Source organism: Dermacentor variabilis, chromosome 7, assembly GCF_050947875.1.
Source record: "Dermacentor variabilis isolate Ectoservices chromosome 7, ASM5094787v1, whole genome shotgun sequence".
In the NCBI taxonomy this organism is placed as follows: Eukaryota; Metazoa; Arthropoda; class Arachnida; order Ixodida; family Ixodidae; genus Dermacentor; species Dermacentor variabilis.
Genome location: NC_134574.1, coordinates 46,071,122 through 46,215,300, shown reverse-complemented (window position 1 = coordinate 46,215,300; position 144,179 = coordinate 46,071,122). Strand labels below are relative to the sequence as shown.

The 144,179-nt window shown below is 46.3% G+C and overlaps 1 protein-coding gene and 1 pseudogene across 1 annotated transcript; both read right to left on the bottom strand.

Moving 5' to 3' along the window:
• Positions 1 to 24,766: 24,766 nt before the first annotated feature.
• Positions 24,767 to 114,450, bottom strand: LOC142588613 (cytochrome P450 2C20-like). The gene is made up of 10 exons (XM_075700448.1): positions 114,025 to 114,450; positions 81,599 to 81,686; positions 79,510 to 79,759; positions 78,509 to 78,633; positions 73,829 to 73,935; positions 58,717 to 59,021; positions 39,750 to 39,865; positions 38,322 to 38,580; positions 32,863 to 33,053; positions 24,767 to 24,957 (listed from the first exon to the last, which is right to left on the bottom strand). Exons 1-10 carry the CDS (start codon positions 114,448 to 114,450, stop codon positions 24,767 to 24,769), a joined length of 2,058 nt encoding a protein of 685 aa, XP_075556563.1.
• A 494-nt stretch (positions 114,451 to 114,944) lies between these two features.
• LOC142588612 (uncharacterized) lies at positions 114,945 to 116,773 on the bottom strand (annotated as a pseudogene).
• Between the last annotated feature and the right edge of the window lie 27,406 nt (positions 116,774 to 144,179).

The window sequence follows — 144,179 nt, the reverse complement described above, 5'->3', positions numbered from 1 at the left end:
GCTCTCTACTGCACAGAGGCTAATCAAATTTACTCTCTGGCTTGCTGATATGTCCTACGGGATGGGAATGGTGGCATGACAAAAAAACGTTTGAAAAGGATTAGCTCCTCTCAATGGAGAGAGAACATCATATTGTATTTATATTGTTCCCAAATCATGCATTACAAGAACGCCTCATGCACCTGTTACCCGCACGTGCGTACAAACATAGATGTTCTCGTTGAACACAACAAAGTCGTATAGCATTCTTTGAAGCTCGTTGTCGGCAGAGCCCCGCCCGGTCCGTCCACACTCGTTATTACCTACCTGAAAACAGGCCCGTAAGCTTTCGACCATTCGACTGCTGTGGTGTAGTGGAAATTATTGCTATTTAGCTCAACGTGTCCTCGAATAGATCGTGCTGGTGGCATGGGCGGCAGTCCGGTTCAAGGCGGACTGCGGCACCTTCGCATCCGCGACTTCGCGATCAACCAGAGTGACATCGAGGACACGTAGAATATCAAAATCACGGCGACTATCATATTGTCCGGTCTTCCAGGGGTCATCCGCAGATGTAATGTCTGAAAATAGAAGAGCATTCCTGATTACATGTGCACAGCGAAAACGCTCTGCACACGTAATAAATACAAATATATTTATGTAAAGTTAACCGCAACTACATAGGCCTGGCTCTAAATATATCTGAGTAGGTTACTATTGAGCGCCATGATATACTAGGGCTGTACTCTCCATAGCACACTTAGTAATTATAATTTGATGTAGTAATTTACTTTAGTTCGCAAGTAAATAAATTTAGTAAATAGGTCGATTAGCGTTGTTGTTAGAAAGAGAGAGGAGATGAGTCCTTGATATAAATTGTATCTCTTCCTGTGTATTATGTTCGTCTTTGGAAAAGCTCAATATATATATATATATATATATATATATATATATATATATATATATATATATATGATTCTAGAAATTATTGTTTAGGGCTAATACCGTATATACTTAGTACATATTATCTACATAAAACACGACGAGCAACATTAGAACAAGGTGAGAGTAGGAGCCAGTGCTTCGACAAGTAACCGTCTCTTTGAAGGCGACATATGCTCTCCTGAGCACAGTATATATAGGTACGGTTCTTGGAAAAGAGTGATGGGTAACACTGGTGGGCGAGGTAACTCGCGAGGCTGTGTTAGCAGCCAGAGGGTAGGATGGAAAAGGCTGATAATGCGCTATCGAATGTCGGTGGAAGAATGTGAGGTTGCGCCGTGCGTCAGTCGGTTAATGTGTCATTGTAGACTATTCTTTTTGTCTTAGAAGCCTTCACGACGGGAAAGGGGGCTGGGGGTATCTGTGCTCACGGGGAGGTCAGTCAACTATCGTCTTATTTAAAGAGATAATAAATGTAGTGGCAGAAAATGCTGCTCGCGAGAAATTCATAAATGGACATATAAAAGAAAGAAGGGAATCAATAAAAGAAAACGAAGGCTGGAATATCATATAGATAATATTCGCTAGTGGTAGAGAACCAGTGATGGGGTTTGGGGCTTAAATTTTGATTGCACCGTAGCCTGAGCGTCAGGATTACGTGTTTGCCTTGCAACACGGAACGCAAGTGCCAGAAGCATAAATAGCACAATCGAAAGAAAAGTTTCATTGCAAGTACTGCTCGTGGGTTATGATCTGCTCAGAAAGGTTTCCCAGATACTAAGGATACTATTGCAATAGCATAAATGAAACCCTTCATCTACTACGGGGACTGACTGACTTAACCTGTGTTGTGTCAAATATCACACAAATAAGGCAACCACTGCTAACATTATAGCATTAAGAAGAAAAATGAACACGCATTTGACGGAAATCAACGTCATCTCTAGGAATAAAATATTGTAGGCATTTGTCAAGCTATTCTTTGCCATCTGTACATGATCATCATCACGTGGGGTTCACATGGGGTTTTTCATGAATGCTTGTGGGGCTTTCTCTTCAGTATCCTCTGTGCTTCGGCTGTGGTCGGTTCGCCGCATCTCCGACGCGTAATAACCTCGTGATAACTGCTGCGTCACAAGTGATGGAGTATTATTTTCCGTTCTCCGTCCTCTGACTCCCCGCTCAATCTCCTGGAGTTTCAATAAGGTCGCCGGTTGTGCCACTTGTCCACTAGCATGTCGCAGGACGAGCCAACAGGCTCTTCGACATCAACCGTCTTGGCCTCGACTACCCCAGCCTCGCCGTATTAGATTGTCAGTCAGCACCAGCGGGATGCCCATCTGTTTGAGGGACTTAGCGGTGAAGACGTCGATGATTGGCTCGACGACTACGACCGAGTGAGTTCGGCGGAACGATGCGTCCAAGCTACCTCACGTCACATTTTATCTCACTGGAGTAGCGAACACTTGGTTTTTCAACTATGAGGGTATTTTCATGATCTGGGCACTTTTAAGCAGCACTGTCTGCACTGTCTGTGAAACCATCAATGGTTTTGGACCTGTTGCCTTTCAAAACCACTCGTTTGAACATTGACAACTTTCAGGAATTTTTAAGATTTCAGCTGTGTTCGACAGCTGTCGCTTGTGATCACAGCCCAGTACATCAACAGGAGGGGATTTGTATTGGATCATGTGTTGCTCCTGTTTAAGTGATCTGTTCTTGTTATTTTGTGACAAACATATTTCCAGATGCCTTGACACAGCATGCACAGCTAAGCGTTTACATATTTTCATGTATGTTGATGATTACTGACTTATCCTAAAGAATGTGTGGCCTCAGCATTCTGAAGAGCTGGTGAAACATGTGCTTGGTGCTTTTGATTCTTGTGGCAAAAGGTTCAAATTCACGTCTGAGTTACCTGAAGAGGGGTACCGTCAGTTTATATCAATATCTTTTTTCGTGAGGGTCAGGTGAGCTATTCATACCATTCACGGTCCAAAAACCAGTCCTTAGCTACAATTTAGCTCATTTCAAGATTGTGAAAAGGGGCATTGCAAAAAACTGCACGCACACTACTCTCACAAAGCTTTGCGACGATCCGGTTGCATGCAGCCTTAAGCTCCAAGGTCAACGCCTGCACAATCCTGGCTTTCCTACAGAACTGTTGGCTTCTATAGCAGGAAGTTTGATTAAAGGAATGAGTTGATAGAGCCAGGCATGACACAATGAGCTTGAAACCGAAAAGGCATGGCCTATGGTGCCATACATTCATGACCTGACCCAACACCTCAAGAGAGTGGCTGGGAAATGTGGAATCGAGGTTGTTTTTTGCCACCTGGCAAGCTTGTATGCAGGTGCAATATCGCGAATAGCGCTACCAAGGCCGACTGCACAATAAAGGACACTACATTTATCGAGAAGTGCAGAGCGGGTGTGATGTACAGGATCCAACTTTTGTGTGGAAAACTTTACATGAGCTAGACCAGCCAATGCGTCAATAAAAGGTTGAGAGAGTACCGCACAGCTGTTCAGTCGTTGACAGGGGGTGGACATTTGGCAGATCACGGTAGGTGGTGCTCGTGCAAGCCTGACTTTTAAGGCACCCGTGTCATGCGTAGCTTTGTAAAGCAAGCTAGAAAATATCTGAAACTTTCTGCATTAACAATGAAGCTGTTAAATGTGTCAACACTGTTTCGCTTGCCTTGCATGACAAGAAAAAAGTATATCTCAAGTGGCACTAGAATTCTCTAGAGCGACAACTGCACCTTCTGCATCTTTTTGTAGGTTTTTCCGCAATTTGTGCTTTGCTGTTTTGGTCATTAGGCTCTTCAGTTGATGTCTAGTGCCGTTCAGTCTGCGCCTCTCTCTGTGTGCTATTGCGCTTGTCATAATGTTCAAGTTCAGCTACCACCAACTAGCCCTATCTTCTGCGTTCATCAGAAGTACATATTACCACGCTTTATAAAAAGTCAGAAGAGTAGTACTATACTCACAGCAAATGGCTAATGGTATGGTCGTTCTGTCTCAAAAGAACATTTCAAGTTGGTGTACGCTCATGTTTAGCTATTGAGTGTGAGAAAAGGGACAGAAGGAAGACAAGAGGACGCAAATCTAACAATGAAACATTTATACTGTGTGTGTACGTGTACTGCACAAGCGTTCTTTAAGACAAAAGGCACAAGTTGCAATGTAAATGTACAGAATCATGATAAACAGTACTTGCATAAAAATAGAATAAATAAGCACGAAGCGATTGCTATTCCGTGTGATTTAAAGTGTATTCCTCTTTGTAATGCAATCATAAAGAGCGCTAGCTGACACATGTCCCATTTTTTTAAGTGGTATGCCTCAGTGATATTGTTGATCAATCGGTTGCTTTAGGTGAACGAAATAGATCAACAATCTAAATCTGGCGTGCATCACAAGTCGTGTCAATGCATCATCAAGTGGGAGGAGCATACTTGCCCTGTGAGTGAATAATGGTGCTCTCCTGGGCACATGCTCATGCACCGGCCAGTCTGCCCCATGTACAGCGTCGTACATTCTTAATACAAACAGGTGCAGAGCGGCCGCGCTCCGCAGAGCGCTAGCGCACACGGCACGGTCGTTTAACGAAGATAAGCAGCGCAGGCGCACAGGGGCTTGGAGGTGGGAATTCGCGTCCTGTGTCATCCGCTAAAGGATGGCGCGCTCCGGCGCTTTAGCAGGTCACAGGAAGCTCCCCTCTTCTCTGTGCGCCTGCGCCACTTAGCTACAATAAATGGGTGCGCCGTGCACACTGACACTTCGCGGGGCGTGGCAACGCTGATCCATGTTCGTACTAAGAGTGGACGACCTTGCATATTTGACCAAATATACACATCATCAGAGGGATAGAATAGACTACACTACCAATGATGGACACATGACAAATTTTGTGGTAATTTTATAGAAATCTACACAAATTTTTATACAAATAATTAGGCAGATCTCGCAGGACAGTCCGCTAGTGAACTGAGAAAAGCGAGCAGGCAAGCGAGGTTTGCTTGGTTAAAGATACCACCAAACTTGTCTAGTGCGTGCCAAATGTACGCAGAGCAGACTGGCCAAGAACTAAATATTTGCCAAAGGAATACCCATATTTTGATGAGAAGACCAGCATGCTCGTCCGACTTGGCCGTGGCTCGCGGCGATAGGCCTTCAGGCCACATTAAAATTGTTCATCTGTTTCCACCCACAATGAAAAATCAGTGAGGCATACCACATAGATAAGACATGTGTGAGCAAGCGCCCATTATTAATGCATGAAAAAAGGCGTTCTTTCTAGATTATAAGGGACCAAAATTAGTCTGAGCCTATTTACCCTTTTTTACAAAAACACTGTTTGTTGTGATTTCACGCCTTTGTATTGCAGCTCATATTTTCCTTCTGAAAGAAACTGTGCACAATATAAGCACACATCCAGTGTTAGTATTTTTAATTGTTCCGTCAGAATAGTCAGTCATTACCACTGGTCATGTTGTATGGACTCCCTTCCCTTCCTGTGTAAATGTTGTCCTCTAGAGGTATGCGGACTGACTGGCGAACTCAAAATGACCCTACAAATTTCACCTAGAGGATACAGCTGGTTTTCAGCAAAAGTACAAATACGTTAACAGGTGTCTGTCGGCATACTGTAGCAATAAGGGTGCAAGCTAGCTTCAACATTGCTGCAATGCTTCAGTTGTCACAAGGCTACAATGTTTAAGACACCATAGAAATGTAAGGGCACAGCAAAAACAAGAAGGTTTATCAACCATAAATTTCACTTCAGCAGTCACAACATAGGCTTTTTTTCATGTACCTAAAGCACTAGCTAATATGTGGAAAGTATATGTACAAGCACCCTTAGCTAGATATACCTGCATACCCAACATGAAACCATAAGAGTTGCAGTGCATATGATGCTTTTCCCTGACACTAGTATTTCGTGAAAAATAATTTTATATTTTATGATTACGTATAATGCTTTCAATTCATTTGCCCAGTAATCGAAGGCTCATTACCAGCATTACAATTTTGATTTGCTGGTTGAACACATTCTCGCCTTAATAGCACCAAGCAGAATAAATAGAAGACAGCCTTCTGTGCTGACGAAATACATGGAAGGAGACCCAAAGTAACCGAATAAATTCTTGACAGCTGTAGAATTAGAGCTTCTTGGCTGATTATCACTATTAAAATTATACCGCTGCCAAGCGGATTTTCTGTTTTGGTGCTGAAGAAATCAAATTCATTTGATGAGCCACATAGCAATAACCAGCAAACGCATTCGCAAGAGCAAGCAGGCAATTTTGCATGATGTGCGAAATTGCATGATTCTTTAATGATGCAGCATTATTAGACTGAACTATGTACCAGCTATGTTGTCTATGCAATATAGACAGAGTCGAAAATGATGCAACTGGATACACTCTGCTACAATGCCTTCTGGCATGAATGGATATAGCTTAAGAATAAAAAAGTAGACAGAAAGAAAAGCAAGCTTACTAGAAACCTCATCACTACTTTAGTAACTACAGCACAGTGAATACTGGCTTTCATGTACCATCCGGATCCTGGCCATTGTTCTTGGAACATGAGAGAAATAATTGTAAAATGTATGCAGAAAGTTGGCCTAGTACGTGTTGACGCAGCTGCTGACATAATTACTAGCGAGAACTAGGTTAACGGAAAAAAGGTGCGATACCACTGTGGCTGGATACCACAGCGGTATACTTCAAATGACAGGCTTTATTCATAAGAAACATGCAAAGACGCCGCCGCATGCACAATTGATGTGCGGACAGATGCATAAAAAAACGTGCTGTGTAGGGGACAACCAGTGGGCAATCAAGCTGATAAGCACCCACAAGAAGCCATAACAAAGCATTCACCAAGTTCGTCTCAAGCTACACTTCTTTATCAGAGAGTAACAGTGATGGAGTGCTTATGAATTCATCAACAGCTTTTGAAAAGCAAAACACCTCAAACATTTTCCTATCGAATTGCCTGGCGTACCGACTCAGCACTTGCATGTTACATGGGAGCCTGGGAAAACATGGGGAGCCTTTACGAGTACATCTTTGGCAGTGATCAGTCAAGGGGCCAGTGCCTACGAGAGCATTTACAGCGTTCTGATACTCCCTAACCCGGTTATTCAGGCACTTGTATAGCACTTTCCACAGGGAAGTAAAATCTTGTATACCGCCACTACATTGCAGTTAACAAAGCGGGCGACATGCTCCTTAGCGCATGTACCTTACTTCCGTCATTGTTGACCAACCCGAACGTTCTTGTGAGCTTTAATAGTGCTGAAAGAACAGCTACACCGCACTTGTTCGCCAATTTTTAGGCAATGAGATACCCCGTGTACGTATGGCACAACCAGAAGGCACCTACAGGGACGTGCGTTATTCCGCGTCCACTGGGCGTGCATAGGTAGCGTAAATGACTTCCTTTTTGTGCTGAGGGGAGTGGCGTTGCTCTTAAAAACGCTGTGGGTGTTTATATAAAGTGTGCGGTAGGACTTAAGTTCATATATGAGTTGCCAGTAGATGGTCGGCTGCAATTCTTCGATGTTCGTGTAATTTTAAATGATAGCTTCCTTTCTTGGATGTACTCCTTTAGGAGCAAGGAACCCTTGCTTGACTACCGTTTGGCGCACTCAAAGTTAAAAGATGTATAGCTCTTAACTGCACGAGAGCTTTTCTGGTTAAATCTTGTGCACCTGCTTTCTTGCAGCGTTCAGCAACTAGCGAGCCATTTGTGTAGGTCAATGAATCTCGATAACACCTTGGTGTCAGTTACTGAGAGCCTCATTAAAGAGGTAAACGTTGATCCGGCAGCCGCTTGGTGCAATAATGCTCGCCCCAATGGGCATCCTGTCACTCCCATAAGTATACAGGGTGTCCCACCATCTAAAGAAAAGGTGGCGAGCAAGTGCAGTGCAGGTGTTTTCTTCAGTCACACTAAAGCTCACAAGAATGTACAGGTTGGTAAGCAACGCTGTGAGTCAGGGTACGTGCAATAAGGAGCTCAGAATGTTTGCCAGGCACATAGATGGGGAAATATTTGAGGCGTTTTGCATTTCAAAAGCTGCTGATGAATGTGTAAGCGCTCTGTCACTTGAACTCACTGATAGTGTTTGTTGTGCCTTGAGAAGGACCTGGTGAATGCTTTGTAATGACCTGCTGTGGGCAATATTGGCTTCTTTGTGCATTTGGTTATCTCCTACGTGGCACATTCACTTATCCATCTGTCTGTGCATTTATCTGACCATACGGTGGCCCCCTTGGATGTTTTTTTTTCAAATGAAGCTTGTAAGTTGAAGCCTCGTGCTCTGTCTTCACCTCCCTTTTTTCCAATAGTATTATTCGTGCAAGTAACTCTCACAATAATCGTAAATATTCATGTTAAACAACGGTAAGCACATTGCATGCTTAGATCTGCGACATATTTGGTCCATTACACTTTGAATCCTTAAATGTGCAGAAACTGCACAATCGTGTAGTACAAACGGGAAAATATATGGATATAGAAGCTACAACATTGGAAACTTTCAAAGCAATAAAACAAAATAACAAGTGGCAAATATACTGTGCGCTAAGCAAAAATAAAATGTTACTTGCACCCAAGCGATTGATGTAAAAAAAAAATAAACATCACGACTTGTCAGGTCCAGTTTACAGTGAACAGGGTAATGCGTACGTTGCATCTACAAACACAAATGAGCAGCAAATTGAATAAACTTGAACAAATATCTAGCCAACCTAGTCAGCGCTACCATGACAGACGAAGACAAAGTAGGACATCTGCTTAAAGGAATCGCTGAAGATGTTTATAATTTTCTTATAACGAAGGAAGATCTTAGTACTCCGACTGATCTGAGGAAACACTGCCGGGCGTTTGAAGCGCTGAAAATGAGAAGGATTGGGCCAAAGTTTGGACGCTTGGACAACGTTACTACTATTGCAAGTGTGTCCATCCCAACCCACGATGACATCTCCTCGGTGATTCGGCAAGTGGTTAAGGAAGAGCTTGAACGCCTTAAAGTTGTTGACGACGCTCATGTGTGCCATCAGTGTGCGTTTGATCATCGCTCTCGTGTGCCACCGGCCACCTGGGCACCTCAGAGTTACCGAGAACCTCGCAGGACCTATGCTGATCGTACGGAGAGCAGCAACTTGCCACCGCAACCGACAAGTCTGGGACGCCGACAAGATGCACCACAACGATTTGTTCCGCGGGCTCTTCCCTCCTACAACCAGCCTGAGAGTACGTTTCCACCCATAACACCCATGTCACCGGTGTCACCTGCTACAACCCGCAACTCCCGCATTTGCTACAGCTGCGGTATGTCTGGACACATTGCTAGGTATTGCCACCGCCGCCAGCAGCGTGCTCCACGGTTTAATTCCTACACACCCCGCGTGCCCGCTGACGAGCCCTGGCCGTATCCCAGTTCCTTCCAGCGGCTGCAGCAGGGACGCGCGAACCACAGTGACTCCCCCATTTCCGATCGCAGCCTGACACCACCACCGACACGACAACGACGCTCTCCATCACCTCGTCGTCGCTCGTTATCACCGCCGCCGCTGGGAAACTAGCTGGTGCGACCGACGGGGGTTAGGCCGCAATATGTTCAACCTCATCAAGACCCCCTTGTGTAAAATTGTTTAAAAACAAAGTGTGCGTTCTAGTTGACAATGTGAGTGCTTTTGCTTTAGTTGACACCGGGGCGGTAGTTTCTGTTATGAGCCTGTGCTTCAAAAATTGTCTTGGACAAAAAGTTATGTTTTCTTGGGATCGGAACGCTACCTTTCGTGGAGTTGGTGGAGAAATGTTACGCCAACTTGGGGTCTGTTCTGTTTCAGTTACAATAGGGGACCAGACATTTCGAAGTGAATTTACTGTGCTTGAACGTACAAAGCATTACATTATTTTAGTAATTGATTTCTTGCGTGAGTGGGGGGCAACTTTGTATTGTGGAAGTGACGCGATTTCTCTTCGCCGCGACGCACGAACTTCAATGACAGATAGAACCAGTGTTGCCGCGGACGTTCTCTCCGTGTCACAAGATGTGACTTTACCCCTCAGACTGCAATGTTTGTACCTGTGAATACTTCTCGCCCTCGTACAGGTTCTTGTTGTGGTTTAGCCGAGCCCGACTATAAGAATGCGCTCAAGAAAAATGCGATAGTCCCTCGCTCCCTCGTTGTCACCACTGATGGTTGTACTCGTTTGTGGACCGTGAACGTTTCAACCCAATCCATAACATTGCCGCTAGGACTTAAACTGGCAAGTTTTGATGAACAACCCATTGTCAGCGTCGGAACGGTCGAAACGTCAACTGCCGAAAAGAAATTCAACCCCAATTCCAACCATGATAATTCTACTGACTTTAAATGCATGATTAACAAGTCGCTGTTTTCTAGTGAGCAGTGTCAGCTGGAAGCTGTGCTCGCTCGCTACGCCACAGTGTTTGATTTTGCTCAAGGCCAACGAGCGTCCCATACACCACCGGCGTCTCGTGTGCAACACCGCATCCATACAGGGCAAGCAACGCCAATTCGTCAGAAACCCTACCGCGTTTCACCTTCAGAGAGAAAAGTCATCGCCGAGCAGGTCGAAGAAATGTTACAGAAAAGAGTGATCCAGGAATCATGAAGCCCTTGGGCTGCTCCTGTGATCCTAGTGAAGAAAAAAAGACAACTCATGGAGATTCTGTGTGGACTATCGCCACCTAAACACCGTCACAAATAAAGACGTGTACCCCCTACCACGAATAGATGACGCCGTCGACTGCCTCCACACTGCGTCGTATTTCTCTTCTGTTGATTTACGGTCAGGATCTGGCAAATCCCCATGCACCCCTCAGACAAGGAGAAGACAGCCTTCGTGACACCTGACGGTCTCATTGAGTTCAACGTTATGCCCTTTGGCTTATGCAACGCTCCAGCGACCTTCGAGCGATTTATGGATACCGTGCTCCGCGGACTCAAATGGGAAATTTGCATGTGCTATTTAGACGACGTCATTATCTACGGCCGGACATTTCACGAGCACAATCAGCGCCTGTCGATTGTTCTTGACTGTATCCAGCAAGCTAGCCTTATTTTAAACTCGAAGAAATGTCATTTCGGTGAGCGTCAAGCCCTCGTACTAGGCTTTCTGGTCGACCAAGACGGCATACGACCAGACCCTGAAAAGATAGCAGTGGTTCATGACTTCCAACAGCCACAAACGGTGAAAGATCTGCGAAGCTTTTTGGGCCTTTGCTCATATTTCCGGCACTTTATGAAGAATTTCGCACAGCTTGCCTCTCCCCTCACGTCTCTCCTCCACAAAGACATCCCATACTTGTGGACTGCTGACGGCGAGTCGGCGTTTCAACAGCTCAAATTTTTGTTGACTTCTGGACGGGTACTGCGGCATCTTGATCCGGAGGCGTCAACTGAGCTGCACACCGACGCCAGCGGTGGGAGTGTTGGCGCTGTGCTTGTTCAACTCTGCGATAGCCGTGAGCATGTAATTGCCTACGCTAGTCGGACACTTACAAAAGCGGAGACAAACTACACCGTTACTGAACTCGTGTGCCTAGCAGTCGTATTCGCCATTCAGAAGTTCCGTCCGTATCTACATGGCCGCGCATTCACGATAGTGACTGACGATAATTCACTCTGTTGGCTGGTTGGGCTGTGTGACACGTCTGGTCGGTTGGCCCGCTGCGCTTTGCGCCTTCAAGAGTGCAGCTTTTCCGTCAACTACAAGAGCGGGCGCTGTCACACGGATGCTGATTGCCGATCCCGTCTCTCTTCGCCTCACACTAAAGCTAAGGATGATGACTTCGATGACTACCTACTTTCCATCTCTTCCGACTTTCCAGACCTGCGTACCTTCGAGAGCAAGCCACGTTGCGACCCTACCTTGAAATCTCTACGGGCAGCTGCACGTGAGCCAGCAGGAACAACACCGTTTACTTTTCATAAGGGTTTGCTGTACAAAAAAATAACTCGGCGGATGGTCCCCTATTGCTTCTAGTTGTGCCCGAAAACCTGCGCCCTGGTGTCCTTCGTTCCATGCATGACGATATCACGTCCGGGCACCTTGACTTTGCACGCACACTACACCGACTTAGACAGAGAGTCTTCTGGCCCAAGCTCTGGAAAACAACGAAACAGTATGTCGCCAGCTGTACTGTTTGCTGGCGCCACAAGCAAACGACGACGGCCCCAGCAGGCTATTTACAACCAGTTAGGCCACCGACGCAACCCTTTGAAAAAGTCGGCATCGACTTGCTTGCCCGCTCCCAAAGACGTCAGCTGGCTACCGCTGGTATATAGTATGCGTAGATTATCTTACTCGCTACACGGAAACGGCGGCACTTCCATCCGCCACTGCAGCTGATGTCTCTTTATTTTTGTTGCAGCACGTCATACTTCGTCACGGCGCTCCCCGGGTTGTCGTCAGCGACCGTGGACGGTAATTCACCGCCGCCGTCGTTGAAGAACTTTTACGGCTTTGTGGTTCTGCATATCGGCATTCCACTCCTTACCTTCCGCAAACCAGTGGCCTCATGGAGCGGACGAATCGAACCCTTACCAACATGTTATCAATGTATGTCGCTGCTGACCACCAGAATTGGGACGCAGTCTTAGCTTTTGTAACGTACGCGTACAATAGTGCCTAGCACGAAGTTACTGGATATGCGCCGTTCTTTTTGCTGTACGCACGCGCTCCCCAGAGCTTTCTGGACACTATTCTGCCTTTATCGTGCCAAGAAGATCCTTCCATCGCCCAAACCCTGTGTCGTGCTGAGGAAGCACGTCGACTGGCGCATCTTAGGACGTTGTCCTCACAAGGCAACAGCAAGGTTCGCTATGATGCGCGGCATATCCCCGTCTGCTTTACTCCCGGTGGTTATGTTTGGTTGTGGACACCTGTTCGCAAAAAGGGATTGTACCGCAAGTTTCTCGCCACGTACACCGGACCATTCGTTATTCTCAGCCACTTGAGTGATGTGAACTATGTCGTCGCCAAATTGACGGCAAGTAATCGGCGTTCACGTGCGACGCAAGTTGTTCACGTGGCCAGACTAAAGCAGTACAATCACAGGTCCCTTTAACTCACTCAGCGAGTTTCGTCTGCCCCCGGGGAAAATGTCGCAGCACTGCGCGACGAGGCAAAGAAAGAAGAAGTAGAGTGGGCGTGCGTGATCTCGGGGTACTCTGCGCCGGCTGGGCCTGGCCTGTAGCTTCCATCTCGGACCCCGGTTCACCCTGTAAATAAACATCATTCGTAACAATATGTTCAGAAACTTATCGACGAATGATACTGAGATCCATTTTTTGCAAACACATACACTTCAGTCATACCTGAGCAGACCATCCGATTACACACCGTGCTGCAGGGTCACGGCCTCGCCACTACAAAATTAGTTCTGCACTAACTTACAACAATGACACTTAAAAGAACTCACATTGTGAGCCCATGCAAGGAGAACCATAAAAATAGTCACGAAAACAATGTTTGCATCACGGCAGGGTGGGAACAGAGCACATGGCCGAAGTCAGTGGTGAATATTGTAAGAGGGATCCCTTCGTGACAGTAAAATTTTGAACAAACATGCAGCAACAATATATTACAAAGAAATGTATGTTTGCGTCATAATTCATTTTTTTCATCACTTAGTTAAAGCAGCTTTCCCTTGTCATGTTAAGTTGCGTCAAAGTTACGTCAACACACCTTGTCATAAAACGTAAGCTGTAGTAGTAGCAAGCAGTGATTGCTTACTTCTAGCCGAAACCATATTAGAGTGACTTTGCGCTGACGGTGACGAGCGACAGTTTTGTTTGAGCGACGAAACGGGCCATCGCGCAGAAGATCCCTCGTTCTTGTGTCTCGATCCCTTGGTTCTAGAAATCTAGAATTCGTCGCTCGTCACCCGGTAGGGCTATGAACGACTAGACGATAGCGCGAATCTGGAACTGTATGTACATCAGTCAAGTACTACGGATTGTCGCACGGAACGAGCAGACGACTATTTTGATGCGTGCTAGGTTAAGAACCTACTGCAAGACTTTCAAAAAATATTTTACGCTGCTCCTTACAGCAAAGCACGGAATCTTAAATTAACAAAGCCCGCGCCACGCCACTTTCGGTGCACATTTGCGGCCCTAATACCGGCAACACCGGGGAGACGCCGCTGAATGCTGTTGCTCACATGGGGTACGACTTGTAGGGAACGAGCTAACGCGACATCCATATACATCGGGTCGCTGTCGCGAGCAAGATCAATTGCATGCGGTTTATACTTTCCCCTATAACTGCTCACAAACCGACAACCGCGTAAACAGATTATTTACAACGTCGAAGCATATTTAACAGAAAAAGCGTCATATCAGTAAGAATTGACGAATAGGCACATGAGTCGTTATTATGCAACTTCAGCAGAAAAGAGCCAACACAATTGTTGCCGAACTTAATCGCTCATCAGAAGGAAGCGCTCATCAATATTTCGAATGTAGCGTTAAGCAAATAAATTTGTGCCGCCAAATTAAGTCAACCAGCGCTCAGCAAGCATCACCACAGATTTAACTGTCGTCGTGGGAGTTATGTTTCCTACGTTCGCAAGGCACTCCCCAGAGCTATGCAAATACGAAAAGGACGCACAACATGCGTGTAGTTAGCAAGCACGATTTCTCACCTTTTAAATGGTAAGGCGCGGTCGAAAAGCGTCCTCCAAGTCCGTGCTGCAAAGTTATTCCCGCATGCATGCCGTTGCGTAGTGGACGAGCTGCGGAAAGCTAATAATATGCATTATTTGTTTGCGACGTTCACCGAACTTTCCACAACAACCAGGGACAGAGGGAGGGCACTCCACGGCATGAAAGTCGCTCGTGAACATTTGCCTGGCGCGCCACGCATACGGCGAGCTTGCAGCGAGGCGCAAGCTATCTTCTGGCACTTTTGTGCACGCATATGAGTCACAGTTCATTACATCAGCAAGGGGGGTTACGGGAGCAGCGATTGAAGCACGACTATGTTTGGAGGGAACAAACATTAGAAAAGAAAAAAGCTTTCTTTTAATTCAAGTGAGACACAGTTAGATTCATTGAAGGAAAATAAAATCCCTGGTCAATTTTATATATACTTGACCAGTTATAACAATACAATTTCTGTGTTCGTCTTACTGCGCTGCCCCTTCAAGATGTTCAACCAGTACCAGCTCGCCCAAATGTCGATCCTTGTACATGACAAAACAAGGTTATTTAATTTAGTGTTATTAATAAGTACACCTCGTTTCAGCGCCCATCCTTACAGGGGGCGTTGAAGCGGCTATCACTCGCAATGCAATGCACGTCTTCAAATGTGCAGAAAGGCGCGCGCATATAGTTCACCTGTTTAAATACGCCACCCTGACAAGTTGTCCTTTTTTGCTTGTCGAAGTTTGTCTGAATTTCGTGACGTTGGTAGCTTCGTCGCTTCTTAACCTGTTCAGTCAAAAGTAGTCAGTTACGACCGCCACATAATTGTGTGGTTGTTTTCGTGCCACTGCGCTAGCCGACGGGCTTGGCATCCGACGATAGGATCAGCGCTCTAATCCTAAAGCTTTCCACTGCTTCCAAAGAAAGTGTGTTCTCTGCAGGGGTGCGATTTCGAGAACCGTACGGCTGGCCTTTTCCAGCATCGCTTTCCGTGCTGAAAGCTCGAAACGCCCATCAAGTCAAATGGCGGGGTATTTGCACATATTGCTCCAAAGGCAGACAAACAAAACAAATTTCGCGCCTTCCAAAACAAAATGACATCACTTTTGCTTTTAACGGATAAGGCGTCACATTATTTCTTCTTCCATGGGAAGTGTTCCCACCACATACAGATGGCGCTAAGCCCCATGAACCGCCGATCAACCACCATGTTTCGAACGTATGGGCTACTATGGAAGCTTCGCTGCCAGGTATATTTACCTTGTGAATGCTATGATGGCTATGAGCATCCCCTTTGAAACGGGGCGGTGGGTGACGCTACCTGTAAAATTGAGAGGTTCTTGCGGCCTCCGTGATGTTTAATATAATAACCAGCGCACACTCGCTTTGTGCCTTATTGCGACCTCATAAATACAGATGTTGCAACACAATAACAACCATCGCCAAGTCTGTATTATGCGCTATAGTTTAGCGCAGAAAGGAATCCTATGACGTATTTCTGATTTTCGGTAGCTTCCACCGCATGCAGGCCGCAAGAAAATGGCCTTCGAGATTCGTGTATAGTATGCCCTGTGATTTGAATATATATATATATATATATATATATATATATATATATATATATATATATATATATATATATATGTGTGTGTGTGTGTGTGTGTGTGTGTGTGTGTGTGTGTGTGTGTGTGTGTGTGTGTCAAGACGCTTATTAAAAAAAGAAGAAAAAAATTGTTGCGGAAGGCGAGTAGGGGGAGCCCCAAGTCCGGGACACCACTGGCTTGAGCGGTCCGCCGTGCCTGGTCGAGGTTGGCGAGCCAAGTCTGCCACTGCTCCCTGCCGGAAAGTTTGCCGGCTACTTTCAGCTGTTTTGAAGCCCATCCACGACGGCTTGCGCTACTGCCCGTGCTACCTGCACCATCACTTTGCTTTAAATGACTTGTTCCTGTCTTCAACCTCTGCTGTAGCATTAGAAATTATTGATACGACCTCAGAGCTACACATGTGCAGTGCGCGATGTTTCCGTGCGCATTGTAACTTATTCAGTTAGAAAGCATCGAATCTACGAGAATTGAGTGCTTGTTTGGCGCAGGTTGCACCCGTGTAATCCATCTTGTTTTCGTGTTGCTATGTCGAATGTGCGCGGATTGCGCTTTTGTCGTCCATGCCTTCTGTATTTATCGTGTGGCCTACGAAGTTGCCTTGAAAAAACCGCATGTCTCCGCAGCGTGAATTTGTCCTATGTCGTGTGGGCCAGAAATGTGCGGCGGCGCACATTGTGTTTGCAGCTAAGTGCTAGCGTCCATTCCAGCAAGTAGACGCAGCTGCTTACGCGCGGTTTTCTTCGTTATCCTTGTGATTTACCTGCACCTGCGATAGAATCCACAAGGCACATGACGTCACATTGTGACTTTGTGATTTTGTATTGTTCGCCTTCTTCATTCAGTGTCCTTTTGAAGATGTCCCTGCTTGACAGTAAAATGCCTGAAGTGGGGCTGAAATATTAGAGCAATCCAGCTATAGAAACCGTACTATAAATCAAAATTATCTAAACTTGGTACAGTGCGTGAATCTCACTATGATTTGTCAAAACCTCAGCTCCCCGATGCTGACGACCTTGCACCATGTTAAGGGCAAACGTAATTGTCTACTTATCTGAAGTAGTGTATGTCATTTCTTCATATCATTAGCTCCAAGTACAAAATTTTCATCTGTGCACTGCTGCCTTTTCGAGTTAAGAAGACATTTTCAGATATTATTCAACACTAGTTGTTGAATTGTGTCAACATGAATTCAGGGGTAATATAGGCTGTGCCGCGTGTAGTAACTCCGTTTGAGTATATATATCAGTACGCACAATGTCATTCCTCCAAACAAGCAAAATTGCAGCTTGCATTGAAATATGATTCCACACTATCTTGTTAGTTTGGTAATTGGCTTTTCCATCAAATTATTGTGTATGTAGCATGTTTATATGCACTTGTCTGGACAATGGTGCCGAACATCATATGAGCAACAATCTGCTCACTAAAAATAAGCTCCTATGACGCACTACTGCTGAAATGACAGATTTACTGAGCGAACGTGTCTGTGCTCTTCTGAGCCACAGGACTGACAAGACGTCTGTGAGCACAGTGTTTTTGCTTAGCAAATACAATTTCTTCCCTTCACAACGTAGAATTCTTATCTGGCTCTCACATACTGTTTAGTGTAACGTAAGTAAAATCAAGTATTATGAAACACGAATCTTAGGCACAAGTACCGGCTTTCAGCATCTCACTCAAAATTGATTTTATGAAAGCTAGAAGCAGAAACTTTGATTATCATAACCGCTTTCTTCTGTGCCTTTCTACGAAGTGTATGAATGGTGCGCATTCATTAGTCATTACACTAATATATTTTGAAGCTGCTTGTTTTCTTTTGAGCAGCAGTCGCTGGAATTAGGACATCTTTTGAATATCTATCTACCTTTCCACTGCAGTGCTGACGGCTACATGGTTCCTGCTGTCACCGTCTTGCGCAGCCTTCTTCCTCGTGCAGTTGCACTCCTGTTTGCATGTGCTGACTAACTGCGCTTCCCCCTAGGAGCCATTGCGCCTGCGTTGCCTTGGCCACGGGGCAATGTGAGCCGAGCTGACAAAACATTGCACACAAAAATATGGCAGACACCGGCCGAGAAATCAGGGGTCACAAAGCGGAGCAGTACAGTATTTTCCGCGATGAATGTCTCAGGAGGGGTGAACAAAGCCGTTGCTTCAGAAGTGCTTCCGCAGGACATAGTTAAAACATGAGTGGCGTGAGGGGGAATCTCGGTATTTTAGCGGCCACTAATTTACGGTGACGTTCGGGAGAATCGTCTAAACAGAAGTCGCCAAAAAGAGAAAGTTCTACTTTTGCCAGCTCGCCGTCGTTGATGCCTTTCTGTCGTTAGAGTAGAATGAACTTAATGATGTGCATACGGTTATAAACTGAAAAACACCAACTTCTCAATCGGAGAAGATTTTTCACCAAATTCAGAGACATTAGAAGGAAGCTGTGGAATAGCGCAAAAGAAAACCGCGAGAAGAACGATAAAGTATCGCTAGCATTTGATAAACTGTTCATTAACATTCGAGCCTTCTTTAGGGACGATGAAAAGAACGGCAAGGTCCCTCTTCAAAAAAAAGAAGACGAGGTACCACTAAGGCCGCAAATTCGCCAAACTCGTCAACAACTAAAATTGAAGCCCTAACCATTTTAAATGTTAACGTGGGAAGCGTTCTGAACAAAATAGAAGCTCATAAAAGTCTCCTACTGGAACATTATCCTGATGTAGTAGGGGTTAGGGAAAGATGGCTTTCTCCTGATATATTTGATCATGACCGTATTCCTGCCAATTATGTCATTATTCGTAAAGACCGCCCTTTCCTGGTGGTGGCGCCGCTTTACTCATTAAAAAATTGCCTTTCATATGTATACCTTCCCGTTGTGACAGACACCGAGGCCGTTATCTGCCGGCTTCTTTGTGATGGCACCCCGATATTTGTGGGTTGCATTTACCGAAGCCAGTCATCAGGTTACCAGTGCATCACAATTCAAGACTCCATGCAATATCGCGTACGCCATTCTCATGTCCTGCTAATGGGAGATTACATTCCAGAGATTGATTGGACTACACTTAACCACACTTCGGTTGCGGCGGACGCAGTGATAGACCTAATGTAGCACTTAACCTTCACCAAATTTTATCATCTCCAACGCGCACACATAATACAACTAAAAATGTACTTGACTTGATACTTATTAGTCAGCACTTTCCAATAGACCAGGTTCGGACTGATGTAGTTGAGGGCATATTTGACCATAGCATACTTATCTGCTTGCTGCCGCTTGGCTTTAGCTTTGCAGATCAACAGCGTGGATCAACTGTAATTGATGCTAAAAGGGCAGACGATGACAGTATCTAGCACACGAGTTTGAATTATTTTCACAACTAGCTTCCGACACAGCCAGTGATACAAATCTACTTTGGCTCAGGTTCAGATCTGCTCTTATCTGCTGTTATCCACTGTATTACTAACTTCATATCAACGAAACTGACGAAATCAGCAGTGAACAATCCTTGGATAACACGTGAAGTGATTCAGGCAAAACGAAGAATAAAAAGGCTGCGCAGGGTGGCGAAAAACACAAACTGAGAGTCTTCCATTCGGCACAAACTACACTGCGGCAAAGCAGAGTTCAGACAGAAAGCAAGAAATGCCAAACAATACTACTTCAGCGTCACCCTTCCTAGTTTTATTAAAAGCAATCCTGACAGGTTTTGGAGGCACCTTCGCAGTAATAATTCTACGGCGTCGCACACGCGTCCCAAGGAAAGCGAGCCAAAAGCTAATGCATACACCAATTTTTTCCGCTGAGTTTTCACCACAGATAACGGTATCATCCCTCCCATTTTATCCTTTGGTCTTTCAAGCAGAAGTCACCGATGCAGGAATACTCAACGTACTGCTTAACTTCGACCCTAAGAAATCCAGTGGGCCAGACGATTTTCCAAACGAGTTCCTTAGAAAATATGCGGAATTGAGTAGTAAGTATCTTGGGCTAATTTTCCGCAAATCACCAACTTTGTCTGAACTACCAGACGTCTGGAAAATTGCAAAAATAATACCCATTCACAAATCTGGACATCAGTTTTCAGTACCAAATTACCGTCGGATATCTTTTACTAGCACGTCCTGTAAGTTATTCGAACACATTATCCTAAAACACATAACCGTTTTTCTTGACAAACTAAGGATGTTGTCCCCTAATCAGCATGGCTTTTGTAGCGGTTTGTCGACTATCATCCAGCTAACCGAGGTAGTTCATGACCTTGCACTTAATATTAATAATCGCCACCAAATGGACAATTTTACTTGTTTTACCAAAGGCCTTTGATTGCGTAAGTCACATTAAATTAATCGCAAAACTAAGAAGTGTATTTGGAGAGGGACCCGTTCTTTCATGGATAAAATATTTTTAACAAACCGCTCACAGTTCGTGTTTTTCGAAGGTGTTGAATCAGAAACAGTTCCTGTAATTCCAGGAGTTCCTCAAAGTTCCGTCTTGGGACCACTATTATTTTTAATCTCTATAAATGATATTACAGACAACATTTACTGTAGCATCGAGCTTTTCGCACACGACTGCATCATTTATAAAAAAATTCACAGCATCACAGACCACCATGAACTCAATGCATCCCTTAATACATTAGTAGACTGGTGCGCTAAATGGCAAATCTCCATTAATGTAAAGAAATCCGTAACCATTGGCGTAACACGTAAACGGAACCTGTCCCAAGTTACTTCCACTAGTAATGGTAAACCACTAGCAAATGTGGAATTACATAAGTATTTAGTCGTTACGTTGACGTCTGACCTCAGATGCGAAACACACGTTGCCAACACTACGGAAGCCGCACTAAGCCAGCTGTTCTATGTAAAAAGATGTTTAAGAATGGCACCCGCGTTCGCAAAGCTACCAGCGTACACGACATTCGTAAGAGCAGTGTTAGAATGTGCTAACACAGTTTGGTTCCTTCATTACCTAACTAGTATAACAAAATTGGAGTCAGTGCAGCGCAAAGCCATAAGATTTGTGTATAACAAGTGTAAACACACGGACCCTCCCACTAACCTTCTAGCTTCTTCGGGCATTAGGACTCTATCCACAAGGGCAAAGCAGGCACGTCTCAAGCTTTTGTACCGACTGCTGCATGACATCCATCAGATAGCTATGTCTAGTATATCGCATTTTCACAGTCGCGCCCGACTCGTCATAAGCATAAATAGACATTAATTGAATATTCTTTCAATGACTCGTTTGGGCAATCGTTTTTTCCAGTTACGATACGCGAATGGAATCGGTTAAATCCCGATGTCACAAACGCCGAAACAGTCTTCGCTTGCACTGCAAAGTTATAACATGCATCTAACCTTTAGTACCATCGCCATTGCCACGCACTCTTTCTCATTAGAACGCTGGTTCCCTTTTCTTAGATTCCTGCACTTCTGCAATGTATTTGCTTTCCTAATATTTGCTGGTGATGACCGTTGAAATGTGTGCCGGTTGTCTCGGTGTAAGCGATTGCTTATGCTATTGCAAATAATTTTGTTCTTGTACTGTCACTTGCTTGCTTTCTTATTCCATTCCCAATTTTGTAACAGATTGTAATCCTGTGCCTGGTTGTGCTTTTCTTTCTTGTTTGCAGTATTATTTTGTGGTGTTTGCACATTGCACATGATCGATACGGTGTTGATTCTCTCTGCTTGGAAAAGTCGTTGTAAACCCTCCTCGTGGTTGTGCTTCATAATGTGTGCGCAGCATGCATGATTTCGAAATGTTAATTTAAATTTGTGGGTGATCTTTGGCTTAAATGCTCTGTATAGAAGCTTCCTTTTTTCTCTTTTTTTCTCTCAAATAATATTTTTAATTTAAATTTTTTTCACATTGTGCTTGATTGTGCATTCTTAAATTCTTTTGTAATATTGATGTTTTTGATTGAAAAACTACTTAGACCATATATATTGCCTTCGATTTATTGTTTTTCCTTTCTGTTTCTTTTCAAACGTGATTTTCTTTGTAATGCCCACCTGCTTTGCTTTCAACTGAGAGTGGCAGTATTGAAAATAAACAAATGAATAAATAAATAAATAATTAACGTCCTGAATTACAACTCGGGCCCTACAAGGTGAACATGCTGCGCTGTTGCGATACGGAGGGTTAAGCCAGGAACTCGCGTCGTGACTTTCCGGATGCAGCGATGAAGTCTTTCATCCACAACATAAACGTTAGCTCTATCATCCACATGGGGAATAGCTGAGACACCTTCGACAGAAGTAACTATGGCTTTTGACGGAGAAAAGTGATAACATGGACGTGGTGACACCTGCTCAGTTACTGCCTGTTGAACTTCGGCATTTAGTTTTCCACTTCTGTATGCAGGGGAGGATGACGACAAATTCGGGAGAGGGCTTCGACCTGGTGAGGGATACGTCGGTAGGTGGACGAATGAGGACCAGGAGCGCTCGGAGGTGATCCTGTGGTGTAGTGCAATGGTTGTTCATAGGTATAGTCAGTCGTCTGTTGATAGCCATATGAGACAATGAACCGAAAACGCTGGTAATAGTATTGCGCGATATGCCCATGGCCACTACAAGCAAAGCAAATTGGTTTGTCGTCCAGAGTGCGCCAAGAGTTTGCGGGTATGGGGCCGGCGCGACGGGCACGGGGAAGTCTGCGCCTGCATTGGTTGATTCAGTGTATAAGGAAGGAGCGTTCGAGGCCTTACGACAACGATAGCGTATTTATGATTCGATCACCTGCCAAATAGTGGGTGATGGGTAAGGAGTAGGACGGGGCTTATGCTGCTGCTGAACAATCTGCTCCAGTGAAAGCTGCCTAGCTATTTGCTCGCGTATCAATACCTTATTCTATGGCAGTAGTGTCGACTGGTCCGAGAAGAAGTCAAGGCCTGCGAGGTTCCCGTCATTTGTAACCAGGCGACGAATAAACACCCACTCTTTCAGGAGGTCGTGGTAGCTCTGACACAAGTGGATGAGCTCCGCTATGCTGCTGCGGTTTTCACCAAGCAGCATTTCAACGATGTCGTGGTCAATACATTTATTAAGTGTTCAATTTAATTAGATTTAGGGCATGGATGCATGAACGCTATTCTACAGGTCGAAAACGTCTTGAACATAACTTGCCAACGATTGCCTCGGCTGGTGTGGCGGGACGCGCAAACGCTGTACAGCGCACAAATAACGTTCGGCAGGGCGCCCAAACACTTATATGAAGGCGGCCTTAAAGCGGACCTGGTTGGAGAGAATGCGCGGTGGTTCTTAAACCACAGGTTAGGCGCATGAGAAACGCAGACGACGACGTTGTTGAGTTTAGTGGCGTCATCCCGACGCTCGTGAATGCTCACCCTGCCGTAATACAATAGTCAGGTTCCACATTAATATCATCGGTTCCGCTGAAGACCACTGCAACCCTCTCGTAAGGCACTCCTGAGCAGATGACGGGTTGAACGAGTGCAACGGCGGGGGTGTCAATGACGGGGGTGTGGTTGCGTCTTCAGGCATACCGTGTCGTAGAGTATGGGTGTGGAAATTCCGGGTGAAAGCTTGGCAGTTAGTCCCAGCGCCTAGATCAAATGAAATGAGGCTCATTGACCGGAAAAGGCGGCTTGAGCAGTCACAACGGGCAGCTCTCTCAACCGTAACTTTAGCGACATCTTGCATGAAGCACTCACGATGCTACTGCTGTCAGTGGTGGGCATCATCTTCAGTTGGTAGTGTCCCTCCTTTTCATCACAAGGTATTTACAGCTCGGGTGCAAACTAGCAAATTATGTGATATACTTTTGCCCGTAGAGGTATTTACTTCCCATGTTAAGCAAACATGCTTAACCTCTGTTCCTATTACTACACCGGAAAGGTGAAGCGCTATGCAAGAAACAGTCGCTCTCTCCATCCGTCTCTTTCTCAGGCGCGATGGTGAATGAGCCGAACTTATTTGGAAATGTAGCAAAACGCCTCTGTGGAGTCCCGTGGGGTCACGTTAAATGTTTTCTATGAAGTTATGAAATGGACATAAAAAAGTCAATATTAAAATGTAAGTGCAGGCAATACACATGGCTTCAGTAGAGAAAACTTGTCCAATTTCTATTCCAATCAATTACTATGTGCCGTCTTAAACAACATTGACACAGTGAAAAAAGCGTCGAGAATTACTGTCAATTCTAACTTATCTTGTTTCACACAACAACCCCGGCTTTCTAGAGTGAACCAAGCCTTAGTTCGGTGCATGAAGCATTACTCTATTATCCTAATCCAAGGCAAGTGAAAGAACAAGAATAAATATGACAAATTGCATAACACATCTTTATTTTTACCAAGAGCGAAAAACCATGACGAATGTAAATTGGTCTTAAGCTCACCTGCAAAAGAGCTCCTTTCATTTGGGCAGATCATATTACAATAACGGCCCTAACATATCCAAGAAAACCGGAGAGCTCTTGCGTTTGAGAAGATAGTCGAAACCCTCTGTTTCCAAAAGGGAGTGATACATAATAGTGTTTCGACGTAGTAATAGCACTTTATAACGGATGATTTAGGAATGACGAACTTCTCGAGGCAGAAAGCGCAGTTTCATATTATTCAGGCATTGCCAAGGAATCTCCGTTGCATCGCAATTGTACTCCATTGGGTGCTCTGACACAATGCGGTATTTTTGGACGAGAAGCGACAGCAGCAAGAAGATCTCCATCGTGGCGAACGTCTCTCCTGGGCACGCTCGACGGCCTGCATAACCGCATGAATAAATGTTATTGAAGGCACGAAAATCAGTTAAATTGAGAATAGTAATATAATTGGAGCTCTACTAGTAAATTACTCTCCTATAATGCCAATGCATGACACTCTTAGTTTGAGAAGACGCTTACTAGGTCAATATCAAGGCGAGGAAAAATAGGAGTAACGATGGCCCCTTGAAATTTCGGCACCAACACGCCGTGGCATGACGTAATTTGACAGCGTCTGCTCGGCTCTAGTTAGTGTTGTGTCGGCACAAAGAAACTAAAATAGATTAAAACAAAGCCATTGACTAGACTTGGCAATTTCGAACAACTGGTATACAGCCACAACAGCTCTAACATAAGTAGAAAGACTTGTATTTGTTTGAACTTATTCTGCCGTAGACGCTATGCGGTTCTAGAGTGAAATTCTGACAAAAACTTATCTTTACATTTAGTTTCTGTTTTATTAAGATACAATGAGCGGTTACGAAGAATTTAGGAGAAATAGTTCTCAAGGAATAACTTCTCAGCCTCCCGTGATTCATTACTTCTCTATTGCATTCTTTTAAATACTTATACGTTGTCGCGAAATTTCGTCACACCGTGCAAATCAGCATTGCAACGTTGCGAGAATCTGGAAAGGAATGTTTTGCGGCCCTTGACGCAGCATAACGCTGCCCATCCTTTCTATTAAGCATGAAAAATTGCCCAACTTGGCACGGCGAATAACCTTCCTGTAGTTCGGGAAAACGTCAAAGCGTAACGACAAGCGCAAAATTAAAAACAGAAATGGGAAGGGTAACAAAAACAATTTCTCTGTTGGAAATATAGCTTTCATTCGCTCCCTCCCCCCTCCTTATTGCCGCTTTCTTCTTTAGTTTGTGGCCGTTCATTCCCGACCTAGAACACTTGGTATAACAACGTGCTGCGGGCCGCCGAATAGAAGCAGAGACCTAGTACCAATGTTTTCCGTTTACTAATAAAATAATTCATTTCTTCTGAAAACCTGAGCATAAAGTGTTTCCTCACAACGCACCCCTAAAGTAAACTAATCTGTTCATGGAATGGGGAATAATGTTTCTGAGTCCTTAGACATACTGCATCTTTATTTCAATTAGCATTCAGTACGTGCCAGTGGGTGTTTTCCCGGTATTGGCGAATGCTCCAGATTGGGCATGTCCACCTGCTACTTTTACATAAAACTTACCAAGCCCAACCAAACCAAATTCTTTCTATAGCAAAAATTAAGCATAATCTTTGAACAAAGGTTCTCTTCACATAAATTCTAACATGTGCATTGGATACGCATGCAGTATCAACAGGGCCGACTTGAGGTACCTGAAGTCAGGCGGTAAAAAGAAAAGAAGGAGGCTTGGAGATACATATTCTTGCAGGAAGAAAGCAGGCCCACGAGTCTAGAATAATGTATATTTACAACTGAGGTTAATGGCGTTCAGGCAACTGCCAGACTTCGCCTTCCTCTCGTCCAATCCAACATCTTCCTTCCTTTCACCGTAACATCACCCTCCCGGCGGGGTAGCTCCCTCCCGGTGCCAGTTATAAAGACTCACTTAATGGGGGACATAGAACTTCAGCCTGGCGACGCGAACAACATCGCTGGTGACGTCGAGAGGCACTGAAGGCTGACCGACTGGGGCGATCTCGTACGTCACGTCGGACAGTTGGCGTAAGATCTGGTACGGACCAGAATAACGGGATCCGGGAATAACGGGATCCGGGAATAACGGGATCCGGGAATAGCGGGGAACGGGGAATAACGGGAAAGTAGTTTTTCCGACAAGCCGACGCGACGTGAAGGCGTCCAGAGAAGGACGAGGGAACCAGATGAAAAATGGAAGTCTCGGTGCCGAAGGTCGTAGCGTCGCTTTTGAGAAGCTTGCAAGACTGTGAGGCGATGACGGGCGACTTCTCGGGCCTGCGCCGCTAAGTAAATAGCATGGACGGATGGAAACAACTTTATTTTGAATCCGGCAAATTTGACGACCCGGGCTCAGGTCTGCCATGAGGTGACTTCGAGGCGTTGCCTCCTCGCCGCCTCTCGGGCTTGCTGGACTGCCCACTCTTGTGTCTTGGGGCTGGAGCTGCGCAGAGCGGTGGCCCACTTCGACGCGAGAGCCTCGGGAGCTACTGCCATTGTATAGCTGATGTAGCCCGACACTCCCACAACATGTGTGACAGCGTCGCTCTAGTTTCCTGATATAATTTGCAGAGAACAGTCGGGTATTGCGTGGGGAAAATGTGCTGCAATCGCACTGGACTGGGAAATGTTTGTGTTTGGAATTGTCGCCAGATGACTGCCTGGTGACGTTTCAGCCTGGGGTGAGGTGGGGGCAGCAACCGCCTGCCTAGCTGGTAGTGCTTGGTGATGTCATTTTACCTCACCAGGCGTTCTCGCGTGTTTTGAGCCAGGAGTTCCGAACTCGAAGAGGCGGTCTCCGATTCTGCGCGGCGGGTCAGTTCTCGCGCAGAGCGGTGTGCAACCTCGTTCAAGTTAATGAGGCCCTCATCGGTGGGGGTGGCGACGTGCGCTGGAAACCATATTATCGCGGTGTTATCGAAGTGCTGTCGACCAGCTTTCCTTAGAATCTGGAGAGCATCGGAGGACATGCGTCACCGCGCGCAGTTGCGAACTGCGGATTGTGAGTCGCTAAAGACTACCTCGCAGAGGGGGTCGGTAAGCGCAAGCGCAATCGCTACCTCTTCCGCTGTTTCGGGGTATTCTGTTGCGAGAATACACGCGTGCGTAAGCCGGGAGCTAGCGTCTACGACTACCGCCGTGAACCGGTGTTCTCGTGTGTATTCTGTGACGTCTACAGAGCGCGCAGTCATCTTTCCACCCAAGGAGCGCAGCAGTGCCTTGGCATGGGCCTGGCGTAAGCCCCGATTACATTCGGGGTGCATGTTTCGAGGTATAGGGGCGACAATCAGCGTGTCACTGAGGTCGGTTGGAATGACCTGTTTCAGACCGTGTTGGACGTGGTAGTTGAAGCCGAGTTTCTGCAGGATGGTACCGGCCCGTGGCTGTCAGAGACATGCGTTCGAGTTGAGAGGTTCTTTGCGCATCCACGATTTCCTCAAGCGTGTTGTATACCCCCAGCTGTAGCAGACGAGCGTAACCAGGGCTGGGTAATTGTACTGCGAAAGATAGCAACGTGTCAAAGGGCAAGGTGGGGTCGCGGCCATGCAACAGGTAAAATGGTGAAAATCCGGCAGTGTCGTGACGGGACGAGTTGTATGCGAAAGTGATGTATGGTAAAGCGACGTCCCAGTCGCGGTGATCGTCGAAAACGTACATGGCCAGCATTTCAGTTAGCGTACGGTTGAGTCGCTCGGTGAGGCCGTTCGTTTGAGGGTCGTACGCGGTAGCAATCTGGTGTTCTGTAGAACAGGAGCGGAGCAGATAATCGACGACCTTCCATAGAAAGTAGCGGCCGCGATCCGTGAGCAACTGATGAGGGGCGCCGTGGTGCAGGATGACGTCGTATAGTAAGAAGTCGGCGACATCTGTAGCGCAGCTGGTTGGTGGCGCTCGTGCGATGGCATATCTCGTGGCATAATCGGTTGCTACAGCAATCCATTTGTTTCCTTTGATGGAAATTGGAAAGGGGCCAAGGAGGTCTAGGCCCACACGGAAGAAGGGCTCTGTAGGGATATCAATTGGTTGCAGCAAACCAGCGGGGCATAGCAGGCATCTTTCGGCGCTGACACAGGTCGCAAGAAGCGACATAACGGCGCACAGAGCGATGAATGCCGGGCCAGAAGAAGCGTCGCCGCAGGCGGTCGTATGTACGAGTGATGCCCAGACGTCCAGCAGTAGGAGCGTCGTGAAGTTGCTGGAGCACGGCTAGTCGAAGGTGCTTGGGAACGACTAGGAGGAGCTCCGGGCCGTCAGGACGAACGCTACGACGGCATAAAGTTCCATCGCGCAAGGTGAACATCCGGAGGGACGGGTCATCGGGCGAGAAGCTTAGGCGTTCCATAAGTGTTCGAAGAACATGATCTTATCGCTTCTCATCGCCAATATGGAGGAAGCCGGAGAGGGATAGAACACTGATGTCCGAGTCTGCATCGGTATCGTCCGGTTGATCCACGGGATTGCGGGACAGGCAGTCAGCGTCTTTATGCAGGCGCCCTGACTTATACATAATAGAAAATGTATATTCTTGTAGACGCAAGGTCCAACGTGCAAGTCTTCCAGTTGGGTTCTTCAAAGAGGAAAGCCAGCAGAGAGCGTGATGATCGGTCACGACGCAGAAGCTCCGACCGAAAAGGTGCGGCCGAAATATCGAGACCGCCCATACGAGCGCGAGACATTCTCTCTCAGTAATGGAGTAATTTCGCTCGGGCGTGGAAAGAAGGCGGCTAGCGTAAGCGATGACACGGTCTTGGCCCTGTTGACGCTGAGCGAGGACAGCGCCGATACTATGACCACTCGCGTCAGTTCGTACTTCAGAGGGCGCAGAAGGGTCAAAGTCTGACAGAATTGGGGAAGTTGTAAGCGGCTCAATCAGGGTAGAGAACGCTTTCTCCTGCAGCGGTCGCCAAGAGAAAGAGACGTCTTTGTTAAGAAGGTCAGTGAGAAGGTGAACTATGTCGGCAAAATTTTTCACAAATCGCCGGAAATAAGAGCCCAAGCCCCGAAAGCTACGGACATCGTTTGTTGAACAAGGTACAGGAAACTTTTGCACGGCGTGAACTTTCTGTGGATCAGGTTGGATTCTGGCGGCGTTTACGAGATGGCCGAGCATGTTAATTTCGCGGCGACCGAAATGGCACTTGGACGAGTTTAGCTGAAGGCCAGCCCTGCGAAACATGGAGAGTATGGTTGTGAGGCGCCGCAGATGGCTCTCAATGTTCAGCGAAAACAGAATCACATCGTCGAGGTAACAGAGGCATGTAGATCACTTCAAGCCGCGCAAGAGAGAGTCCATCATGCGCTCGAATGTAGCTGGCGCATTGTATAATCCAAAGGGCATGGCTTTAAATTGGTACAGACCGTCCGGCGTGAAGAAGGCGGTTTTCTCGTGGTCCATCTCATCGACGCTAATCTGCCGATAGCCAGAGCGGAGGTCGAATGATGAAAGCTATTGGGATCCGTGAAGTCAGTCAAGAGCGTCATCAATGCGAGGCAGGGGATTAACATCCGTCCTGTTATCCTGTTGAGGTGACGGTAGTCAACGCAGAAGCGTCACGAGTTGTCTTTCTTTTTTACTAAGACAACTGGTGATACCCACTGACTACTTGAAGGTTCAATAATGTCCTTGTCCATCGTCTTGTGTACCTCTTTTTGTCTGATGGCCCTTTCTGTTGCGGAGACACGATATGGCCGCCTATGAATGGGGCAGGCGTCACCGTATTGAAAGCTGTTGCGAAAATCGATAAACTTAAGCATATGTATATGTATATTAAGCTTATAGAAATGTGTGTATGCGTGCATTACTAGATAGTATGATATTGTCACGTGATTGTGACGGTGAAGAAAGCAGAAAAACCGTGAATGACGAAACTAACTTTTATTGGGTCAAGTTTTGACCACAAAAGCAAGTTGCGCTCAATGCACAGCAAAAGCGGCAAACACTGTCGGTGATCGTGGAAATATGATCTGCGGAGCAAGCGCCCTGGCTTTTATATATCAGTCACGCAAAGTTTCAGAATAATCGCTGACAGCAACGTGTCTTCTAGAAAGTATTACACAATTCGTTTCGCGCATACATGCAATCAGATTACACAAGGTTCGATGGGAACAGACAGTGAATAGAAGCATCGATAACACTCGAGAAACATCTCATAGGTGCGGGCGCATCCTGCGCTGAGCGATAACCTTTGTTAGACGGTGAAAGGCGGTCACCCGATATAATATAAACAAGTACTAGCGTCAATGTGGTAAGAGACGCTTATATAGCTATTGTTTGCAATGCTATCAACATTGAATCGATTCAACTTTAATGTTTATTTCTACCTCTGAAATGAAAAACAATAAATTTAGCCCATTATTTCTTATGTTTAGTTGCTTCTGTGCTTCACACGCTTCATTTTAATAGCTGAAAACTGCATCGACCGCTCACTTACGACCTCTTGTGTGAGCGCCTTGAATTACATAAAGATTAATTATTTTAACATGCGGTCAGCTCTACAAGAAATACAAGAGGAATAAATTGGAATCTTGTAAATAGTAATTGGTTGCAATCGTTCTTCTTTACCACTGCTTCAAGATAGTAGAAGCCAAAATATCACTCAGCAGTAGGTGCAAGGTTTAAGAGGATGAGTGATCAAGTTAAGCCCTGTTCAGAACAAAAGTGGCGTCATTTTTAACGCGAACCTGGTAGCCTCTTGTTGGTAGCAATTTTCGTGTCCGTCAGCAAAAAAATGGACCGGAAAGAGTGCATATCTCCTTTGAAATGAGGCATACAACAGACAGCTACGAATTCATTTCAATAAAGGAAAGTACCCCACAAGCGTCAAAACCGCATGGTGGATGATAAGGCGCCTGTGAACAACGTGAGGCACGTTCCTTCTCCCTGCGCGTGTTTGCTGGTAAAAAATACCTTTTCATAAGCTGTTCTAGTGGAAAGGTGTAACAACAGCATAAGAATCATTGAGTGAATTCACACGACCTCATACATAAAAGGGAGACCTACCTAGCAACTCATTCAGTTCATTGCAAGACCACTATGGGTAGACCAAGCAAAGACTTCCGAAGAGCAGTCTGTATACGAAGAGCGTCGAAAAGTAACGCTCAACGGCGGTGTCGTGATAAGGCTAGGCAGAGCAATAAAACATTTCATATCCCCATCGACGGCATTTAGGTGGTTTTCTAACAGCTTCGCTGGTCGTAGATTTTCGAAGAGTCGGAATGGCGAGTCAATTTTTATCGAAATAACCTATTTTTGAGATATTTCCTTTTCAGGCACACGAATTTGCCCTTTGATATGAAAGAGTCTGCAAGAAGAGGCTGTTAAAAGAGAAATTGCGGAATGCCAGAGAGATCTAGTAATTGCGAAACTGCGAGTAGTGAATGCAGTTCCTATGGTATATATACTCTGGGTGTAATTTTTTTTTTTTTGCCAGAAGGCTTTGCTTCTGCTACCCTTGAAAGTGTAATCGCATGTTCACTGCATAACGCTAGAACAAATATTTTTTGCATGCAATGAATGTCCCTCAGAATAGCATGCTCGAAAAAGGCTTCGATGAAATAGTACACTAAACGCAACCACCTGCACGAAACCATCATGACTAATGGTGACACACTTGTCTCTAATTATAAGAACGTCTTCACCCGTCACTGCTATAACCAGCACCGCGTGATGGCTGCTCCAGACATGTTATCTAGCGTCGGGCGAACCCTGTGTCATGGCCGCGCTTCCGCAAAATGTAAATTTGCGGCCTGTGCTAAACGCTTTCGCCTTCACCATTGCACATCGTGCTGTCCCATGTTGGTGTGGTAAATCTGTAGCGCTAATATTCGTTGGAACTGTATATTATTTAGGAATGTTGAATTTTTTTTAACTGTTTAGCATTTTGATGCATTTGACAGCGCGGTTGCTTGATAACAGGCTGCGTCTTCCCTTTACCGAGCCAGTATTTCCAGAAAGTGTGTTTTAGAATAGTTGCAAGAGCAGCGGAATATTTCTAAATTATACAAAAGAATGGGAAAGCTATGAACGCGTACTGCGAGATAAACCATCACTTCTGAATAGCCACCTTGCAGATAACATAAGATATGGCAAACAATACGAAAATATGTGCCGTGAAAGCAATGAAGCGCCCGACAAATTTGGCACTTAGGGCCAAGTTTGTGTGTTCTGTACTGATTGTGTCAACGCTTCCCCAGGATAAACTCGCTTATGTCGGCTGCCCCTGGTTACTTTGTAAAATATCAAGGATATCTTACCGATAGAAAATGGAATCAAATATTCTGGCTTGCTTCGAATACTGGTGCCATCTTCATTCAAGAAACGGTGCGGATCGAAATTATTCGGATTCTTCCACAATGTGGGGTCGTGGTGAACTGCCCAAATGTTAGGAAGAACGACTGTTCCCTTCGGGATGAAGAAGTCGCCAATCACCATGTCTTCCGTAGCTCTGTGAGGAAAGAAAAGACTTATGAGACAGCCATTAAGTCTAACAATGAAGGTGTTAGCGGCATAGAGTTTAAAACAATAACTATTAGAGGGAACTCAGGCGCTGCCATCGTTCAGCCACCATGGGAATGATGCGAAGTACATGGAATCATCTGATTTCCGTACTTTTAAATTCAGACGTTGTTGTGGCTTTCCTTATTACGCTTTATATGCCTTCAGTGTCGTACATTTCAGAGCGATTTATATATTTCATAATGTAGAATACTCCGCGAACGCGCACAGTCGCTAGTAATTTCCGCGGCTAGACTTGTCGAGGTGGCGAAACTGAAACACGCCAAGCGTCTAAACATGCTGGCTTGCCAGCAAGAAATTCATAAAATCGTTCTATGCCGCTTGTCGATGCATGCGTCTGTGGCGTAAGGGCTTCAATGTTGCGCTGCTGTTATAGAAATACTGTTCTCAAATACTGTCGTCGGACAATTTCACTATAGTTTATTTATTTGTTACACAATACTTCGTTGGAAATGAATTTACAAAACCTTGGAGCCGTTTCCTTGGAGCCCTTCCTTGGATTACAAAACCTTGGAGCCCCGATTGCAACTCCTGTAGACACTAGCGTCATAGTTACCTCTAGTAATTAGTGTATGAAAGTCTACATTTAACGTGACTAGAAGCGCTAAAAACGTTATATGTCTGTTTTAATATATGTATGTCTATCAAAACATGTTCGCTAGCAAACCTAATGTGTTATATTTTTTTTAAACTGCGCAATGTTACTGGCAATACGCAGGCACGGTTTGACGTGTCTTTCACTAAGGGGTTGAATAAAAATTGCTGCACGCCTGTTTTAGGATGGATGACATGTGTGATAGTAAACGCTTCAAAAGAGTCTACATTCTCGTAGAAAGAACGAAAACAGGAGAAATTTCTTCCGTTGAGAAACGGGATGCCGCTTCTCCGTATATTCCTTCTCCCTATATTTATGCCATAGACAATGCATGTGGTTTTTTTGCACTGTTTCCTCGGTGAACGATGGCCCCGTATGCTTTGCGTATGCGATGGCCCCGTATGCTTTGCGGATTAATGACCAAATTATACGATATAGACGAACGCACCGATTTTTTGGCGTCATCATTGATAGAGACTTGTCTTGGAGCCCTCACATCTCGTACATGACAAAGCGTTTGGCCGCCATTGTAGACCTTCTTGTGTTTCTCGGCGGGAAGTCCTGGGGCACAACAGTACCGTCAATGTTGCAACTATATAAAGCACTGTTTTTGGGCTTCCTGCGGTACAGCTTACCTGTACCAGCAAGTACTTGCACTACGAATATTCGCAAACTCCAGAGCGCGCAAGCCCAAGCACTCAGGACTTGTCTCGGTCTTCCCGAAACTACGCCATCGATTGCGACAGTGGCCATAGCGGGAGACGCTCCTTTGACAGTCTACATTGATACGGATGTCCTGAGAGCACACATCCGACACCTGACTCGCATTCCCTCGCACCAACTTGCTTGCTTGCCAGCAAAAAAGCCACTTTCAACTTTTGCTATAACTATTGTAAGACATCAGTCCTACTTGCCATCAGAATTAACGCCCGCTACACAATTGTCAGATCCATTGTGGTGTCCGCACCGGCCGCAAGTGCAGCTGACAATTCCAGGAATCAGAAAGAAAGTTGGAGCGCCATTGCAAGCTTTGAAACAAGCAACTTTGGAGCACATTCACAACGTGCACAGATTCCGGCAACATGTATACACAGATGGTTCAGTAAAACTCAACAGCTCTGCTGCTGCAGTCATCATCCCGGCACAATCTGAGGAAATCAAATCAAGAACTTCATGTGTGACCACATCGACGGCTGCAGAACTCGCGGCGCTCCTTGCTGCACTTGATTTCATTAAGCAGAAGCCACCGCAACAATGGACACCCTTTAGTGACTCCAAGGCAGCCCTTCAGTGCATACGAAGCCCCATGCGCCACGGACCCAATGAACAACTGGCCTCAGAAATTCGGCACATATATCATCAAAGCCATGACAAGGGACACAACATAATCTTTCAGTGGCTTCCAGGACATTGTACGTCAGCGGGAATGACCACGCCGACGAAGCCGCCTGATCTGCACATGAAAGTGGTCAACGAGTCTTCATTCCGCTTTCGCGAACAGACGCTGCGGCTGAGCTGCGATTGATGTCCCATGAGTGTACCTTGCCCCTGTTTGACTCGAATGTTTTCACCATGTGTCGGTTGCGTTCGTTGTCTCCGGACATACGGATGCACCTCCCGCCTGGATTACCACGACGTGAACAGACCATGCTGTACCGTCTGTGGCTAGGCGTTGCCTTTACAAACTTATATGCTTTCCTCATACGAATGGCCAACAGCCCCACGTGCGACACATGTAACATCGATGAGACGCAAGCACACATTATCTGTGTCTGCCCGCGGTACAGTGCTGAGAGACAAGTGATGTGCAGAGTACTGGACCAGTTGGACAATCGTCCACTTTCAGAACTAAAAGCTTTAGGCCAATGGCCCCAAAGAACCTCCGCGTTGAAGGCCTTACTCGCGCTATTAAGGTTCTTGCGGTCCACGGGGCTTCACGATAGACTCTAAGAATGCCACTCCCTACCGCTCTGTAGGGTACGTGCTTTGTTCGTGCTTGTCTCTTTTTCTTTCTAGCTCCCCCTTCCACTCTGTTTCTCTTTTTATGCCCCTTAGCCCTTCCCCCTGCGCAGGGTAGCCAACCGAAACTACCTCTGGTTAACCTCCCTGCCTTTCTCTGCATTATGTTCTCTCTCTGTCTCTCTCTAAAAGGTATAAATAAACAAATACCGATAGAGCCCAAAGCATTGCAAATGATTTTCAGAGGGGCTAAAAATACCGTCATGCCATTTGCCACAGCTACTACGGTGGCCCTATGAGAACATGCACGCGCGTACTCACTTTTTCACACTTATTAAAATGTATTATACCGTGGTCCATTCACCACAAACATCGCGGAAGTGGCACAAGAGAAAATCTCAAATTTGTCTTTCTAAAGGCAGTTAAGGAAAATCCTCCTTGTTTCAAAAAATGGGTTAGGGTGTACAGTTATGATGTTTATGCACCAGTAAATGCTGTAGAAACCTGTGTATTTTTCTTTACAGAAAAATAACGTGTAATTCTATGTAGAGTGGCTGCTGTAACGCTGATGTTAAATGTCCTTTTTTTTCCTTATACCATCATCATCAGCAGCCTGGTTACGCTCACTGCAGGGTAAAGGCCTCTTCCATACTTCTCCAACTACCTCGGTCATGTACTAATTGCGGCAATGTAGTCCCTGCAAACTTCTTAATCTCATCCGCCCACCTATCTTTCTGCCACCTCCTGCTACGCTTCGCTTCCCTTGGAATCCAGTCCGTAACCCTTAATGACTATCGGTTATCTTTCCTCCTCATTACATGTCCTGCCCATTCCCATTTCTTTTTCTTGATTTCAACTAAGATGTCATTAACTCGCGTATCTTCCCTCACCCAATCTGATATTTTCTTATCTCTTAACGTTACACCCTTCATTCTTATTTCCATAGCTCGCTGCGTCGTCCTCAATTTAAGTAGAACCCTTTTCGTAAGCCTCCAGGTTTCTGCCCCATAGGTGAGTACTGGTAAGACATAGCCATTACACACTTTTCGCTGGAGGGATAATGGCAGCCTGCTGTTCATAATCTCAGAATGCGTGCCAAGCACACCCCAGCCAATTCTTCTTCTTCTGATTATTTCCGTCTCATGATCTGGATCCGCGGTCACTACCTGCCCTAAGTAGATCTATTCTGATTGTTGTATTCAAATAGGAGGTTGGGGCCAAGTACTGCACCAGGTTGGCCAATACTGCCATGGTGACGAAGTGCGTTACCGGTTCTGGTCACCGGGATCAGTGCGCACTCTATGCCTTGTTTCTGCAATTTTATCAACAGGCAGATTTCTTTAATCCGCTAAAAATTACGCGGCACCGGGATTCGAACCACGGTCGTCTTGCACGCGAGGCGGATGCTCTACCTCTACACCACCGCTGCAGCGCTTGTACATCATCCCTTATACATCGCCATATAAACTTATTATCCTTTCAATTTTTATTTGCAGATTGTCATTTCGAAGCCTAAGACTGCTTTATTCCGCTTTTTGGTGAAATACTATTAGAAAACGTCAGTTAAAGTAGACAACTACTACCACACGTACGTGGCAGGTGCAATCGATGTTATCAACAGCTTAGTAGTACACGAGATCACTGCCGTGAGAAGTGCTCAACTTCGCTACGCGACGATACACTTCAAGTTGTCTTCGTGCACGTGTGCGCTTATTTCGTGTTTTTGCCGACATCATGAATAAACGTGAATACTCTTTAACAATACTGAACCGGAATATGGGTCACATTTTGGACGTGCAGATAACGTTTATTACGATTTGTAAATGGACTTGTTTATGACAGAGTTAGTCCAAACTTGAATCCAACTTGAACAAAAAAAAACGTCATTTCAGTGCTGAAAGAAGTGTGAAAATCCGACAGAGCAGGTGCAAAACTTGAACCTGGCTCTTCAGTGCTGATAGGAGCGTTAAAGATGTGACCGGCCAATATGCTGTCATTGTGAACGTTCCGAAGTAAAAATACGTGCAGATAACTTCGACATACTGGAATTATGTGTTCTGATTATTTCGATAAACCGAAAAATAAACAATGCGAATGACATTTTTTTTGAAAATGTCCTTCTTTCTCAAGCAAACTTTTCATTTTAGAGTTGCCTGACTGTTTGCCTGACAAGAAATAGTGGCTCCACCACTATTTCTTGGTATCCCAGTACGATAATGAGGTTGGCTGTGAAGAAATTGATAGTTTGTGGCGAGTGGTGACGCTCTTTCAAGGGATAGCAAATATGAGAGCTTGCATTCCCCTGATGGAGTCCTAACCTTGTGAGGGTGCGATATGTTAGCACGGCATCGCACGCAATGCAGCTGAAAGGGTGCAGAAAAATGGATGTCCTGGCATCTGCAAGCAACTTCACAACGCCGCCGTAATGAGGTCGAATGCCATTGACATTTGAGGCATCCAACATCATTGTTGCATGAGATGAAAGCAAACGGAAATCATTGACGTTATTTAACACGCCAGTGAACTATTCTAAATATTTTGCCTCACGCTAACTGCCCTAGCTTTTCATACCGGTGCATACACAACAGCTCATACTTTATCGACAATAAACCACGCGACTTGTCTTCGACAAGGTGCACTCACTCTCTTGGCACACCGGTAACAGTCGCAGTGGCCCATCGGTAGAGCTCCCAAACACAGGCAAGCGTGAACGGCATTTGCTTCCTGTCTTCCCAGCTGGGCTGCCGATGTGGCCCCACGACATCGTCTACTTCACGCTGCACACGAGCTTGGACAGTGTCCACGTTTTTTGCGAACTGAAACAACCCCCAGGCAAGCGTTCCAGCTGTGCTAAGGGTTCCAGCTGTCAGGAAGGAGGTAATGTTGCCCACCAGGTACTCGTCTGCATAAAAGTGCAGTTGCACCAGAAATATCATCACACCATGTAGTTCAAAATATTTCCGCAATGAGTTTACACACCATTTTAATGCGCGCGTATTTTTCGTAGTGCCTATAACCGTGATCAATAAATAATCGAATTACTAATAAATGTATTCAGTGTTTCAGCTGTTTTGTGATTGCTTTGTGCACCCGCTGTCCAAAATTATGATCATTGAAGGAAGTCGGCCTAATGACAGCCTGCCTCCTTCTGTTCGAGCTGAAATTATGACTTCGAGCATTTGACAAAGCAAAGGTACATCCACTCAAAAAAATTCTTGATCACGACCTTTGTAGATATTAGTTTTTTTTTTCAAAGCACCACAAGAGGAATTGAATAGACTGGGCCCTCTTGGACAAACAAAACACTGATCCTGATCAAGTTCCACTCCGTACCGCAAAATACCATTTGCAATTATTGTACAGATAGTATGTATTGAGCTATCTTGCTTAGCAAGGTATTGCCGTGTAAGTGTTCATTTCTATATTGAGTGTTTCATTTGTGATTTCAGAGCACTGATAGTACAGCGTTTATATGGCAATTTTATAGAGTAGCGTATTTACCACTGTTATTTGTTTATTGTTCCAACACATCTTCATGTACACGCCCATCTACTAAACTACTACACTGGAATTAAAGCATGTATAACTAAATAGTATAATTTTGACAATGTCACATAGGTAAGAGGCACTGACGACTTTCATTAACAGTTCGACGTTCTTTTTTTTGTATTTTGGACTGACCTGCTTCAGTCCCTAGCATTATTTCTCCTGGTGACGAATTAAAATAATAAATTGCACTTACAAAAAGTAAATGTTCATGAAGCTATAGCTAATCCTATCTGGCTGCTGTGCCATACAGCTGTTCCGTTCTCAAAACTTAAACAGCGTGGTGGACGGGGCAAATAAGTAAGGACAACAAACAACCTGCCGCTATCGTTAAATTAACGTTGATTTCATGCAGATCACTGAATATAAATGCACAAGAAGTAAACATTAGTTGAAGGCCACTGCTTCGTCAGTCGTGTCGGTTACCTTTTTGTTCAACTTTAAGCTCTGCTTAATATACGAACTTCTAAAAGCAAGGGATCGCTAACACGAGAGCGCTATTGCGCAAGAAATTTAAAGAATTACCGGTGAACAGGCACTTGCGTTCTTCCTTGTCCTCCTCGATCTTCTGAAGATAACCGAGAATGAAGTCTCTGCGCTCGTTTCCACAGCTGCTCTCTTTGTACGCAAGCACTTGTTTCCTTGAAGAAGGAAAAAAAATATTATCACACTTTCTGCAACGCTGTGTTGTTCTTCAGTTGTTAAAAGGGCTTTTGAAGTCTCATTAGGAAAAGTTCTAAGCATAATTATTTTTTCACAATTGCTAATAGTATTCATATACTTCTTTTCATTTAAGGCAGTAATTACATTGGCTTGTGTAAAATGAGCATAGGAAAAGTCCAATATACGTAAATTGCACTTCCTATATGCAGAAACCTAGTTATGTAATTCAACAAACGCAGGCGTTATTATTCGTTCAACGAACAAATCACAGATCATTTCATATTGCACTTGCGTCGTATTTCATTGCTGAGAGCATTCGCATATAAACAATAAATTTGCCTCTGGTGACATCACCTTCCTGCGCTGTCACACTGAACGTTCTTAACTTTTTCAGTTTATTCCAACTTCCTTGTGAATTTCTGAACTCCTTCGCCTCCCCCACGGTTGCAACTGGTGAAAAGGTCACACTTTGTCATGTGGATGTTCAAAAGAAGAGACTGCTGGTCTGGTTGCTAATGCGAAACTTCGTCGCCTTAGAGTGCACTATCTATTCGCTAGCGCTGCTGGTGCTGTGTCTTCCTCGCCTTCTGTCGTCCTGCGTGCTCTTTTGCGCTTTACCTTAGGTTACTGTACTGATTGCTCCTATCAGGTAACCGTTCAAACAGGAATCGTACACTACACTTGCTCGTGAAATGATGCAATACATACATTGTCCCTCGACGAGCTCTCAGCTAAGATTGTTAGCGTAATAAATTACCCTTCACCCTCTTATTGACTCCAGAGACATGTCTATACTACTTTAAGCTTCGTTTGTAACCACCGTTTATACAGACCACCAGCACTTTGGCATAAACGGAGAAGATGTCCCTTGGCACGATAATAAATCCAACGACAGCAAGCAATAACCTTACGTGAGAGTTTTCGGTCTGAAATACTAGTTTTATTAGTTTACATGTGCATGATAAGATGGGCACCATTGTTAATGAGAAAAAGCTACAGTGAGGTTTCGCTTCGGGAACACGGGTCATGCCCAAGTGTAAAGGTGCTATTCCCTTTTTCTGCATTGCGCGTAGAACATTAAAAAAATGGTTTGATTGTGTGTAAGTGTGGCGGTTTCTTCAAAGCTCATTTTTATTTTGTATATTTTATGTACGTTTACGCTTTTTAATAAGTATTAGTCAGCTCGCGCCCTACACTTGGTGACGACTTCAGGGTCGGTCGACTCACGCTCGGCCGGCTGCCGCTTCATCTGCTGCTTAGTCATTCTCGCTTGGCGCTCGACCTTCGATCGCGAGATGAAACCAGTAAGTCAATAGCGCACACCATGGGAGAAAAAAATATACAAGGAGGAAGGGTCCCATGATTCCGCAAGGGTCGGCAAGCCAATGTCCTTTGAAGCCGCCCCTCCCCGTTTATGGGGTCTTGTGTGCGGTGCCTTTTTCGGTAGGAATAGGCTCACATGATTGACGAACCATTCAAGATGGTTTGGTGCGTAATCACTTTAGGTGCCGCCTGCCGTCACAGGCATTGAGGCACGTGGGAAGTGGTGGTTTTCAACTAATGCACACATCATCCTTTTCTTCAAATTCATTGCCTTCAAACGTTCAGAAAGACATGGGTGCCTGACCTATGATGAGAGATTTCCCAAAGCGTCACTTCCGCTTGCCAGCGCGGCTAGTGCAGTTGCCAGTGTTCTCCCCTAGAAACACGTCCTGAATATCGAAGCATGGTCTATTGCTTCGCCAAAGTACCTCTTGTGCACCTTTAAGTGTGGTGCGAATATTATGGTAATTCTTGCCGCGCTGTCTGGCACCTAGAAAGAGACGAGATGTCTCGCGGGGTATTTGAGTGTGCAGCTCTTGGGTGCTCGTTTCCGGGGCGAGATTCGGCGACGGCGTACCCGAGGAAACGAAGAGAGCGAAATATCAGAGCGAATGTGGGGCGCAGCTGGAAATGAAAGACGCGAGAAGGAAAGCGTAGAGGAGGGCGCATGGGGCGGAAAGCAGAGGTGGGTACGGTCAAAGCGTGAGAAGAAAAAAGCGTATAGTGCGGCGACGGTGGCTACGAGATAAGCGTGCGTCGTCCGGGGGGTCTGTCGGCGGCGCGCTCTCTGAATCGCACCACGCCGCACCCATGCGCTGGCTCTCGCGATCCCCAGATTAGCGAGGCAGTCACGCCACACTTCGCTCCGTTGGCAACGTGCCGCTCGAGACAGACTGCCCGCGCCATTCAATATATGAAGCTCCACTCAGATTTCTCACTTCGGAGTATCGTAATCGCCGGTGAATTGTTTTGTCGCGTTTTAGCTTAGTAAATGGTTCTGCTGTGCGCCTTTCGACGTGAGAAAAATAAATAGCATAACCTTCGTCGCCTTCACTTCACACTTACGTGCACTGTTTTGTAATATTGTGTAGTGCGACGTCGTTATGCTGGAGAGACGCGCTTTGTGAGGTCTCGCCACTCTGCTGAGAGGCCGAAGACCTTTAGCAGAGCCAAACCGTCGACTGTGACCTCCTATGTTAACAATGCGCCGGCACAGTCTTAAATAGGTTCGAGATCCCGCGCAAGCCTCGGCTCACCAGTCCATGCTTGGGCACAAAAAAGACGAATTTTTTTTCCCACGGTAAAGGAGTAGCAGCGTACCCTGGACAAAAACATCGCCTTGCCATCCTTGCTGGGGCGCGAGGCATTATTGTTTCGCAGAAGACGTCCCCAAACGCGACGAATTGCCGTTGGAAAGGTGGTTTGGTTGCCTGCCCATATTTACCGGATGAAACTTTCCCTCGTTTCCCTGAAGACGTCCTGAATCACGAAAAATATTGTTTGAGGTGGTCCTTGTGGGTTATTGGGCACAATGCCAGTTACGCCACGCCTTCATTCACTACACCCTTGGTGCCTGTCTGCTGCTTAAGCGGTGAGCCGCTTCAACGCAATAGGTGGTGGGTCGGTGCCTTACCTGACTGACATAACAGACTCGACTGCTTCACACGCCTGAGCTCCTTCACTAAACTCGGCGTGTGTTTCCATGCCTACTGTTTGCCTACTGTTTGCCCATGTTCAGAAACCCAAGTAGTAGACGAAAACAAAGCAAGCCGACTAAATCTACCGCTTTCTTATCCCGTCAGGGCCTATTTCTCCTTTAAAATTTTGTGTGACTTGGCTTCAAGATTGTCGCATGACGCTCCCTCTTGATTTTTTTTCTTTCCTCCATGGGCCATGGCGCGCTCAGAAGTCGTAGCATCTGCCAGAGGAGGTCAACCAAACGTGCTTCCGCCTATCCTCCTCCTCTGTAACATTTCGCCTCCGTTCTCCTTCCACGCATCTTTCAACGCAAGCTAGAATTTCCTCTAGGTGGCGACGCCGTGACGCGCGCTCTAAAACCTCTTAATATTTCAAAAGTAGCGCCATTGTTAGATCTTTCCGCCACCCCCTTCTCCCCGGCCTTTCCTACTTCACGACTCCCGTCGCCTCAGCCTCCTCCGCTTCCCCATTGACCAATGCGTGTCACGTGGAAGCACGTGTTGCGCTTTTGTGTATTTTTTTTCTTTTCAGTGCGCTCCGGTCGCTGTTGTCGACCCAGTGCAACGAATGTACGTCTCAAACCGAATGAGCCAGTGCGTTATTGCACCTAATCAAGTGTGTAGTGGACAAGAATTTCATTGTGATGCCGTGCTGCTGGGCCTTGAGTTGCGGAAACCAACAAGGGCAGCGCAAAACGCTTATTTTTTTACCATCCGGCGAGCGCAGCGCACAAATAAGAAAATCATGGATGCATAGCATCGGGCGGGTTGACGTCAAGGAGCTTGCAAAAAACTCATGGCATTCTGAAGCGGTGACTGTTCTTCGTTATCTATTCTTGAACCTAGTTTACTATTGCCTAATTAAGAAAAATGCTTCCGCATGTGTCCATGCTGTGCGCGGTTTTTAGCGCGTTCAAGATTACTTTTTCGAAGGTCTTCGCTTTTCTTCATATAATTTTTGTTTTGCCACGAAAGTGTTCGCATCTGCAGCAGGTGTGTAACATAGAAGCGACTTTATTAATAATTATTATTTATTATTATTAAGACATTTTGAGCACCACCACAAGTTAGCACGTTGTCCCACGCTTTTGCAAGGTTCGCTAAGGCTTACGAATGCAGTCGTTTAGCTTCAATATATGCCCGCATTTGTTAATCTGCTTTGTGGTGCTTAACATATTTAAGGTACCGTAGCGGGGGGGGGGGGGGACTATGGCTATGAAGGAGGTCGTAGTGGTTTGCTCCAAATAACTTTATTTAGTTCACCTGGGGATGCTTAACGTGCACTTGACCGCACAGTACATGGGCCGGATAATTTCTCATTGGCGTTCCCTAATTCACCTCGCACGTGTGCGGTGGTGCGTCGTCAGAAATTGGTGCCTGGGTGTGATTGCATTTCTTTAAAAGATTTTATTTACTAGTTGTAACGATGTGTCATTGTTTCGTATTATTGGCGGCGCCTCCAGGACACCAAAGGGGCAACGGGAACACCAAAGCTACAACCAGGGCTGGTCCTTGGGTTGTGGCTCACCGAGACCTGTGCGTGGCATGGGGGGCATAACATATGTTGTCCACTGTCGCGTCGCGGACAACCAGTTTTTGTGTGCGCTACCTGCTTTATGGCAATATCAGGTGCTCTCCTGAGGCCTCCGTTAGCCGCTACCTGTGCCCTTCGGGAGCAGTACCGTAAAAAAAAAACTTTCTATCGTCGTGACGACACAAGCACCCCGCAACGAAAAAAAAAAATGCCCCACGGCTTCCGGTACCTGCGGCGCCAGTGCTAGGATAGATACGGAAAGCCTACGAGGAATATGCAGATGGGCCTCTTGCATTTCGCCTCTATGCCGATTGCTGCCTGAGGGGTCTTCGGTATTGGAGGGATGAGCAAGGGCTAGTCTGAAGTTTTGTGTGCAGGGTTATCATAGCAGAGAAAGGCTGCAAAGGATCACATACTTCCTGATAAGGATCAACTTTTTTTACTGCATAACGCTAAGGCTTTTATGCATCCGATTATTCAAATGGTCATAGCAAGCTCCTTATGCACTGTACGTTGCCTTCCATCTCTTGCGACAAATAATTTAGCGGTTTTTGATTATGTAGTGAGGACTGAGTTGCCATAGAAGCTGTGCGTAAAGCAGTTATGTAAGTTTGCATCACAGTATGCCACCTCAAGAATTAGTGTATCTATTGCAATTCGGTTTAATAATTATTCCTTGTTTTTCCTTCGGGTTTCATTGTTTGTGCGAGCATGACAGCTCAGTGGACTATGTGCATTTGTGCAGTATGCTTTGCTTGTCTGCAGTACTGCGATAAACATCTTTATTAAATTCATTAGAGGATTGTTTGGTTCTCAAATTGTTCTCGCTGTCTCTGTACCCGCAGTCCTAGCTTAGCGGCTATTGTGTGGCTCTGCTAAGCACGAAGTCACCGCAGGAAATCACGGCCACGGTGGCAGCATTACGGTGGGGACGAAATGCGAAGACGCGTGTATTTTCGCTGGTGGCACGTTGAAAGACACCAGGCGGTGGAAATTAATCCGGAGTCCCCCACTACGGCGTGCCTCATAATCAGAACGCGGGTTTGGCCCGTAAGACCCAATAATTAATATTTTTGCTCAGTCTGTATTGTACGGGCTATATGTGGACGCTGCTTTCCTGCGAAAACTTACAACGCAAAAGAATACAGACGCACGCACTATACAGATATAAACTCCTTTTCCATTTTTACCATTACGTTCGCCCTTCCTATGGAATTCCCACTTCTTGCATTGTAATAATAAAATAAATAAATAAACGATTTCGTGTGCCGCGATAACTGCCGGTACGTTGTTCACATTATCAATACTGTCAAAGTGTGAGAACCTCGCCCATGGCCGTCAGAACCCATGAATCGGCTACACATCTGCAAAAGACGCAGAGCAGAAGCGCCGCGCTTGATAGGCATTGCTGGCCCCAGACAGTTGGAATCTTTCACTCGCCATCCGTCAAAAGTATCCTGCAGGTACGTAAATTAACCTTTGAGACCACGTTCACACGCATTCAGCAGTCACAACATTCATCATCATCATCATCATCATCATCATCAGCCTGGTTACGCCCACTGCAGGGCAAAGGCCTCTCCCATACTTCTCCAACAACCCCGGTCATGTACTAATTGTGGCCATGCCGTCCCTGCAAACTTCTTAATCTCATCCGCCCACCTAACTTTCTGCCGCCCCCTGCTACGCTTCCCTTCCCTTGGGATCCAGTCCGTAACCCTTAATGACCATCGGTTATCTTCCCTCCTCATTACATGTCCTGCCCATGCCCATTTCTTTTTCTTGATTTCAACTAAGATGTCATTAACTCGCGTTTGTTCCCTCACCCAATCTGCTCTTTTCTTATCCCTTAACGTTACACCTATCATTCTTCTTTCCATAGCTCGTTGTGTCGTCCTCAATTTGAGTAGAACCCTTTTCGTAAGCCTCCAGGTTTCTGCCCCGTAGGTGAGTACTGGTAAGACACAGCTATTATATACTTTTCTCTTGAGGGATAACGGCAACCTGCTGTTCATGATTTGGGAATGCCTGCCAAACGCACTCCAGCCCATTCTTATTCTTCTGATTATTTCCGTCTCATGATCCGGATCCGCCGTCACTACCTGCCCTAAGTAGATGTATTCCCTTACGACTTCCAGTGCCTCGCTGCCTATTGTAAATTGCCGTTCTCTCCCGAGACTGTTAAGCATTACTTTAGTTTTCTGCATATTAATTTTTAGACCCACTCTTTTGCTTTGCCTCTCCAGGTCAGTGAGCATGCATTGCAATTGGTCCCCTGAGTTACTAAACAAGGCAATATCATCAGCGAATCGCAAGTTACTAAGGTATTCTCCATTAACTTTTATCCCCAATTCTTCCCTATCCAGGTCTCTGAATACCTCCTGTAAACACGCTGTGAATAGCATTGGAGATATCGTATCTCCCTGCCTGACGCCTTTCTTTATTGAGATTTTGTTGCTTGCTTTATGGAGGACTACGGTGGCTGTGGAGCCGCTATAGATATCTTCCAGTATTTTTACATATGGCTCATCTACACCCTGATTCCGTAATGCCTCCATGACTGCTGAGGTTTCGACTGAATCAAACGCTTTCTCGTAATCAATGAAAGCTATATATAAGGGTTGGTTATATTCTGCACATTTCTCTATCACTTGATTGATAGTGTGAATATGGTCTATTGTTGAGTAGCCTTTACGGAATCCTGCCTGGTCCTTTGGTTGACAGAAGTCTAAGGTGTTCCTGATTCTATTTGCAATTACCTTAGTAAATACTTTGTAGGCAACGGACAGTAAGCTGATCGGTCTATAATTTTTCAAGTCTTTGGCGTCCCCTTTCTTATGGATTAGGATTATGTTAGCGTTCTTCCAAGATACCGGTACGCTCGAGCTCATGAGGCATTGCGTATACAGGGTGGCCAGTTTCTATAGAACAATCTGTCCACCATCCTTCAACAAATCTGCTGTTACCTGATCCACCCCAGCTGCCTTCCCCCTTTGCATATCTCCTAAGGCTTTCTTTACTTCTTCCGGCGTTACCTTCGGGATTTCGAATTCCTCTAGACTATTTTCTCTTCCATTATCGTCGTGGGTGCCACTGGTACTGTATAAATCTCTATAGAACTCCTCAGCCACTTGAACTATCTCATCCATATTAGTAATGATATTGCCGGCTTTGTCTCTTAACGCATACATCTGATTCTTGCCAATTCCTAGTTTCTTCTTCACTGTTTTTAGGCTTCCTCCGCTCCTGAGAGCTTGTTCAATTCTATCCATATTATACTTCCTTATGTCAGCTGTCTTACGTTTGTTGATTAACTTCGAAAGTTCTGCCAGTTCTATTCTAGCTGTAGGGTTAGATGCTTTCATACATTGGCGTTTCTTGATCAGATCTTTCGTCTCTTGCGATAAGTTGCTGGTATCCTGCCTAACGGAGTTACCACCGACTTCCATTGCACACTCCTTAATGATGCCCACAAGATTGTCGTTCATTGCTTCAACACTAAGGTCCTCTTCCTGAGTTAAAGCTGAATACCTGTTCTGTAGCTTGATCTGGAATTACTCTATTTTCCCTCTTACCGCTAACTCATTGATCGACTTCTTATGTACCAGTTTCTTCCGTTCCCTCCTCAGGTCTAGGCTAATTCGAGTTCTTACCATCCTGTGGTCACTGCAGCGCACCTTGCCGAGCACGTCCACATCTTGTATGATGCCAGGGTTAGCGCAGAGTATGAAGTCTATTTCATTTCTAGTCTCGCCGTTCGGGCTCCTCCACGTCCACTTTCGGCTATCCCGCTTGCGGAAGAAGGTATTCATTATCCTCATATTATTCTGTTCCGCAAACTCTACTAATAACTCTCCCCTGCTATTCCTAGTGCCTATGCCATATTCCCCCACTGCCTTGTCTCCAGCCTGCTTCTTGCCTACCTTGGCATTAAAGTCGCCCATTAGTATAGTGTATTTAGTTTTCACTCTCCCCACCGCCGATTCCACGTCTTCATAGAAGCTTTCGACTTCCTGGTCATCATGACTGGATGTAGGGGCGTAGACCTGTACAATCTTCATTTTGTACCTCTTATTAAGTTTCACAACAAGACCTGCCACCCTCTCGTTAATGCTATAGAATTCCTGTATGTTACCAGCTATATTCTTATTAATCAGGAATCCGACTCCTAGTTCTCTTCTATCCGCTAAGCCCCGGTAGCACAGGACGTGCCCGCTATTTAGCACTGTATATGCTTCTTTCGGCCTCCTAACTTCACTGAGCCCTATTATATCCCATTTACTGCCCTCTAATTCCTCCAATAGCACTGCTAGACTCGCCTCACTAGATAACGTTCTAGCGTTAAACGTTGCCAGGTTCATATTCCAATGGCGGCCTGTCACAACATTAAACTCCTGTAATTCGCTCGTGTTTGAGCATACAACGTGCAGGCGCCGCGCTTTAGCAACACCAACTCTCAACGTGCGGTCGCCTTACACCTTAAATTACGCTCTTTTCCTCTATTCTACTGCGCAATTTTAACACGACAATACTGAGGCCCGTTACCGACGAAGCGAAATCACGGCTCAAAAATTCCTCCACAGGGCTCGAACGAAGTTTTCCGTGGATTTCCTGCGTTAGCGCGCTAACCAGTCATCTCCTACGGCAGGGTCGGCATAGGCAGTGCCACTGTGGAGGCCGCGCGGAGGGGGGAGGGGAACGCAGCAGGAGGGAGTTGGTTGGCGCTACTATTGGACACTGTTGTATAAAGGTTTTAAACAGGGGTAAGGTGCCTCAGCAAGGCTGGCCAACGTTTCGATAGGAGGACCTATCTTCGTCAAAAGCGGCCTCGTCATCTTCTGTATGTTGGTATTAAAGGGTATGTGCAGTGACTGCTCGTGCGATTGTTGTCGGTGGCGGTTGGTTATAAAGGGAGAGACTTCGGATATAACGAGCGTTGTCTCCTGAAGTCTGTGAGCGTGGTTTCCAAGACAAGGGGGCAAGAGCGGGAGAGTGGTGGGAAGGCGGGGAGAAAAGAAAAGAAAGGAAAGGAGAGGAAAAAGAATGCGGGGGGTCACCGAGAGGAAGAAAAACGAAAGAAAGAGCAGAAATTTACCTGCGCTACTCCCTTCTTCACCTGCAGGCATCTTCCTCCTCCGGAGCTCGGTTCCCTCGCGCGACACTAAATTGCGCTAGACAATGGTCGAGATGGCCAAATGGCGCTCTCCCACTGAGGCGTCGCATGTGGAAAAACAGTGCGCTTAAATCGAACCGGATTGGGGGCGGAGGCACCCTATGCGGCAATTTCAACGTAATTTCACTGCGGGCGCTGAGACCAATTGCGCGCGTATCCTCTTATAAAGGGCCCTTATTTCAAGTGCAAATTTACATTAACGCTTTCTGCTACGTATACATATTTGAGGCATGGGTCTTTAAGCTTGCTGTCGTTGTCAAGTGCGTCGTCTGCTAGTGAGCGCGCGTTCGTTGCCCGGACGCTGTTGGACGGCCAGTTTTTCTTGTTATAGTCCTTGCAATTAATTTGTTTTTTATTGTTTTACTTGCTTTAGTGCGCCCGCGACTTTTGTCGGCCGGTACCAATAGTAGCTTTTGCGAGGTGAACTGCTATTTTTAACATTATTTCCTAATAGCAACACGCAATTTTTGCCACAGAAGCAGCCTATCTACAACATGAAGGTACGCAAGGAAACTTTACCGATATCGTATCATTTTACGCGCGCTTCTTGTTGGTGGGATATTGATCAGGGACAATGATAAAAGAAAACAATTTTACAATGAAATAAACCAGGTTTGTTAACTGCATGGCGTGCAGAGATGCAGATGTCCAATGCACTGCTAGATAAATATAATGGTATATAGACATATCTATATATCCACGACATATATGTAAGAGAGAAATAACCAACCATTCGAAATGCACTGCTTGGAAAAGTAAAGATTCCCGAGTGCTATAAGAGTGTTTCTTTCAAAAGCTGAACCCGCCCCAGGTGAACCAATTGACGCTCCGAGAAAAGGAATCAAGGCAATTATTGGACTTTAATATGAACAACAGTGTTAGGGAAAATTATTGCCTATGTACTCGGAATGAATTGGGGAGACCGGGAAGGTTTTACCAAACAAAATCTCCGTGACATGTCTGGCGATCTCCTTCATGCTGCCAGCAGGCGAAATGAAGAAGAAATATATAGTCTAATCGAATGGTATTTGCTATTCAGATCGCATTCGACATAATTCACTTTTGAAAAAAAAACACTCAATGCCTTTCCACTCTGTGAAGAAGGATGACCAGCGGAGCTGTGTATGTGGGCCCCATAATGGCGAACCGCACATCCACCGCGGGTCCGCACGGCATTGCACTATCTTCGGAAATGGCCCGCGTATGGGGTGTTTTTCGTCTACACACGGACACGATAAGGCGGAAAGCAGCCCTTAACAGCTTCGCTATAATATTATCGAATAGCCGCTTCCGTTCGAATGTAACGCATAACAGTACTTTTGAAGTCTCGAAGGAGAGGGGCACAGGCAAGTGAGGACTCTTATGACACTCATTCTGAATGATTGTGCAGCTGGAGAGCCGTAGCTGTAGCGCAGAGGCGCACCAGCTCCCGAGAGAATTAACACAATGGTGCTACTCAGGTCTGCTGAAAAAGTTCCTAGCTGTCTTCCAATTTGAGGCAGCCTGTAAATCTGCTAACTTGATTCCGGCAAGGAAAACCTTTTTTGACAGTTTCAACCTACCAGCAACCCACTTAAACTTAGTGGCCAAGGTGGAACCAGACTTACTGCCTTAAACGAACACAGCAGACCTACAAATATATCTACGCTCATGCGAGGCATGCCATTCCTTTAATTGCTTTATTATTGTCCTTATGGTAGTGCACCGGATAGCTGAAAGCAGCCGTTTACAACAGAGATGCTCAGGCACCTGCATGGGGGGGGAGGGTAGCACGCCCTATAAAAAAACTAAGCGGCATACCCCTCCCCCCCCCCCTTCTAGCGCCACCACTCCTCACACATATTCCTAAAGTGTCGCCAAATAATAAATTCTTGAGACTTGACAGCTATTCGGCGGTTAACATTTTGCTACCTTTTTCCCTACTTTTGGATGGCGGTAGTTATGCACATCTCCTGGGGTGTAAAGTCCAGTTTTCCCATCGATTCAGTACCAGCGCGATTAATTCAAGATGCGTTCAGTTGTCACCATCTATTGCAATAGTCACGTGCATCGCTGTTGCTTCTTTAGTTCAACCTTCTTTGTTTAGTCTGATCCATTGACGAGGAAAGGGATTCAGTTCGTAGTCAGCTGGTCCGTACGATCGTGGAACGAGTTGCGGCCGAAGACAGACAGCTTTAGTTTAGCGTTTGCAACCGAACTTAAAAAGATTATGTACGTAAAAAAAATAGCGTTGTCATGCATTACTGCACATGCTGTTATTCGGTTCGTGCAGTTTAGGTGTGCTATGATAACGTACGTTATTTGGCGAGTTTAACGTTCCAATTTTCACGTGCGCTAAGAAATAGTGTTGTCGAACACGGTGGCACCCATGGCTTCCGCTTCTGCGTGAATTCTCGTGATGGCGGAGCTCTGACTCGCGTTGATCGCCAATGACTATTGAAATGAGCTTCCGCTTTCTCTACAGCCACTTTCTCAGATTGTTCAGCGATTCCGTGGCCGTACGCAACAAGACGCGTCGGCATAGCAAGAAGAGGATGATTGGTAATGGATTGTCTTGGCTTGAATACGTTTTGCACGAGGCACCAGACAGCGCCCTGTTTTATGATACCTTCATTACGTTTGCGTTCCTGTAGGGTAGATTAAAGGTCTTGAAAGGACGCGCACAGTAACATCCCGCAAAGGTGATTACGTTTTACGTACGTAAGGCGACAAACACTATTCCAAAACAGCCTAATGCCAGTTGCGCTTAACTTTTGCTTTCGCTTTATTATTTAGGCGAGTAACGGCTCCCCGCTACACTGGCATATCCTCGGAATCATATATCCTTTATATCAGTTAGCTCAGGTGGAAAATAAAATCGTGTGAACCAGCGTTCATGATCAAACCCTGCGAGAACCGTTAAACGCACCAGAAATATATATTCAATGTCGCCCGTTACCTCGTCTGGCGTTTCCCTAATTGTACAGCACTTTTTACCAGAAATAGTCAACTGGAAACAAGACTCGCAAGGAGTTGAGAAATTAAATAATGGGGTTTTACGTGCGAAAACCCCTTTCTGATTACGAGGCATGCCGTATTGGAGGACTCCGGAAATTTCGACCACCTGGGGTTCTTTAACGTGCACCTAAATCTAAGTACACGGGTGTTTTCGCATTTCGCCCCGAACGAAATACGGCCGCCGTGGCCGGGATTTGATCCCGCGACCTCGTGTTCAGCAGCCCAACACCATAGCCACTGAGCAACCACGGCGGGTGGAGTTGAGAAATTAAACGATCTGCTAAAGGAGAGTACCGAGGCAACACCCAAACAAGAAGGAAAAACGAAAATTAACAAATTTAACCGTAGCTTGTGAAACTATTTGTGGAGCAACACCTTTTTTATTTGACAAGCAAGTAGCGAAAGCGCCACCGGAAATGAAGAAGGATTCTGTGTGTTTTGAATGACGCTTCTACCGTTATCTGTCTAAACGCCTGACGTAGCCAGTTCTCTGCAATGCTTATGTGGTTGTTTTTCTAACATCCCGTGGTGAGTGGAGTACGTCTAGAAGTGCAGCGTCATTTGCTCTGCCCGGCTATACGGGTCTGGCAGCCACGCATCATTACGCAACTTCCCAAAATACAATACGAGTTGGTCTTGCCACTTAACTTGATAAGCACTAAACGAGGGATCCAAAAGAGCTGTAATTGTTCTCCAAATATATATTCCTCTGTATTTCTTCCAGAGCTAATTTAAAAGAAAACGTTACTAGAAATAGTTATTTTACACTTTCGCTTGGTTACTTGTTCTTGGCAGTGTTCTTCCTGCACTTCTTGCGCGATTCCATTTGATGTGGTTCCTTATTTAACAAGCAAAGGAGAGTTCTATCTCACAGGCCTATACATGTGAGATACACGTTATTTTATTTGTATTTTGTGGGATTGCGCGTCTTTATGGCGAACGGTTGGCATTCCTCACATTCACACTAATAAAGGTGCCCCCCCCCACCCATCATTTCCACAGAAAGGTTTCCTTGGGTTGGGCCAACCCCCCCCCCCCCCCCAAAAAAAAAAAACCTGCGTACGTGCCTGCAGAAGCTGTTTAGTTCAGCAGACTTACAGTTAGGAAATTATCTACATTTCGGCTTGAAATAAATGATAAGCGCAGCATGTTTTTCTTATAAATCATACTCGAGAATAATTTCTTTCATATACCCCTAGAATAAACGTGAAGGACGCAGCTAACATTTTTTTTTTTACCGAAACCAATTCTGCCATTTTACGTATCGCGACATGATAATGAGACATCCTGTTCAGCTCAGAACCTTGAGTTCTTGAACGGGCAACTGAACAGAAGAACACGGGTGTCTCGTTTTCGATCCCATCAAATTCCTGGTCCTTGTTTGAACCCGCGAGCTTGATTTTACCAGCGCAACACCATATCCACTATCTAGCTACTAATTAGGCTACCGCTTCGCTTTTTCTTCTTTTTTTGTTAAGCATGAACTGGTCAGAAAAATTTCACGTGGCCTACGGTCCAAAGATTAGCATATATAAAGGCTACCTCGAAAGTTGCACTGCAGTTTTTTTTCTATAATAATACTCCACGTAAACCTGAGTACAGGGTGCCAGGTTGGGCAAACATGTTTTATTTGTTTGAAGCGACAAGGCCAGGAAGTTTACATATGTCTTTCTCCCTGCATTACGCAAGACCTTCTAAGAAAAAACAGTATACACAAAAATACACACGACTGATACATGATGCTTGAAGAAAAAGAAAAATATTTTTTCTTCAAAGAAAACTGTACAATAATATAGGAGACTGAAAGCAGACACTGCGGCCGCAATGCGCGTGCAATCACTGAGTGGCATTAAAAATATCAAATGAAATGAGGAAGAGGAAAAAGACATCTATTCATAAGGCATAAATAAATGTGATATAGTCGGTAGCAGTAGTCGTAATCAAATTCAATGAGACGTATAGACTAAAGGTAGTACAAACCTGCACTCCAACGTCCAGTCAAGACGATGAGGAAGTAGATCAGTTTGATGAAGATGTTGAATTAGCGAGGAGAAAAGTGAAAACGCGGTATACCGTAGTAATGGGGGACTTCAATGCAAAAGTGGGGAAAAAGCAGACGCGTGAACAGGCAATTGGCAACTACGGTGCCGATTCAACAAACGCTAGAGGAGAGATGCTGGTAGAATTAGCAGAAAGGAATAAGCTGAGAATAATTAACGCCTTTTTCGGGAAACGTAGCAACAGAAAATGGACCTGGAAAAGCCTTAATGGTGAAACAAGAAATAAAATTGATTTCATACTTCCTGCCAATCCCAGCATAGAGCAGTCTGTAGAAGTGATAGGTAGGGTAAAATGTAGTGATCATCGCTTAGTGAGGGCCAGGATTCACCTAAATTTGAACATAGAAAGAGCAAAATTGGTCAAGAAAAAAAGAAGTCAACTTAGAGGCAATAAGGGCAAAAGCAGAGAAATTTAGGCTGGTACTTGCAAAGACATATGCAGCCTTAGAACAGAGAGATGATGACGATGACATGGAGGTAATGAATGAAACCGTAACGAGGCTGGCTTCACAGGCAGCAGTTGAAGTGGGAGGCAGGGCACCAAGGCAACCAGTAGGCAAGCTCTCCCAAGTAACAAAGGACCTAATAATGAAATGATAAAGAATGAGAGTGTCCAACTCAAGAGATAAGATAGAATTCGCGGAACTGTCAAAACTGATCAACAAACCGAAAATAGGTGATATTAGAAATTATAACGCGAAAAAGACCGAAGGAGCCATTAAATGTGGACGCAGCCTGAAATCAGTGAGAAGGATATTTGGCATAGGAGAAACCATGATCTACGCATTTAAAGATAAGCAGGGTAATGTCAGCAATCTCGAAGGTATAATAAAAGCAGCGGAAGAATTCTATTCTGACTTTTACAGTACCCAGAGAACTCAGGAGCACTCTATTCGAAATAATAATGAACAGTATACAGAAACTCTTCCTATAACTAGAGATGCGGTCAGAAGGACCTTGTTAGGCATGAAACAGGGAAAAGCGGCAGGAGATGATGGAATAACAGTCGGTTTAATCAAAGATGGAGAAGACATAATGATAGGAATACTGGCGCCTCTCTACACGAAGTGTCTATCCACTGCAAGAGTCCCAGAAAACTGGAAGAATTCCAACATTATACTAATCCACAAAAGGGGCGACGTTATAGAACAGAAAAATTATAGGCTTATTATCTAACACCCAATATTATATAAAACATTTACCAAAATAATATCAAATAGAATGAGGGCAAAATTGGGGTTTAGTCAACTTCGCTTCAGGAAAGGTTAATCTACAATGGATCACATCCATGTCTTTAATGAGCTTATCGAGATATCCGCAGAGTACAATAAGCCTCTCTATATGGCTTTCATAGATTAGGAAAAAAACATTTGATTCAGTAGAGATACGAGCAGTAATAGAGGCATTGCGTAAGCAAGGAGCCATCATCATCATCATCATCAGCCTCGTTACGCCCACTGCAGGGAAAAGGCCTCTCCCATACTTTTCCAACAACCCCGGTCGTGTACTTGTGGCCATGTCGTCCCTGCAAACTTCTTAATCTCATCCGCCCACCTTACCTAAGTACCAGCCTAAATTTGTTTGCTTTTACCCTTATTGCCTCTAAGTTGACCTCTTTTTTTCTTGACCAATTTTGCTCTTTCTCTGTTCAAATTGAGGTGAATCCTCGCACTCACTAACCAATGATCACTACACTTTACCCTACCTACCACTCCCTTCTCTTGGAATCCAGTCCGTAGCCCTTAATGACCAACGGTTATCTTCCCTCCTCATTGCATGTCCTGCCCCTGCCCCCCATTTCATTTTCTTGATTTCAACTAAGATGTCATTAACTCGCGTTTGTTCTCACACCCAATCTGCTCTTTTCTTATCCCTTAACGTTACACCCATCATTCTTCTTTCCATAGCGCGTTGCGTCGTCCTCAATTTAAGTAGGACCCTTTTCGTAAGCCTCCAGGTTTCTGCCCGTAGGTGAGTACTGGTAAGACACAGCTATTATACACTTTTCTCTTGAGCGATAATGGCAACCTGCTGTTCATGATCTGAGAATGCCTGCCAAACGCACGCCAGCCCATTATTATTCTTCTGATCATTTCCGTCTCATGATCCGCATCCGCCGTCACTACCTACCCTAAGTACCCTAAGTACGTTAGTAAATCAAGGAGTACGGACCGCTTACGTAAATACCCTGGAAAGTATCTACAGAGATTCCACAGCCACCCTATTTCTACACAAGAAAAGTGGGAAGATACGTGTAAAGGAAAGAGTCAGACAAGGAGACAGAATCTCTCCAATGCTATTCACTGCGTGCTTGGAAGAAGTATTCAAGCTATTAAGCTGGGAAGATATAAGAGTAAGGATTAACGGTGGATACCTCAGCAACCTTCGGTTTGCCGATGACATTGTTTTATTCAGCAACACTGCGGACGAGTTGCAACAAATGATTGAGTACCTTAACAGGGAGAGTGTAAGAGTGGGGTTCAAGATTATTATACACAAGACAAAGATAATGATAAATAACCTGGCATTGGAACAACAGTACAAGATCGCAAGTTACCCTCTAGAGTCTGTGGAGGAGTATTACCTGGGTCAATTATTCTCAGGGACGCCTGACCATGAGAAGTAAATTCACAGAAGAATAAAAATGGGTTAGATCGCATACGGCAGGCGTCGTGAGCCCCTGACTGGGAGCCTTACTGTTACCATTGATAAGGAAAGTACACAGTCTGCATTTACGGGTGCTGACATACGGCGCAGATACTTGGAGACTGACAGAGAAGCTCGAGAACAAGGTAAAGACCGCGCAAAGAGCGATTGAACGAAGAATGCTAGGGATAACTTTAAGAGACAAAAAGAGATATAGATCAGATAGCAAACGGGTATAGACGATATTGTAATAGGCATTAAGAGAAAAAAGTGGTGGTGGGCAGGTCACGTAATGCTCGGATTAGATAACCGTTGGACCATTACGGTGACAGAATGGGTACCAAGGGAAGAGAAGCGCAGTAGAAGACGGCAGAAGACTACATGGTGCGACGAAATTAGGAAATTTGCGGGTGCTAGTTGGAATCGCTTGGCGCAGGACAGGGGTAATTGTATATCGCCGGGAGAGGCCTTCGTCCTGCAGTGGGCATAAATAGGCTGATGGTGATGATGGTGGTATGTGATATCCAATTATATACACCATTTCAGCGGTCTGAACGCATATACCAGCGCCCAAAGAAGTACGAACGACCCTTCCGAGAAGTATCGCCCGCAGTTTCCAACAGCGTCCCTTGATGCGGCCCAATCCACTTCAATCGCATAGCAGCCCCGTATTTTCTATAGTGATGCACCTCACTGCAAAGCATTCGCCGGCCCCAGCTGCTCGGCCCACTAAACCGTATTATAGTGCACTCTAGCGACACACCTAATCTCGCCGAAATCACTGGGAATGTACGCTTGCGCGTAAAATGTCTTCAGTAGCTGACGTGCGAAAACATTGTTGGTTTTATTGGACGATTTGAATAGCTTGAAATAGAACTTAGCACACGCAGGGAGTGGTGTGAGCGGCCAAATGAACTTGATTTTTTGTTTTACCTCTCCTTGAATGTTTTCACATGCAGTCTATTTAAATATACAGGGTTTCCGCATGAAACCTCCTTGATTTCAAGATGCTATAATAAAAAGTATCAGACATTGAATCGTGCTGCCTTTAGGATAATGTACAGGAAGCATAAAAACTCTTTGCTGATAGTTTTCTTAACCTCTTCTTTGGTTCCAGTTGAATAAATACCATAAATGAACACACCTGGAGAGGTAGCCGAATCTGGGGTGTAGTACGGGGAAACAAAGTCGCCGTTTGCTGTTCAACAAAATTTTTGACGTGAATTTTTATGGAAACCGCTAGGCTAATTGAGTTGAAACAAATGATGCCACAAACTTGAAGCGTCATTGTACCACATCTTTCTTGAATTTCATGTTGAAATCGGGCAAGTTTCATTTGGACACCCTCTATTTGTGCGAGAAGCAAGAGGTCTTGCACGTAAAGCTCTATAATCCTTACTCGGCAATGACATCCAGTTTCGCCAGGCCTTGTGCAATTTTGCCCAGTCTCGTGAAAGGAAGCATGGAAACCAACCGGCGTACAGCTGGCTTGTGGAATTCGTAAACATGACCAGATTGCAGATCTGCTGCCAGCTGTGCCACAGTACCGTGCAGCTCGCGCATGGTGGGGTGATCATGCGAGAAGCGGGCGCCGTAAACGAAGGACGTCACGTTCTTAAAGCTGCTCGAAAGCAGGTAACCTCGAACGTCGATCGGTTTCCCTCCGACCTTGCCAAAGGTCTCTGCAACACGGACGACCTCCTCCTATAGCCGTGTGACCCAGTCAGCGGGAATGGAAGTCCAGGCATGCAAAGTAGGTAAAAGAATGCCAAATGCTTTCGCACTCCTGCAGAGTCCATTTATATCGCCACCCTTGCAGAATAAAGCAACTTGATGCACCCTTTGCGTTCATTGCACTATTTTCGTTCTATTCGAGAATGGTTGCCGGCTTCAATTCAAGGTATACTATTTGCCCGAACGCTTGCGCAAACTGTCAAACGTATATCTTTAACGGCTCGGACTGTGTACGTATCTTTACTGTTCCTTAACAAATTTGATGCGATGAATAGTGTAAATATATTTTTTAAACGGCCCTCAAATTTACTATTGATATCGCTACTATAGATATAGATACTATAGAGTAAAAAGAAAACTACTTGAGCTTTTGCAGGTTTTCATAGGTATACGTCTTCAGTGTGATAAACTTTCATAGCCATAGTAGAGAGCCTAATGAAACAGCAGTCGCAGATACAGTGGCTTATGTGAAATTTTTCTAAAGGCAAGCTATACGAATGTTGTGATCTGCTTTTAAAGGATAGTACACGATAAACGATATGGAGTAGCGTCCGTGAAAAGTTGGCCGCCTGAATAACAGAAAAAGCGTCCTGAAAAGTCGGCGAAAAGACACTTTTTACACAAAAACTGAATAAAACGCCGCCTTCAACATTTGTTAAAAGTGGAGCATGACCTAGAGCACTTGGCTCTGCAGCGTGATCTCCGTCCGCAATAAGGAGCTGTTTAGGAACTGTTTAGACGATGCTAATGAGAAAATTATACAATTTCCATTCGTATGGTTTTTACAAGGTTGGTCCGGATCTATATTCTACTTATCGTACCCAATTTAATTAAGCAAGATTTTTTCACCGTTTGCATATACAAGTTCACTTACGGGGTTACTGTTCTGTTCTTACGCACATAAACAGAAAATATAGCCAGTGCACCAAGCTTAAAGGTACATTGGAAAAGGAATTGAAGGTGCTAATTTACTTCAATGAACAACTTGCATTTACGATTTTATTTAACCATCTGACCTCAAGAAACACGTTAGTTTTTATTTAAAATTGAACCCGAGGCTGCACTAAACAAAAAAAAAATAAGAAAGAAGCATTGTGTCCTTGTAGCAGCACCTGGTTTCTGGAATGATAAAGAAAATAATGGACTCCACTTTACTGCAGATGGTTGGCTAAAGACCTGCTATTTGAACCTGTGCGTTTTTGTAACGTATAATTAGTGATCAAATCACAGCTACCCGATAAGAGAAAACGAAGGGCGTCATTCCCCAATTTTATTTTTCCCATCACTCAGTGCGATACAGTACAGTTACATTGAAAACAGAGACCAGATCCTACAGAAAGAAAAAGTGGTTTTCAAGGAATTACATCTTACCGAAGGTATCGAAAATTATTGGGCGCCTGCTCAATTTTTTTTTTCATTACTAAAACATAGCTTTCTCAAGTTGGAGTGTATTGAAACATGTACTTGTATATTTTTATCGAGTGACCGCGTTTCACCGTCCAAAAATTGTTATCGCTCAGTGCTGGACGCACCTGCATGTATAGTAAGTGTCCCAAATGCTATGAATCGTTCCATCGGCCTGTTTGCTGTCACCGAGCCTTGTGCAATCAGATTGCATTTATGCACGACGCGAATTGTATAGTACTTTACGCGGGCACCAGCGATTACTCGGGAACCAACGATGACTGGTGTATAAAAGCCGACGTGCTTCACCCGCTGATGAGATTTCCGGTGATCGCCGACTGTGCCTGCTGCTTTCGTTTTGGTTTCATTGTGCTTTCCTTTTGTGGGCAGAAGTTCGCTCAATAAAAGTTAGTTTCACCATTACACTGCGTTGTTGACGGTCATTACAACGTGACATCTGGTGGAAGTGCGTGTGCGTTCATCTACCGAACGCTCCCGCAAAGCCACGATCCAAGCATAAAACCAGAGGACATCAACGTCACCACGGATCGTCGAGCTCCCCTCCGGCTTCAAAACTTACCCCGCGACCACGGACTTCTTTCTGAAGAGACAAGGATGTCCAAGGCCACGACAGCAGCGACGATGACAGTTCCAGTTCCACCTAAACTGATTGTGTAGGGAACGCCCGACCTTCCGCGGATCATCAATTGAAGACCCAGCAAGCTGGCTGGAAACGTATGAAAGAATCGCTAGGTTCAACAACTAGAACTACGTTGACAAGCTTTGTCATGTTTATTTCTATTTGGAGGACGCCGCCAGGACTTAGTTTGAGAACCGTGAGTCCACCGTGACAACGTGGAACCTCTTCCGTACAGCTTCTTGAAAACCTTCACGAGTGTCGTTCGCAAAGGTGAGGCTGACTGGAAACTGGAAAGCCGTAAGCAGCTCCCTAACGAGAGCATTGTATTTTACACAGAAGAGACGGTTGGGCTATTCTGCCGCGCCGACCGGGACAGGTCTGGGAAATAGAAAGTTCGCTTCCTGATGCATGGTGCAAAGCAACAGGCTTTCGTCGTAACCCGCCAGACCATTGGTGAGTGTTCGACAGATGCATCGACAATTTAAAAAACTCTGACCGTCTCCACCAGGAAATACCGCCACCAAGTGCTCACGCCACAGTACGCCATTCAAGTACTGGGCTGCGCCGACCTCCAAGAGATCATCAGGGTCGTTACGCGTGAAGAACTGCACAAGATCTTGCCTTCCTCGAAACTTCAGGTGGTCTCGGTCACTCATATTGTCAAGGAGAAACTACAGCGATCACTTGTAGTTCCTAAAGTGCAGCGCAGTTCCAATCGCCGCAACATTAGCCCAAAGCAATGACATACGCCGCCGTCGACAGCGGCCATGGTCCCCCTCCATACACACGCCAGGGCCCCACAGTGCCACCATTACGTCGTCCACCTCCGCCGCTGCCAGCCCACCCTACCGCGCGCAGAGCAGCGTTCCGAGGAAGGTGGACGTTTCGTGCGCTCCCGACGTTCGACCGCTCTGCTATCACTGCGGAGAAGCGGGCCACGTCTACCGCCAAGGGCCACGTCTACCGCCAGGGGCCACAAAGCAAAATAGGACTACGATGGTGCACCGTCACCACTACGTGCCCACAGCAAGGTGAAAAACCTCATGTTAAGCCCGGCTACCTCGCGGCTCCTCAGTGAAGCCCTCGACGATCGTCACATTCGGCATCACTAGGCCACTACCTGCCAATGCAGTGCCGACCGAACAAAGGCCCCGCCATAGACCGGTCCACCGGCCGATGTCCGGAAAACTGAAAGCAGCAACCGAGCAAGGTATAGTCACTGTTCTTTGAACAGATGATGATCCTTCACCGACAACTAAGTCACAAATTGGTAGAAGACACCGAAGGCTCCCTACGACGACACATAAACGAGGCACTGTCAACCCGACGAAACCTACAAGCAAATAATACGCCAAAACAAGAAGACCTGACTACGCGATGCTCCAACCACAGGTGAACAGGACGCAGCCGTGTCCCGCCACCGAGGCCTAGCTGCAACGCGACACAAATAACCACCGACCTCGATGTCTTTCTCGGAGGCCACGCAATGGCTTAAACAAAATTACAGCCTTTGGCAGTATCTTGCCAGGCAATAACAATCGTCATGTGTCTTGTGCGCATTTCTTTTCTTTATTGCTGTGAGCCTGGCACTTCCAAATCCCGAACGACATGCGTGTTATCATGAAGACGGAGCATTCTCTACAGGAAAGTACCAAATGTACCGCTTTTAAGAAAGGAAACGCAAACAAGAGCAGATGAAGATTGTTGTTGTGTGGCAAGATACGACCCAAAGGGGTGTAATTTTGTTTAGGAAGGCAGTGACCGCCTTAAAGGGAAGCTGAAAGGTTTTCCAGAAAAAATGAGTGAACATGTGTTCATAATGGTTTTCAACCCTCCGAATTCGAATATCGTATCGAAATTGAGTGAAAAAAAGCGCAAATATATTTTATTTCGACGAAAAGTGCAGCAGCGGACACGCCCAGCTCGCGCGTCTCGTTTCCGCCTGTGATTGGTCGGGCGCCTCGTGACGTCAACTCTAGTGACCGACCGTTGCCGCTACACATGAAGCGCAGTGCCAGGTAGTGTGGTGCTGTAATGGAAAATTAAGAGGTAATGGAAAATTTAGAGAGACTGCGTTTTTCTGAGGAGTTCGGCGTTACTCCCTACATGTACGAGCCGATTGCGAAGAGCCGGCCTCTCGAAGAAGCAAACGATGCTGGTGCGAGCAGTGCTTTCGACGCGAACGAAAGCGAAGTCTTGGGATCTCCTCGTGTTTGAAATGCTCTTTGGTGAGTATGTTTTTTGCAAAGCGATCTAGTGATCTCGCTGATCTTTCGCCGATCTAGTGAGCTCGTTTCCGGTCAAACAACTGTAATGTTGTGGTCCTGCATGCCTCCTCGTGGAACGTAAGCGGGGATGCGATCGTCGGCATTTGTGCGCTGTCCAAAGCTGTCGGCAATCTACAAAGACGGTTTAAACGCGTGAAAAGCTTCCCGGTTCATGCAGTACGTGTAGTGACCTTCACCTGTGCGCCATCCGCACGCTACTCGTAACCGAAGTCGTAAAGGCGGCGAATTCCGTCGGCTACGTGAGACGGTCGGTTTCTCGCTGTGCGCGAGAGAAGGGGGGAGCGTAGCGTCCTGGCGTGCGCCGGCTTTCCAGCACATGCAAACTGGCCTTGACAAAAGCTGAAAGCTGGCCTTGACAGCGGTGACGAGCTCCTTGTGTACGCGAAACCAACGGCACTGCGCCGGGTCTTAGACGAGCCGACTTGACTGGCAAACTCAACGCACGTTTTAATGATAAATTCTCGTGATAATCGTCGTCACGGAAGTGGTTGGAGCACAGCACTGTTGTTCTTGAGGGCTTGAAATTCTTTCGCTTCACAGCAGCCTCCCACTTCGTTAAAAGCTTCTTGTGGGAAGCAATGGAAGACAACATCTTCGCGGCCGCTGGTGCTCGTGCAACCGTAGGCTGCACAGAAAGCCGGCATGATCGGCCCACCACTTCAGTTGATGCTGCGCACGTTGACTACCACTCTACATACACGCAGACCCACCAACAAAGGAATGCAGGGTCGATCGAAGCAGATTACGATGGCACGCACGCAGAAACAAGCACGGTCAGGCACGGTCGCGCAGGCTGCGAAGAAACAAAACACTAGAGTTGACGTCACAGCACCGCGGTTTCCAGTCTCCGCTCGCATCGTCAGCGTCAGCATTCGACGGGGGGTGGAGCTACAGCGCAATCTTAACCGACGATTACGTCGCTCCTAAGTGAAAAAAAAAACCCCGAAATTTTACCTACATGGTTTATAAGGTTCCCTCATCCGTATATGAACGTCGCATTGAATTCCACAGATTCTTCAGCTTCCCTTTAACGGACACAGGCGGCGACTACTCCGTCATCAGTAGAATACTTGGAGCCAAGTTGAATAATTCAAGACAGCGTGGGATGGCCCTCCAATCCGGACAGCTGGAGGACACCTCATAACACCGACTGGAATCTGCACAGCAATAATTACATTTCATTACTGTTCTCAGGCTGAGACATTCGTTTTCCTCCAGCAGTACTCACGAAACCTAATTCTCGGCATGAATTTCCTGAACTGGCATGGCGCATTCATCGATCTGATGTCGAAGTCGATAACGCTGTAGAAAGACCAAGCCATACCGATGGAGAGACCTTAAAGTCACAATGCCTAGAGTATTCTTCAGAACCAACTCAGCATTCCGCCTCAATCCGCCATTGTGATTTCTATGTGCAACGGAAGACCCGCAGACGTAAAAAGAGGCATCATCGAGGGCGACCAAAGTCCACTGCTCAAACATTAAATTTGCGTCTCGAGAGGGATCGCTCAGCTGCACTCAGGGAAAGCGAAAGTGATGCTGAGAAACTCCAGCCAGGACTTGGAGCACTTACAAGGGCACGACGATTGCGTACATTGAGGAAATTGTGGAAACCAGCAATGCGTTTGTCCTGTCAGATTCTGCCGCATCAACCCCGGCGACCATAGTTCCGCAACCACACTTCGACATAAATCGAAATCTCCCAATGATTAAGCAGCACCAGCTCAGAAGTCTGCTCCGGCAATACAAATATTACTTTTCGACGTCATCGATGATTCAACAAACACCACTCGCGAAGCATCATAATATAACCGGAGTGCGCTCGACCACTCCGCCAGAGTCCTTACAGAGTTTCGACGCAAAAACATGAAGCTATAATGCAACAAGTCAACGCAATGCTACCCGACGACATCATCAAACTGTCGAAATGACTGCGACCCTTTCTTGCAGCATAAGTGAAGGAAAAGGAGGGAGTCCCACTAGAGCATTGCAAGGGCCCGGGACGAACTGAGAGCTCGGGCCGGGCCGTACGAAGCGTTTTCCGGCGGGCCGGGGCAGGGCCAGGGCTTGAGGGCGCGGACCCGGGTCGGACTCGGGACCACTCATTAAAAGGCCTAAGTCGGGCCTTCGAGCACATGCGAACATTATGCATTGCAGGGTCTAAGGTATTTTGTGCCAAATTGAAGTGACACGTGCAAAGAGCTGGCTCTTAGTATACCTTAGCAAAGAACAGCGAAAACAGATGGTTCTAATTTTTTCTTTTCCCCCAAAACGAACATCAAGGAGGTACCCACGGGGGGAACAAATATTATGGTCTTTGATTGCTTATGGACAGCAGCTGATCAGACCCCCTGGAGGTGAGGTTGATACATACGGTACAATCTGTAAGTAAAGAAAGATTGTTGATGCTGTGCCTATACAGGTGTAGACCGCATTATACGGAGTGCTTCACTTCTTCTTCTTCTTCACCATCATTATCATCATCATCAGCCTGGTTACGCCCACTGCAGGGCAAAGGCCTCTCCCATACTTTTACAACTACCCCGGTCATGTACTGATTGTGGCCACGTTGTGCCTGTAAACTTTTTAATCTCATCCACCCAACCAACTTTCTGCCACCACCTGCTATGCTTCCCTTCCATTGGAATCCAGTCCGTAACACTTAATAGCCATCGGTTATCTTCCCTCCTCATCACTTGTACTGCCCATGCCCATTTCTTTTTCTTGAATTCAACAAAGATGTCATTAACTCGCGTTTGTTCCCGCACCCAATCCGCTCTATTCTTATCCCTTAAAGTTACACCCATCATTCTTCTTTCCATAGCTCGTTGCGTCATCCTCAATTTAAGTAGAACCCTTTTCGTAAGGCTCCAGGTTTGTGCCCCGTAGGTGAGCACTGGTAGGACACAGCTGTTATACACTTTTCTCTTGAAGAATAATCGCAACCTGCTGTTCATGATCTTAGAACGCCTGTCAAGTGCACTTCAGCATATTCTTATTCTTCTGGTTATTTTAGACTCATGATCCGGATACTCGGTCACTACCTGTCCTAAGTAGATGTATTCCTTTACCACTTACAGTGCCTCGCTACCTATCGTAAACGGTTGTTCTCTTCCGAGAACATTACTTTAGTTTTCTGCACATCAATTTTCAGACACACCCTTCTGGTTCGCCTCTCTAGAGTAGTGAGCATGCATTCCAATTGGTCTCCTGAGTTACTAAGCAAGGCAATATCATCAGCGAATCGCAAGTTACTAAGGTATTCTCCATTACCTCTTATTCCCAATTCTTCCCAATCCAGGTCTCTGAATACCTCCTGTAAACACGCTGTGAATAGCATTGGAGAGATCGTATCTCCCTGCCTGACGTCTTTCTTTATTGGGATGTTGTTGCTTGCTTTATGGAGGACTTCGGTGGCTGTGGAGCCGCTATAAATATCTTTCAGCATTTTTACATACAGCTCGTCTACACCCTGATTCCGTAGTGCCTCGATGACTGCTCAGGTTTTGACCGAATCGAACGCTTTCTCGTAATCAATGAAAACTATATATATAAGGGCTGGTTATATTTCGCACATTTCTCTATCACCTGATTGATAGTGGGAATATGGTCTATTGTTGAGTAGCCTTTACGGAATCCTGCCTGGTCCCTTGCTTTACAGAAGTCTAAGGTGTTCCTAATTCTATTTGCGATTACCTTAGTAAATACTTTGTAGGCAACGGACAGTAAGCAGATCGGTCAATAAATTTCATATCTTTGGCGTCCCCTTTCTTATGCATTAGCATTATGTTGGCGTTCTTCCAGGATTCCGGTACGCTCGAAGTCATGAGGCATTGCGTATACAAGTGCCCAGTTTCTCTTGAAAAATCTGCCCGCCATCCTTCAACAAATCTGCTGTTCCCTCAACCACCCTCCTTGCCTTCCCTCTTTGCATACCTCCCAAGGATTTCTTTGCTTCTTCCGGCGTTACTTGTGGGATTTCAAATTCCTCTAGACTATTCTCTCTTCCATTGTCGTCGTGGGTGCCACTGGTAGAGCAAAAATCTCTATAGAGCTCATCAGCCACTTGAATTATCTCATCCATATTAGTAATGATATTGCCGGCTTTGCCTCTTAACGCATAATCTGATTTTTGCCTATTCCTAGTTTCTTCTTTACTGCTTTTAGGGTTCCTCCATTGCAGAGAGCATGTTGAATTTTATCCATATTATACTGCCTTATGTCGGCTGTCTTACGCTTGTTGATTAACTTAGAAAGTTCTGCCAGTTCTACTCTAGCTGTAGGTTAGAGGCTTTCATACATTCGCGTTTCTTGATCAGATCTTTTGTCTCCTACGATAGCTTACTGGTATTCTATCTAACGGAGCTACCACCGAATTCTATTGCACCCTCCTTAATGATGCCCATAAGATTGTCGTTCATTGCTTAAACACTAAGGTCCTCTTCCTGAGTTAAAGCCGAATACCTGTTCTGTAGCTTGATCCGGAATTCCTCTATTTCCCTCTTACCGCTAACTCATTGTTTGGCTACTTATGTAGCAATTTCTTCTGTTCCCTCCTCAAGTCTATGTTCATTCGAGTTCTTACCATCCTATGGTCACTGCAGTGCACCTTGCCGAGCACGTCCACATCTTGTATGATGCCAGGGTTAGCTCAGAGTATGAAGTCTATTTCGTTTCGAGTCTCGCCATTTGGGCTCCGCCACGTCTAATTTCGTCTAACCCGCTTGCGCAAGAAGGAATTCATTATCCGCATATAGTTCTGTTTTGCAAACTCTACTAATAACTCCCCCCTACTAATCCTAGAGCCTATGCCACATTCCGCCACTGACGTGTCTCCAGCCTGCTTCTTGCCTACCCTGGCATTGAAGTCGCCCATCAGTATAGTGTATTTTGTTTTGACTTTACCCATCGCCAATTGCACGTCTTCATAAAAGCTTTCAACTTGCTGGTCATCATGACTGGATGTAGGGGCGTTGACCTGCACGACCTTCAATTTGTGCATCTTATTAGGTTTCACAACAAGACCTTCTACTCTCTCGTTAATGCTATAGAATTCCTGTATGTTACCAGCTATATCCTTATTATTCAGGAATATGAATCCTAGTTCTCATCTCTCCGCTAAGCCCCGGAAGCACAGGACGTGCCCGCTTTTTAGCTCTGTATATACTTCTTTCGTCCGCCTAACTTCACTGAGCCCTATTATATCCCATTGACTGCCCTCTAATTCCTCCAACAGCACTGCTAGAATCGCCTATCTGGATAACGTTCTAGCGTTAAACGTTGCGAGGTTCAGATTCCAATGGCGACCTGTTCGGAACCAGGGATTCTTAGCACCCTCTGTTGCGTCGCAGGTCTGACCGCCACCGTGGTCAGTTGCTTCGCAGCTGCTGGGGACTGAGGGCAGGGGTTTGATTGTTGTGTTCATATAGGAGGTTGTGGCCAAGTACTGCACCAGGGTGGCCAATCTTGCTCTGGTGAGGGAGTGCGTTACCGGTTCTGGTCACCGGGATCAGGCCACACTCCAGGCCTGTTTATGCAATTTTATTAACACGCGGATTTTTTTTAATCCGGTTGGAAAATTGCGGGCACCGGGATTCGGACCACGGACCTCTCGCACGCGAGGCAGATGGTCTACCTCTACGCCTCCGCTTTTGCCTACTTAACTTGGGCGAAACTGCACAAATAGACAAATGCGTCGTAGCTCGACAGAGCCAAGGTAATTTTGTTTGCCGTCACTTGTGGATACTCAGAAAAATGTTTTGCAGTTTGCCTAATTATATATTTAGTCTTAATTAACTAATCAGCTTTTCAATAGTTGTAATTAGAAGAAAAGTGTCAATGACAAAATTGAAGAGCACCGCGGAAAACTCTCGGTACAGCTTTCTGTCGCTCAATACCTGGAACATAACTATGTTTTTTCGAACGTGAAAGAAGCCCGCGAATACACTCGAAGTGCCTCGAGCGGCCAATCGCGCGGCAATTTTTCCTGTATTCGCGAGCTTGCTCCACGCTCGGAAAAACACTTATATGTAGCACGTATTAAGCAACAGAAAGCTGTATCAGGAGTTTTTCATGTTGCTCTACGACTTTCTCATTGACACATTTCATCTAATAATCATTATTGAGAAGTTGAATAATTAATTTAAACAAGTTATATAATCATATGGATTTCAGAAAAATAACCTGAGTATCTACAAGCGACAGCCAACAACATTACATTGGTTCTGTCGAGCTACAAAGCATCTGCATATTTTTAATGTTCTTCCCAAGTTAACACCCTGTATATGACTATCCTTCTGGTCGAAGGGCCAATGTTAAGGCGTGTGCAAGCTTTAAATCTCCTTCAAAGCATCATATTACCTTTAGCTTGGGCAGGAATGGAAATTAAAGGGCCATTCCTTGTCACAGACATGGTAAGTTCGGAACTGTCCCGGTCGAGGCGCACAACCGAACCATCCCAAGGCGCAAGCGCGTGTAATTCGCACCATCCGGAAAACGAAGGCTTTGCCGCCTTGCAGCGACCACTGCGACATTTTGCTAACTTCTCGCACGTCAGCAGAAATAAGAGGCTCGCGAAGGAAGAAGCACCTAAGAGACGGCCTTCGTTGCTAGGCGACCGCCGGCTAGGCGGAGCATGCGCAGAGCGCGGCCCACCCATAAGGAACCTCCTGCGAGGAACTGATTCGTGCCTAACGGGGGACCGACGTCGCCATCTATTAAAAAAGAGAGGTAAAATAGGCTGCGGCGGTTCTGTCGTTGCTCGCCAGAGCGCGCTGACGCTTGTAATGTTTTGGTTACCGGCGTTATATAGTTTGTAATTTGCGGAACAGAATATTATGCGGATAATGAATACCTTCTTCCGCAAGCGGGATAGCCGGAAGTGGACGTGGAGGAGCCCGAACGGCGAGACTAGAAATGAAATAGACTTCATACCCTGCGCTAACCCTGGCATCATACAAGATGTGGACGTGCTCAGCAAGGTGCGCAGCAGTGACCATAGGATGGTAAGAACTTGAATTAGCCTAGATCTGAGGAGGGAACGGAAGAAACTGGTACATAAGAAGCCGATCAAAGAGTTAGTGGTAAGAGGGAAAATAGAGGAATTCCAGATTACAGAACAGGTATTCGGCCTTAACTCAGGAAGAGGACTTTAGTGTTGAAGCAATGAACGACAATCTTGTGGGCATCATTGGGGAGTGTGCAATAGAAGTCGGTGGTAACTCCGCTAGACAGGATACCAGTGATCTATCGCAGGAGACGAAAGGTCTGATCAAGAAACGCCAATACATGAAAGCCTCCAAAGCTACAGCTAGGATAGAACTGGCAGAACTGTCGAAGTTAATCAACAAGCGAAAAACAGCTGACATAAGGTAGTATAATATGGATAGAATATAGCATGCTCACAGGAACGGAGGAAGCCTAAAAGCAGTGAATAAGAAACTAGGAATTGGCAAGAATCAGATGTTTGCGTTACGAGACAAAGCCGGCAATGTCATTACTAATATGGATGAGATAATTCAAGTAGCTGAGGAGCTTATAGAGATTTGTACTGTACCAGTGGCACCCACGACGACAATGGAAGAGATAATAGTCTAGATGAGTTTGAAATCCCACAATTAACGCCGGAAGAAGTAAAGAAATCCTTGGGAGCTATGCAAAGGGGGAAGGCAGCTGGCGAGGTTGAGGTAACAGCAGATTTGTTGAAGGATGATGGGCAGATTGTTCAAAAAAAATTGGCCACCCTATATACGCAATGCCTCATGACTTCGAGCGTACCCGAATCTTGGAAGAACGCTAACATAATCCTAATCCATAAGAAAGGGGACGCCAAGGACTTGAAAAATTATAGACCGATCAGCTTACTGTCTGTTGCCTGCAAAGTATTTACTAAGGTAATCGCAAGTAGCATCAGGAACAGCTTAGACTTCTGTCAGCCAAAGGACCAGGCAGGATTCCGTAAAGGCTACTCAACAATAGACCATATTCACACTATTAATCAGGTGATACATAAATGTGCGGAATATAACCAACCCTTATATATATAGCTTTCATTGATTACGAGAAAGCGTTTGATTCTGTCGAAACCTCAGCAGTCATGGAGGCATTACGGAATCAGGGTGTAGACGAGCCGTATGTAAAATACTGAAATATATCTATAGCGGCTCCACAGCCACCATAGTCCTCCACAAAGGAAGCCACAAAATCACAATAAAGAAAGGCGTCAGGCAGGGAGATACGATCTCTTCAATGCTATTCACAGCGTGTTTACAGGAGGTATTCAGAGACCTGAATTGGGAATAATTGGGGATAAAAGTTAATGGAGAATACCTTAGTAACTTGCGATTCACTGATGATATTGCCCTGCTTAGTAACTCAGGGGACCAATTGCAATGCTTGCTGACTGGCCTGGAGAGGCAAAGCAGAAGCGTGGGTCTAAAAATTAACCTGCAGAAAACTATTGTTTAACAGTCTCGGAGGAGAACAGCAATTTACCGTAGGTAGCGAGGCACTGGAAGTGGTAAGGGAACACATCTACTTAGGCCAGGTAGTGACGGCGGATCCGGATCATGACACGGAAATAATCAGAAGAATAAGAATGGGATGGAGTACGTTTGGCAGGCATTCTCAGATCATGAACAGCAGGTTGCCATTATCCCTCAAGAGAAAAGTGTATAATAGCTGTGTCTTACCAGTACTCACCTACGGGGCAGAAACCTGGATGCCTACGAAAAGGTTTCTACTTAAATTGAGGACGACGCAACGAGCTATGGAAAGAAGAATGATGGGTGCAACGTTAAGGGATAAGAAAAGAGCAGATTGGGTGCAAACATGAATTAATGACATCCTAGTTGAAATGAAGAAAAAAATGGGCATGGGCAGGACATGTAATGAGGAGGGAAGATAACCGATGGCCATTAAGGGTTACGGACTGGATTCCAAGAGAAGGAAAGCGTAGCAGGGGACGGCAGGAAGTTAGGTTGGCGGATGAGATTAAGAATTTTGCAGGGCGACATGGCCACAGTTAGTTCATGGCCGGGGTCCTTGGAGAATTATAGGAGAGGCCTTTGCCCGGCAGTGGGCGTAACCAGGCTGCTGCTGATGATGATGAATTTGTCTCCTGTACACATGGCACCATGAAGAATCTAGCTGTATTAAGAGATAAGCTCGCTGCCGGGAAGCTAACGCTTGTCTCCGAGCAAGTTAAGAAAAGCCAGATTTGGAAACATTTCGTGGAAGTTGTTGACGTGCACACCCTATCACCAGTAGGACATGTGCAGGACAAAAGCTGCAGAGTGTTCTTCGCATATGATGGCGGAAAGACAGGAACGTAACACCTGAACCGCCACAAGTGCAAGGCTGCAGATGACACCGCTGCCATTGCTTCGTTCTTCACCGAGGAGCAACGCCAAGTTTCATCTACCGGTAAGGGATATCTGACGACTGCGTGCGTCAAGTGGTGCTGAAAAGATATGCAGACATTTGACTTTGTTTGCGACGACAGATTCCTAGAAGTTGCCGACGAGCTGATTGCTATCGGTGCCAAGTACGGGAGCATATACGCGAAGACCGTGATTCCGCATCCTACCACGGTGCCTCGAAAGGTGTCCGAAGTTGCAAATGAACTCCGAGAAGCGGTGATGCCTGAGATCAAGTCAGCGATTTTTAAGAGGTGGTATTGACATGTGTAGTTTTTCAATCGTGTGACCACCCCTCACCGTCTAACAAATGTTATCACTCAGCGCAGGACGCGCCCACATGTAAAGGAAGATTCTTGAATGTTATTGTTGATTCTATCCGCTGTCTGTTGTCACCGAAATTTGCGTAATGTGACTTATGTACGCGCGACGCGAATTGTAAAGCACTTCCTGGAAGGCGCGTGGGCACCAGCGCTTAACAAAGAACCTTCGATGACCCATGCATAAAAGCCAGCGCGCTTAACCCGCTGATCACATTCACTGCGATCGACGACTGAATTCGCCTCTTTTGCTGTGGTTTCATTGTCACTTGCTTTTGAGGGCACAATTCAATCGAATAATAGTTTCGCCATTTACAGTTTTCCTCCTCTGTTCTCGACGGTTACTACAATGTGACATTATCCATCACTGACCGCCTACCATGTTTACATACACTTTTCAATGCAATGATCATAAATAAGAAAACACTGAGCTGAAACAATCATGGGGAATAATTTAAAGTAGTCTGTACAGTAATGCAGCTAATATGAAGTTATTGGATACGTATAACGAAAATTGCACAAATTGGTTGATAAGCAAAGGTTACTTAGTAGCGATATTGCTACAAAATCACATTCATAAATGCGATTCCTCCACGCAAGGACATGAAACTAGGCAGGCCTTGAATTTACTAAGAAATCACTGCACAATTGACTATTTCCTTACTTACATATTACGCCTTTGCGTGTTTGAAGAAAACTGCTGGCTCACCATCATGCTGTTTTCCATAGGTGTGTTTGCGAAACCCAGGTGCCGCAGCATGTTCATAAAGAATCTTCTGTTTTCTGACCACTCCTTCCCATTAAGCAGTCCAATACCTGCGCAAAAGAAACAGCAGCTCCGCCTTCGAGTGAATACCTTACTCTTTTCTGATGGCCTGCGTGCTGGCGATGCTGCTCCAAGAACATTTTATACATTCAGCGCTGAACTTTCCTAGACTTGTCCAGGCACGTTCACAAAATACTCTGGTGATATAAAAGAGCCTCTATTCATTGAAAAGTTTATGTTTATCGTACTTTTCGAACTTAAGTACTTTCGTTAGGCAGTGCCTAATTTTCGCACTATTTACATTGGCATGAATGCCTGTTGGCATTGCATTTAGAGCGTATCTCTTAGGCGCCCGCTCCTGCGGCGATTGTCGGCGTCGGCGTAACCGAGCGAACGTGGAAATAATGAAAGAGCGAAGGCGGAGCACAGTGGTGAATAGAATAAGAGAGGAGGGAATCAGACGATGGGAGTTCAACGGAACCATGAGGCGGAAAGCGCAGGAGGAGGGTATGGCGAAATCGTGAGAAGAAAAGCGTAGTGGAAGAACGATGGCTACAAAATGGCGCCAAATTAGAGAGCGTCGCCTGGGAGCTCCGTCTGCTGTGGTTGCAGCAAATCGCGCCCACGCGTCATACGCCCACTGTGTATCGCAACCTCCATATTAGCAACGCAGTTGCCTGCGAGTTTTGCAACGCACATCAGTAGACATTGTCCTCTCCAGCCAATACATCGCGAAATGAAACACCCATAGAGGAGCGCTCAAATTTTGAATTAGGGAGAACCGTAATCGTCGCAGAATCTTTATTACCACGATAAATATTACTGCGATAATAAATACGGAGACACTACACATGAATTTAAGCCGCCGGAATGGCGTTCCCTATGAAGTGCAAGTATGCTGAGATCCCATTGAGCCCGTATCCAAACGAAGCTGAGTGGAGGCTTGGATTTGGTACATTTGTTAGGTAGAAACTTATTGCGCTTGCAATGCGTGCCTTAGACTGCAGCGCAAGCTGGAATAAGTACCGCTAGCCGCAATGTAGGCCTCACGATCCCATCGGAAATTTCGCATGTAAAACTGTCAAAATTTTTAACCACGTTTTATACCTGCTACTGTTTAGATCCCTAGTTTTCCTTCATCATTCTTCAGCACCGCCCCTTTGAAAATTCTTCGATCCGTACTACGTGCCCATTTAGACTGTCCGATGTTCGATACTCCTTTTTAATCCATAGATATCTTAGACACCGCGTGCATGCGTCGTGCTTCAGCAACACGAACTCTCAATGAGCGCGCGCTTTACGCCTTAAATATTGGTCCTTTTCTTTATTTTTTCCGCAATTCCAACTCGACATTCTTAAAGGGACGCTAAAGCGAAACAATAAATCAGTTTATACTAATGAAGCATTGTTTGAGAACCCTGCACGCAGTCATTCCAAAAAAAAAAGTTAGAATATTAGATGAGAAAATGAAGGTCCAAGTATCAGTATTTGAATTTCGGGCCGATACCCCAGCGCCGGTACGTCTGCGTGACCTCAAGGATTCCAAAGCATGTTTTCCCATTTGGGCCGCGTTGGATGAATGAAGGTTTTCGAAACTTGCCATGTTTAATATTTGGTTTCTTTAGAACACAATGTAGACCATCTAATAATTACTACGTCCTAGAACTTGCCATCAAAATCCAAGATGTCACAGCCCCCAGGTGCGGGAACTTAAGAAGGCGTCGCCACCCATATTTTGTTCTTGCGCTTCTTCTGGCTTACCAAACGTCTTATCGTTGTAAGAGTGGTGTTTTTGGTGTTGTAGAACGGAAATTTACTAATGCAGCAGAAATCATTTTTCACTTTAGTGTCCCTTTAGGGTCAGTTACCGACTGACGAAGCGAGATCTCTCTTGAAGAAACTGCTCCGCAGGGCTCGAACGGACGTTTCCGCGGATTCCCTCCGTTAGCGTCTTAGCTGTCGTCTGCTATGGCACGGCCAGCACGGGCGGCGCCACCGTCGAGGCCGCGCCTAGCGGAGGAGGAGGGAAGTCGTTGGCGGTACTTCCGGATATTGAGGGGTTTTAGTGCAGAGCAGTGGAATGGAACGGAAGAGGAGGGAAGTGGTCAGCGCTACTTTGAAACATTGAGGGGTTTTACAACAGGTAGATGAGACGTTCATTTGAGGGATCGCGAGCCGTTTGTGCGCAGGCGCGAGTAAAAACGGGCACGAGAGTGAAGATGTGAGGACTTTTGCTCCTTGAATATATTACTCTGCGTAGGCACTATGGAGGAGGTTTCTTAGCGCTTGTTTTATGCGTTTATCCCTCAGCCACGCCGGCATTACGGAGTGGGGTCGAGTTTGTTTACGCTCTCCCGCGGGCTGCCAGGGCGGTGCGGCAGTCGTTGCGGACGCCCCGTTTGGTGATCGCTGTGTCTGAAAGGTAAGGTTCTGAGTGAGGTAGTGTAAGTCGCGGGTCGGTTTTCGGTAACACATGTGCAAAAGCTCCACCCCTGTAGCTTTCCCTCCATCGCCACAGAAAATTGTCCGCGAGTATAAGTGCTGTTGCTCTTGGTTTGAAATGCAGTATAGCGAATGGATTCTGAAGCGCCCTTGGAAACGTTCATGCCTATTGGTTCCAATGTCTTGAACCTGTGTAGGAGGTATCACTCTCGGTATCTTTTGTCTCGCACAAAACGGAAATTTGACTGTAGTATGTAGAGTTTATGTTTATTAAAGTTATTGCCTGGTTGGTTTAAATTCTTGGTGACGGCATCGGGAAGCATCGGGAAGCGTCGGGTAGTGTGTCCGCATTATTTCAACTCAACCTAACGTTCATTGATTGTCCCGTTTTATTGACAAACTCGTTCTTTGAGAAGGAGGATTCAAGCATATGAATCACGTGGCAACAAAAAAAGTAAAGCTAGCTTTCACTTCATGTGTATAACTATTTGCGGTGCTAGAGGCACAAAGGGTGACCTATCGCCGCAACAGAAATACTAGAGAAATACTAGTGGACGCAGAAGTCCGCCGTCATCATTCCTGTGTAATAAAAGCATGTTGTCGCACCACGGGCAAAACCTGCATGTACCTTTAAAGAGACAATCAAATAAAGAGTACCGTAAACAGTTATACACAAGAAGCGAAAACTTGCTTCACGTGCACTAGCTCGTATGCGTGAATGTTCCTTCTCCAAGAAAAAAAAATATATGAGAGAACTGGGACAATGAGTGAATGTCAGAATAAAAGCACATCGCGCAGACACAGCTAAGAAGCTTCCTAAAACCGTCACCCACCATTTCTACCAACCAGATCTCAACTTTGATAAACATAATCTCTACATCCTACAGTAAAATGTCCGTTCTGCTTGAAACAGCAGATATAGAGAATGATACCTCATGCCTAAGTTCAAGACATTGGAAACAATAGGAATAAACGCTTAAAGGCTTATGCCTATTGCAGTATAGCATAGCAAATATAGTCTAAAGCTCCATTTCAATTCAAAGGGAGCTTTAGATTCCATTCGCTATGCTACATTTCAAACTACAGGCATCATCACTGTTATTTTTCATTCGGTGCTTACAGTTTTGTTATTGTTTTCTTTTCTACTTTTTTATTTATACATGTAATAGATGTTATTCATTTTTATTAGCCCAATTTTGTGCAGCTTCTGTTATTCTGTCTTTCAGGGAAAAAACGGCTCACTGACCTTCTATGGAAGAGATAATTACAGCCCCCCCCCCCAACCCCCGTCCCCGTGTACACCCATTCCACGAAAAAACACATGTTCGGCTGACACACGGCACTACCTAATATTCTTCCACCGATTTTGAATAACACACCTGTCTTTGCAATTCTACGCCCTCACAGCTAGCACACCCTCGGTTATTGGGTCGCCTACCCGCTTCACCCCTCACTTCTTTAGAACAGCCCTACCTATGTATCCTGTGCCGAGGAAAGCATATGTCGCCTTGAACAAACAAGTCCACTTGTTGAAACGTTGGCTCGCGCTTTTACCTTGTTCTCGTTCAGATCACAAGAAGGAAATTTAAACAAAAATAAGGACGAGTGAAGCGGATACGGACACGCGTTACCACGTCATGAGTGGTAACTTACCACTACGCTTGAATATCTGCAGTCAGGGCGTTCTACATACTGAATCATGCGGGAAAATTGAAGGTTTACAAAGATGCTGGGGAAGTTAGAGATCAGGCAATGAGCAACCAAACGAAAAATGATAGACGCAACGGTGCCAGGCGTAAAGACAGCGGTGATTATCACGATGCGAACGACGACAGCTCATAGTTTCTTTGGTATTGTTTGGTATTGCTGTGCATGTCACCGACAGGCATTGCTCAATTATAGCGACAGAATCGATGCCAACCTAACGGAAGCTCGTTCTACAATGGCAGAGAAGTAGGGGTGCAAATAAATTCGGAAAGTTGCCAGGATAACGTAGCGTGAGATGACAGAAAGCAGCCGTATTGGGAGAATTTTCGGCAAGGACATCGTCCTGCTCTGGAAATAAATTCGCAGATGATGGTTATGACATAATCACTTCTTATAGCCCTGTTCGAGCTCAAAAAACAGCAAGAACATGAACAGCCCATGAACTTATGCTTTCTGTAAAGGCTTTCCAGTTACCTTGGTTTCTTTCTCGAAATAATAGAAGTGCCGTAGAATGGTACAACAGTTCTTTCCTGTTGCAGAATTTTCTTATGCTTTCGAAGTCGTTCAGAAGAACGATGGTCCTGAAGTTCTTCCTTAGCCTGAAAGTAAGAAGAGAACTATAGTGATGTTCGCATTGACACGCACTGATTTTAAATGCTTTAATGTCTGTCAAAGGACAACACTACTTCATATATTTTTTTTTAATTTCGAACGTCAGTTTGAGTTTCAATATTTCAGTGCAGAAGATAATTTTGCAAGATCATTTCCTTAAAAAAAGTTCAAAATTATTGCCTTTGAACTTTTCGTTGAACAAATATAATAGTTTCATTTAGAATTGGCGTTCACCTCTTAAGAGGCTTTATTAAGTCAAAAAGTATTTTTAACTTGCACTTTTCTGTCTATTATGTCATAGCATGCACTCAGAATCTGGTCCAATAGTTTCACAAGTTACGTTTGGTAGCAAAAAACCAAAAATGCACATCCAAAGCTTCCGCCAGCGGTGTTCATTGGAAGTTCGCGAACAAAGAATGCCGCGTCGAAAGAGTTTATACCATAAATGTATGGTGGTGCACCGGTCCTATTCTGAGCACATACGCAACACAGTCTTTATTTTTATGGAAAGATGATGCATGATTTTTAACCATTTGATGCATGCATTGACCAATCTCAAAACGGTAGGTCGTCTTCTTTCAGCAGTAGTTTTATGCATGTGTATCTGCCGTGATTGTGGGACAGCTGGGGAGAGAAGCTTTTTTTTTAAATAAATGTTCTGGCCCTACTACGCTATGTACTCGTCTTACTTGTAGAACTGCTAAGTGAATTCATTACATTACGAAGCACCTCTTTTACGTACTACCTCAGCGTTCTGCTAAGCACCAGCTACAACGTCGAAATCAACAGTATTTATTTTTATTCAAAAACGACAAACTTCTCAAGCGCTTGGATTGCTGAACTTTTGTACTTCTCATTCGTACCTGATGACTGGTCCGTACTTCTTCGCCCATTCGATGGCGGTTTTGCAGTGGAAGTCACTGTGGTAAACTTCATTATGGCCCCACAGAGGACTTGCAGGAGGCGTTGGTGGAAGCCTGGTTCCAAGCGGGGCGCGTCGCCACATAAAAAATTCGTGCAGGTATTGAATTGCTGCCCACAACAAAATCATCAATATGGAAGTAACGAGGATGAGTATCATGGTGGTCGCCTTGCTGAAGCCTCCTGGGTAAACTGACAAAAGAAACGCAGATAACAGTGGTTGTCAATTGTTTTCATTCAACCCTTTAAAACTGCATTGAGAATTAGACTCTAATCATTCAATGTATAATTGTTATTTTCATTACACAACGCTAATTCTGTGACAGCAACCGTGGTCAAAGGATTCGGAAGAAAACATGATCACGTGTGATTTGGTGTGAAGCCTCGGATGGAGGACGTTTTCGAATTCCACCTAGTCGGGATGCGGCCGGCATGGCTTTGAATGCATGGCGCCACCTCGTGCTAAGCAATCATAATCTCTCTTAGTGATAATATTGACCATGAGGATGATAATCTTAATGCTTAATATTATACGTTTAGAATCCATGAAAATAGAAGGTCAATTTACAGGTCCTTTAACGCTACATTTTACTAATGGTGTGGCTCAGAGAGGAAACGAGGATAGCCGATATTCTAATTGACATTAAGAGAAAACAGAGAGCTTGGCGGGCCATGCCATGCGCAGGATGGATATCTGGTTACACATTAGAATTGCAGAACGGGTGCCGAGAGAACGACGAGAGAGTGTTTTCTGACGTCAGCCGAGGACGTCAGAAAACTAGGTGGGGTGATGAAATTAGGAAATTCGCCAGCTTAAGTTGTAATCATTGGCGCAGGACCGGATTAGTTGGAGATCGCAGGGAGAGCGGAAGTAAATAGATTGATGATGATTACTACCTAAGCAGAAGTGGTGAAAAAAAATGCATTTTTTAAGGCATTCCACAATGAAAGGTTGCACATGCTGATTGATTTGGTTTCACGAATAATCAAGTTACAAAACCTAGGACTAGGTGAGCAGGCTTCACTTTGCGAAAGTGTTCATTTCATGAACAAAGAACTTGACACGATGGTACTAATACAGGAAAGCCTACTAACCTCAAGTAAGACGCTTTTCTCAGGTAATGAAGCACTCGAAAAGGCAGTGACTGATTTAAAGCCGTATGCGAGAATTATTAATGTGGAAATCAGGAGAATCGCTATATCGCAAGGGGAAGATTGCGGAGCCATTATGAAACGAATTGGTAATGCTATCGATTACCATATCTTAACCACTCATATCGACACGGCCCGCCATTTTGACCGTAGGTGAAATGAAGTGGGCTCATTTCTCGCTTCTACTCTCGCGATAACTTAACTGAGTTCATCTGGAACCACATTGGCTTCACAGGTGGCACTAACACGCCAGCCTATGTGAATGAACACTGGCGTGAATGCCCACGAAGGCGTTCTCGAAGGCGCTGGTACTCAAAAGGAGAATAAGCGGAAGTACTTATGGGCAGAAAACTGCCACGTAGAAGTGCGTAAACCTGATGACAGTGCGGTCTATTGAATCATCAGTGAATCCGAGTTTTGAATCTCCACGCAATGTGTTGTAGTTTTTTGTTTGTACCTTTTTGCTTTTTCACCCTTTCTTTTTTGAAGGCCTTGCTTTCTCCCGTTGACATGAGGTGTTGTCATAGCGCACAAAAACTATCACTAATTTACTTCGGTGCTCCTAGCCTCCGCAAGAACATAGAATCTATTACTAACTTCTTCGTCTCACTTCAGCAGGTCTACGCTTTCGTATACATACCGGAGAGTTGGCTTTGGGAGGCCGACAACAACATCAGTGGTTTTTCATCTTATCAAACAGAATATTGTCATCGTCCAACTCCAGTGGGCTCGGCCACGCAACTGCGAAGGGCGTCGCTCAAACTCATCGCCTTCTTGCCGTGCAGGTACTCGACCTTGCCCTGGCCTGTTTTTCGTCTACCTACGCCTTAACCGGACCCGAAGTAGCAAGAATTCACCGTTCATTTCCCTTGGACTTACCCCCTCTCCCGTCTGATCCGTCACCAGCAGAACGATTGCCCGCGCCCTTGCACAGCAGTCCAGTAGTGTGTTCTTCAGAGCATCCAGTCTGCGCACCGGACGGGCCTTATGGATCACAAGCCAACAGATCGCCAACAGCATCAAGCGAATATGATAAAAGGTGCGGCGCGCTCGAACTGCTCTTCAGTGGGCTGGGCAACGCTACTGCGATGGGCATTCGCTCTAATTCATCGCATTTTTGCGTGCAGGTAACAAGTTGATTTTCTTTACACGCCCCCCGTACTCGCTACCCTGCGCTCTTAGCGTTGCCGAGCCCACGCTTTTGTTTATCCATTGCATATGACTGTGCCGAGGTTGTTCTATCGCTGTTAATTCTGTCGGGCGATGTCGAACTAAACCAAGGGCCTACTCTTCGTTCCGCGTCCAGTCAAACAATTGGTAATGAAGCAGTTGGCGAAATAACGGCCGCGCTTGAAGAACTGAAGTCAGGACAGTCATCGTTACTTAATGAAATAAAACATATCCACGCCAAGTTGTCGCAAAATGACAAATCGTTTCAAGAAATTCGGAACCGCCTTCTTAAAATTGAGCAGGATTGTTCGTCCGTTTCCGCACTGAAAGAAAAGTTAGATGACGTTGAAGCTGTCGCAAACGAAAACGCAGATAAGCTTTCCCAATTTTCGTCAAAAATGGATGCCTACGAAGATAATGCCCGCAGATCAAACCTTCTATTTTATGGCATAACCGACCACCCCGAAGAAACTTGGAACAAAGCCAAATGTTTGCTGATTGAACTCTGCAAAACGAAGCTCAACGTTGATTTGCAGCCAGTTGACATTGAACGCGCACACAGGATTGGCTCTTTGATGTAAACAAAACAAGGCCTATAATTGCCAAGTTCGCGCACTTCAAAGTTAAAGAGAGCATTCTGGCAAACTCGGGTAAAGTGAACGATACTGATTTCAGTGTATGACCAGACTATTCACCAAACATGCGGCTCGCACGCAAGAAACTTGTTGCAATTGCAAAACCTCAAGGCAAACATTAAAAGCTTCGACACAACAGGTTAATAATGAACAGCTCCACCTATGTATATGCTCATTCAACGGACAAAGTAATCCAACGACCATCATAGAAAAAACAATGATCCTAGTGAACAACAAAGGAAATGCCTTCTTTCGATTTCATATACCAACATTAGAAGCATTCTGCCAAAACTCGACTCGGTTTCTAACCTTATCTCCACCACAGATAGCAACGTTCTTATTCTAACGGAAACTTGGTTAACCACAACCATTGACAACACTCAAATTCAGATTGCCTTAACCGACTTCGATATATTCCGTTGCGATTGTGATGTGAGGCGAGGAGGAGGAGTGTTAATAGCCACTAACCGCAACCTTCATTGCTTCAAAATTGATATCTCCTCTCCATTGGAAATACTGTTTGTGTGCACTAAAAATTCTCACCCACCCTCAATATTCGGATCTTGTTACCGTCCTCCTGATGCCGATTCAAGCTTTGTTGCATGCTTCCATGTGGCACTTTGCATTCTGGCACATTCTTTTCCTAACGCGCCAATCATTCTATTCGGCTATTTCAACTTTCCAACAATAGTATGGTCTAACATAGCGCGAACATTATCGAAGCGCAATGCAGAAAGTCAATTTCTTGACATGTGTCTTACGTTTGGCTAATCTCAGCTCATCCTCAATCCAACAAGGCATATAAATCAATCGTCCACCTTGCTCGACCTCTTGTTCGCCACGCATTCTGACAACTTTTCTGAGATAACATTTTTGCCCGGGCTTAGTGATCATGCTGTAATCCACGCTAGTTATCAATTTCATATAGCATATCCCCCAAAATAAGAAAGATCATAACGCTCTACGACAGAGGGGATTATGTCGCGTTCAATGAAAAGTTAACTCAGTTCAGTTACTCCTTTATTGAAACGTTCACTTGTCGTTACGTTGAAGGTAACTGGTTATAGTTTAAATCCAAAATGCAAGAACTAACGAAAGCCCATATTCCTACCATCACTGTAACTGAACAGCCCCCATCCCCTTGGTTTAATAACGCATTAAAACGCCTGAACAATAAAAACAAAAGGCTTTATCGTATCGCCAAGCCATCTAACATGTCACGCACATGGGAAAAGTACCGCTGCATTTACAAAACATTTCAGTCACAAGCTAACAAAACTAAGCAATCATTCTTTTCAACCTCGCTTCCTGATATGCTACGTAATAACCCTCGTCAATTCTGGAAGGTTGTCAATCCAAGCCCAAAGAAATCGCTAAAAATTCTTGACCAAAATGGCGTCCCTATCCCTGATACTGAACTTGCAACAACACTTAATTCAACATTGTGTTCAGTTTTTACCAAAGAATCTGAAGGCAATCTTCCTTATTTCCCTAACCCTCAATATCCTCTCATGCCAGTCATAACGTTTGAACCTGCTGGCACTTGCAGACTAATAGAATCTCTGAAGCTAACTTCATCGGCTGGCATTGACAAAATTAACGCGAAAGTGCTGAAAAATACAAAAGATGTCACTAGTGTCTCCTTATCACACATTTTTCAGCAGTCACTCTCGTTTGGAGTGGTGCCGCAGGACTCGACGACAGGGAAGATCATTCCAGTCCACGGAAAAGCTTCTTCAACGTCATGTCTTGACTACCGGCCAATTTCCATTACCAGCATTTGTTAGAAACTGATGAAGCATGTCATCTTTTCCCGCATCGTGAGATTTCTAATTTCTAAGAACTTTTTTCATCATAGTCATCACGGATTTCTGAAGAGCTTATCTTGCGATACTCAATTTGCACTCTTTATAAATGACATCAGTTCCCAATTAGACCTTAATGTACCCGTAGACTCATTGTTTTTAGATTTCAAGAAAGCTTTTGATAAGGTACCCCACAACCGTCTTTTCTTGAAACTTTAAGTCCTGAATCTCAATCACCTAATTTTAATTGGTCGCACAGCTTTCTCACCGGCCGGCAACAGTTCGTTTTTGCAAATAACTTTTCATCCCCTCTGTCTCCTGTGCTTTCTTGGGTTCCTCAAGGTTCTGTTCTTGGCCCCCTCCTCTTTTTAATCTCCACTAATGACTTCCTAATGACATATCTTCTAACATACGCCTATTTGCGGACGACTGTGTTATTTACCGACCCATTAACAATAGCTCAGATGTCCCTGCCCTCCAGCGTGACTTACAAATAGTTGAAAAATGGTGTTAGACATGGTCAACGTTATTAAGTGTAAATAAAACCTCGTTAATCTTTTTCAATCGTCGGCATTCTTATGTAGCACCAGCATATCTTTTAGGTAATTCAATTATATCCTCTGTGACCTGTTATAAATACTTAGGGCTTATCTCAACGCAATATCTTTGTATGGTCCTCTCACATCGCTAAAATAACTAACGAGGCTAACCGCACCTTAGGCTTTTTCCGGCGACATCTGAAATTTACCCCTGCTCCGGTAAAAAATGTTGCCTACAAATCTATGGTAAGGCCCAAACTTGGATACGCATGCTCAATTTCGGACCTTCATTATACTAATCTTTCTAACATGTTTGAATCTGTCCAAAACTGCGCCGCCTGTTTTCTCTTCCATGACTATTCTTGATATACTAGTATCACAGCGCCAAAATCTAATGCGAATCTTCCTAGACTAGAAGCGAGACGTCAAATTTCCAGGCTCATTCTATATCACAAGTTTTATCATGCCCCGATCGGTAACAGCGTCATATCACCAGCTCACTGCCATCCATCCCGGACTAATCATTCAAAGTCAGTGTACCCCCCGCATACGCTCACATCATCCCATCTTTATTCGTTTTTTCCACGTACAGCGAGGGACGAATGATCAGCCTGAAAAAGCGGCGGACCACTCCAGTGCGACTGCGTTCAGGAGTGCCATCGAATGCATTTTTCTTCGAAGCAGCCCACCCCTCATGCAAAACACCTCTCCACGGGCATTTGAGGAATAAATAAATAAATAAATAAATAAATAATATTCATGATGGTGCCGCCATTTCTATTTCACAAATGTCATATATACACACAGATTTGATATGGCAGTTCAAGTGAGTCATTGTGAAAGAGTGTGGGTAGAGGTCGACTGGTCATTCCTTAGCCACAATGAGAACTTTGGGCTCAATTCACTAAGCTGCGCTGTTTGTAGGCAGTTTCTGAGCCAAAATTTCTGACGCTGAGATAAGGCCATGACCGGAGTGGCAGCGCATTTATGTTATGACGTATCAGAGCAAGGAGAAAGAAACGCTCGGAGTAAATGACAAGAAATGGGAGATGTGCACTCATCTTCTAGTACCATCGCACATCATGCATTTGTAGTTGAGGCTACGTTCTTACAGCAAATCACAGCACACCCCTGGTCGTGCTTCCTTTTCCTGGCGTCTGCTACATCACCGACAACCGCAACCGCGCTCGCCCATTCACGGCACCACCGTCGAAATAGTTGGTGTGAAAACGTTACAGATTGTTCTGACCTTTCTGCGAGATATAGGCCTGATGAACTCATGATAACATATTTGGTCCAGAAAGAGATGCTCAGTTGGGGCAACTGCCTGCCAGGCCTGCCAGGATAACCCCAACCTGTATACACCGCCAACAACACTACCACCGTATTACAAAGCGGCTAAATGGCTTTATTCCGACAGTGAAAAAGGAAAAAAAAGGTGTGTAGTCTATAGCTCGTTTGGCCTCAAGGCAACGGGGGTCCAGCATTACTACGTTAACGGCTATAGTATCTGATCGTGCTTCACGCGGTTGAGGGTGCGGTATTGTAAATGCCGCGCATAGGCGAAATGTCGCCTCCCTGGGCAGCCGGTACCGTCTAAAGTGCTAAATTACATTGTCATCGACCACCAACCGACGACGAAATGCGCGCTCCCTTCGCATACGATCATTGTAGAGGGCCTGGAGAGCCATTAAAGCAGCCCTAAAAAAGAGATGCGGATAGAACTCTTCGCTAGAAACCATGCCAATCTAAGACAGAAAATTTTGCTACTCTCAAAAACTAGGGAGAGTATCCCAAGTGTAAAGAGGCTGATTTACTCTCGCAGAATTTTGAGAGGAGTGAAATGCATTGTTCACTCTGTCGCCAAGGAGAGAGTGGAATGTGCTTCTCATTCTGCCCTTCTGGGAGAGAGAAGAATGCCCGTTCTAGTCTTGCGGCAATAGAGAACAAAACGTAGGGTAAGCTTCTGCTTCAACTGCAGGAGGAAGGCGCCAAACATGGCGATGCATCACTCACACACGCTGAGCGAAGAACACACGGTTTTGCTTCTAAGAGAACAGGCGACCACAGTGCAAAGGAGTGCGGAGCCAGTGCTGTACTTTTTCACTCAGGGTTGCCCCACCGCGCGTGCGCGCAGCACAGCGGAACAGTACAGCATCGGAGAAAGGTGATCAATCCAGTGAGCATGAACGGAGGCCATGCCAGGGAGAACATGCGTCGCCCTCACGGGTCGCCGCAAAACCAGGACAGTCCTTCGAAATTCGTTGGTTATAACGACAAACCCAGTACGGTAAGTGAATTCTAACTTACGTTCAAATTCTTCGATATGACATTCCATCGCCAGCAAGCAGCCACGACGTTTAGCCGACGTGACAGACAACGGACTAGGCAAGCACGCTGTGTCTCTCGATGCAAATCGAAAAAGCCAGTCGTCTCGCTAAATACATGTGATTTCATCACTTTTCGCTATCCGAAAGAGCTTTGAAAATCGTAAACCCTGCCAAAACTATGGTATGTCCAATACGACCTGAGGCGAGGGGATGCATAATATGGTTTGTTTACCAGGCCATGATTCCAAGCCTATGCGGAGCGTGCTTAGCGTGCCTTTTGTGTTTATGAATTTATTAAGTTTGGCAGTTTACTGTGTGTAGAACGCTGTTGAAATAAGGAGTAAAATAACAGAAAGCGTCCTTTTGTGGGCGAAATGCTTTTGTTATGATTTAATAAGCCGCGCGCATGTCGGGGTCTTTCGTCCATGAGTAATCAGCGACGACTGAAGTTACGTGCAATGCCAGTGCAAGTTTTGAAATTTTGCCGCAGTTATTCAGCTGCATGCTGCATGAGGTCATTTGGGCACGTTACATTGAACACACTGAAAACTCATGCAGAATTCATATTTTAGGCTGAATTAGACTGAGCTGTTCTTGCTCATGTATTGAAATTGGATGATAATATCTGATTTTATGTCTCGTGTTGCGGTTTCCGAGCCCAGTGCTAACGTGAAAGGGCGCTTATGTGTATGAACTCGGTGAATTGGCAAGCGGCAAGTTATGCATCGAAACCGAATATAACCGCTACTCTATGGTTATACAGTTGCAGGAGAGCTTTGCATACGCTTACTGTTTTGGACATGCCTGTGCCTTTGCTAATGTGAGTTGGCGCTGCAGAGTTATGCCATATGAACAGGTAAATCACCCTTCCTCTGAGGGTTACAAACGTAAGCTGTGCATTTTGCTACTGCGTGGCAGATTAAAATGTGTTTATTGCTTTAATATTTTAGTAGAGAAATAAATCACCAAAATAAAATGTTGCCTTAATTCTGTGTTACCAATCGTCTGTCATACACAAAACAAAGGGTAGGTACAGTCAACTAATTACTGCGGTCTAACTGCAAATTCTGCATACCTTAAAGAAAATAAACTGCTAGATTTCAAACTGCAGCAACAGTCGAAACTGTCAAGAATGAACTTCATTGCGTACCTGATAAATGAAAATAAGTTCATGCCTTTTAGTAAGCTTAGATGCCGGCCGCAGTGAAGTGTTTCTTCAAATGTGAGTCAGCTTGCCATAATAAGTCTTGTTGCTCATTTTTATATGCAAATCCCGTAATATCCATTAAACTGGAGGACCATATTTTCATCCTTACTGAGCATCATGTTTGCAGATTTGATCTTCAAACTATGGCTTGAGCATGACAAAACAAGAGACCATGTGAGGAAAACAGTGGGCACGTGCTTATGCTATGTCACGAACGGTGTTTGTGACACACCAGACTAATGACAGACTTACCACATCATATAATGACCTATATTCTATTTATTAGTAGGCCGATTGTAACATTGGTACTAAAAAAGGATGAAATGTTGGTTATTTCTTTTTGGTTTAAATCTAAAAATTGAAGTTTGGCAGTTGCTTATTGCTCTGATTTAGATGTTTCGCAGGCATTTCGCCAGGAAGACTAAGGGCTAAGACTTTTTTTAGTGCAGTGATCTTATTTCTTTACTGTCTTGATATTTTTACACTATGTCCTCGCATTGACTTCTGCACACGATATTTTTCAGGCGCCCACTCTCTATGATACAAGAAGGCAGCTGCAGGGACACAAGGATGTCAAAGGGCTAGCTAAACACGACTCCACGTGTTGTACATGAGCCCACTCCAAAGAATCAAAACACATTGCCTCGCAACTTGGACGAGAAATCTAGAATGTGGGTTTATTGGCGGTACCATTTCACTAAATGTCACCACAACTTTCAAAATGCACTATGTCACACCGAGATGAAAATTCTCACGTGCTGTAGGCAGTCAAATTAACATGGAATTTTTGTAATTTTTTTGATGAGAAAGTCAAAATAAAGTATGCTTTCTGGAGACAAACACACACGAGCAAGTGTCATTCAAAAATTAGAAATATGTTTAAAAGGAAGCTGATTACTTTTGTGAGAAGTGAGCAGTTCTTGTCTTGCCCGTCAACAGATATATCCATGTGACAAAAATAGTTGCACAAAAACATTGCAGATTTGCTAAGTTACATAATACGTACTTGCAGTGAGCAGGGTGCCTGTGTTGACAATAAAAAGCAACAGTTGATGCTTGACTAGCTGCTGACATAATTTAAGAGCACGTAAATGCAAGGGTGCAAATACAAACAACTGCTATTCCGTATTTTAAGTACTGACATGAAGCAGACAGGTTTTCATAACCTGCCTTTTATCTGTTTTGATACCTAAATTTACATGTGTTGCTTCCTCTTAGATTCCAGAAAGGGAAATTATTGCGGGCAGAGTACCCCAGGTTTGACCCGCCGTGGTTGCTCAGTGGCTATGGTGTTGGGCTGCTGAGCACGAGGTCGCGGGATTGAATCCCGGCCACGGCGGGCGCATTTCGATGGGGGTGAAATGCGAAAACACCCGTGTACTTAGATTTAGGTGCACGTTAAAGAACCCCAGGTGGTCAAAATTTCCGGAGCCCTCCACTACGGCGTGCCTCATATTGAGAAAGTGGTTTTGGAACGTAAAACTCCGCCATTAATTAATTACCCCATGTTCAAGAAGTCATGATAGCCTATGTGCATGCTCACGAAACCCGTTGGTTAGAACCGTTCGTGGTTCCCGAAGCGGGAGCAAGGCCTTTAAGTGTGTACACCGTGGCGCGCACCTCCCGTTTTAATTAGAAGCCGCAGAATTGTTTGCAACTGAAAAAATTATTCGCCACATATAAAACGGTTGTATCTCCTCCTGTGAAGTAGTCATATGAGTGCTTTTGACAGGTATTAGAGATTTTGATTAGTGTGACTCAATCTAGTGGCCAACGAAGTATGCTATTGGAGGCACGCAAGCATTCAATGCAAAAAACAGAGCATCTGGGTGGAACACTTCTACAGCAATTGGGGGATTTGAACATATGGTGCTAATATATCAAAAGCCCCTTAGTTTGATAGTTTCCGCAGACATAATTATTATAGGTCAAAATAAAATAATATATTGACACGTGTACTTGCCTATCTTTATCAGGCGATCACGGTTTACCGCCTAACAAATGTTATCGCACAGCGCAGGACGCGTCTGCATGTATCGGAAGTTTCTGCAATGTTATCGATGGTTCCATCCGCTGCCTGTGACCGGACGTTGTTTAATCTGATTGCATGTGTGCGCGATGCGAATATTGTAGAACTTTGTGGAAGACACACGGGTCCCAGCGATTGCTCTGGAACATTCGACGACTGATGTATAAAAGCCGACACGCTTGACCCGCTGATCAGATTTTCGACGATCACTGACTGTGTTCACCCTTTTCGTTGGGCATTGAGTGTAGACTGTTTTTCTGGGGACATGTTCGCCTAATAAAGTTAGTTTCGCCATTCACAGTTTTCTTGCTGTGTCCTCAACCGTCACTGCCCCGTGACATCTGGTGGAGGTGCTTTGCGTTCTCGTACCGGACGCCCCCACAAAGCCGTGACCCAAGTCCGAATGCGGAAGACAACACGAACGTCGACAAGAACCAGCGAGGTAGCCGCAGGCTGCAAGGACGGACCCTAGAGCACGGATTTTGCTTGAGACGACCAGCAATATCGTCGCCCAGTCAGCCCCAATGGCAGCCCAGCGTCCTCCATCGTGCTGCAGCAGCCCAGGCATCCTCCGACGTTCCGGGTTTCAACATTCGAGCGTCGTACGCCGAGAACGAGCCCAAGCACAACTAGAAACTTGACCGCAGCTGCCTAATCATGCCACCGCGATTTTTACAGAATATATGAGCCCCATATTCCGCCACGCCGACCAGGAAATGTCCGAGGAGAAGAAAGTCCGCCTACTGATGCGTGGTGTAATGTAGGAAATTTTCACCGGAATGGTACCAAGCTCACCGAATACCGTCGATGAGTTTCTTCGCGAGTCCACCAGCATAGAGAAGACGACGGAAATGTGAAAGCGGCAATTCCACCGCTGCACGAACTCGACAAACTACGCCGGAGTTCAGTCACTTGCCACCGACGATCTGCGCACGACTATCCGAGCGGTCGTGCGAGAGGAGCTACAGAAGCTGTTCCCTTCATCACAGCCCCAAGTGACTTCAATTGCCGAAGCCGTCCGTGTGGAGCTCCAACAACACGGAGTAGCCCCTGAATCGCCGCAGCCTCCACCGCAGCATTGACATACGCCGCTGTAGCCCGCCGCCACGTTCCTCCGCACCCAAGGCAGGGCCCAGTGACGACACAGTTCCGTCGCCCGCCACCAACTCCGCCGCCAGCACGCCAATCCGTCACCCCACGCAGCATTCCGGGTGGTGGTCCGCCCGACCACCGCCCGCTCTGCTACCACTGCGACGAAGCCGGCCATGTGTACCACCGATGCCCATACCGCCACCTGGGATTGCGAGGTTTCGCCGTCAACGCAGCGGGCCCGAGGAAAAGTGAATGCTCTTGTGACATCGCCGATTGCTTCGCCGCTATTTAGTGGAGCCCTCAACGACCGTCCCGTACGCCGTCACCAGGCCGCTACCTGTCACCGCAGCGCCATCCATACACTGGCCCAGCCCGGGGCCGGTCTGTGAGCCCATATTGGGAAATCTAAAAAGTGCAACCGATGGAGGGGCAGTTACTATTCGTCGAACTGACCAAGATCCTCCGCTGCCTACGAAGACTAGGAAGAGACTACGTCGACGACATAAGGACACGTCGTGGTCCCGATGAAGTTTGGAAGCAAAGAATACGCAGACGAATGACCACCTGACGACGCCACGTACCAGCGACAAGTCGTGATCCGACGCCAATGCCTAACTGTAACGCAAGACAAAGAACCACCGACCTAGACGAGCTTCTCGACGGCCACGCTGTCACCACCTTAGTAGACACAGAAGCCGATTACTCCATCATGAGTGGACCCATCGCCGCCCAGTTGAAGAAAGTTAAGACTGCATGGGAAGGCGTGTCAACTCGAACCACTGGACACCTTGGATTTTCCCAGGCACTACCGAGGATACAGGAAATGTATTATTGGACGTGCCTGACCGCCGACGTCGCTCGTTATGTCACAACATGCCGGGCCTGTCAGCGACGCAACACACCACGGACAAGGCCAGCGGGATTACTCGCCCAATCGAGCCTCCTTGCCGACCATTTCAGCAGATCGGGATGGACTTGTTGGGACCATTGGACCTTGTTGGGACGGACTACCTCACCCGCTTCGCCGAAAGGTAGCGCAGCCGAAGTGGCGAAATTCTTTGTCGAGAACACCTTGCTGCAACATGGCGTCCCAGAAGTCCTCATCACCGACAGAGGAACGGCATTTACAGCAGATCTCATCCAAGCAATTCGGCAATACAGCCAGACAAGCCACAGGAGGACAACTGCCTACCAGCCGCAGACGAATGGTCTCACGGAGCGCCTGAACGAAACCCTCGCCTACATGCTAGCAATGTACGTTGACTTCGAACATAAGATCTCGGATGCCATTCTGCCTTACGTAACCTTCTTTTACAACACGGCGGTGCCAGAAACAACACAGATCACGCCGTTTAGACTGGTTTACAGAAGAAACCCGACGACAACGCTCGACGCCATGCTGCCGTACCTCACTGACGAAAAGAATCTTAATGTGACTGCATATCTCCAGCGCGACGATGAAGCCCGGCAGTGCTCCCGCCTTTGGATCAAGAACCAGCAGTGTACCGATAGCCGACACTACCACCTCCGACTACGCTTCGCCGAGTACCATTCCACGACCGTGTCTGGGTTTGCATCCCAATACGCTGACTAGGACTCAGTGAGAAACTACTGCGACGCTATTTCAGACCCTACGAGGTCATCCGACGTATTGGCACACTGGACAATGAGGTCTTGCCAGGCGGTATTTGGCAGTCACAGGGGCACCGCGCACAATCTGAAGTGGTCCATGAAGTGCGTCTTAAACCCTTTTACGCACGCTGATGCAGTACCTTATTTTGTTGTTTCTTTGTTACGAGAATTTTTTTAATTACTTTCCTTTGTTTGCAGCATCGGGTTGATGCTTGTTAAGAGGGGGGTATTGACACGTGTACTCGCCTATCTTTATCAGGTGACCACGGTTCACCACCTAACAAATGTTATCGCACAGCACGGGACGCGCCTGCATGTATCGGAAGTTTCTGCAATGATATCGATGGTTTCATCCGTTGTCTGTGACCAAGCGTTTCGTAATCTGATTGCATGTGCGCGTGACGCGAATAATGTAGAACATCGTGGAAGGCACGCGGGTCCCATCGACTACTCTAGAATATTCGACGACTGATGTATAAAAGCCGACGTGCTTGACTCACTGATCAGGCTTTCTACAATCGCCGACTGTGTTCGCTGTTTTTTTTGAGCATTGAGTGTAGCCTGTTTTTCTGGGCACAGGTTCGCCCAATAAAGTAAGTTTCGCCATTCGCAGTTTGCTTGCTGTGTCATCAACCGTCAGTACGACGTGGCAATATTTCCGCACATGGTAAATTTCTTGACTTAAGATAGACTGCACAACGAGGTACTGTATTAGTCTTCCAAGAGACATATACTTGTTTTGAGAGGAAGATGATATTCTATGAAGCGCGAAAATGTTTCTTACTTTAACCTACCTCAACCCTTTGAGGGTCGATGCCGTAAATATACGCGCCGCGAATAGGTCCGAAAATGGTCGATGCCGTATATTTACGGCGCCGTCTGTACGTTTAAAACGCGCGCTAATTAACTAACTTTTTCTTGCCTGGCATGTGGTGCCACTATGTGAGAATACACGGAATTTTTTTCTCGCGTCTCTCTCTTTCGGTTTTCGTTGTATAGTTTTTTTTCCTCCGGCGCGTCTGCTACCGCTCGCGCATTGGCACCCTCGCGGGCGCGCGGTGGTTAGTTTTGGTTTCGTTTCGCACGCGCTTTCGGCTTCTTTCGCTCGCAAAACTGATGGCTATGTCGCTATTATCGCTCAAAGGGTGGCTGCCTGTTGCTCGTTTGTTGCTCCCAGGGGTCCGCATATGAAGGATGCCGCCGTGCATGCGTTTCCTTTTTTCGCACTTTATTCAGAAGTTGCCTCCCACGGCTGCTCAGGGAAGCAGTACCCAGAGTAGGTGCCACGTCTGCGCCAACACCACTCGGCAGCAAAAACGTCGCAAGGGCACAAGGTACATGTGCGCTGAGTGCAACAAACCGCTCTGTGTGGAGCCATGCTTCAAGGCCTACCACACGCTGAAAAAATATTAGTGCAAGAGGAACGTTTGAGACTTGCGAAAAATTTTCGTGTGCGCATTCTTCTTGTGTATTTTTCTCGTGTGGACATTATGTATAACAATGCGCCAATTTTTTTTAAATTCTTATAACACTATTCGCTATATTTTGTTGTTTTTCCTGAATAAACAGTACATATATGCCAATGCAAAACATTTTTTTTCTCACTTTACGGTCACCCTATAAAAATTACGGCAAATTTTTTTCGAAATAGGTCCCTCTGAAGAATTTAAATGTGCAATAAAAAAAATCGACCCAGGGTGGTCGCATATGGCGGAAAAAATCGACCCTCAAAGGGTTAACCACATCAATAGGAAAAAGCTTTGGTTAAAGGTACGTCGTTCATTGGGCTAGAATACACATAGTCGCATGCAAAATCCACGCGGAAGAAGGAATATCTAAAACAGGATAGTGGCTTTCCCAATTTATGATCACCTTTTTTGCCTTTTTTCGTGTACTATACTGCCTGTGCCTATGCTTATGTCGCCATTGATGGACCATATTCATCACATCTGATTTATGGTTTACATCTGAAGCCATGCTATACTTTAGTTAGATTGCATTTTCAAGTAGTCACAATAATTGATCACATAATTAGTCAACATACGCCTCAGAAGTATAGCCTTTATTCCGTAATGCAGAATGAAAGGCTACCATATATGACAAGAAATTTGACGCACAAGATTTTAATGTCAATGGACCTTGCAGTTTTACATTCATTTGCTACCAACTAAATATGTAAAGTTAGTTTAATTTGTGAGAAAGTGTAACCGATCGATACCAACAGCACCAGGAAACTACTTTTAGTTGTATGAGGACGCCAACAAAATGGGAAATATCATACGTCTGTGTACCGCTCTGAGACCGACCGGTATATTGCTGCAGAAGGACAAGACACGCTTAGATACAATAGGGTGCAGCCCATACATGAATAGCTTTATGGGAAATATTTATATCCAAAGCGAGACCTGCGGCCTCACATGAAAGTATACGATAGATTTCTAAATGCACTGTACTCTCAGACAGTAACATCCATACGTTGTACATGATGCCATAAAATAAGATGTGGTGTTAAAATACTACACAAAAAAGCTTCATTTCATCAACTCGGCGACTACAGATTACATTCATTCCACTAAGCATAGTCGTAGGTGCTGGATATGCAGAAATGAAATATTCCCCATACGTAAGTATTGCGAATCCCTTCTAACGTGACCATGGCTCCACATCGTGACCGCTTTCACACTATTGGGAAGAGTACTAGCACTCCATTCGGAAGAAGTACAATCTCTCTGTTAGAGAGAGGGAGAGGGAGTAATATAGGAAGGCAGGGATATTAACCAGTCAATATTCTGGTTGGCTACCCTAGGATAGGGGAAGGGAGAAGGGGAAGCGAGAGAAAGGAGAGAGCAGGTGTAGATACGTGTACGGACATCACTTGAGTTAAAGCCGCTCGCGCAAACCAGAAGTTCTGAGAAAGCCCAAAATTGCCTTCTTTGCCTTCTGAGCCGATGATCTGTTGGGACGGTACTCTGGTAGTGTCTGTTCACTCAGAGGCGATCATCTAATTTCCTCAATGTGTTGGAAAAAGATTGTCATTGTGCCAGAAATTGAGGACAATGGCACAATAAGTGTTCAATGTTCTCCTTGCATCCGCAAACATCACATCAGGACAATCAGGCATTCCAATTAGGGCTGAGTAGGCATTCGTAAAGCAACTCCAAGTCATAACTGACAGCGAAGAGACCCTTCACGTCGGTGTATACCGGCTGGGGGTCTGAGATGAAGTGGCGGGTTTAGTCTGTGCAGTCTTGTGCGTCTTGTATTTGCGGTATTCCACTCTGCTAAGGAGATCGTGCGTGCTAGAATGCCAAGTTATCTCGCGGTGCCGGTCCTTGAGAGAGGAATGGGGACGCAGCGGTCTTCTTGGTTTCATCATTTTCTATGATCCCGCAGTGACCTGGTATCCACTGGAAAGAGATATCATGGCCTTCTTCTCTAAAGTGTTGGACAAGTTCCATGATTTCGCACGTGAGCTGATCGTAAGCTGCATCTGGGAGAAATGACTGCACACATTGCAAGGCCAGCCTTAAATCGCAGACTTCCCATTTTCTAGGACTTTCAGGATTTATCACATGAAGCCCGTCGCGGAGAGCCGCGAGCTCTGCAGCTCTAGGCGTAGTGACATGGGAAGTCTTGAACCAATGGGTTATTCTCATTGTTGGTATACCTTCAGCGCCACCAGAACTGGTTGATGTAGTTGATCCATCAGTGCAGACGTGTTTGCAGTCGCTGTATTTCTCGTACAAGAGAAGTAAAGTTAGTTGATTGAGCGCTGATGATGGCAAGTACGGCTTTTTCTGAAGTCCTGGGAGTGTAAGGCTTACTTGAGTACGGCGCATATACCATGGAGGAATGGAAGGCCTTGCCGCAGGTGTGTAACCTGACCAGAGACAGGCACGGTGTACGAAGACAGTCACACTCAATGTCGTGTGAGGCATATCTACTGGGGAGACTTGCGAGGTGGTGGGTAGGGGTCCGGGCGAAGTGTCTTTTGAGCACAATGCGTTGGCGGGCTAGTTGCTGCGAATCCATGAATACTTTGTTTAGCGCAAAACAACATATACAAGAAAGACGACAGGATAAGGCGCTCTTATGTGCACACGCATTGTTTCAATGCTAATGTGCGGTATAATAGTGTAATCTTGAGCGACTGCAATAACTTTAGTCGTTGACGCACTCCGCGGTAGACCAAGGCATATCTTGAGGGCTTGGGCTTGGATGCTTTGGATTTAATTCAGGTTGGTTCTGCAGGTGTTGGACATGAGCTGCAGGCTGTACCGCAGGAATCCAATAAAAAGGAACCTCTACAGTTGCAGCATGGATTGTATTGGCACTCCACAGGTTTTTCCTGCAAGGAACTTCAACATATGGTAAATTCCTGCGAGGCATTTTCTCACATAATTCACGTGAGGGGTCCAGGAGAGATTTTTGTCAATGACCACTCCCAAAAATTTGTGACTCGTGCAGTACGAGATCAGTTGTTTGTCGACGGATATCACGTATGGAGACAATAATTTCCTGGTAAACTTTTCGTATGATATATGAAGTTCTTCTCCTCGAAGGTAGGATGATCTTAAAGTGGCTGCCTTTTGAAGCCGCGCGCGAAGCTGCAGTCACGTCACACCCGACGTCCAAATGCAAATGTCGTCGGCATATATGGAGAGCCTAACAGTACATGGCAGGATGTCGGCAAGGCGCATGAGTGTTAGACAGAAGAGCGTTGGGCTCAGTACTCCGCCCTGAGGCACCCCACGGTTACTGTAATGTTGGGAGGTCGGGTCATCCTGGGTAAGTATGAAAAAGGATCTCTTATGTAGATAGCTACTTATCCAAAAATAGACTTTGCCGCCAAGTCCTACTGCTTCTATGGCATTGAAAATCGCTTCATGCGTTACGTTATCGTACGCTCCTTTAACATCCAGAAACAGGGCAGCGGATAATCTTTGCAGGACTTCTTGTGCTCGACGTACGTCACCAAGTCGATAACGTTGTCTATGGAAGAACGGCCACGCCTGAAACCGGCCACTGCATCTGGATATACCTGGTTATGTTCGAGGTACCATTCTAGCCGTGCTAGAACCATCCTCTCCATTAGTTTTCTGATGCAACTTGCAAGCGCAATTGGTCGGTATGATGCAATGTCTACAGGCGACTTGCCAGGCTTGCCACCGTACTTGCCAACCGTACCGGCGACTTGCCAACCGTACCTGTCCGCCAGGATCTGTTGAACAGGAGCAGGATCACTTTCCGAGCTTATTCGCCAAGATTACATAGGACATGGTAGGTTATACCGTCGGGTCCTGGTGAAGATGAACGCTTGTACAAGGCCAGTGAAGCTTCCAGTTCCTCCATGGAGAAGGCACTGTCCATGCGGGGGTCGCGTGAACTCGGTGAGTGATGGAGCGTCAATGGACCAGCGGAACTAGTTTAGCCAGCAATCATCCTGCAGTAAGCATCCGCGACGTCACTCTCGCTGCATTGTTGGTGAAGGGCCAAAGACTTAAAAGGGTGGCGCTGACGAGGGGTTCCATGGAGACCACGAACAGTTCTCTATATGTGGGACGAAGGTTTTTGTGTATCCAAAGACTCGCACAATGACTTCCATCTTTGCGATGCGAGTTTGTCCATGGACGCTGAATTTTCTTATGGGTCCTTCTGGCAAACGTCAAGTCATGTACAGCCTTCGTGCACCTGTATATCCGCTCTGCACGGCGAGGAATTGCACGAAGCTTCTCTAGCTCAATGTCGTAATCGGTGCGTGTATACGTTCTCGGAACCGGATGATTGGCAGCCTCTAGGGCACCCTTTCTGATGTCCTCTAGGCTGGTGGACAAGTCATGACGACAGCCGTCTTCGACAATTCATTTGAACATCGGCGAGTCTATACATTGTGTGGCGTCGGCTAACTTGGAGTCCGTCAACCCTTCAATCCTAAAATAAGTGGGTAGGTCTTCAGTTCCCCGCGTTTTAATATCCGGGAACCATCTTACCTTTCTAGTGAAGGAGCGTGAAACAAAGATGAGGTCCAGGCAGCTACAGTAGGCAGTTCCACGCAGAAGGTGGGGCTTCCTTCATTTAACAAGCACCGTTCTTATTCGGAGGGAAGTGACACTAACTTTCCGCCTCTCCAGTTTATCTTAGAACTTCTCCAGAGATGGTGGTGGGCATTAAAATCTCTAGTAATCGGCGAAGGCTGCGGAGTCGCTGTCGTGATTCGCCGTAACCGCTCGCAGTCCAGCCGACTTGAGGGCGATATGTAGGCTCCAACTAATGTGAAACTGAGCTTGCCTTTTTTAGCTGTCACACATACGTACTGGTTTTCTTGGTCAATTGACAATGGAATATGGGCATACGTAAGATCACTTCGTATAAATTCGATGATCTTGCTGCATTCTCCGTGTGTGGGAGACTGGAAACATTCATACCCGGACAGTCTGATGTTATTTGATAGGGGCTCGCAGATGACGATGACTGGGAACTTTTTTGTTAACACAAACTGTCAAAAGTCCGTCATACATGACTTAAGTCTTCTTGCGTTCTACCAAAAAATATCGAGGCGTTCCGGACTTCGTCATGAAATGACGGCTTTTGGAGAGCCATGATTTTAACCAAGAGCTGCAAGTACTGGACCCAAAGTGTCCAGCACCTGTAGTGCGCTTTGCGCGGACGAAAATTTCATGTTGGCAAGTATAACGCGAATGGCATTCATGAGCGACCGCAGAATGTTGATGGCCTGGAGGTCATCAGCCAGCGTAGCTTCAAATGTTGCCGAAACCGTCAAAGTCGGTGCGGTTTGAGGGAACTTAGCAGGGAGTTGTGGGGGGCCCTCGGTAGCTCAGACCATCCTTCAGGACGGGCGAGCCCCTCCGCTTTGTTTGCTTTACTTGTATCTGTCTTGGTGGTGCTGTGCCGTGATGCGGCAATCCTTCTGACGGTAGCTGGCGTGTTGCTATCTGCAGTTGCGGAATTTCGTGAACATTTTCGATGTCGATGCCAACGTCGCCGAACCGCGGCAGCAGCCGCTCGGTGGGTTAAATTGTCCCCCGCCATTCGTTTTAAGATCGCGAATTCCTTTCGCACGTGCGGGTAATCCTTTGATGAGGCCTTGTGAGTACCACTGCAGTTAGGGCACTTTAGAACATCTGTGCTGCATGCGTCTTCTGAATGGGACTCAGAGCACCGCAGGCCCATGATGTTGTTCACTCAGACACACTTTACGTGGCCAATCTTGCAACACTTGAAGCACTGGAGGGACTTCGGTACAAATGGTCGTACCGAATGGCGGACGTGTCCTACTTTGACCTGGGAAACAAAAGCTTCACACAACGTGTGTTTCCAACTCTGAAAATCTTTGTAATAAAAGTTCCTTCTGTCGTTGGCTTTATCAGTATTGGCAAGTCGTCATTAGGGATGGCAACGTCAACGCCATAAATGACTCCCGCAGTACCATCGCCGCCTGTAGGGATCTTTGATCGCACCTTTATATTGTCGATCTCAGTTATACTACGCAGTTCTTGTAGGGCGCTGCGATGTAAGACATGAACTGCCAGGACATTTTTCCGCCAGTTTATTCACACGTCTTTAATCTCATTTGGTGCGATTCTCTCTAGTAATCAAGAGAGGACCTGCCTGTTGAGGAGCCGCAAATCGGTCGCGGGTCCGCGGGCATCAAGAGAATAGTGTGCGGCCAACGCAGCGGCGCACTCTTCACGGTAGAAGCACTTGGTGAGGAAGATGCCTGCAGTACTCTTCTTTTTGCTGATCTACTCATCACGTTGTGAAAGTCATCGTCCGACGAGTCATAGCTGTCCGAACATATCTCAGTGGCCTTGCTGTCTGTATCGCTTGACGCACGTTCACGTTTCCTGGTCGCTAGCCGACTTGACGGCCCCATATCAGGAAAGTCCTCAGTGATCTCTTTATCCATTGCCGCCAGCAGGGAGTGGCAGCTCCCAGTAATGCAGGGAAACAAAGCGAAAAAGTGGAGACAAAAGTGCAAGCGTTCCATCAAAGAATCACTTCGTCTTCTTAGTTAGGAGTACAAACACTGAAGTACAAGTATTTTGGAGTAGAAGCACTCGGTTTGGAAGAGTAGAAGTAGACGGTTGGAAGAGCAGAAGGACTCGGTCTTTGGGAGTACTATTACCCTTGTGGGGAGCGTATTAGCACTCTGCGGAACAATCCTTGCACTCCCTTGCGGTGGAGTAATGAAGCTCTGTCGGGAGAACTTAGGCTGCTCTCTCTCAAAGGGGGTTGATTTACTCTCGAAAAAAGGAGTGAAATATGGGAAAAGCATATACTCCATCGAAGAAAGTTCCCGGAACTCTCTTTGTTTTTCGGGTGTACGTAACATCCACACCAGGAAGTTTTGCTGCCTATCACACTTCGACATCGTATCAGCGTAAATCGCTTCTTCTTGGCTTCTTCTCAGCTGATAAAACACGATGATGTCTCGCACCAGGTCCGCAGTTTCTTTTTGCAGGTGCAGGCAATCGCATTACGCCACAGACGAAATGCACAAGGGCGCGTACATATCGAATTTGCACACCTGTAATACATCATTAGTTCGTAATCTGAGGACCTTTAACCCCTAATTACGTGGCCTGTTCTAGCCTAAGTGGCACCTCATAGAAGTCAAGGCTAATAAGTCACCACGATGCTCACTACGATAAATATCACCACAATGCTCAGCCCCAAGGTTGCCATGATTTCGCCTACCTTATTAGAACTAAAGCCCAAGGGCACGTCAAAATACTGAACAGCACTGTACATGGAGCATATAGCGGTTCAAAATTCTACCTGGTTTCGGATAAAATTGGCTCAACTGGATGATATTGGGACACTGACAGACCTTTTCCGAGCAGTCACTGCACATGTTGTAGGACGCCAAGGTGGGGCTGGTGGTTTCCCAGCAGCGCCCGACACCGTTCTTTAAACAAGAGCAATAGTCCCTTAATATCCAGCACAAATTTTGGATGCTGTAAGACGTCACATGCGTACTTTTGCGTTCACTGCAGGAAAAATGCCTTTCCCAGCTATGTCGAATTATCTCTGACCTACGCTAGTTGATTGCCAGTTATGCTTTGAAGTTTCCTGAGTTCACCACCCGGGCTAATTTTCCGCCGTCCTCAACAGCCCTTTCTTTCCCCTAGTACCCACTATGTATTTTAATGAACCACCGATTATCTGCCTATGGTTCACGTGGCCTGCCCAACTCCTATTATTTCTCTTAATTGCAACTAACACTAGCCCCCTTAATCTCTGATCGAAACTGCACTCTTCCGCTCTGTTAGCGTTCGGCCTCACACTTTCGTTCCATCACTTTAACACATATTCACATGTCTTTAACACATTGTCAGGTTTCGTTCTTAACCTGCAAAGTTTCTGTCGCTAATGATAGCACTTGAGGACTGGAATGATTATACGCTTTTCAACGACACCAGTAATCTCCAGGTCGCGATTTGGTAATGCCGGCCGTCTGCACTTCAACCCATATCCACACTTCTTTAGATTATCGTCTCGTGACCAGGGCTACCTGCGAGGAATTCATAATCTTTCATAATCTGGCTCTTGTACATACTCTAGAGGCTGACTGTTGTTCATGAATTCTTGTTCACTTGACAGGCCATTCACACTATGTTTATCTTCTGCATAATATTCTTAAACATACCGTTACACTTTTTCAGTTAGGTTTCTCAATCAGTTGCTGCAATGCGTCCCCAGAGTGGCTGAACATGAAAATGCAATCAGCAACAGAAGATTCTTGATATACTCGTCCTTTATCATCGCTCATAGCGCATCCCAATCTAAAAACTAAAACATATTTTTTAAACATGGAATCAATATAAATGGACAGATTGTGTCTTCTTACATGACTGCTTTATCGTCGATATGTATTTTAGCATTTTTGTGTGGCTAATTAAAACATGGGAAGCGAGAACTATCACTGAGAGAAAGTCAAAGTATGAGAAGCTACGCATACGAGCGCTTTGGCTGAACGTAAATATGGAAGTTACACATAGACATGGTAGGCCACATTCAGAAGTCATTATTTCTTTACAAAGTGGATTTTTTTTCTTTTTTCTACATTTATGTATACATAAACTTATTTATACATAAATGTATATCCAAACATTCAGTGGCGTGTTGAAAAACATTATCATCCTATCGTCAGTAGTTTGGAAGTAACAGCAAGCTTTGCAACCCATTTCCTCGTATTGCGAAATGGAAAACCATTATTATCACTTTTATATATGTAAGCTATTCAAAACAATTTTTTCAATTTATGTTGTCACCGACAGCCACGCGAACAAAAGAGATTCTCATGCATCTCATTGGGGATCCAGCTATCAAGCTCTTCCAATTTAGGCCCCTGTGACAACTTTCACATGGTTAGGAGATTTGTTTACGTTTTTCTCAAAACAAAATTTTGCACCACCTAATGTTACGCAGACGTTGGTAACTATTTTGAATAAACACCTTGATATAAAATTTCGGAGACTCGTTCATCTTATGGAGATCTGTGAATGAAGTAGCACAAAAAAAATTGATGCAATATTTTGCATTAATTTTAAAGCTCGTTTTGAAGATAAATTTGTTCCAAAGTTAAACTCTTTCTCCCTTTCCTTTGTTTTGCGAATATTACTTAATATTGATGACATCGCATTTATCCTAGTTCATTGCACAGGTCCCACACTTATCTACATAATTGCGAAAGTTTGACTTAATTCATCAATGCATTACTTATCACTGCTGGTGCGACTATCACTTTTATCACATTTTATTGCAAAAATTACCTCACAAAACATAAAATGGACCATCCTGTGCACTTTAAATAGTTTAATAAAGTAAACAAGACATGCTTATTTAGGAAAAAGTTTTTTAAATCCTGTCGTCCGATTTAAAGGAAGAAAGTTCTTGCTTGGCCGAACAACATAAATGAAATCATTATTGAGTTGTCAGCTGTATGTTGTAAGCACCACGTCCTTGATGTGAAGCTCGTTGAGTCCTTCAGTAAAATGCATACGACATGCACTTACACCACTAATTATGCGGAATTGTCGTAGCTTCGTCTAAGCGCATTGAATTAAGTAATCGAAATGTGCGCCGCCAGGGGAGCGCACTAGGCAGCACATTTCGAGCGGCGTGAATAGTGATTTTGCTGATGCGACGCGTTTTAGTGACAACGCCTAGGAGTCCTGCACGCTTGGCATTGTTCTTTCTGCGACACCAGGCGACTACAACCGGTTTTTCATGCCGTCATGTTAACTTGCCCACTGCGCTGCAGGCGCGGAGCACCGTAAGACTGTCGCCGGCTGGATGAAAATCCTTCACTGAAATCACAAACGCTTCTGAAGGCTTTCTATCTATGAGGAGGAAACTAGAAAGAACACCACACGAAGCGACTGAAAGACGTGAGTGGCGTCATTCAGCACAGTACTGATGCTAGTCCGGGGTTTACAATGAGCATCTTTAGCCAATCATTAGACGACAATGGCTATCACCTGCTGTCACTTTCCTTTGTCTCCTTTTCTTTCCATGAGTTGTTGCCTGTTACTCTATTTGTGCATGGAAAAGAAACACTTAGGGGCGTCTTCATGAGCATTATGCAGCGCACTTTTCCCTAAATATAAGTGTCTCCAGTGATACTCGTTAATGTGGTTATGTAAATATATACCTCTGTGCGTTTCTTTGTGCCTATGTTTGTTTGTGTGTAAGTGTGTACGTTTGCGTGTATATGAACAAACTGGTGGATGTCTGTTTCTTTTTATTAATTCAATACACTTTAAAATGACAAATCAAAGCGCCCGACAAAGAAATAAACATGCTCTGTCCTCGGCTGTGAGTTGTGGCGTCTGGCCAATGAGCCCCAACAGCACCAGTGCCGTTGGACATAATTAATTTCTTAAGACTGCTGCACCTCTGTTGTATAAATTTATTAAGTGGCATTTGTAACGGCTGTACTGGTTTTGTGACTCGACTTACGCGTATTTTTGGCGGAGTCTCTCGAGTTCCCACTTGTGTTACCCTTAGATATACGTTTTTTTTTTACTACAGCGCTCGGCTCTGCAGCGGTGGGCATCGCAAGCTTGGTGAACTTAAGAAAATTTTTAAAGCGAAAGCTTTACTACGCCAGCCAGTGAGCCATTTCGGCTCGTCGTACCGTATGCCGTATGCCACATGCAGTCGCCGACGAACCACCTTGAGCCACCGTTGCCTAGCAGCGCCACAGCCGCGCTCCAACAGATGGTGAAACCATCGACGCCACTCGCTCCACCAAATGTGCCCCGCTGGGGTAGAGGGAGAGGAGGTGTTGCCGCGTAGAGGTATATATATATGTGTATATATATATATATATATATATATATATATATATATATATATATATATATATATATATATATGCGCTTTGCCTCAGTGTATTCATTGGTTAAGGATAGCTCGTGAGAGACGCAACAACGACAGAACGACAGATGCGAGGCAGACACAATGCGCTCAAAAGACGGCGGAACAAGCGTAGCCATGCAGCTCTTGTTTTCGCAATCCAGAGCTAAACCGCAGGCTATTTTTTAGCTTTGTGAACACCCTTTCTTCATAACATTTTTCTTACGCGAAAATTTTTTCGTAAGTTTGCCTAGTGAGTTCCGACTTTTAGGCTGAGCTGTCTATGTCGCTGACCGTCATCTGCCCTTAACGATTCCTTGCTTCGTCATGATGTATTGTGAAAGCTAACTTTTGAATATACGGGTGTACTGATTTGGGGGGACACTAATCTTAGCCTACCTAATACTGATGCCGCTTCGTACACAACTTGTACTGATTGTTTTACTGAATTTACTTTTCAATCACTCATTGACTGTCAAACTAGATTAGCCTTTCGTGGGAGTGGCACGCTCATTGAGCACGTGTTATCTAACGTATGCCCATTGCCTTGTTCCTTGGACTTCCTCATACCGACATCGTCGATCATTTTATTATTCTTTACAAATAACAATGAAATACACGAGAGCGACAGTAGCTACTTTACTTCTGTATTTACTGCAGATACCTTCTTCGAAACCATCAGTAAAATTGATTGGTCCACAATTATTACTGTATTTGATCTTTCAGCATGCTTAAACAAATTGTGCTCGTTATTGTTGTTGGCCCTCTCGAGTAATACATGTACTGTAAAATGAAGGACAAATTTCAATATCTGCACAACCCATCAACGACGGATTGTCCATTGAAAAGTTAAAGAAGAAGCAAAAACATGCACAAGACGATAAACGCGAACCGTTTAACACTAGACTGGCTAAAGGATATAACACGCAGTGTATAATACTAAGCGTTTTTCTTAAACCGGGAAAAAACAGGTAGCACGATATTAAATTTGACCCCAATATGAATAGCCTCAAAAATCTGGGGCAGCTACTGAAGTCTTTTTAAACAAGTATTCTGTTATTCCCTCTATAAGCTAAAATAAATTGCAGTCGTCTCAGTCTTTCTGAGCTCAACGAAACTACTGATGCATTCTAGGGCTACTTTTTGTATCATCCTTACTAATTACGGACTACATGCGCAGTTGCGTAATACCTTAAGCCGTACGGCACAATCATTCTTCTTGTTGCCAGCTGCACCAAATGACGTGTTTTCCACGATTGCTAATCTTATATATAGAGCGCCTAGCCTAAAGAAAGTTTTTGTAACGCATTCAGCATTAAATGTACGTTTACTTTCCGGAGCAGTCGGCAATATTATTAACTTTATGTTTAAACCTGCCTCATTCCCTTCATTCTTGATAATGCCCGAGATTATTCCTGTTTTTTTTTTTAAAGAAGACGACAAACAAGCTCTTACTACTTATTGACTTATTGCAATTCTTTTCCGCCTCAGTAAACTCGTTGAAAAAGTATTTGTTAAACGTCCTAATAATTTTATTATATACCTTAAAATGCTAAAAAAATAATTATGTTTTCGCACTGCAAGTTTCAGTAATCTAGCCGTGCTGTCTCTTAGTGACTACATAAAAAAATCTTTCGATTAGGGAAACAGACGAATCTTGTTTTTTAGACTTCCCTAAACCTGTTGACACAGTTGACCGTCAAGTCCAGCTTGATAAACTTGAGGCTCATGCTATAACCGTTCCAGCGCTCACATTCGTAAAAAAAATTACTTGACGGCGAATATAAGTACATGTTGCAAATATTTGCTCAAAATTGTATTAACCATGATTTACCACAGGTCTGGAATGGGTTCCTTGCTTTTCTCTTTATATAATAATTACCTTCCGGATCCTCTTAACTCCTCCAACTACGCTCACTGGATTTTATATGCAGATCACCCAACCATATTTTCATTTGATAAATCTAATACCGTTCGAACTTCAAAGTTAAATATTGCATTGCGAACAATATCAAATGGTGCAGCAACAATTACTTAGTTCTTATTCTTCTAGAAACTAAATTTATGATGTTTCAAATTGCTCAGCAGCGCTTTACTTTTGCTCCTGAACTTTGGCTTGGAATTCATTCAATTCCCACTTGCGAGAAATTTACTTTTCTTGGCATACATCTTTGGCATACCCTAACCTTCATTTTCGCTCTGACTTCCAATATCTCATGCAGAAGAGTACGTTTGTATCCGCGCAATCGTGAGAGTTTGCCCTTTTATATGTCCCGAGGCCCTACTAGCATTGTATTTTGTTTTTTTACTCATAATCGCACTATTTACACTATGGTTTCTTAGGACAACACGTACGCTTGTCACTTATCATCAGTTCAACATATCCAAAACTTGTCACTACGCATTATCCCTTCTAGTTCCATGCAAACCGATGCCTCCGTGTTACTTTGCTCATAGAATATATGGCCTGTTAATAACTCTGCCTCCGCCTATCATCCAGGTATTACTCTATTTGGCGTACGTACTTTATACCTCACGGAAGAGAAATTTCATTAACAAATCGTGCCTTACAGCGCACATATTTATTTTCGTGAAGGGTGACACAGACCAGTGCTTTCCGAAAAAAGGGTTTGTCGTTCTGCAGAGCCTTAAAATCTTGCACTGGGCAGAAGACACCACCATTGCGCTAGCTCGCTGGGCAATTCTCTTCAAACTCGGTATGCAGTGCCTGTAAGGCATGGCAACCATCTTTTTCTTTGTCTTGAGGCCATTACTTGGTGAGTTGGCGGGTTCGTGCCTCCTGCAGGATTTTTTCTGCTGCGGAACCTAGCAGAATTTGTTGGTTGACTGCCTCTTCTAGTCGTTCAGTATGCTTAAGAAAACTCTCCGCAGCACGGTACGCGTAGTATTTCTTGGAAATGTTCAGAAGACCCATGTTAGCAATGTTCAGTTTCACTAGCTTGACTATATTGTCCGTCGTCGTCTTCGTGCCGTTCACATCATACTAGTTTTATAAAGCTGACACGTGCTCTTGGAGGAAAGAGGAATAAAGATAGAAATAGTGGCCGAATAGCCAGTGTAAATACAAGCTGCCTACTCTGTGCCGGGGAAAGGGGTAAAGGGAATGTAAGGCAAGACGAGAGCTGGGATATAAAATAAAAAAGGACAAGAATGTGTGCACATCAATGCGGTGCCGCACACTACAGCAACAGCCCGAATGTGCAGTAGCAAGGCAACGCAAGGGAGTTAACTCACTCTAGACAGTGGTTCTCTCCTAAACAAGGTACAATTAAGCGCAGTCAAGTTTTCTAGCCACACCTCAATGAAGGCAGTCAAATAAAAGACCTCGGATTGTTATCTCGCAGCCTCACGAGTTTGCGGTTACCATTGAGACCAGTTTCGTGCAACATCACTACAATATTGGCCTTATACAACTATTGAATAAAACGATCTTCCAATGACTTCAGGACACTGTGGCATCGTCGGAAATGACCTTGCTGATGTTGCCGCGCGATGAGCGTATGAAGAAACCCTTACACTTCCTGTACCTTATCAAGGATAGATGCTGCGAGGGGCCTTCGTTTACATGCTCTAACTATGACTGAAACATTGGGGAACACCCCAATTTTCTCAAACTGCCGTATCCACCTGCTGCATCCAACATTGAAGCTGCAGATTCATTCGAGCTTCTCCCGCCGTGATGCAGCTTTGCTGGGCCGCCTATGATTAGGGGTGGCTTTTACAAGAGCCTACTCATTCTTTAATGGGATGTCCGACACACTCATCCGTGACTCGTGAAACTGTGAAGAGACGATCGACCACGTGTTCTGTTTTTGTAATCTCTACAAGAACAAAGGGGACGTTCTTCGTAGGGTGTCAAACCGATTGGATAAGAGACCATCTTTAGAGACTAAGATTGTCGGACCGGGCCCCACGCGTCGCAGCCGTACAATGCAACGTGAGCACTGCAACGTTTCATGAAAGCGACTGGACTCAGTGACCGATTATAGGCGTGACGTTATGGACATTCGCACTTATTCCCAAAATAGCACCTTTTTCGCTCATTCTTCTTTCTTTTTTTCCCTTAAACGCTTTTCTCTATGTAGAGCTGCAATCCATAACTGCGTCTGGTTGACCTTTCCGTCCTTCATTTTCCCGTTCCTCCTCCTGTACAAAACATAGCATTAGCAGGCCCAAGCAGAGACCGTTTCTGAAAGTGCCTAAGAATGAGAGGAATTTCTTTTTACTTCCAGGTGCGACGATCGCCAAGTGGTCCAGAAGTTATCAGGACCAATTACTCTGTACTTACACGAAAAATATCACATGTGTTTGTGGTGAAAAGCAATTAGGAGAAGATGAGATACATATCTGAAAATGTTTTTTTCCTTTTATTGGTAGTGCATGCATAAAAAATGACCAACCCTTCTCCCAAAAGAAAATATGGATAAAAGAAACATGTCCTGCGAGCACCTGGCCTTCGTCACGGTTAGGTAACCCACAGGTAACGGTACCAGATTGTTGTAGCCTCAACTGAAGTGATAGCGCTGGATTGACACGGAGAAGAAAACGACAGGACGCGCGCTAACTATCAACTGGTCTTTAGTTTAGAAAACCATGACACCTATACGAACTCCAACGAGCGGAAATAATCGCACGCGCAACCTAGCATTTTTCAAATAGGCCATTCCCTTTCTCCTCAGAGAAATCTCCGGAGCGCTGACAAAGTTCGCACCTTGTTTTGCGAACATGCTTGCTTCTACAATCCCCCTCGTATATTTATCCGCATTTCTAATCATGGCTACACAATCAGTCAACAGCGGCTTACAGCCGCAATCATTACAATGCGCAGAAAAATGTCCATCTCTATAACAGTTCAATTTTTGCTTGTGTTCCCTTAGCCTGCCACTCAAGCATCTGGCTGTTTGGCCTATGTTCACTTTGCCGTTCGTGAAAGCTAAGCTATATACGACACCTTGTGCGCAGTGCACAAAGGGCGGCTGATGGTTCTTCCCGCAGCATCAGATTCATTCGGATTCATTTGGATTGCCTTTGCTCGGGCAGCTCTACAGGCGCATATAGAGTCCGACATGATCGGTACACGGCCGAGTGTCGTTAGATGCCGGGCGCGTCCGGTTACGTTGGCGGCGCCAGTGCGTTGAACCATCGGTTGGACTGCAGACACAGTTGTTCTCGCCAACGCGGCGTAACTTGTGCGTGTGCTCCCGATACACCGGACTACAATTAAACCTTCAAGGCTAGATCGGCGCGCCGACGGCGACCCCTTTCACGAGCGAGTCCTCTCTTCTGCTCGTCGAAGGCTGCCTGTTACTCGGAGGAACACACAACGCCTGGCCGTGCCATTCATTTTTCGAGAATGAATTGAACGGAAACGAAGCCGGCACAACAAATGCGAAACCCTTTCCTGCCCTTTCCCTCCCCTGCGGAAGCGAAACGGCTCTGATTGGCCGCACGTGTGGCATGAGCGCGCACGTATTCAGCTAGAATTCTTGCTAGTGACTCAAGCTCTGGCACCGGCACAGCTTTCAATTCCTCAAACTGGCCTTTCCCATAGGAGAGAGAGAGAACAACTTTAGTGAAAATGCCTGCAGATTCGGTTAGGCTCCCTCCACGCAGGGAGGACAAGCTTTTACCGCGACGCGGCCACTACGTCAGTCTCGTGCATTGTGCTCCTCGAGATCTTGGTTCCTCGCTACTTCGGCGGATCCGAGAGGGCCGCCGCCCCCTTCCTGGGGGTGCTGCAACCCTTCTCCTCGGTTTCGCGAGGTCGCTGCCTCTCTAGAGCTGCCGAGACCTGCTGGACGGCCTTGAGTTGTGTATCTTGGTCATAGGTCCTCGTTGCAGCCTCTAACTTCGGCGGGATCGTCGTCTTCTCGCTGGCTTCTCCTGGATTCATACTACAGTCCCAAAGGATGTGAGCCGCGGTGGCTCTCTCCTTAGCGCACAGTCTACACACGTCACTCGTGTACACGCTCGGACACACGTGCTTAGCTAGCGCCGGGGTGAGCAGGGTGAGTCTGTAATTGCCTGTATTATAACACTGCCTCCTTCCGGGTAAGCCCCGGGTGAGGAGGCGGCATAGTCTGTCTGTTAAGTCTGTACCACTTCACTATTTCGTTGAAGGTGGTCATCTTGTCCTTGGCACTGCACCGCGACCAACAGTCCGAGTCGGCCGTGCTTGCAGCTGCGCGGTTGGTTAGTCCTCGCGCGGCCGAGTTGGCCGTCTCATTGTGGTTCACGTTCCCGCGTTCCGACACGTCACTGCCCATGTGGGCCCGAAACCACTTGATCACCACAGCGCTTTTGCGTCCGATGTCTTCGGCCTTGCGCAGTCTGCGCGCAGCCTCACTACATACCCTACCCTTGGCGTAGTTCTTCACTGCCGTTCTAGAGTCACACAACACTGTAGTGCATCCGGGGTCGGAGACGGCCAAGGTGATGGCCACCTCTTCCGCCCGGTGCGCCTCTCGAGTCCGGACGCTCGCCGCGGTCTTCGTTGCACCCGTCGATGCCCCGACAGCCACCACGGCGTATGCGTCGCTGCTCCCTCGATACTCCGCCGCGTCCACGTAGATGGCGCCTTCTTCTCTGGCGTGGAGGTCCACGAGAGTCCTGGCCCTCACCAACCTCCGCTCCTTGTTGTGCTCGGGGTTCACGTTCCTCGGGATCGGGCAGACCCTGACCTTTCTGTTGATGCTATTCGGTATAGGTACGTCTTTCTGCTGCTCGCCTTCCCTCGGCTCGAGGCCAAGGTCCCGCAGTATCTTTCTTCCGGTTCTCGTTTCAGAGAGACGCTCGAGTTGCGCCGTTCTCTGTGCTTCGGCTATCTCGTCCAGCTGTTGTGGACTCCCAGCGCCATGAATTTTTCGGTGCTCGTGCTCCCGAGGACGCCGAGTGCCGCCTTATACGCCTTGCGTATGGTGGCGTCTATCTTCTTACGTTCGCTCGGCCTCCAGTTGTGGAAGGCGGCCACGTACGTTATGTGGCTAACTGCGAAGGATTGAACGAGCCTAGTCAGGCTCTCCTCCTTCATCCCCGCTCTTCTGTTGGACACCCTCTTGATGAGTCTCATTGCCGCGGCCGCTTTGCCCGCGAGCTTGTTGACCGTTTCACCGTTGACTCGGTTTCGCTGGATGAGCAGCCCGATCACTTGAATCTTCTCGACCTCCCGTATTACTTGTCCTACCGCTGTCGTGACCGTGATCTTGGGCCGCTCGTACTTGACTTCCATATTCTTTCCTTTCCTGCCCGCTCCTGTCGGTGGAATCACCAGCAGTTCTGACTTGGCCGGAGAGCAAACGAGTCCAGACCCGCCCAGCTGCTCCTCGATGGCGTTGACCGCTTCTTGCAGCGTTGTCTCGATATGCCCCTTGCTTCCTCCCGGTACCCATAGCGTAACGTCGTCGGCGTAGATGGTGTGCCGGACTCCCGCTACTCTTTCTAGCCGGTTGGCCACCCCGATCATCACGAGGTTGAAGAGAAACGGGGAGATCACCTAGCCCTGCGGAGTTCCGACGCTGCCCAGCTTCTTCTCTTCGAGCTGCAGGTCTCCCGCGCAGATTTTGATGGTCCGTCCCGTCAGGAAGTCTTTGATGTGCTGGTATGTCCTTCTGCCCATGTTTAGTCTAAATACGTGGGCCAGGATAGCCGAGTGCCTCACTTTATCGAAGGCGCTCTGCAAGTCCAGCCCGAGTATGGCTCTGTTGTCCTTGGTGCCCGTCGTATCGTCGATGATCTCATTCTTCAGTAAGATCATGGCGTCTTGCGTCCCGAGCTTCTTCCGAAACCCTATGATGGAATTTGGGTAAAGCTCCGATTCTTCCAGGTAACGCTGCCACCTGTTCATGAGAACATGCTCGAGGACCTTTCCCACGCACGAAGTGAGCGAGATCGGTCTGAGGTTCTCTATGTTGGGCGGCTTGCCAGGTTTGGGGATGAGGATCGTCTTGGCTGCTTTCCATTGCTTGGGCAGCCTTCCTTCTTGCCAGCACTTGTTGTAGAAGTTCGTGAGCGTTTCGATGGCCGCTTCATTGAGGTTCTTGAGCGCTCTGTTGGTCACTCGATCGGGACCCGCGGCGGACCTGCCATTGAGATCCTGCAGGGCAACTCTGACTTCCCATGTCTGGATGTCTCGATCTTGCGTCTCGTTCTCGTTGCCTTGGTAATCCCGGTGTCTTTCCGTGGGGGTTGTCGGTAGATACTTGGCTTCCAGGCACCCCTTGACCTCGTCCTCCCCGTTTTCACAGATTGCCTTGTGTAGGATTCTGGCCAAGATGTGTTGGTGGCCCTTGGTGTTGGTTTCGTCGAGGAGGTGCCGCAGCATGTCCCACGTCTTGCCCTTGTGCATCTGTCCGTCGGCTTCGTTGCAGGCCTCGTTCCACTGTTGGGTGCATAGCACCCTGCACCCAACAGCACCCTGCACCCTGCATAGCACCCTGCACCCTCGTCGCTTTTGCCACCTCGCCTTTATGGACTGCTTGGCTTCTATCAGGTGGGCCAGCCGACTGTCCATCTTGTCTATCCGTTCGCCCGTCTCCAGCTCTTTGATGGCTCCTTCCATCGTCTCAAGGACGTTGGCCGCCCATTGCTCGATGTCCGTAATGTCCAGTTTCACTGCGGGTAGCGCATTTCGAAAGGTGTCCCAGTCCGTAATGCGATGCTTCCTTATGCCGCTGTTGCCTTGGCCTTCGAGCGGTACGACGACCTCCACGATGTAGTGATCGCTTCCCAGCTCTTGGCCCGTGTTTCTCCATTTTGCTTCTCTCGATCCTCCGTCGGTTTTGACGAAGGTAAGGTCCGGAGTGGTGTCTCTCGTAACCGATGTGCCGATCCTGGTGGGAAAGGCCGGATCCGTGATTAGGTTCAGTCCCACGTCGGTGGCGTCTTGCATGAGCTCTCTCCCCTTGACCGTCGTTCTGTGGTATCCCCAGTCTTAGCTCGGAGCGTTGAAGTCTCCGCACACTACGAGCGTATTGCTTCCCGCGACCGAACTCGCTTTGTGGAAGAGTGCCTTGAATTTCTGTTGTCCGTGGGACGGATTGCTGTAGTCGTTCACCAGGAAAGTGCTCTCCTTCCTCCTCTTGCCCATGATTACTTCCACCGTGCAGTGTTCGATGGCGCTTCTGCCGACCATTTCGTGTTCCATGAAGGTGATCCCTTTCCTGACGAAGGTGCAAACCCCTCTGCACTTGCCCTTGGACGTGTCCCTTTTGCTCGGCGGGCCGTCGTGCGACCGGTAGCCAGGTAGTCTCGGCGTCTCTTCGGTGTGTGTTTCTTTAATTATTATGACGTCTGGTTTCCTCGTTAGTTGCTGCAAGTGTTGCTGCAGCACCGCTCTCTTGCCGGCAAAGCCGTTGCAGTTCCAGTGCCAGACCAAGAGGTCTCTCACTGGCGGTGTGGATGCTGCTGTACGTGCTGTCCCGTCCATGATTGCTGAAGTTTGGCGATGATCTCTGCTTCCATACCTTGTTTTTGTGCCTGTATCTGCGTCTGCAGCTGTGCTTGCATCTGCGCCATCATGTTCTGGATCGTGCTCTGTATGGTCGTTGTCATCTGCTGAACTGTTCGCGCGAGCGTAGTGAGGCGTTCGTTGGTTACCTTGCTGGTCGCCTCAAGACGGTCGAGTCCGTCGTCCTGTTTTTCGATTCTCTCCATTATCTTTCGTTCCTTGGCGCCATCTATGGCTCTCCTCTTGGGAGCCGGTCCCGCCTCTTTCGTAGCTCTCGGGTCCACCTCGACCTCTGGTTCGTCCTCGGTTATCTCTTCTTGTTTTTTTCTCTTGTGTGGGCTTCGGCAGCAGCTGCTGCTGTTGCTGCAACCCAATTAATGTCGTTAGCTTCTCGTTGATTTTCTTGATGGTGGCGTCCTGTTCGGTGATTCTCCGCTTTAGCATCTCGTTCTCGTCTCTCAGGGCTTTTACCACCCCGTTCTCTTCTTGGATCTTCTTCGCGGCGTTTTGCGCTGGTGGTTGTCTTTTCTCTGCTATGTTTGCCTTGACTGCGTCGGCCCAGGCGACTCTCTCCCTCGACTGCGACGGTCTGTGGCGGCTGGCGCTCCTGCCTCCCTTGCTGCTGTCCCTCTTGCGGCTGCTGTCGCGCTGCCTCGATTCCCCGCGGGGTCTCTCGGCAGACGGCACTCGCAGCGGCGGAAAGCTTTCCGGATACGGTTGTTGCAGCATGGCTTCCATCTTGCGTTCCCATTGCCGTTTTTTGACCACGTACGGCATCTTGTACTTGTTTTTGCATTCCCTCTCGCCCGTTGGATGCTGTCCCCCGCAGAGCTTGCACTTGGGCTTGCATTCGTGTTTGTGATCCTCGCTGGGGTTCACGATTCCGCAGCCGAAGCACACTCTGGTGTTGGAATTCGGTCACACGTCTCTTCTATGGCCGACCTTGCCGCATTGCCTGCACACGTCAAAGTGCTTGCGGTAAAGCCCGCACCTGACGTATATCGATCCATACTTGACGTAGTTCGGTACTTTCTGTCCTGCGAAGAGTACTATCACCGTGGTTGTATTGCCAATTCTGTGCACCTCCACCGCTAGGGGGTTGCACTGGTTCACGATGTTTACGGCTATCTACATCGGGTAGTCTTCTACACCTATGCCTCGGATGACTCCCTTGACCGTGCCGTCCGGCGCCGTTCGGTAAGCGCTGACTTCGTATGTCCTGCCTCCTATGTTAAGAGTATGAGACCTTAACATAGAGTTAAGAGACCTGAGAGTATAGCGTGGCACGCCTCTCGTCCGGGGTGCTGACCACGATGATGTTTTGCTCCGCGTTCGTGCAGATGGTGTCTGCTTTGCCTTCTTCCTTCGTTACTCGAGCCGCCGTCATGACGGCCGACATAATTATTGAAACCTCAGTTCTCGCTACGTTGAGACCTCCACGTGGCCTCATGACTATCTTGGTGTCTTCTTTCGGCATGTCTGTCGGCATCCTCGCCGCTTTCGTTACCGAGGCTGCAACTCTCTTAGCAAAGCTGGCCCTAGTCTTGGGTCTAGACTGGCGAGTAATGGCGGCGGACTCACCGTTTTTCTTGCCGGCCATGATCTGCTTGATGCGCTTGCCGGAGGCCGACCAGCCTTCGGCTTCTTCCGGTGTAATGTCCTCTCCGTAAACTTCAATGCACGTGCGCCCGCCGAGACTGCCGATGCTCGGTGCTGACGCCATGTTGTCTCCCATTGACGTGGCCACTTCCATTTCGGACGCCATCTTGATAGTGCTCGTCGCCGGGTTAGGCCTAGCGGCCGGGCTCGTGGGAGGCCTATGTTAGGCTTGGCGAAAAGTCCGCACCGCAACAGAAGAAGTCCTCGTAAATGGAGAGGATCACGTACCGCTTGGTCAAAACTGGTACTGGTCGATGCCCCCCACCTTCGCGCACACTTTGGTACCAATTATATCGCGGTAACTGCAAATTAACACTGCGTTAATTCGCATAACAGCAGGAGCCGATGAGAAGCCTGGTTCTTCCGCAGTCGTCTTCCTCTTCTGTTCACATAGGACAAAATGTTTTTTTTAAGTTGCTTCGCTCGCAGAACAGTTCTTCAATTGAAATACGTACATTTTCTTAGAGCACTTTCAATCTTTCTCTATTCAAGCTAGTCATGGATAACTATGTTTTATTAGCTGCGAGCACTTCGTTAAGATTCTAATTGCATCACTTTTCTGTGGAAAACGTGACCTTAAAGTAAATTTTGGACGTATGGGGGTTCTGCTCCTGATATTGTACTTCAGAATCAGAATCAGAATTTATTGTTAGAATTTGGGTCAAATTACATGTATTTAGTATGCAGGAGAAGGTCCCATAGTCAAAGACTGTATCGGGACCTCATGTACAAGAATAGTTGTTATAATTGACATCTCAAAGCAACAGTAGCATATAATAAGGTATTATACAAGCAACAGGAAATACCGTTAACAGTGCAAAATACAGAATTCATTACAAATAATAACAAGGTTAAGCTTATCTCACAGTAACATAAAGAATAACATGAAACTCGGTAACATGAAACAAGTAAATTGCGGCCAACCCGCATTCATCATTGTAAATGTCTTGCTTACTGCCTGTGCAGCCGCCATATGGATGCGCGACCTACGAACACAAATTATCAGCGCACCCAACACGGAAAGCGCAGTACTTTCGTCTGCGCTTTTTACTATCACCATAATCAAACTCCGCCAACAACTACAAACCATCCACCGCAGCGACATGGCAACTGCGTAGATGACATGGCCATCTGGACATTGGGTGGATCTCTAGGTGAAAAGCGATATGCCCTTCAACAAGCTGTCAGCAAGGCTCAAAACTAGACAACACAGTGCGGAATTCAATGTGCAGCTGAGAAGTCAGAGCTCATCCTCTCTCACACCGATAGCTAGGCTAATCGAAGAGCCCTGCAGGGAGCACCCTCCACCTCCATTAACGGCATATGTAAGCCAACGATAGCTGTGGCTTCACCCTCCAACGTCTACGTCCCTCCACCACGCAAGTTAGTCACATAGTCAGCCGCATTACAAAAAGAAAGCGCGGCCTCAAAAAGATAATATAATGCGACTCATACAGGCTCTCTTAACCAATGTATTAGCCTACCAGATCTTGCACTTCCCTCTTCGTTCAGCGGATATGGACACGCCCGACTGACTTATCCGCAAAGCGTACAAGCAAACGATAGCACTCTCATCTCGGATGGTGACAGTCTGTTTGGAAGCACTTGGCATACGCAGCACCGCTCGATAGATCATTCAAGCGCACCTACTAAGCAAAAGATTACGCGTTCAATGCACAGCCACTGGCGGGTAAGTCCTGAACAGCTCAGCTACCCTCTCAAAAATTGGCTCTCATATTCGAGGTCGACTACGTTTCTTGGTTATTGGCGACTGCAACTAAATGCTAACCTCCTTGCCGCCGCGCCTACAAACAGCCCGTCCGTGTTCAAGTTTGACGCGAAAAAGCACCTCCTATCACTGAATGCACCGAATGCCTCGTACCTCTCAAGTAGTCGTGATGCCGTTGTGCGCAAACTTGAATATGAAAAAAAAATTCCGATCTCGAAAGACTTGTTGTGTACTATTATACAAGTCATCACAGTAGAAAGACAGTAATGCATGATTTCAGCTGATTTCAGAAGCAAACGACGCACATAGGAGAGCCCCAAGTATCAGAAACTTGGCATTTGGAAAAGATGACGACTGATGCTATAGTAGTTTGTTCAACACACTTTACTCTGGGCTTCTGTTTCCTGATGAGCAAAACGTTGCTTTCAATAGCTTGCTGCCGTATCAAATTGCGAGTGCGCTTCGTTTTGGCAGGCGCTTTAATAATACTCTTGTACGTTTATGCTTCGTTTTGTTATTTTGTTTTGTTTGAAGCTTTCCGCCGGGACATTTGTGTTAGTAATGCTTTAAGCTGCAGTAATATTCTCACTAATGTACTTTTCTCTTCAGGCGCTGTACCAGGATGTTATGCCGCGAGGCGACATATCGTGTTCGTACCAAGCTTTCGTTTAGCGGTGCACGAACAAGATGCCGTTTTCTAATTCAACGCGTTGAGTTGTCAAATTCATTTGTTCGCTAGATATTGAGAACAAACGTCAAACAGCACTCCTTTCAGATGTGGAGTGTTCCACCTGCTCAAAGCGCCGCTAGTTTGCTTGGTGATACTGTGCGCCCACTTATATCCCATTACAAGTACTTCAGTTCGTTCCGAAGTCATGCATTTACACTAATTCAAGCTACTCTGCCACAGAAAAAACCTTCGTTAAATTTTAGTAACCTTTTGAAAGAGACTCAACTTCGTCTGGTTGGTGGTTACTCTGTTCTCGCATTTAACTAGAGCTTGCCACTTTCTATGGACGGCGGCTATCCGCTGTGTTCGGAATCCCGGGACCTACCTCGAAAACTGCGTACGGCAAGCATGAACAAGCTGCAGTCAGCGGACGCAGATGATCGTATCACACGTAACAGCTAACAATAAAAAGAAAGCTGCGGCCTCGACTCACCAACGGAGTTCTCATTTGCGTTTTTCCGAAGACACACTGACCAGGTAACGTTAAAATTTTTAGTGCCAGTGCAGAATATCAGTATTTATCTTCTGAAAGAAGGACACGCGCTACAGCTTACAAATTGAGAGATGATGAATGTAATATACAACAACACGAATCGCAGTGCGGAGCTGCAAATGAAGGTTGACAACAATAGAGTATCATACCTGCATTAGTGTAGCAACGCCGCGAACAAGTGCTTACACCTTTCGAAGTCCCGTTATGCGCAAGTACCTCGCTTTCTTGTAGTCATCAGAAAACATGTGAGAGAAACAGAGATGGCATATCGGTTGCAGAGAATGGAAACAAAAAAGTCCATGGGGATTTACAGGAGTGAGAACAATAAAATATGAGTGGAAAATCTGCACGATACCAAAAGGGGTAGTGTTTGCTATTTGAGGCTTGAGCTCTATGCCTCAGGAACAAATACACGAGCAAATATACGCAACGAGATAAGGCATTTGTATGCTGACCACTCAGCGCATCCTAATGGAACACGAAAGGTGTGAGTCACCAAGAGAGACACCTAGGAAACGTGCACCTTCTAGAAGGGCTTAGATGTAAGGTGCACAGAAACATCGTCCCTTCAGTATCCGAGATATGTAAGAGATGTTGACGGTATTGGGGAAGAAAAAGTCGCGAGAGATGGATACGACCAGTTTCACAAAAGACAGAGGTAGCGGTACGAGTTAGAGAACTTTTGAGGAAGAAAATACAATCTCCTCTAGGAGTTACTTGAACGAGGCATAAGTGTTTCGTAGTAAGGACGTGGTGTTGAGTGGTCGTGCGCTGTGTGTTTGGTACAATTGCGAGAACGATCACGAAAGAATCGTGAAACGGAGAAGCGTGGTTTTAATACCGAGCTGTTAAGTGAAACCTGCCGAGAGGACGTAGAAGAGGCGTGTAGGAGCAATGTACGCTCGTGTTATAGAGAGCACGCAGCGGATGCGGATGTGGGGTGAAATGACGAGGGAGTTGTAGGATATGAGTATGTAGGATATGAAGGAATTGTGTGCAGTTTTCCCTGGAGTGTCGATATCAGGCCCCGTGTGGCACGACGTTCTTCCTCTTGCTTGTTGCGTTCGGCAGCATGTGGTTGTAGCTCTGCGCAGCGTCGTTCAATTCTTTCTGGCGTAATCTGCATTCACACTGATAATCTGCATTCCTGCGTTTCCGTTATTCCTCACTAAGCGGCTGCGGCTGTCTTGGCGCCTTTACAGTATATGCGACACCGCTGCAGCGGCCCGAACTGCTGCGGAAGGCGGTGCAGCGGGAACTGATGAGGCAAGCAAACCACTGCAGGTGACGGTGCCAAGTGCGCTGATGACTTTCCGATCCGAAGCCACGGCTGCTCCACAGTTGTGCTGCGTGCTTGATTGTACACGTCACGTGGTCACATAGACGCGCTCGTGCCACTGTTCGCGGGATCGTCGTCGTCTTCCTCCACAGCTGTAGTTCCACGCAGTAATCTTACGCGAAGGAGGGGTGGATGGAGTTTTCTCGTTGGGTAATCATAGAAATGCTTACGCATTAAAAAAATTACAATGTATAATAGGATGGTAAGACGAAAAACTTGCATACCCTACGAGATTCAACTAATCAAGCTACACGACAATTTGTCATCGCATCGTTTCAAAGGGAACGCCAAAACTTCATCATCGGCATCATAATTATTATCTATCGACTACAAGATAGGAGTCCACTTACCCAGCAAGAAGTTTCTTATTGTAGGCACCCACGGGCGGGTCTTACATTTCGGATATGCCAGGCAGGCTTCGCGTTAGCGGCTTTCGTTGGTACCAAGGGTTCTTAGGGAAGCGCTAAAGAGGAATCCCGTTGCAGTCTACGCATTATACATCACTCATTTCGAAGATGGCAATGCGTCGAGTTGCTATAATTATATATTTCAAAAAGCAGTACCATCGACTCTCGTTTTGATACTGGTTCTGCCGGATTATGATTTCGATATGTTTTACGGTCTCCTCGTTCTAGTTGAGCTAGTAATCCCTACGCGTACGGCGGTGAAAGCTGATGGAATCGTCCAGCCATGCAGACCGCGTGGGGGCCTCTCAGCGTCCATAATAAAAAGGCGTACGTGACTAAGAAGACAGCGTGTGCTTGGGCGAGTTTGTCAGCCTCAGTAAGCAAGCAAAGCAGCGTCTAAAATGGGGCAAAGGCAATGGCATAAGTAACGCGAACATTGTGCTTTTTCGAAACGGTACTGTGTTCAAAGGTAACAGAAGTATTACCGAAGGAGGCAAGGCAATATGTAGAAATAGAAACAAAGTTTTCAACGCGGGTTGGTGCCCTGCATATGCAAGGTACCATAATTTTTTTCTCGACAGACACTAAGCGCTGACACGTTCTCGTTCTTCGGAAGCAATTTCTGCTGCTTCTGTTATCTCTTGCGTGATCTTGCCCGTTAGGACGACAAAAGGTGAAATTCCCAAATATATGCGAGCACCCGCACTTTCCACAGTGAAGTGATAGGCTGCTATCATCTCACTTTAGGACTAGAACATAATGCCCCTGCATGTGGTTGTTTACACATCTGTACGTGGGACCTGATTTATTTTTGCCCCATACGCATGCTTTTTGTTCGTCTAGTAGTAATAGCTAATTTGCAGCCATCCCTAAGGGAAGGCAGGTTGCAGCAGACCTTATATTCGTTTACAAAATTTTGGATAAAACATTTACTGGGATCATCCTAATATTCAAGCGTCGGAAAAAGCCATGCGGAATCAAACTTCGGGTTCTAGCTCTGGTTTGGACGTCTGAGCATAGGCAACAACTATTCGCAAATGTCATTTTTATGGAAAATATTCCTGCTCGTATCTACTGAAGATATGAAGAATTTATTCTGAAAGATAATTCACATCAACGTCCTTTCTCGATTGGGCTAGTTTATTGTTGTAGCCGTTTTTTTTTCATTCGTTTGCCTGAGTTTTAGCAAACGGGTCTACTGTTCAGTTGTACTGGCAATTGGGTTTGTTGGTGTTGCGTTATAACTATGATAGATTAGCGCAAATAAATACAAGAAACAAAGGACAAAGCGCAGTAGAACGGGCGCTATTAGGTATTTTTATTCTGATGCATCCTAAATTGGTGCTAGTCGACAATAGTTATAGTGGCCACGGTTACCTGCCTATCCTGACATGCTGTCTATATTTTTTCTACATTAGATCTCATGGTATGTAATAACTAAGCAAGAAAGGCGGAGCAGCTAGAAAGAATCTCTGTAATTTATAAAAACATATTTAATAGTTTTGACTACATCGACAGTCCACAGTAAGTGGGCAACAAGAAGGCTTCTCTTTAACATACCTTAGTTCAGAATGGCAAGATCACGAATGAGCGTGGTTGTTGGTGGAGACATTAGAAGCTTGCACACTGGGCGGCTGCATTTCGGTGGGGACGAAATACGAAGACACCAGGGTACTTAGAATTTTAGAATTTATTTCCACAATTTTAGTAACTTTGTAAAGCTTCAATGCGGTCAGTGCCGTGTATGAACCTTTGGTATTTAAATTGATGCGCATCTTTCACGCGTGTACGTTGGCGTGCTGGTGTAAGAGACTCATTCGCTCGTTTGTCCAAGCTCACTATAAGCTTAAGGCCGCACCTTAACCATATCACATTTTGTTTATATACATCCCTTCAGACAATGGCAAGTTGTTTTTCTAGAATATTGAGGCGCGCGTCCTGTCTCAAAGAAAAATGTCGCCGATAAAGGAAGTTGGCGCCGGTTTCCCTCTGTCTTCCCTATGTGGCAGGAAGTGTTTAGAGACGATTTGTGAGACGATCACCTCCTCGGTCTGCCATCATTCTTCAGTCCTTGGTTCGCATCAATTAATGCTACACAGAACCAGTGCAGCATTGTACTGTAAGCTCTTCAATCACACCTGGTCGTACCGGAAGAGTCTACAGTCTCCCTCTGCCTGAGCACAAAACATTCGTCGTGATGTCCCCGTCATCTTGTGGCTCTCTTGCTGCTTTCGGCTCTCGGCTTGCCGCTCCACAAAAACCGCAAGCCGAGGCTTTAAGAGGAAGCTTTAGCTCGGGTGCCCCTATCTGAATACATATTTGTTTTTCTCGGCAACCACTGCACCAAATTTCGCGAGGTTTGTTACATTTAGAAGAAGGACTTTAAATCTAGTTACTGTTGGTTCCGAATTTATGAGTTAGGTTGTCAGTTTTTTATTAAAAATTGGCAAAATCGAAAATTTTCTACAACAGAAACTATCAAGTATACAACTCTGTAACTCAACAACAAAAAGATAATACAATTCTGTGAATTGCATCTAATATCACATCTAAAGCGAACAAAATTGACATGTTGCACAGGAATACAAAAATATTTAGTAATATGGCAATACAGCTTTTGCAGAACCCTTGTAAACAACGTAACAAATTCAGGTAAGATGTAGAATGACGCATGGAATTTGTCCGCTTTGAATGATGTAATGGCTGCCGATTACGGAACCGCGATATCTGTTCCTGATGCAGAGCAATAAATTTGTCAACTTCATCCTTCTATCTTTTTCAAACAGTTGAATATTTGAAAATTTTTTAACAAAATTCGGGCCCTAAATCGAAATTCCGCTTCCAACACTCACTAGAATTTGACTTTCTCTCTCAAACGCAACAAACTCTAATAAAATCGGTCCAGGCGTTATATCAGAAAAACGTTTTTGCGCTTTGCATGTATTTGAATAGGCCGCGTCGGGGTTGGGCCCTAGCTGAAGCTTGCTCTTAGCAGGCTGCGCTACAAATGCACTCCGCGTGTGCTGCTTTTCAGCGAACGGCTTTCGCGCCATCGCTTGAGCAACCTGTGCCATAGATGCACTGGCGTTAAAATCGAACGGAGTTCAAACGGGCGTCACCGTGGCAACATAATCGCCCTGTTTTCCAAGACGGCGTATGCCCCCCAACCCCTCCCGAGCTGACAGAAAAGGATCTGCGAAGGGAAGGCAAACAGAAGATCAGGAGAACGCCGACCGCAAGCTCTGTCCCCCCGTTCTCCACGAGCGTACACAAAAGGATCAACGACGAAAAAAACTAATTCTTGCACAGGCTTCCGAAGAAGTCGTCGGCAACCACGGAACCTTCGAGGGCGATTTAAGCTCGTGCTGGCCCCCGTTTTATTCAAAACCGCTCGAGACTCCGATGAGAGTCACATCTATGCATCAATGAAGTGAATAAAATCTTTTCTACTTTTCTTTCATCATCACTATGACCGGCATCGTCGTCGTCTTCTGGTTCCTGCTGTGAAGACCCAGCTCACCCGGTCGAAACCGCAACACTGAGCATTTGCCGATTTTGAAGGAACATATCGCCAACTTGGGTCACTGGCAATGGGGGCCAGTGGGTGCGTGGAAAGCGAGGAAGTAGTTCTAAGCATGCGCTATGCTTGTTGGTTCGGACGGCACGCGCAAAGTTCACGCCAGTGCCACCAGATCATTCAGTGTGTCCGAAATGCAGCTGGAAAAGTCCGGTTGACGCATTATTCTCGTTCCTTATTATTCCCTCCCATTAGTCGCAGCAGATTCGCTAGATAGTGCTGAGTGTTCTTAGGGAAGCGTGAAAGGGGGGTCCCGCTGCAGTGAACACCTGCTACATAACTCGTTTCGGAAGGGGCAATATGTTGCCTCGCTATCTTGAATAAATGCTAAGTGCACTTAGCGACGCATTTTCCTTTTATTTATCTCTCTTTCTTTCCGTTCAATCGACTTTTCCACGATTCCTCGATATCTACCTCGTACTATTGGGTGCCATATTTTGCCGTGTAACCTGCTAGTTATATGTTTACCGCCAGCTGACTCGCTGCCCCGCTTGCTCTTTGGTAAACCGTATCAGCTTCGCCGCGTTTTTGGAACTAAGCGCTGAGATAACTTTTACGCTGTGCCCAATTGAAGCTTTTTGGCTGTAAGGTTTTCTGAATTCAATATAGTAATTCGTGTGGCCCAGTGGCTCAATACCGTTGTTTAGGATCTCAATGCAGCAAGGAGCTCAATGCAGAGATGTTATGATCTGGCTTCTTGGCAGTTATCCTTTAAAGCCGGGCCCGCACATGTTACTCAGGGTGAGCCTGGATGCCGTTTAGAGTTGGCTGACATTGATTTGGTGATTTCTCTGTTGTCGTTGCTTTTAACGGTTGATCGATGCTTTCGTTCCATGTGCGCCTCCAGGATAGAAAATATATATCTTAATATGCATATTAATCAGCAGTGAATACTGCTTAACGGTCAGTAAATTCTGGTCAGTAAATGGGAGCCAGTAAATTCACATCAATGTCAGTGCATATTTCGAAAAACATAACTTCGGTCGCATAACTTACACTCTGGAAATAGCAGTCAGCGGAAGAACAATGCTTGCGGCCTCCGAAGAATCACGGATGATACTGCGCTAGTGCGGTTATGCCATGACTGCAACTTTTGGGTAAATGACACAGGATGCGGTTTTGCCCACATCCAATAAAACATTACGAGTCAGCGCCCTGCTTCAGCGCTCTTTTAATGAGAGACAGCTGGCGAAACAGCTGTTGTTGATTTACAGACGACTTTACAGGTGGTCTACACGTGTATGTCCTTTGCCATTTATTTACCAAATCGCATAGCGAGTGGGCCTTGGTGAAGAAATCGGAGCCAGCCAGAAATATTTCCTTATAACAGCGACGGATCAGAAGCTGGAACCCGCAGGACTTCCTACTAGCAGACGCTTCTAAATAAGAAGAAACAGATTTCTGAAATCAACCACATCCAACTAATTGCACCCTCGCTGCAGAAGTGCTATATATACTTGCTCGAACCTGCAAAAACAATTTTGAGCAAGATGTGTAAAAGTTGTGATATCGCAATGCGGTGGGAGCACAATGCAAAAAAATGCTCGTGCACCATGCATTTGGTGACATTAAATAATCACATATGGTTAAAATAAATTCCTTGCCACCTGAGGGGGAGGCCGCCAGGAGGCCGGAAGGTGGGGACGTGTGTCGTGTCGGCTCCGTCGAATGTCTGCTTTTGTGGCAGCAGAAGTGAATGAACACCTGATTTGGTGGTGGAATCGTGTTTCCGAAGCGGCGAGGAACCCGTGGATACAAGATTCCAAGATGTGGGTGCATTTTTAAAGATTTTATCGTCGTTTTCGTGCCGACGCGTTGTGCGTTCCTCTAGGCCTACTTACACCTAGCGATGACTACGGCCAGGAGGGCGGCCAGGGGCCCCCGTCACCGGCCCACCACGGCCGTGGTGACATCACGATGACGATGGAGGTTACTGTAGAAATTACTGACAACGAGCCGAATGAGTAGGTAAGAAAAGGATGGGTCGCCAAACTCGAAAACTGCGTCGAAAAGCGCCGTGGCTCGAAAGTTCTAGAAGGCGTAAGTGACGCCAAGATGGCGGCGTTCAGTGGAGTTGGGACGCCGGCTTAAGGGGCTTAAGAGGGGTGGCGCCGAAAACTGTGGCGGCGTTCGCTCGTACAAAACATTGGGAAGGAAGATAGCTGAACGATCTGTGGCATCACGTCACCCGAAGCTCCCGGACGTCGGAGGGAAATTGGTTGTGAGACCAAAAATGGGTCTATCAGTGACCAAAAAACTTCACAACCAATACTCGTCGAAGCTGTGCGTAGGGCTGCGTTCCTTGAGTGGAAGAAGTCAGAGACTGATCTTCTTTGCGTGAATGACAAACAAGGTACGATTCTTTTCCATACCTTGAACTTTGAGCGAGCGGAGAAAGTCATGAGCATCAAAACTCAGAAGATAGAAGATAAGGACCATGAGGTGGCCATGTACAGGGTGACATCTGAAAACTGCGGAAAGGGGTTCGTGCATGGAATAGACATATGCATGACTGAGGAGACGCTAATGGAGGATTTTGCCGGTCACGAACAGAACCCAGAGACTCTCGCGATCAGAAGAATGGGTCAATCTACAACGATCATCACTTTCGTGGAAGCAGAGGTGCCACGTACGCTCGTGTGTTTCGGCGTGATCGTGAAGTGCTTCCTGTTCAAGAAACGCTACGAAGTAGTGTGCTATCGGTGCAGCGAACTGGGCCACAGATCGGACGTTAACAACAGTCCACAAGCCAAGTGCCGTGGGTGTTGTATGTCATCACCACCGGTGGACCACCAGTGTGTGGCACAGTGTTGTTTGTGTGACAAGGAACATTTGAGTGGAGGTAAGAAGTGTACAATATTGTTTCTCGCCCCATGTATTGTCCTGAAACGACAGCGGGAGGCGAAGCTTGCAGCGGAACCAGAAGAAGAGAAGGCACCGAAAACAGCGTTGCAGCAGCAACACGTGCGATGCAGCCGTCAAGACGGTGCTCCCGAGAGATCCAAGAGCACGCCGAGGGACGGCTCGGCATTGTTCCACTGGCTTACACCGTTGTCCCAAGCAGCAGTCCAAGAGCTCACAGAAGAGTGGACCACCGAACTCACAGGTGGGTTGGGTGGACAAGTGCTCTCAGGATTCTGCAATGGTAAAGGCTCCTAAAGAACAGAACAGGCTCATGCAGGAACAGATAAGAACCATGCAGGCGCAATACAACAACATGCAGGAGCAAAACGGAGAGCTCCGAGAGCAGATAACATCGTTAAATACGCGCCAGGATGGGGGAGCCCAGAACGGCAAGAAAGAGGTATCACAATCTGTGTCGGAAACACCAGGTGCAGATCCTTCTCCTGAAAAGACGCAGGTGAAGGATGTGGAAACAGCAAACAACTACGAGCAACGTTTCGACAAAATTGAACAAGAGATGACGCTGCTTCATGGTATGATTCAGCAGATGAATGAGCAAATGAGAGCTGAGGCCGCGAACAGAGACATGCAATGGCAATGGATGCGCCAAGAATTTCACAAGTTTAAAGATGACACAGCGCCGTAACACAATCTGGCAGTGGAAATGTAGTGGTTTCTCACGCAAATGGGCCTTTGTTCAGTCGTTCCTGACCAACGGAGATAGGCCGGAAGTCATAGCATTACAGGATAGGGGAAACAACGCGAAGCTTTCTAGCTATAAATCATATACGAGTCGAGGGAACAATACTCAAGTCGTCACTCTAGTCAATCGGAACGTCACAGTGTTGCAGCACGAGACAGGGTCGATGCAGATGGATCATGTACTGATCGAGCTAGTCTCTCGTAAGCTGTGGGATAAAAATCTTTTTTGTATTAAACGCGTACAGTTCCCCTAGGCAGAGGCGTAGCTGCGGTTTTAATAATCTTTTCGCCAAAGTCAGGATGATCGTGAATGGCAGCCCCCTCCTCGTAGTGGTTGACTTCAACACACATCAACCCGCGTGGAGTTATAGGTTTGCGAAGCTTAAAGCGAAGGATTTGTGGAATGGCGTACAGCAGAACGGTCTGACTCTTTTGACGGATGTCTTGAGATCAACTAGACAGGATAACAGTCTCTCGCAAGGCAGCAGGTCGGACCTCAATCTGGTTCGAGGAAGGATCTCGGCTACGTGGTGCAACAAGGGCAAAGATATGGGTAGCGACCACAGAATAATTGAGATAGTCGGAGTGTACAGTCCTTCAGTATCTCGCACGAAGAAGCTAGAAGCTTCCGGACAGGGTGGCATAGGGGGACAGATGAATGGAGCAGGGCCATTATTCAATCGGTCCGTGATGCCACTGGGGAAATCGAGGTGGATGAGAACCAGGAAAGAATTTACAGACACAAGATAAACCTGTGGCTCAAAAAGCAAGAGTTCAACTTGAGGCTCGGGCAGAAAAGAGGCGACAGAAATCTCCACAGGCAGTTGGTTGCGTTAAATAAGGAGATAAAGGAATACGCTTTGACCCTCACCAAGCAAAACTGGAGCAGCGTTTGCGACCAAATGGACCACAAAATTGGTTGTGCAAGGACCTGGCATTTCTTGCGGCATTTGCTAGACCCGGGCAAATCCAAGCTAGAGCCTAGGCAGCAGCTACAAAAGCTCCTTTAAAAATACGACGGAATGGCCGATGAGCTCATCGCCGAGGTCAGGGATAAGTATCTCAGTTGTGCGGGTTGTGGGTCCCTGCCCGAGTATTCGGGCTTAGAGAACCCGGATCTTGATAGCCTGGTCACGGTAGCTGAAGTGAGGGCCGAGAAAAACCGCTTGGGGACGAAGACGACTGCAGGGCCGGATATGATTCGTAATAAGATGCCTAGAAATCTGGACGATGCCTCGGTCAGAAATCTGACATCGTATATGCAGGACCATTGGGACAGAGGGCAGCTTCCGCCGGAGTGGAAGGATGCCAACCTCGTCTTCATTCCAAAGCAGGAAAAAACCTAGCTTTCAACATCTAAGCCCCATTTACGTTAATTCGTGCAAGGGAAAATTATTGGAACATGTTATTCAGAGCAGGATTAATAGTTTTCTACCGTACGGTACGTACCGGGACCGTACCGCGATGCCATGATTGCTTTTAGGTCTTATCTATCCACATGCGATGTCATACCCCAGCTAGAAAAACAGGTGATAGACAACAAAACGGTAGGCACCATGGTAGTCATGGGATTAGACGTTTTAAAGCATTCGATAATGTGCAGCATTCGGCCATATTGGAGAGTCTCGGAGCTCTGAATGTGGACACGAAGACTTACAATTACGTAAAGGATTTTCTTACGAATAGAACGGCAACGACTAGCTTGGCAGAGTAGTCATTGGAAGGTATTAAACTGAAAAGCAAGGGTATACCTCAGGGATAACGTTGTAGCCCACCTTGTTTAACGTCGCGAGGATGGCTCAAACATAGAAGGACTGAAGCACACGCTCTACGTGGACAATCCTACGGTATGGATGAGCAGAGGCAGTGTTCGGCAGATCGAGAAAACGCGGAGAGGGCAATCAAAGCTATCGAGAAGTATCTGGAGCCGATTTACCTCAGGTGCTTGGCGGAGAAGTCGGAGGCAGGCGCGGCGACGGGGAAGAGGACAGAATCCCGGACACGGCATCGAGCTCCGCATGAACGGTAACATTATTCGCACTGTCGACAGTATCCCGGTCTTGAGCTTGCGGATTCAAGGAAACGGGAAAAACGCCGAGACGATCCAACGAGCGGAAGCGAGTACCAGCCACTCAAGCGAATAGCCAACAAACACGTGGTTTTGAAGGAGGGGAACCTCCTAAGGTTACTGCAATATTTTGTCATTAACAGGTTCGTATATGCAGCCCCCTAACTGAAACTCACCAAAGTAGAGAAAGACAAGGTAGAGCTTATTATTAGGAAGGGGATCAAGGCGGCTCTCGGTCTTCACCCGAACACATCAACGAACAAAATTTTAGGTTTAAGGGTGTCCAAAACCTTAGACAAGCTCATTGAAGTGGCGACAGTATCGTCGTATCAGTGATTGCTGCGTAGACAGGCTGGTCGAAGGACCCTGGAGTAGCTGGGGTTTGATATTTAGGCATGTTCTAAGCTGACAGGCAAAGTACCACCACGTGTCAGGGACAGGCTGAGAATACTCCCCTTGCACCTTGCCCAAGAAAATGCACCCGGTGCATCACCAGAGCAGGTGGAGGCACAGAGCTGAGGCACTCCAGAAAATACTTGAAGGCGGCAGGATTTGATATAGACGGACGCGGTCGAATACAAGCAAGGCAACGTATACGCAACCGCAATTACATGCAAAAACGGGGGCCCGGCCTCGTGCTGCAGCATGATGCATTTAGGGGCAAGGGAGGCGGAAGAAGTTGCCAGTGCGCTGGCTCTTACTCAAAATAATGTGAGAGTTATTGTTAGTGAATCTAAACCTGCAATCAGAAATTTTGATGCGGGCAGGATCTCAATGGCAGCTGTACGCATATTAGGCGTCGGGCAGCCCCCGGCGGAGCAGGTTTCGCTAATCTGGACACCGCCTCATCAGGGTTTGCCAGGGAACGAGTAAGTGCACGAGCTGGCCCGAGGTCTAACTTTCCGGGATCCCAGCGCTGTCTCGACAACGCCCCCAAGCGAGGAATCCCTACAGACGAATGACGAACTGAACACTTATCAAGAAATTCTCAACCACTATAAGCTGGGGCGTAAGACTTACCCGAGAGCGGATAAGAACCTTACTAAAAGCGAGGAAGTTATTTGGAGCAAGCTGCAAACGGGGTATTTGCGAACCGACAACTGTTGAGCAAATGGTCTCCCTCGGTTTATTGCTCTCGGTGTAGGCATTGTGATGGTATAGCGGACTTAGTTCACATGGTTTGGACTTGTCCTAGCCTTAGTGAGCCAGACAGGTGTAGAGAATCCTGGGTGTCTTTGCTACTCAACGAAGAAAAAAATGCTCAACTACATGTCATCGGTGTCGCCCTGACCGCCGGCGCGTCCAAGGAGATCCCGGCCGACGGTTAGGGAACATAAGTCTGGGTTTAAGCTGAAGCCTCTACCCCGTCATCTATTTGACGGGTGCAAATAAAGTCACCTCTCTCCCTTGCCAACTGACTACGGCACTCCTCACCATTAAAATACTATAAAATGTGGCTCGTAGCCTAAAACCCCATGAATAAATGTTTACATTTCATTGAGGATCAGGTATCACTAATATGTTGATGCGTCGCTTGGTCATGCTAGATTTTGATTTGAACTGTACTATTTCCAAAACGTTTCACAGTGGCACAAGCCGTAATAGCCAGTGCTATGAAGTCTTGGTATTTCTAGATATTCATGTCATTACTGAAGCGCCAGGTGTCAATACCTTGTGAATGACCATGCTTGCGTAGTGTATATATATATATATATATATATATATATATATATATATATATATATATATATATATATATATATATATATATATATATATATATATATATAGCGGCACGACACCGCTGCTAGGATGGCCAGCTCACGCCCACTGTTTTTGCAGATTACGCTTACATGGTTCATCTGCTCCGAGGTGTGGGATTGCTGCCTGCTGAACGCCGAGGATCGGCCACCCGTTTGGCTGATATTCCCAAACCCGATGCGAACTCTGGACACGATGAGCACATGCGCCTGGCAACACGGACCGTCAGTCACTTCACCCACCACTGAGCCCGCCAACGGCGGGGCCGGATATAAACACCGACCGTCGACGATTCCAGTCGGGCACGACACCGCTGCTAGGATGGCCAGCTCACGCCCACTGTTTTTGCAGGTTAGTTATTTGAAGGGCGCTGCTTCTTTCAAGACCAGCAACTACTGCTTAATTGAGGTGTCGTGCCCGACGGATCTCGTTGATGTACTTAAACGAATGCTAGCGTTTTCGGGTGATGTGTTTTCCGCTCTACCTGTACTTTTGCTTGTACTTTCTGGGGATGTTGAGCTAAACCCGGGCCCAATGTCCAAGACGGAGGCGGATTCCTTTGCTGTTATATTGGAAACAATACGCAGACTAGAGGCAGCTGATGTCGCTACTACGGAAAAAATACTAAAACTTGAGAAAGGGCAGGCTGCTTTAGTTGCTGAACTAAACTACGTCAAAAATGACCGTGCAGCTGCTTCAGAAACGGTGCGTCGACTTCAAGAAGCCAATGCGACTTTGCGGGCCGATCTAAAGGCAGCCCACGACAGGCAGTCTGCCGCAGATGGCGAGGTCAAGCTGCTGAGTACGAAGCTTTCTGCAGTGGAGTCGAGGACTTCACTCGAATGCCCAGGTGGCCCAGACCCTGGCTCTCATTCATTGCGTAAATTTTCTGAGCAGATCGAAAAAATTTCTTCGAGGTGTGATGAAAACGAAAATAGAATGAGACGCTCAAACTTGCTGTTCTTTGACATAGAAGATAATGCTCGAGAAGACTGGGCTGCATCGGAGCAGAAGATAATTTCTTTCTGCTCAGAGAAACTTGGTATCACTGTAACGGGCGCCCAGTTTGACAGAGTGCAAAGAATGGGTAAGTTCGCTGATGAAAAGCGCAGACCTATCATTGCTGAGCTAACATATCTTAAAGATAAAGGACGCATCTTGTCTTCTGCGCACAAACTAAAAGGTTCTGGTTTCTACGTTCGAGAGGACTTTTCATTTTCTACACGACAAGCCAGAAAACAATTGATTGATCACGCGAAAACACTAAATAAACCATTCAAACTTTCAGTTGACCGATTGCGCATTGATAACAAATCTTATGCATATGATGCCACAAAGCGTTCAGTTGTGGAAATCAGCAGATAGCTAGACCAAGACACATGTGAAGCGCCGCTAACTCATAGCATTGCTACATCGTTAACAATATCATTCACTAATATTAGAAGCCTGATGTCGAAACGCGAACTCGTCTCATCTTATCTTGAAGACTACAACTGCACTATTCTAGCTCTCGCCGAAACCTGGCTTTCCCCCTGAGTTAGCCAATCCTGAAATTCTTCCCGTAAAACTAACCTATAATATTTATCGCTGCGATCGCTCAGATAGAAGAGGTGGTGGCGTCCTCCTCGCTATTAAAAAAACTATCGCATCATACATTATTGACACATCTTCAGGTCTGGAGATTGTCTGGGCCGCATGCTGCTGCCAATCTGCCAAAGTTTTGATAGGCGTTTGTTACCGCCCTCCAAATTACAGTCATTGCTTCATTGATGAACTGCGCAGCAGCATTGCTAAAGTCACCCAGCTCTGTCCAACTGAGTTCACATACCTTATAGGAGACTTTAATCTTCCTCTCATTGATTGGCCAAACTTGTCGTCATCCTGCAGTTTTTCATCCGAATTCATTAGCCTAACATTAGATTATAATCTGTTCTAGATCATTAAAGAACCTACCCGTGGCTCTAACCTCTTAGATCTTATACTAACTAACGCCCCAGAAACTATAGAAGAAGTAACATGCTCGGATGGTTTCAGTGACCACAGATTACTGAATGTATCCATCAGTATCCCATTACCATTTACAAGTAAGACCAGACACATGATCTCGTACAACACGAGTCACAGGTTTTTGGGAGTGGTCCTTGATAAAAATCTCTCCTGGACCCCTCATGTGAATTATGTGAAAAAGCGCCTGACAGGAATTTGTCATATGTTTAAGTTCCTTGCAGGAAAGACCTGGGGAGTACCAATACACTCTATGCTGCAACTGTACAGGGTCCTCTTTATTGGATTCCTATGGTACAGCCTACCGCTCATGTCCAAGACCTGCAGAACTAACCTGAATATAATTCAAAGCATCCAAGCCCTCAAGATATGTCTCGGTCTACCGCGGAGTGCGTCAACGACTGAGGTTATTGCAGTCGCTCAAGATTTCCCTATTAAAACGCACATTATCATTGAAACAATGCGTCTGCACATACGACACTTTGCCCGGACCCCTACCCACCACCTAGCAAGTCTCCCAGTAGATAGGCCCCACACGACGTTCAGTGCGTCTGTCTTCGCGCACCGTGCCTCTTTCAGGTCAGGTTACACACCTGCGGCAAGGCCTTCCAGTCCTCCATGGTGTATATTTTTCCCAAGACCTTCCTTCACTACTCAAATCTAATACCAGAAAGTTCTGGCAAATTTTATCTCCTGAACGCAATACTAATGACATCTCATTACACAATAAAGAAAACAACATTCCTATTCCAAACAGTGAGTGCGCTCAAGTTTTTCATAAATTTTTTTCATCCGTATTCACAAAAGAAAGTATTACTAATTTGCCCGTTGTTGCCGACCTAGATTACCTGTACATGGCACCTATTAACATTACTATTGATGGTATTGTTCAAGTCATTAATAACTGGAAGGTTTCATCTTCAGCAGGTATTGACAATAATAATTCTAAATTACTAAAAAATACAGTATCAGTATCTAGCAAGTTTTTATTTCACATTTTTCATCAATCATTAATGACAGGTCAGATATCCCAAGATTGGAAAACAGCCAAAGTCATACCCATTTTCAAAGACGCTGACAAGAACTTAACTGAGAACTACCGACCGATATCACTAACGTGCATATGCTGCAAAATGATGGAACATATTATTGCATCTCATATTTACCAACATCTAGAATCGAACAACTTCTTTTTTCATAATCAACATGGTTTCAGGAGAGGTTTGTCGTGCGAAACGCAACTGCTTGAATTTACGACAGATTTACATTTTAACATGGACTCAAACCTTCAAACTGACAGCATCTTTCTAGATTTTTCTAAAGCTTTTGACCGCGTAGCTCATTGTCGCCTGTTTTTGAAGTTATCATCATTAAAACTTAATTCACTAATACTATCCTGGCTTCGAAATTTTCTTTCTAACAGGCAGCAGTTTACTTTCGCTAACAGCTTCTCCTCGCCCCTTTCAGATGTTTCATCCGGTGTACCACAAGGAAGCGTTCTTGGTCCCTTACTCTTTCTGATCTACATTAATGACATACCCAATAACTTATCATCATGCATGCACATTTTCGCTGACGACTGCATTATCTATCGTTCTATTAACACCTCCGATGACCACCTGATCCTCCAAAATGATCTTAACGAAATCACTAATTGGTGTGACACCTGGCTAATGACTCTAAACTCATCAAAATGTAAAGTGATGTCCTTCACCCGCAAACGCAATAACTTGGACTATTCTTACTGTATTAAAAATGTCCCATTATCTCGGACCTCATCATTTAAATATCTAGACGTTAATCTTTCAACAAACCTCTCCTGGACTTCCCACATTACTACCATCTGTGCCAGTGCTTCTCGATCACTGGGTTACCTGCGACGTAACCTTTGGAACTCACCTCCACTTATCCGCAAACTGGCATATCAAACATTTGTTCGCCCTCGACTTGAGTTCGCCGCTCCAATCTTGGGTCCCCATCAAAATTACCTAATTACCATGCTGGAATCAATCCAAAATAGAGCCGCACGTTTCATTTCCGGAAATTATAACTACCGTTCTAGCGTAACTCAAATAAAGATTCACCTATCACTTCAGCTACTAAGTAATCGTCGCGACATAGCCCTTTTGTCATTATTTCATAAATAAGCCCACCACACTAACAAACATTCCTTACACTTAGAAACGCCATCTCACACGTCGCACAGATTATGCAATCATCATAGCTTCACGCGCATCTATGGTAAAACAGAAGCATTTAACTCGTCTGCAATTCCACGTGCCATTCGGCTCTGGAACAACCTCCCCGACAACATAGTTTTGGAAACTGACCGTGATAAATTCAAGAGCTCACTGAACTCGCTTAACCCATGTTAACCATTAATATCACACTCACTGCTCTGTAATATTTCTTTGCCTTTTTCTTGCAGTGTTATACGTTGTTACTAACTTATATTGTTCCTTTTTATTGTAATCATATCCAGCTTTATGCAGCTAATATGCTTCATGACTTTTAGGCTGTGCACTTGGCTGCTGTTTTCATTTGTTGTTGTTAATTGTATGTACTTGATTGTATGCCCCCCTTACTCAATCCCCAAGAAGGGGCCTTGTAACGTATTTTACAAATAAATAAATAAATAAGTAAATAAATAAATATATATAGTGAAGAAGAAGACGCGCCTCGCGGCACAGCCACGTCGCCAACGCGCGGCTCGGCTCCGCTCGCGCTGTTGATTACTGTCGTCTTTTTGGACAGTGCTTCGGGCTGTCTCGCCGTTCCCGGTCGCTGCGCCTTTGCGTTAGGGGCCGCTAGTAAACCTCTTCTCAATTGATGGAGGTGCGGGGTACTCAAACCCCATCACTTGAAACCCTGGAGCTGCGATCAAGAACGCTATCGCTCGCCTTGAGACAGCTCATCCCAAACGGCGCCGACGCCACAATCGGTCACTTGCACCGGCGTTCCGCGACAACGGCACCACAAGATCTTCAGCGGTGCAGACGACGAAGACGTATAAGACTGGTTGGCGTCATATGAACAGGTGAGCGCGCACAACAAGTGGGATGATCCAGCGAAGTTAACCCACGTCATCTTTTATCTGGCTGGTGTTGCCCAACTCTGGTTTCACAACCACGAAAGGGACCTACCCACATGGTCAATCTTCAAGACAACCTTTACGGAAGTGTTCGGCCGACCCGCTGCTCGCAAGCTGCGCGCTGAACAACGCTTGCGCGCCCGAGCACAGCAGACGGGAGACACTTTCACGAGCTACATTGAAGACGTCGTGGACCTTTGTAAACGAGTCAACGCCGCAATGCCCGAAGCTGAGCGAATTCACCATATACTGAAGGGCATCGATGACGGCGTATTCCAAGTGCTCCTAGCCAGGAATCCGCACACTTTGTCCGAAGTCGTCAGCCTATGCCAAAGTTATGAGTTAAGGAAGCAACGCGCTTCGACTCGGCGTGCTCTGGGAAGCGACGACTTGTTGGCGAGCCTTGACAACATGTACGACCCATCCTCATTCTTTCAACGGGTCAAGGACTTCGTGAGTGAGGAAGTTGCCCGCCAACTTTCTTTAGTCCGATTCACTCAGGAGCCCATCTCCCGTCTTCCAAACACGCTCCGCACTCTCGTTTCCGAAAAGATCTCCCAAGTTGTCCCATCCGCACACCATCAGCCGCCTGCAGCCGCGAATCCCAACTCTGCCCTGGCAGTGCAGCCTGTCGCCACCCCTCTCACCTATGCGCAGCCAGTCCTGCCTGTGGCCGCGCCTCTCACGTACGCGCAGGCAGTACGCAGGTCTCCGCCTGCGTCTTTCGCGGCCCATCCCCAACCGGTGCCACCGGAAGCCCATGCTGCATCTTGGACCGCACCGAGAGCTAATCTTTCGAGGATGCCTGACAATCGTCCCATCTGTTACTCTTGCTGCACTCCCGGACACGTTGCCCGATATTGCCGCCATCGGCCTCAAGCGTTCGGCAACGCCTCTCGGCCCTTCCAGTACGGCAGCCAGCCCTTTCGCCAATACGCTGCTCCTTACCCCCAGCCGTATGCTCGTGCTGACATCCGAGAATTTCCTTCGCATCGCTCGCCATCTCCTCGCCGACGCTCGCTCTCCCGAATGCGTCGGCGACCCGCACCACCTGACCAGGAAAACTGAACGCCGCAGTTCACGAGGCAAGAACTGCGCCCCATTCGAACTAAGTGTTCACGCCTGTCCTGCTAACGTGGTCAAATTTGTGTAGAAGGTGTTCCTGCATTCGCTCTTGTGAATACCGGCGCAGCCGTTTCTGTGACAGCCGCCGAACTGCCGTTCACTGCGCAAGGTGACCACGCCGCTTTCTGGATTGCCGCTTCGTACGGCAAGCGCGCAGCACGTCACTCCGCACGCAGCCTGTACCGTACGTGTGCTTAATCACGGCATTGTTTACATAGTCGAGTGTATTGTTCTTCCCACCTGCTCGCATGACGTCATCCTCGGATGGGACTTCCTATCCCGTCATAAAGCCGTGATCGACTGTGCACGCACCGAAGTTGAATTTTTCCCTTATGACGCACCCTTGCACGAAGATTGTGACCGCCCTTCTAAACTAACCGTGCGAGAGGACACAGATATTCCACCTGGCTCCTTCGCTCTCGTACCCGTCTCTTGCGATGCCATCACTGATGCAACGGTCCTCTTCAGACCGTCCGACGTCTTCATGAGCCGTAAACCTCTCCCACTACCCTTCGCAACACTTGACATGGCCGGCGGCTACGGCAACATATACTTTTGCAATCCCCTCGGTGCACCTATTACGTTGCTCGATGGTAAATGCCTTGGCTTCGTGGAACTCCTCGACTCTTCGTCTTTGGTTGACGTCCCCGGAGACTCTTATGATGTCGACTCCGGCCAGTCATCATCGATTTCCGCACTTGAGGAGACGTCCTAGGATGCATTCTTGAGTGCCATCGCCGTTACCCTCATAGCTGCCGAACGCGCCGACCTTCTTGATCTCCTGCACCACTTTAGAAGTTCATTGGACGTTTCCTAACCTCACTTTGGCTGCACGTCGGAAGTCCAGCACCACATTGACACCGGTTCACACCAGCCGTTATGTCAACGACCATACAGCGTCTCTGCCGAAGCGCGTCGTGTCATTACCACGCAATTCGAAGATATGCTGCGCCGTGACGTTATTCAACCTTCGCATAGTCCCTGGTCGTCTCCTGTCGTTCTCGTTCGCAAGAAGGACGGGTCTATTCGCTTTTTCGTCGACTACCGTCGGCTAAGTAAGGTAGCGCGCAAAGACGTCTATCCTTTGCCGCACATCGATGACGCCCTCGACAGTCTTCAGGGAGCAGAATTCTTCTCGTCCCTTGACTTGCGTTCAGGGTACTGGCAGGTACCGAAGGCCGCAACCGATCGCCAGAAAACCGCATTCATTATGCCTGATGGCTTATATGAATTTAACGTAATGCCGTTCGGGCTTTGTAACGCCCCTGCCACCTTTGAACGACTCATGGACTACACGTTACGTGGCCTCAAGTGGTATATATGTCTGTGTTACCTCGACGATGTCGTGGTTTTCTCGTCTGATTTTGCGACTCACCTACTCTGCCTCAGACTTGTTTTAACCTGTCTAACGAATGCTGGCCTCCAACTCAACCTCAAGAAGTGCCGCTTCGCCGCACGAGAGCTCACCATTTTAGGCCACGTTGTGTCCAAGCACGGCGTTCTACCCGATCCTGCAAAACTTCGAGCAGTCACTGAGTTTCCGAAGCCTCAGACCATCAAAGAACTTCGAAGCTTTGTGGGCCAATGCTCATATTTCCGGCGCTTTGTTCGGAATTTCGCATCGATCATGGCACCATTGGCTCAGCTTCTGCGCGGTGACACCACCCTCTCCTCCTGGTCCCCTGCATGTGATTCCGCCTTTGCTACGCTGCGTCGTCTTCTCACGTCCCCACCTATCCTTCGCTATTTCGACCCGTCAGCTGCAACTGAGGTACACACAGATGCCAGCGGGGTCGGTCTCGGCGCCATCCTCGCCAAACGAAAGCCCGGCTACCCCGAATACGTAGTCGCGTATGCGAGTCGCACGCTCACGAAACCTGAGGCCAATTACAGCGTGACCGAAAAAGAGTGCTTGGCCTTAGTATGGGCACTTGGCAAGTTCCGACCATACCTGTACGGGCGCCCATTCGACTTGGTCACAGATCACCACGCGCTTTGTTGGCTGGCCGACTTGAAAGATCCCACTGGTCGCCTAGCCCGTTGGGCATTACACATCCAGGAGTACGATATTCGCGTCGTATACCGCAGCGGGCGAACACACTCCGATGCAGATGCCCTGTCTCGTTCACCTTTACCTCTCGACTCGGCCTACGGAACAACTTCCGCGCACTCCACGTCATCTCTCGACATGGACTCCTTTGCCACCGAACAACGTCGTGACCCATGGATCGCTTCTCTTTTCGACTATCTATCTGGATCATCGACCATCCCTTTATCCCGAACCCTCCGACGCCAAGTAGTTCACTTTGCCATTCGTGACCAGCTGCTCCACCGACGCAATTACTCTCCTGAAGGCCGTCGGTGGCTTCTGGTGATTCCCCGCAGCTTACGGTCACAAATATGCGCCGCTTTCCACAACAATCCGCAGTGTGTCCACGCCGGAGTCTTCAAGACGTACGAATGAATTCGCCACCGCTACTACTGGAGCGACATGTACAATTTTGTACAAAAGTTTGTTCGGTGCTGTCTTGACTGTCAACGCCGCAAATCGCCGCCTTTACGCCCGTCTGGTGCCTTGCAGCCGCTCCCGTGCCCTGCCACACCCTTTGATCGCGTCGGCATCGGCCTATACGGCCCGCTTCCTATGACGCCTGAGGGCAATCACTGGATCGTAGTTGCTGTTGACCATTTGACACGCTACGCCGAAACTGCTGCTTTACCAAGTGCTACAGCGCGGGATGTAGCCTTTTTCGTCCTACATCGCTTCGTGCTTCGACACGGCGCACCTCAAGAACTCCTCAGCGATCGAGGTCGCGCCTTCCTCTCCGATATCGTCGAAAGTTTTATCTCGGAATGCCGTATTATTCATCGGACAAGCACGGCATACCATTCCCAGACAAACCGGCTCACAGAGCGATTAACCCGATCACTCGGTGACATGCTGTCGATGTACGTGGCATCTGATCATGCTAACTGGGACCGCATCCTGCCATTAATCACCTTTGCTTACAACACCGCGATCCAGGCCACTACGAGATTTTCACCTTTCTTCTTCCTGTATGGCCGCGAGCCTACGCATACCATCGACGCGCTCCTTCCATACCGTTCTGACGCCTCCGAGTGTCTACCTGTGTCCGACGTCACCCGACAAACCGCAGGATGCTGCCAGCTAGCGCGCTCCTTTACGGCAGAGCAACAGCAGCGCCAGAAATAAAACCGCATTGACACGCTTCCAAACACCACCTACGCCCCAGGCGTTCTTGTGTGGGTTGTCTGTCCCTTCCCAGACTCCGGGGCTTTCCTCGAAACTCGTCCCGAAATTCGAAGGGCCTTACCGAATCTTGGAGCAAACATCTCCGGTGAAATTTCTGATTGAGCCACTGTCACCACCTGAAGACTTGCGCCGGCGTGGACGTGACGTTGTCCAAGTCTCGCGTCTCAAGCCCTACCACGACCCTCTGTCTCCTGATTCTTAAGGCGCCAGGATGGCTCTTTTCGTCCGGGGGCTGATTGTGAAGAAGAAGACGCGCCTCGCGGCATAGCCGTATCGCCAACGCGCGGCTCGGCTCCGCTCGCGCTGTTGATTACTGCCGTCTTTTTGGACAGTACTTCGGGCTGTCTCGCCGTTCCCGGTCGCTGCGCCTTTGCGTTAGGAGCCGCCAATAAACCTCTTCTCAGTATGCATATATATATATATATATATATATATATATATATATATATATATATATATATATATATATATATGCATACTGCAGGTTGTCAACAATAACGTGAGCCAATGTTTTCAATTGAGAAGCACTCCGGACGCGAGTTGACGCGAATGCATCATGTTGGCACTGGCCTTGCGATACTCAGGCAATTTTTTTTTATTTTTCCTTAAGTATTGGCTGCAGACCTCAAGTGTGATACCCTAAGTAGTGGAGCACCTTCAGAAGCCTCTCAGTAATTTTTTTCAAACACAATGCATTTCACGTGGTCCTCTTTTCCGTGTTTCAAAGAGAGCCCGCGAAATATTTAAAAAAATACCACGTGCCGGGACGCTTGCACACTGTTATAGTGCTTTTCTCAAGCGTGCGGCAGATGAGCGAGGTCGGCTGCAGGGAGAGTGGTCCGCGGCATGGCGTTATATCTGGTCTAAATATCTGGGCGCTTGGTTCTTATCGCATGACGGTGCAAATGCGTGCTGCTGGCCTAGCGTTGCTGAAGCGTTAAAGCACCTAAGGCCTCGGAAAAGGAAGGGCAGTAGCAGTATTTTGATTCTGATTGAAAAAAGGAAGGCGTGAAGGGGGGGGGGAACGATGGAAGGCGATGACGACTGCTGCAATATTGCCTTTGCACAGAAATGACTTCGTAGTAGTTTTCGAATTGAACGATGATGCTACAACTTCAAACCTTATGCCTCGAATAACGGTGAATAAAACACACGGGGAGAAAAGAAAGTAATGGTATGAAAAAACTTGGCTATATTCAAGGAACATTACGTATGTCTTCTTCAGAGGATGTCTTTTTTCGCACTGGCCCCATCTGCTCCCCTTCTCACACTTACTGTCTACCAAACATTCTTTTTCGACCGCACGTGAGCATCGCTTCGTGGTCGCAGTATCGGGGCGTCTGGCTTCACATTGTGCACCGTCACCGGAGCGTCAGTCCCTGAGAGAGTGCGCCCGCAGGCTGTTCGTTTACTGGATGGGGATCAAACCTTAAGTACATCGTTTGAACCAATCCCAGCGAACTGCATTATATCCAGTGCTCCTCAGGCGCCCGTGTCCCTGCGTGTTCTCCACAGCAAAGCTATTTGGCTGTGACCAACGTTGAGCAGCAGATATGGCTTACTCCAATGAGGAAAGAGCGGATAAGGCTTTGGCTGTAGGTGCGTGAACTGGAGACAGAAGGCGCAGTTGAGCTATTTTAACGCTGGAATCCAAGTACGCGTCCGGGCTAAATGAGGATTGTGCGTGCATATAAAATGCTGAGACAGACTAGGACTTTCACGAAGAAACGAAATAAATCTTCAATCCTGGGCGAGGACGCTGAGACAGGTATACTCTCAAAGTTTTCTTCGCATCCACATGCAAGTGTTCGTAGTGTGGGTACTCAAGCTAGAGTGTCAGTCTTCAGTGTTGAGAGTGCTTACGGAGAGGCAACTTCATCCGTACCACGTGCCGCTGCACCAGATGTTGGAGTCCCGCCATTTCCAACATCAAAAGGACTTTGCAAACTCTATTATAACCCATATTCAAGAGGACCCAGGCTTTTTCAACAAAATACTATGTCCCGATGAAGCTACCTTCTCACGTAATGCCCAAGTGAACATGCACAACGATCATTATTGGAGTGACAAAACCCTCCCTTGGTTTTGTAGACACGCCTCCAATATCAGTTGTCGGTTAATGTGAGGTGTGGAATTTATGTTGGCACTATCATTGGCTCCATGGTTCTTTATAAAACGCTTACAGGCAAAAAATACGTCAAGGACGTCCTTTATGGGGCGCTTGAGAATGTTCTTTGCGAACTTTCATTGGCTAGGATCAAGGATCTTTGGTATCGGCATGATGGTGCTCCCGTGCACCGCTGCAGCA

Bases quoted from the DNA above. Each gene is read 5' to 3' on its own strand.
- LOC142588613 (XM_075700448.1), bottom strand. From the start codon at position 114,450: ATGCAAGACGCCACCGACGTGGGACTGAACCTAATCACGGATCCGGCC. The intron at 81,687-114,024 runs GCGAGGTGGCAA...TCCGGTGCGCAG, and splicing joins AAGCCAAGCAGTCCATAAAG to ACTGGATGCTCTGAAGAACA. The intron at 24,958-32,862 runs GTAAGATATCCT...GCGGTTATGCAG, and splicing joins TTTGATTCCATTTTCTATCG to GCCGTCGAGCGTGCCCAGGA.